This window comes from Colias philodice, chromosome 10 (genome assembly GCF_061535455.1).
Source record: "Colias philodice isolate Cphi_HAF_F1 chromosome 10, ilColPhil1 Martin Lab GWU primary, whole genome shotgun sequence".
NCBI classification, from domain to species: Eukaryota; Metazoa; Arthropoda; class Insecta; order Lepidoptera; family Pieridae; genus Colias; species Colias philodice.
The window spans coordinates 6,817,499-6,922,027 of record NC_143095.1 but is presented as its reverse complement, the minus strand read 5'-3'; the positions used below and the strand labels follow the sequence as shown (position 1 = coordinate 6,922,027).

Genomic DNA, 104,529 nt, shown 5'->3' with positions numbered 1-104,529 from the left:
TTTAAAAAGGCAAAATATTCATAATGATGATTTACATTTTGTTAAATTTAATTGAAGCACGGCCCGGGTGCGTTTTGAAGTTCAAAGCACAAGTGTTTACGTTATTATTTCCCTTTTTGTGAACTCTTTAGTTAATACTTACTTATCTAAACTATTGAATTCTCGAACTGTGATTATTTACTCATCAGTTCATGCATAGGAGATAAAATAGTTATATAAATATAGATTGATAACTAGCTGTGCCCCGCAGTTTTACCCGCATTGCTCCGCTCCTGTTGGTCTTATTGTGATGATATATAGCCTATATTATATTTTATGAAGAATTTATTCGTGGATATAGTTTATAAAAAAGCTTTCATAATATTTAACAGCCTTTTATTCACCCTTATCATTAATCTCTGAAATATCACGAAAATTCCATGAGAGCTATCAATAATATGTATTCGTATATTACACGATTATAAAATAAAAAAAATATACAAAATAATACCTTTATGTATGAAATGTCATTCTAAAAATAAAATACATTTTTTTCTGTTTGCATTATTCCGATCAGTCGGATTGTAAAGCAAGGACACAATGAATTATCCATTATTACCAAATGATTACGCATAATGTCAATACAATTTAAAATGATAAGCGAATAATACACGACCCTACAAGATAACCTATAAAATGTGGAGCCCTTGTTCTGTCTATTGAAATTAATTCATGCATAACGGTATTCATTAAACATCAACTGACGCGTAAGAACCACTAACGATTTGATAAACAATGGTTAGAATATCAAATGAACGAAGCATATGAGCGTTTCCGTTATAGTATTTGCTAGATGTATACTCGATAAATCGATATCGATTTACATACATGTTTATTAGTGTATAATCACTACATAGTATAAAACAAAATCGCTTTCTCTGTCCCTTTCTATGCTGAAATCTTTCAAACTACGCAACGGATTTTGATTCGTTTTTTTTAAATAGATAGAGTGATTCAAGAGTAAGGTTTTAGTATATACCTAATTTATTAGGTTATAGACAAAGCGGGCGAAGCCGCGGGCGGTAAGCTAGTAATATATAAAACAAAGTCCTCAGCGCCGCGTCTATCTGCCTGTTCGCGATAAACTCAACAACTACCTACTGCATGGACTTTTCATGCTGTATTCACCAATAGATAGAGTACGTTTTAGTTCTCGAGGAAATTTAGTTAAAAAATGTAAGGTTACATTGTTATTGTATGTATTGGCTAAAGTAGAACTTTATATTTTTGACCGTAGAATAAAATATAAAGAAAGGGAAAACATTTTTTATTTATAACTTATTTTCATAGTAATTTTACTGATAAAATTATTATGAAAATAAGTAGACATGTAAAAATGATATTCGTTTGAGTTTATGTGCCAATTTTTTAGATTATATTTTTTTTAAATGTACAACAAATGATTATCCGATTTTCCTATAATGGATGTCTTAGTTTGCGCTTTAAATTGACTAATTAATAATTAAAAAAGTTTACTGCGAGTTCCATAAGCTCTAAATTTAATTGTTAGGTTTCAACTTTAACGAAGAAGATACCTCTTGGTTCAACGACCAATCAACCTAGGAGGCCAAATTGCCAATATCTCATTCGAACATTTTCGGATTGCCAATATTAATAGTCACGTGATAAAAAGCGTGATGAGCTTCACGTATACGAAAAATATTAAATAATATTTTTTATCCTTAAACGTAAAAAAGTATATATTCATTCCAAATATAAATGTCTGCACTTAGCGCCGTACCTACAACTTGAAAAACATTGTAGTTAAGATTTTCAGTAGTACGATAGTTTTTGACTTTTTGATATTATATAGTTATAGTATTCAAATGCTTTTTAAATGAGAATTAAAAAATCAAAAACAAAAAAACGATCACTCGACTTGATTCGAAAAAAAAAAAACTATTTTATATTCTCAAGTACGATAGTTCATAGCAGAGTTCAACGAACATTTAATACCTTATATATTTACAGAGTTTCATATCCGTAATCTTTAAAAAACTTATCGGTAATTAATTGCATCACGTGCAATAATATTAGTAGCGTGCATTTTCAACCTACTAAAATATACACTTGTAATTATAACCGCGAAAATGTATATTTATATTTGAAATTCTGGATAGCGTGACTATACAATCGAATCTACGAAATCTATACTAATCTATAGATACTAATATTATAAAGCTGAAGAGTTTGTTTGTTTGAACGCGCTAATCTCGGGAACTTCTGGTCCGATTTGAAAATTGAAAATTCATTCGGTGTTAGATAGCCCATTTATCGAGGAAGGCTATAATATCCTCTCGCTAAGACCAACAAGAGCGAAGCACTGCGGGTAAAACCGCGGAGCACAGCTAGTTCTGTTGACAGCATATTTGTAAATAACACGCGCAGTATTAACATGAAGAGATCCTATATAATAATATTATCTTTATTATAATGTTATGAGTATATTTGTAAAATTTCTACTAATTTCCTTACTAATATTTGTCTGCAAAAAAGTTGTTTTAGTTTATTAAATTTTCCACAGATATTTAATAAGGATTTATTTTTTTTTCAAACAAGAAAAAAGCTTATTGATGTTAATTCAAGAGTTGAATGTTTTATGATTAATGAATGGAATTTTATTAGTTCCGGTTTCGAGAAGATCTTAATAATTTTAGACGTTAATGTATTATGTAGCTATTTTAATTAAAATTTCGTGTTTCTAGTTATATCGATTCATTTGTTTATATTATGTCTAATAGGGATTTAATATCAGTATCATTTTGATTATAATTACCATATTTTGACGTGACAACGTCTTATAAATTTATAATTCGATAGAGCCGGCTGCACGCACGAAAAAACATAAGTCGGCGTTACCTCGCTCTGAGGCGTTCCGTGTAAGGCTTGAAGTGCAAGCGAGAGCGCGGAACGAGCGACAAAGAAGCACAATCGGACGTTGTCTCGTTCAACTATCGTCAGTAAACCGACTTTACAGACAACCAATTTTTTTAAATTATTTTTACATTCTGTTAAGCTATCAAGGACAAATTCCGTATACTAGAATATTTGTGATAGAATGAGAATTATTTAAATAATTAAGCGAACAATTAGGTAGTTACTTTACTGTACCTAAATAATCGAGTGGATAACACAGGTTTATTTGAACTAGATTTCCACCCGCTGCTTCGCCCGCGTTTTGAAAGAAAAAACTGCATAGTGCCCGTTCCTGTGGGATTTCCGAGATAAGCATACGTCTTATTCTGGGTCTTCAGCTACCTAAATACCAAATTTCATTTTAATCGGTTCAGTAGTAGTTTCGTGAAAGTGTAACAAACATCCATCCATTCTCCCAAACTTTCGCATTTACATAAAACTAGCTTTCCGCCCGCGCGGCGGCATCACCCGCGTTTTCATAGAAAGCTGAAAGACCCGCATAGTTCCTGTTCCCATGGAATTTCCGGGATAAAACCTATCCTATTTGTTAATCCAAGTTACCCTCTATATGTGTGTAAATTTCATTGTAATCGGTTCAGTAGTATTTGCGTGAAAGAGTAACAAACATAAACACCTAAACATACATCCATCCTCAAAAACTTTCGCATTTATAATATTAGTAGGATTTAGTAGGTAGTATTTGTATAATAAATTACTATTGATAAAGTCACAATGATACAAATACAACCTAAAAAGCATTTGATTTACTAGTTTATATTTCTCGTTTTGTAACTACAATTTTGGTTAGTTGGTAACCTTTATGGTTTTTTTTTATTTATAGATTGATATTTTTGGATCAAATTCATCCTGAATTGAACGTTTTGATGTGGGATTGTAGCTTTTATAATATATAGGTTTTTATATGTAGTTCAGTGTATTAATAAAATCCTGTTTTTGAAAAGAAATTGATATGGCAAAATAAATTTTTACGTCGTTTATTTTTATCTGTACCTAACTATTTTAAGTAGGTAAATTCAGTTGTGAATTTGTTATCTTCGGAACGTGTTGGGTTTGTTAAAAATATTACTTAAAACACGATTTAGGCGTGCGAAATAAACCTATGTTAAGACGATACACAAAAAAAAATCCACTGCTTGGCGGGCGGAGTCTAATAGCTCGCTATCGCGAACGCGGGTGTGCGCGAAGTCATTCTTGCATACTCGCCGCGCTGCCGCTGGCCGACTCGGGACAAACATGTATGGAGTCGTCATACAGTTATAATATTGTTATACATATATTTAATTGTTGATTTATTGGTTTTATTTTCTTGCTTATAAACACAAAATTATCTTCTTTTTAACAACTACTTAGACATTATTAATAATTATTAATAATTATTATTTCGTAATGTTTACTTTATTACAAAATAATACAGGTTATAAATAATCTTTTAAATAACAAAAAATATTGTTACTCTGAAAAAATGAAATGGTACCTAATTACGCGGACTACTGAATTGATTTAGATAGAATTTGATGCTGACGTAGATATTACATCATGCCCAGAAATGAAAGGTACTATTTCTGAAAGAAGTTATAAACCCTAATTCTTCTCAGTCAAAGTCAAGAGTGGAAGATATCGCTAATACAGTAAAACTGATGCGAAACTTTGGATGTTAATTTGTATATTTTTTTGTTAGTTGTTACTTAATCACGTCAAGACTACATTACCAATTTTGATAAAATATAGCTAATTGCCTGGATTTACACATAGGATACTTTTTATCCGAACTGAACACTTCTGTGGGATAAAACAGGATTCATGATATAACCTAATTCCACGCGGGCAAAGCCGCGGTCGGAATGATATTTTTTTAAATAAAAAAATTGTTTAAAAAAAACACAAAATATATTGACGCATGTATTTATTTTTTGCACTCTATTATAATTGTAATTATTCATTACAAATAATCAAAATAAAATAGCCAGAACAAAGTTAGGCCCTGGTAGGATAGGTAGGCAGGTACAGCAATGTGAGACGAACACTGGCTTATTTATACCAATAATAATGTATTATAAACATTAAATTAAGTTTACTTTCTAACAACAAAAATACATAATATTAGCTAATGTGAAAACGAATCAACCAATCATCCCACAACAATGAAATGTGCACACAAATATTCATCCAAATCGGTTCATGTGATTAGGAGGAGTGACTGCAGCGCCATCCTCCGGGCCCAATTGTGTTTCCAGATCACCCAGGAACTCAATTTAATATACTTACACAAAATTTTTCGAAATGAAATCTCACATTACTATGTAAATATGCATATAAACCGGTTTTAGTACTAAGCAATTTCCCGCACAGGTGTAGTAAGTATAAATGAAATAAATATCAACATCAAATTCTTTATACAACATACTTATCTACCACCTACTAAGAAATTCTTGAAATTTTTTCGTATTTTTTTAAAAAATATATATGTATAATATGTATAATACTACTCCAATGAGCTCCTGTTCCATAATTCCATATTACGTCCACCATACTTCCACTAAGTTCACCATGATTTTTTATTTCTTTGCACTTTGTTGCTTTTTGCTAAAAATGGAATCATGCGATAAAACCAGTAGAGCGTTGATAACATACATTTTTGACTGAATAAAGGTACTTACGAAGGAGTGGGTTCACATTGTGAACAATCAGTGGGTTTATTTTCCTTCTGGATTCCGGATTTCTGAAAAGATTATTTATGCTATAAATGAAAAAATCTTACACATTCGTTATGTACTTAAAACAGGGGTACATATCAAACATCGTCTATAATACAATTATCATCAAATTTAAAATAAAACCAACTTACTTCTTAATTTGTTCCAATTGTAAGCATTCTTTTTCCTCCAACCTTTATGTTTCTTCTTCTTATTTTCTTTATTGTCCCCATTTGTCTCATTTTGTCTTATCGTGTTGTCACCCTTTTTTACGATTGCGCAAGCGACACAAGTTCCCCGTGTGACGGCCGTAGCGGGAATGACTCGTGCAGCGATCGGGGTAGGAAGGTACAGGGCGGCTCTCGCTATATTGGCTGGTCAGGCGCTAATTTCAAGTATTTCTTGTTTATTTCAAAACCATCGCATATTTCAAAATTCTAACACGGTAGACGTATAGGTTGTATATTTTATAGTTAATATCCAAAAAGTCGTAACTTTACGTTTGTTATTTTGAAGATGCCAGAGATTAAAAAAAAATAACAATGAGAACTTTGTATTTTTTTTCTATCGAGAAAATATCATGGAATCATGTTTCTAAAACGGTAGACGTATTGTGTTACTATTGAACTTTCTTGTCAAGAATTTTCATCACGACAACTTTAATAATATAAAAATTACGAAGGTTTAAAAAGGGCCGTAAATGTTAGAAAAATTAATTCATCACCTTAATAATAATATGTTTTTATATGATAGAATCCAAGCGCGTTGTATGAAGTGCTCTACAACTAGGTATAGTAGGTAGTAAATCAAAGGGGTCGCTTAGTAAACAAGCTTGTAGATTGGATAAATATTGGAATATTAGTAACTGTCTGTCGTGATCAGATAATATAGAGAAGAGACTATTCAATCTAATATTATAAAGCTGAAGAGTTTGTTTGAAGGCGCTAATCTCAGGAACTACAGGTACGATTTGAAAAATTCTTTCGTTGTTAGATAGCCCATTTATCGAGGAAGGTTATAGGATTATATTATATCATCACCCTAAGACCTATAGGAGCGGAGCAATGCGGGTGAAACCGCGGGGCACAGCTATTTAATAATAATCTTAGAAGTTAAAGATGTTTTATTGTATTCAAAAGGTGAGAAAAAATTTCGTACATTATGTACATTTCGTAATTATAGAAACTTGCTATTTATACGTTAGTTTCCATTTAATTCAATACTTAAGTATAAAGTTATTATAGTCTATGTAGAGATAAATATGAATTTCCTTATTATGTGGAGAGACTGCAAGTAATTATGATTCTTATAAATAATTTGTGGTATCTGTGGTTATTATTATATGTAGTTTATAATTACCATTTCTGCCTATATATCATAGGTTACGCATATACATATATGTTAATAATAAAGTATCTATATTATTTAAAATTCTCTTAACATTAAGAAATTGTGAATGTTAACGATTAAATAATTCGCATAAACCATTTTGAATTTCATCCCACGTTGTTACTTATTATTCTACTAAGAGAGTTCAATTATTATTGGACTGTCGTCAAAATAATAATACCTACTAAATAATTTAATAAATTTAAATGTATACTAATAGAATATATTTTCGTAATTGAGTTAAAATGTTATAATAATTGACCATTTACTATCTTCACGATAAAAATCTTTAGAATACCTATATTAGGGGATCAGTCAATATTACAAAAAAATATCTATAAAAGTCTAAGAAATTTTAAAGCATATTCATATCCCACTTTAATCCTAAAAACAATTTATAATTACCTATCCCTCAAGCCTTTCTAAATTAACTCATTGTGATATGTCAAGTGTTCGGAAGCTTTTCAAGAATGTCTCCTAAATTTAAAACTTTGTAACTTCGAAAGTTCGTCGTCGATACATCCTAGGTGTGGCGCAGGCAGACTTTAACAGACTTTAACTTTATTCGATACTTTGTCATTTCTATACAGTTTGACCGTCTACTTTAAGAGGTAATTATCTGCTGTATAGACAAGAGTGTAAAAAATTAAGGCGTCAATTATTTATCGCAGTTAAATAAAAGACTATTTTGGAAATTTTGTCTGGGTGTTTTTCCCAAATATGTTTCTTTAAACCTATCTTCAAAACATTTTCACTGATAGTATATTAGTTTCCAGCACGGAGCAATTTCAGCTGTTCTCTAAATTGTCCCTGCTTGCCTATACACATCACAATTGAAGTGACAATTATTAAAGGGTGCAATTCCACTATTGCCCTTGCTGCAGGTAGGTGAGTACTGAGTAGCCCGTTTATTACTTATTTCAAAAGGAAAGGAACTTCGTTCCAATCGGTTGTCCAACATCTATCTGTTATATACTATTGCATTATGACATACAAAAACATAAGCCCAAAGTCAACGGCATCTACATGTATGAGACAAAGGAAAGGCGTTTAAAAATGATAGTTAAAAATGTATATAAATGTTATCGAGTAAGTAATAAACAGGGGTAATTTTCATAACGACCGCGCATTATGAAACGACATGCTACTTAGGGAGAAAAGCGCTTCAAATGAAGTCTAATTGAATAAATGGATGGAGTTAGGTTGTGATGTTAGTTTAGTAATATGTAATTCACAAGAGATTGGTTAGGTTGTTTTCGACATTTGTAACTGCTACGACGATTTCTAGATCATACACTTGGTTTGTAAAATTATGTATATTTATTACTTATGTGTATAGGACTGGGTACATAATATACTTAATACATTTATACCACAAGGCTGGCAATAATAGCATTGCAAGTTTTAAAAATATTCACTAGCAGCGTGTTAATCCATACTATCCATACTAATATTATAAATGCGAAAGTAACTCTGTCTGTCTGTCTGTTACTCAATCACGCCTTAACTACTGAACCAATTTGCATGAAATTTGATATAGAGATATTTTGATACCCGAGAAAGGACGTAGGCTACTTTTTACCCTGGGGTTTTTCTTTGACTGCGCGGGCGAAGCTGCGGGTGGAAAGCTAGTTTTACTATAAAATGTTAATTACCCAAGTATATAAATAAAGCCTAAAATTTTTACTGTAAGGTGAATAATTGAATTAAAGCATTCATATGAAGATTTATATAAATTGCAGTGTTGATTGTTTATTTTTACGAGAACTAAGGTTTATAGGGGTCATTAAACTGAAGCCCATTAACACCATGTGTTCTTTTTGTGAAGAAACCAATTATATTATAATTGGTCACACAATCATGTTATAGGGTGATTTTTTTGCTGGTTTCTTTTTGGCAATACTGTTTTTGATAGATCACGCGTGAATCGTGTCTTGTGTCTTTATCAAACTTGTTCAGTTTGGTCTATAATTTAACCATGAATCGACTAACGAACGAACAACGCTTGCAAATTATTGAATTTTACTATCAAAATGCATGCTCGGTTAAGAGAGTGTGAAGTCGGTTAAGAAGTGCGCGATGCACTTCATCGATTGGCGATTTTATTTTTTTTTGCTTAAAATGGAAGAATTGGACATGCCTCACACGTGGTTTCAAAAAGACGGTGCCACATGCCACACGGCACGCGAAATAATAGCCCAATTGAGAGCCGCCTTCGGCGAACAGTTTATCTCACGTTTTGGGCCCGTCGATTGGCCGCCTAGATCGCGTGATCAAACGCCTTTGGACTATTTCTTATGCCTACAGGGATAAACCAGCAACGATTGACGCACTGGTAGCCAATATTGAAGCATTTAAGTATTCGTGATATACCGGCCGATATGTTAGTGTGCCGAAATTAGGCCTTGCGAATGGGCCATCTAAACTGGAGCCGCGGCCATCATTTGCATGAAATCATCTTCAAACATTAAATTATATTGATCGTTTTATCAATTCCATTATAGATTACATCAACATTTTCAAGTTTTTTGTGTTTTTTTTTTAAATCAAATCCTATACCTCTTAAAAAATCACCCGTTATATTATTATAGCTCTACTATTAAATAAAATCAATACTATAGAATTGCTGATCACACATTTAATTATTTAATTCCGGTACATAATATTATCCCCGTAACGTATAAAATGACACGTTTAGGGTGCACTCACACACATCAGTCACCGTCAAGTCACCGATGACTGATCGGTGACGGTTTGTGTACGTATCCACAAACACCAGTCACCGTCATGTTGTCCGTCAGTCACGTCGCCGGTTTGACTGAATCATTGAACACATACATCAGGTTAGTGAGTGATTAGACGTGTGTCACGCTAGAGAACATGTAGCAATTGACGGTAGCACGACGCTGACTGAACTGAGACGTGACGGCACCGGGTGAGTGGGGATAAAAGTATGATACATGTATGGAAAGATTATTTGACGTGCCTGACCGGGGACGTCACTGATAGATTTCGTGCCGGCGACTGTCGTGTGGGAACAGAGTCATACTAGAACTATTGATACATATTTTTTTTTAATCCTGTCCGGTGACGTGCCGTGACGGTGACTGATGTGTGTGAGTGCACCCTTGAAATTAAATAAAATTGTCAATGATTATATTGATTATTCTCAGGTTTTCAAGAGTACAAATAGAAAAATCTCATAGATTTCCCTTTTTCGCAGATCGTTAAACAAAACATTATTTTCATTTAAATTGATTCTTGGTTTTTAGAAATCCCCCTTATTATATACCCCCTTATTATTATACTTCGCATCCTTTCAACGTCACATCTTATTTCTGAATTAAAATTAAAACAATATATATCCAAAAAAATCCTTTCAATTTCTGTACAGAACGGTCTACAATAATTGTTATATTCCACCATAAATATTTTGAAAATTTACAAAATATTTCATTTCATTATAACACTCACAGCATGACAAATAATAACAGAAACAATCGATTGAAAAACTATGTAAATCTAATAGCGTTCTTCGTATGCAGGGAAAAACAATTTTACAGTCACATTTACGTATATATATATATATTGATGCTTAGAGTATTAAACCAAATGCTCTAAGTATTGATGAGTAATCAAGCCGTGAATATAGTAAGCAGATTTTCCAATCAAAGGGAACCTTTAGGATGTTACTAGTTATATATACGTATTTGATTACTATTAACATATAAATTTAATAAATGGTGTTTGGAATAATTAACATAATATAAAAAACAGTGATTGTGTTTATTATTCAATTAGTGCTCAATGAAAGGAAACGAAATGTATATTGTTTTATTGCTTGTTATAAAACTTGTGGTCGCTACAGGTATGTACAGTACCTACTATATACAGCGTTTTAATTTTCCCTTCTCCGCGATGGTAAAACAAAACAGATTTCTTTTTACTTAATAAATAACAGCTAAATAAAACATTGCTCATAACATCTCACAATCACATAAAATTACTTAGATAAAGCTTACACATAAATTTATAAAGAATAGAAAAAATTCGATCACGAGGCGGGACTCGAACCCGCATCCTTCGCGCCATTCCGGGGCGGATGCCTGACCAACTCAGCCACTCGTGACCCGCCAGAGCAATCGAATTTATTCTATTCTTTCAGTTTTATGTGTCTGAAGGGACACACCGCGCGCCATCTATTGAGATGATTAACAACCATTTCAACCAATATGAAGCACTTTTCAGTGAATACAATATTGTAACGATGGAACACGACCTTTTTTTGTTGAATTTATATTTTTGGTTTTATGGCATTCAAATGCTTTATAAATATAAATTTATAAAGAATAGAAAAAATATAAATTCAACAAAAAAAAGGTCGTGTTCCATCGTTACAATATTGTATTCACTGAAAAGTGCTTCATATTGGTTGAAATGGTTGTTAATCATCTCAATAGATGGCGCGCGGTGTGTCCCTTCAGACACATAAAACTGAAAGAATAGAATAAATTCGATTGCTCTGGCGGGTCACGAGTGGCTGAGTTGGTCAGGCATCCGCCCCGGAATGGCGCGAAGGATGCGGGTTCGAGTCCCGCCTCGTGATCGAATTTTTTCTATTCTTTATAAATTTATATTTATAAAGCATTTGAATGCCATAAAACCAAAAATATAAATTCAACAAAGCTTACACATTCAATTCATTCAATGTATCTCAAGAGATCGCGCCTCCTTTTTGACACCAATTAAAGTTATATTTTTTATACTCAACTAACCAACAAAGCCTTACTGATATATTATTTTGAATATTAAACCGTCAACACCTGAATATTAGTAATTCTCAATGTAATTAACGCATTGCTTAGTAATTTGGCGCAGCAATTAATCCTACCGTTTCGAATTGAACAGATCTGGATTGCGGAGTCGTACCCCTATCTCAATGGGGTACAACGCCCTTGAACAATCCTGTGGATTTGTCAAAGCCAGTAACACTTAGTAGTCATTCAGCATACGGTTACGGGCCAATGCTTCACTGACGAAATGAATGTTAGGAAACAACACGTTGATGTGCTGAAATTCTCAGATATTGGCAATTCGTGAGTATAATTTCTTGTAAGGTGGAAAAGATGGGCATTGTCAGGGGTATATAAAAATAACTACGTTAAAAACAACCGACTTCAAAAACGGAAAAGAAAAAAAAATATTGATATTATTAATTACTACATATTATTTAGATGTGCTATTTACTAAATTGATGTTTGATGTCGTATCAATATTTTTTATTTTTTTTCTTTTCCGTTATTGAAGTCGGTTGTTTTTAACGTAGTTATTTTTATTTCATACTTTTTAGTGCATTTTTCAACACGAATCAAACGAGCCCAAACTCGATAAAGTTGAGTCAATATATTACTGAGTTCCTATCATCATCAAATCAGCTCTATGTCATGATAATGTTTCATCGCTATCCAATTTACATACGTATACAAAATTTCAGCTCAATCGGTTACCGGGAAGTGAATCAAAGTTACTTGCTACATTTCAATTAAGTCATCGAGATCAGACAAAAATGTTCATAAAATAAAAACTAGCGAGCCTATCCGAATAAAATTTTTATGGGACCAATTCGACACCATTCCGCATCAAACAAAAAAAAGAATCACGTAAATCGGTTCAGAAACCTCGGAGTAATCGGTGTACATACATAAAAAAAAAACATACCGGCCGAATTGATAACCTCCTCCTTTTTTTTGAAGTCGGTTAAAAATTATTTGTATGTGATAAATTATGCTAAGTGACTATGTGAGTACTATGTGCTAAATCATAATAATATGTGTGGCTATGTGAGTGTGTTCTCTCAAATGGATTATTTTTCACGTTAAAAAGAGATATTAAGATTACTGAGTATACAAAGCTAATAGGTACCTACCCGTAATTTATTTGTACTTTGAACTCATAAAAATAGGATTGATCTTTTGATAATTTCAATAGACTCGATAAGCGTATCAATTATTTAATTTATTTAGAAAATGTATCATATAAGGCATCGTAAAACCTGACAATGATGTATCGAAGCGATTCTAATAATAACGACAAAATTAGTGCAGTTTAAATTATATTTCACTATAAGAAGTACATAAAATACAATCAATACATAATGGTACGGGAGCCAGGTGCAAATTTGGTTAATTATTTCCTCTCAAGAGATAATTCGTCAGACGCCTCAGAGTATAGTATTATAAAGCCTCGTGAACGTCAGCTGGCGCTCGGTTGGGGGGGTGAGCGGTTGTAGCCTCCCACGCACGTAGGAAAAAAAATACATTCATTCATTCATTTCCTCTCAGCTAAAAATTTGTCAAATTGTAGCTAACCCAATATCTCAACGAAAAAAAATAATCAGCTGGTTACAACATGGTGTATTATACGTCAGCTGGTGTGTCGAACATGAAAGAAAAAAAAAAATATTTTCCGTGATATCCTCTCAAACAAAAATTTACCTGATGATAGCTTATATGTAACTGTGGATAAATATATAGGTCAGCTGGCTGTATCTTGGTGGAAAAACCGTCAGCTGATACGGGAGGCTACAACCGCTCTTCCCCCCAACCGAGCTCCAGCTGACGTTCACGAGGCTTCATAATACTATACTTTGATGCATTTTACTAATTACCGCTTGAGAGGAACTTGGTCATAAAATCTGTTCCTGGCTCCCGTACCATAATATGACAGACCAAATTTTTGGTTGAACAGATATTAAGATAAAATAAAATATTAAACATTTTACGAATAAAACGCATGAAAACATCTTATGATTTATACTATTATTATTTTCGTATGCTTTCCTTTCTAAGAAATTGGGTCACATAATACAGAACGCAGTAAGCCTGATTGTCCAAGCAATCAATTAATAGGCGACGGTATATGTTTGTTCCGAACTACACAAGGGAGGCCTTTGTCTTATATAACTTCCTCTAAGGCGCGGGTCAAACACAAGCGGCGCGGGCGCGGGCGTGCCATAAGCGCACCTCTTGAATCTGTTTTGCACCACGTCCTTCTTATACATTTTGTATGAAAGAATTTTGGACAGGCGTCGAGACGGCACGCCACGGTTGTGCCAAGGTTGCGCCGCCTTTCCAAAATTATTTCATACAAAATGCCAATAGCGCACCCGATGCACGCCGGCAGCGCGCCCGCGGCGCGCCGCGCCGCTTGTATATGTCCCGCGCCTAACATTATTAAAGCTTCACGCGTCCTACGTACATTATTTGCTCGTAACTAAATCAGTATTTTATAGTAGGACGCGTGAGAGGTTAATAGTAGGAAAACTGTGCAAGGCTTTTGTATAATTAATAAATAAAGCATAATATTATTATTTCCTGTTTACTCCCGAAAATTAGGTCCATTCATATTAAACTCTTCAAAATAACTAAACTAATAAAACATATAAAGCGGTGAGATGTTCAGTATTATATCTGCGTCTAACTTAAGAGTACTTACACAACTTAGTACAGTGAATGAACCTAGATTCTAAGAAAGAAAAGGTTAAAACTAAAACTTCAAAGACATCTCCGTGAATGTATTAAACTGTAGCAAGCTGAACTTTCTTTTATTCAAATAGCGGGAGGCTTTCTAATGATCGCTTATTTTTAATCTTAGTTGTAAAGAGGATAAGTACTATAATATGAGATCTCTGTCATTATTATAACTATACTGAGGGTGTACATCACGGTTCTTTTAGAGGTAGATTCGAAGCATTTATCGAAAATTACCAAGACATCATTTTCACTGAAATCGGGCTACCCGAATTTTGACCGGTACTTTACATACAATATCAAAATTACAGTTCTATAGTTTTAAAGCTTCTTTCTTTTATTCTATACTACCTTGTCAAGTTTGGATGACGTTTTACAATATTGTGGTACCTATTACTATTTATGTTAAGGAAAGGTGGTAAATGAAATAATACACTACCTAGTTTCAGTTTCTACGTCGGCAGCAACGGAAAGGTGTATGAAGGTTCCGGGTGGCATGTCGGCGCGCACTCAAAGGGGCTTAATAGCAAATCCATTGGTTTATCCTTCATTGGGGATTTTAGGGGTTAGTTTATTTATATATTCTTTGTTGATAAGACACAATAGGATCTTAGGAGTAAGTGCTCTATTGATATTTTCTTATAAAATAAATAATTCGATTAATTAATGTTATTGTGTCCAGCATCATTTATTGGCATCATTGTATATTATAAGGTCGTTACTGAAAACCAGTGTTACAGAAACTTTCTTGATTAATTTTGCTGATGTGCCAGTTTAGTATCATTATAATATTATATTTTTATTTTACATAATTGTGTGAATTATAAGCATATTTATGACGTGATGGATTCAGATAACCTGATATTTTCAGTTATATAGCGTGTGTAAAGAGAGAATAGAGACCTCTATCTCCTTTCTTTAATGATATTTAGTACAATATCACTCTATTGTTGTCAGCGCGTAAATTAAGATACTTCATGGCAGATACTACGATAAGGGACAATACCCTGTCTTGGTTAACCCGACTGCCTTAATCTGAAGTATTAATTAAATCTGATTTATGCTTAAAGAGCTTATAAACTTTATAGAAAAGGATTGAATAAGCTTGATTTATGAGTTTGGTAGTTTATTTATAGAAATTAATTTTAAATGCAATTGCATAACATAGAAAAGTCATGTAATATTCTTTGTATAATTCTTAGCGATTTTTCAGTTATCTTCATTAGCTAGAACTTGTAATTAAGTTTTTATCTGGTAAAAATTTATAGAATACGTTCTTTGATTGATTAAATTTAATTAGATGTGATAGTGAGTAAAAACGACTGAAAGAAGTCCACATACTTCCAGTCAGACGTTTAATTGAAGCAAGCGGTATTTTTTCGAGCTTAATCTTCTCGAAACTTCTCTTGGACTTAAAGTGCGGCTTTATACGGATTAGTGTCTGTGGAATACAAATATTTGAAGCGAACGGTCTATATCTACCATGGAATTATTTTATTTTAATTAGACTAATATATCGATGAAATATATACCTATTCAACAAAATTTATACTTACCTATAAAAATCAGATGAAATTCCATGTTTATATATTTTTATTTGCTAAATATATTTGAATGGTTTGTAACACGGTTACACTTTGTAAATTGTAGGATTGTGATTTGCGATCGAATGCCCTATATTTACTTAAATAATTTGTTATCCACTCAATTTTTTTCAATTTCAGAGGAATCACCAACTGAGCAAGCATTGCAAGCAGCTAAGGACTTCCTGGATTGTAGTGTGAAAAACCATAACTTGTCTGACGACTACGACCTATTGGGACACAGTCAAGTGGTATCGACAATTAGCCCTGGGGCTAAACTACAAAGCCTTATAGAAACATGGCCGCATTGGCGGCAGAATATATCTATGTAAAAATTTAAATGTAATAAATCATTGAAGTGAATTCAAGAATACATGTAATACATTAGTTTATAAAAATAACTTAATAAAAAGGGTTTAATAAGACAAACTCTTGAAATTATTGTATTATCAGCATTTTTTGATGAGTGTACAAAATTTAAATTATTATTTTTTACGATCATAGTAGGTAAATATCAAATCTAATGGGGTGTCCCACTGTTGGTATACTGAGCTCAAGGAGGTTATAGTTTTGCATACGCTGAGTTCCTAAATAAATAATATTTATAAAATTCCAGACGCATTTTTTTAGTTGCAAACAAAAATACAAGTGAAGCTAAACTATGCGTGTTATTAAAATAAAAAAAGGCGAAAGGTCACAGAGCAAAGACGTATATTTCAGTATTAAAATAGCTTTGGTAGATCTACCGGTTATCTGAAAATTGTAAAGAAAATAAACAAGAACATGTGAAATGCATTTGCCCCATTCAGAGCCTATAAAAATACCCCAGAAGTGACAAAAGTCTTCACTTTTGTGTGTTTTAGAAGACGTGTGTTGTTTTAATGGATAATGGCTTATTGATGGTGAAGGGAACGCTTCTTTATTTTATTTTTTCATAAAATTACATACAAAGAAAAATATATCTAAATTCAATTTATTTTTCACTAAATAGCTCTAGGTACCTACATAAGAATATTGTTGAGGTGACTGATTCGTACTTATTGATAATTATAAAATTAGTTCATATATCAGGCTTATGATTATTATCATGAAATGCACTTTTGTTTATACATATTTTTGAATATTATAACATTCATGTGTGTATGCTATTATCTTATCTGTGTGGTTTTTAGCTTATGACGGCGAAACACGGTCAAGTTATCAAAAATACTTTTCGTCCCAATCAGGTTACCGTAATAAATAAGATTATTTTTCACATTATAATGAAGAAAGTATGCCTTGAATTATTTGTTTGTGACTGTTTTGAAATATGGGAATTGACCAAGATTCTTCTAAAGTGGTTTTGAATGGATTATCATCGTTCATCAGGGTCGCATGCCTTTCTATTAAAAACTAGTACAAATACCAGCATATGAATTATGATTACTAGCCAGTAGGTGTATATTTATTTATTTCATACTTCACTACACACGGGGCCTCAACTATTTAGTGAAATAATAAGAGTACCTACAACTTATTCGGACGACTTATAAGTGATTTATAGTATAATAAGACCTACAGAATAATGTTTCTTCCTTCAAAATTAATAATATATTTAATACCTAAAACCTATTTTCAGATATAAAATAAAAAAACGAACTTCACTGCTCGTGCAAGGACTGGGAATACCTACATATAAATTATTTTTGTGAAAGAGTTCTTTCAAAGTAGGTTAGTAGTTTATAAAGTTTTAATATCTATGTTATTGGATTTCATTAATAGCCGATAAACTAAGAAAACGAAGTAATTAGATACTTTGGTAGGGATCACTTATAAAATACTCTTCTGATTGTTCAATGCCTTCGTTTATTATTTCTTATAGCGTGTTTATTACAATTTATTGTTTGTAGTAAACAAAACGTACTGCCTACAAAAAACATAAGTATTTTATGATAAAGTTACTAATTTTCTAAATTATAATGCAAATACATATTTTTAAAATTAAATAATTTGTATTTGTTATTTGATTTGATATCGTTATATCGTCGTTGAAATTGCGATTGCGATTGCCAAAGAAAAGAAAGATTGATGTATTCACCATTTTTTTTTTACTTTTAAGGTAAGAAAAAATGAATAGTTAGAAAAATAGAAATAAATTTTTTAGAGGATGAAAAACACAAACAAATTTAGTAACATCATTTTAATTAAACCTGTAAGTCCAATGTTAGATATTTTATTCTTGAGACATTTACTAGAATCTAAACAGTTTGAAAAGTCAGTTCGTTCAAGGTCTGTAATTGCATTTTAGAAATTCAATTACCAACGAAAACTTTTCATTGGGAACTTGAAAGAACGTAATTGATAAGAAGTTGGGTTTGTATGTTTCGAAGCCACACTGAATTGAATATTTTAATAGTAATTGCTTTTTAAATGCGTTAAACGAAAAATATAAAAATGGGGAATCCTCGTACTAAAATTTATTATAAAAAATTAACAACTTATAGTTTTAGTTATTACATTAGATACGATATCTGACATTACACGAATTAAGAATATACTAGGGACATTACCTATATGGTGAAAATACCGTTGTAAATAGAAAACTACACCTTTTTAAAGAGATTTTATGTCATTAGTATGTAATGTTTACCAAATTTAATAATTCGCTGATAAGTTCAACATAGCAATTCACGTGATTGCATTAACATAGTACAGTCATTAACATAATGGGTTCACACATTGGACCGAACAAGAGTTGAAGGCCTTTAACTGTATTACCGGTGTATTTACTTCCGATATCAACATTCGAGAACATCTCTATATTTTATGACAGATGTTTTTTTTTATAGAATGTGACGATGGCGTTTGAAATATATGTTGTTCTATTTTTAAAATATCGCTGGCTGCTTAGAATATCTCGCTTTTAAAAATAATGTTTTTTGTTTTTAATTTTCTAAGGACAATACGTGTGAAACTTATAATCGTGCTAATTATCAAGCTTCTGCATCTGACACGATTAAAAAAAACACATAAATGTCATTTATACAAGTTCTTTTCACCTTCTTCTTCTTCGTTCATTGACTATAAGATTATTTATTTGTTTATTGCAATTAGTTCTATAATCTATATATTATTAATTATTCATAAGCAGAATTAAATTAAGATTTTAGTTGAATAGCGCATATTCGAATTTGAAAAAAATATCTTTATAGTTTCGATAGGTATGCTAAAAGTTGTCCAAAAAGCAAGTCTAAAATACATATTAATAATTGTAAAAGGCACCTGCAAAATGTAAATGAGTTAAAAATGCAAGTAATATTTTCGATTATTACCTTCAAGTCTATTAATAACTAATGAATAATCATGGACTAATTCTATTTTATTTTAGTAGTCAAATGTTTAAATTGTATGAACAGATTTGTTTATGTCGATTCACATTTCATGTCACTTATGAATAATTCATTAAACTATTTATCTAATGCAAATATATTTTTAATAACAGGAATTTAATAAAACCTTTGGCTGAAATAATTTATAATTGGTATAAGGAAGTGTGATCGAATAGAAAACAAGGCTTTGGAATATTTTGAAGACTTTTATCCTTTTTAAATTTTAACTATCACCTAGTAAGTCGCTATCATATTATTACCTAGTAAGACGCTATTTGTTTTTTATGAAATATGAACTAGGTACATACTTATTTGCTTTTAATTTATCAATATATCTTGAGAGTGCCTATCGATACCTAGAAAGTCAATATTTAGTAAATAATTAAAATTTCTGGCAATACATATTTTAATGCAATAGGAGGCAACAGAGCAGACGCTTCAATTTTGATGACTGTTTTACATTTTGTATTATTATTATTTTTCATGCATCATCGTTTACGCTTACATTATCATCAGAGTTCATAATATTTTACTTACTATAAATGAGTTTTATTATACTTAATATTAATAATTATTTCGTTAAAAAGTCTTATTCATGTTGACATCTGCATCACTGCTTAGTTTGTCGCGTGGTGTTATATAATACGACATATCTACTTACTGGCCTTCATGAGGTATTTTTAGATCAATTATAACCCCATATTAATTCTCTATTACATATTATGTTACTATGGTATGATAACATATATTATTATGTAGAGCAGCTGACAATCTGGACCTGTATTTGGCACATTAAGTAAATAAACTACACGTAATATTATTTCTTATTTCATTCTTATCCCCTTCTTTTATGTGGAATGGATTTTGATGAGTCTTTACATTTTTTTATAATAAAGAGTTTTTGCTCTAGAATATTTAAAATAAATCTATTCTAATATTATAAAGCTGAAGAGTTTGTTTGTTTGAAAGCCTTAATCTTGGGAACTACAGGTCCGATTTGAAAAATTCTTTCGGTGTTAGATAGCGCATTCATCGACGAAGGGGCTATATAATATCATCTCGCTAAGACAATTAGTAGCGGAGCAGTGCAGGAGCAGATTATTCGACGAACGACGACGACGAAATTTCATGGTTGGAAACTAAAAATACAGACAATGAAACAGAAAATTTCAGCGACGATAATGAAGAAGCCACCATTAACCAGCCCGGGCCATCAAAGAGAATTAAAAAATGATAGCTGATTTAAACAAAATTAAAATTATATGATTTCTGTAAATATTATTATTTTCGTCGCATGTAAGTCTTTACCTTTAAGACTTACAGAATAATCATGTATCCAAAAAATGTAGGTAATTTTGTCTTCTTTGAACCCCTCATAGACACTTTTGTGATTTAGTAAACAATTGAGAAGTTATTTAAAATATACCTAATTTTAACACCTTTAATTCAAGATGGCGCCTAGCGCCTGGGTCCGTCAAGGTCGAAAACTTGGATTTTTATTAACCTTTCATACCTAAACAATATCGTTTAGGTATCCTGTTACAAATGACCCGAAATTTTGTGTCAGTATCTCCCGGCCTATGTAGGTTTTCATTCCCATGTGAATGTCGAAATTTGCGAAAATTTGCAGCATAAACGGCTATATCTTTAGATTGCGTTGGCTTATATGTTTGATTAGAGGACAGACCGACAGACAGACAGACAGACAGATAACAAAGTGATCCTATAATAGTTCCGCTTTTCCTTTTGAGGTTTGGAACCCTAAAAAGGTAGCAATGTGTCAGTTCAATGACTGAGTAATAAAATTTAATAGCTGTCTACTATTCAGAGATTTTACAATTATATGTAAATTGAGTCAAATAATATTATGTTGTTATTGTCAGTATTTCTAATATTATATTATTATCATTTAACAGTATTAATTTTTATGTAAATATACAGGGTGTCTCAGAATGTTTTTCGTTTTTCAACTGACCGTTATGCGTCAACCACTGATAGTGGGGGGAGGGGAGAGGTCTCAAACGCTTGACGGGTTTCTGTAGTTTAGGAGTGATGAATAATTACATGGGATCGCAGCGAGCATTTTGCGTGAGAGCGTTTTACAAAAACAACGATTCATACACTATTGTTCGGCGTATATAGGATACAATTCAATATAACAACATTACGAAATGTGCCAAGTGCTAATTTGATCAAGCATTGGGTGCGTAAGTTTGAAGAGACTGGGAACACAATGCCGGATAAAGCAACTGGGCGCAAAAGAACATCGAGAACGAGCATGAACGTCGACCGCGTTCGCCAGTCTGTTATGGACGACACGCGACAGGCACTACGATTGCGCACAACTTCCTTAAATTTGAACAAATCCACGGTGCATAGCATTATTTCCCAAGATTTGCATTTTCGCCCTTATTAAATTGTTATTGTTAAAGAAATGAAGCCCGATGATCCTGCTAAACGAGTCGAATTCTGCAGGACAATGAAATTCAGGAGGAGACATCTCTTGGCCACCAAGAAGCCCAGATTTAACAACTGCTGATTTTTTTCTATGGGGCTATCTAAAAAGTAAAGTTAACAATCCATTGCCACCCAACTTGAATACTTTGAAGCAAAGAATCACTGAAGAAATAAACGCTAATCCAAGAGCAATGCTCCAGCGAGTGATTTAAAATTCTAACTCCAGACTAAACGAGTGTGAACAAGCTAATGGGGCGCATTTGCAAACGATCGTTTTTCATAAATAAAATTCATGAATTGCCCTATAATATGATGCTAAATAAAGATAGTTTAAACTGAATGTTCTTATTTTTATTTCATATTAAAAAACGAAAAACATTCTGAGACACCCTTTATTATTATGATATAAAGTTGGACTGCAAAAAGTCAATTTATGTATAATTATACTAAGTGGATTTTGTATATTTCAAATATTAATTTGATGTTATTTAATTCAAGAACGTAGACGCTTATAACTTTTTATAAATTATGATATAATAATATACAAAGTTAGGATGATGAATATTTAATTTTATTTGACATATTATGGAAGAAAGAAACAAAGATGTAATATAAATAATATAGAGAAAAATATCTTGTAATTTACAATATTAGAAGTTCCAGATGTACGCATTTAACATATTAATAAACTAGCGGTCCACCCCGGCTTCGCCCGTGGTACATATTTCGCAATAAAAGGTACGTAGCCTATGTTCTTTCTCAGGGTCTAAAGATTGTCTGTGCCAAATTTCATCAAAATCGGTTGAGAGGTTTATGCATACACTAGCGACCCGCCCCGGCTTCGCACGGGTGCAATGGCGGCCGGCCGGTACCGCCGCAAACGCTACGGCCCGCAATTTTTAAATCTGTAATATCTTCGAAAATATTCACTTAAATCATACGGTGTAAAGGGCCAATGAACTGTATTAAATGAACAATGTATTCAAGGTATTTAATTGGTTAAGGATTAATGCTGTATTGGTTAATATCGCTTCGAAAATTAACCATTATTTGTCGTAAAAAGTAAATGACAAAAAAAAGTTATTGTGGGTTATCCATAAGAGATAGACATATACCATCGCGGACTTTTCTGTAGACCTTTTCAATGTGTACAATACTCAGTACATTATTTTGATAAAACTCGTAGGGTTCAGCCTTTTTTTTTTTAAGTGGGGAAATCTTGCATAGATACCCACGGCTTCCGGGGAAAGGGCCGTGGGTTATGTCGGATTCCTACCGACCAAAACCCTACTGTATTCCGTCAAGCCGCATCAACGACGGGGCCACGGGTATAGGTAGAATTCGTCCATGACCCCATCAGCAGCTGCCCGTCTCCAGGCCAACACTTACTATGAGCCCGCCGGCTCTGACCTCATGGGGCGGCGTGAGCGGAACACGTCTCACGCCGCCTCATCTCACCGGTGACCGGACGATGGCCTGCGTTTGCAATGTAAGCGGAAAAAATGTAATTATTTACGACATCACATTAGAAACCTCAAAAATAACAGTACTTCTCCACTATTTAATGGATGTTATTATACATATAAACCTTCCTCTTGAATCACTCTATCTATTAAAAAAAACCGCATCAAAATCCGTCGCGTATAGTTTCAAAGATTTAAGCGTACAAAGGGACATAGGGACAGAGAAAGCGACTTTGTTTTATTGTTGTATACTATGTAGTGAGTAGTGATGATACACGCTTTCGCAGCATGTATATTTTTTAAATCAATTAAATAATTTAAATTAAATTATATCAGCACGAAGTACGAGTCCGTATGTAGGCCATTCTCAGAAAATATAATAATTATTATCTAACTTAAATTTAGCTCATCTGTGTAACTGCCACATACCTAAACAATAGAAAAGACGACAGTACAGTAAATATTCTTTAACAGTTCTCCATTTTTGGATATTATAGGTTATGTTATAAATAGCTTCACAATATGCTCTTAAATCTCAATGAATAGTCTTGCTCCAGAGTTCAGACATAAATAAATAAATAAAATTTAAAAAGAATGCTGCGTACCTCGTGAAATTTTGTATACAATGGAACTTATGTACTATTAAAATCCCTTCATAATAAAGGGAAAAATATTAAGATGTCCTCGATTAATTTGTCGAGGGGTGGGCTGTCGAACAGAGTCTCAGCTTTATGTCCGAAAGTTAAGTACTTATAGTACCTATACACATTATTTAGGGATGCATAACTGTCCTCAGGTTGTTGTTGTTGTAAAAGCAACGAAGTCAAATTATTAGTATTTATGTTTCTTCCATATAAATTATTGCTTATCTCAAAATGTATACAATTTCTTTGAAAGCATTTTAATATTTTTAGAAATTAACGTCACGCTAGAAAGGTCTAGAATCTTCCAGGAAATGTTCGTACCGTTTGTTTTTTGAAAACTTTTAGAGCTATCAGAAAATTTTATGTTCGTGAGTTACTCAAAATATACTAAATGAATATTGTAATTATAATATTATTTAAGCTGTTATCGTGTCACGACTCACTCACGCCTGATTAAACGTGTAAAATTTTAAACTATCAATTGGGTCATTGACCCATTCATGTCAAATTGAGAGCAGAATCTATCTAAAAAGTAATAGGTTATCGATGAAGGAAAAAGTCGGTAACAGTGTTTTGAAGTCATCTTGTTCCGTAACTTTAGTATTTATGCATCTTATCACACTGTTGGCCGAATAGAATGACCTCTAACATCAAAATACGTTTGATAAATTCTGTATGATTTAATATTACGTGAAAGTTTCGTTTTAAATAGTCAAAATAATATCTAATTTACTATAGGTAATTTATCTGTAAGGATCTAAGTATTTTTGTTTTGCTTTATTGTTCTCTATAGCATTGTATTGTAGCATAATGATATGAACATTGTATAAGTCCTTTGAAATAGGATTTAAAAACAGATTAAAAACATAAATAGATAAGATACTGAACACATTTAGGCATAGATTTAGGCATATACCTATTCCTTAAAATTTTACCTATATACCACGTAAGCGTAATAAAACTTAGTTCTACATATAAAATATCTGTTTGTTTATTATTTAATGTTTAGTTAATGATAATAATAATAAACCACTTTATTTTATATTCTTATACATGATAATATTTTATGCCCGCAAAAAATATGAAAATCCAAAATCCGGTTTACACACACTAAAGTTACTTACCTATTTAAAAACATATATAAATCAGGGGCTTAATTAAACAAAAATATGTAATATTACGAGTTATATTTTACGCCGTATAGGTATTATTTTTCGATTTTTGTGAGTAGAATTATCAATTTTTATTAAACATTGTCATTTGTCGCATTAATTAAAATCGATTCGGTTCATTTCAAATCGGTAAATTTGTAAAACAAATAATTCTATAACCAAAGAATGAATAAGTTTTAAGCACAAGTACATACCATCATAAAATTATTAACACTCTATTTGACCTAGGTACCAACCAGACGGAGTAATCAAGCCTAGATATTATATTCACTGTCAAAACCGTGTTACGCAAAATATACATATTAATTACATATTAATCTATACTAATATTATAAATGCGAAAGTAACTCTGTCTGTCTGTCTGTCTGTTACTCAATCACGCCTAAACTACTGAACCAATTTGCATGAAATTTGGTATGGAGATATTTTGATACCCGAGAAAGGACATAGGCTACATTTTATTGCGAAATATGTACCACGGGCGAAGCCGGGGCGGACCTCTAGTTACATATATATTATAAAATTTATCTACCTATACAATCTTTAATTAATGTACCTAATAAAATTAGTGGCTTCAAGTTCAGTACCTATTGAAGTTAATTTATATTAATAGAGGAGGTGCGAGTCACGATTTCCAGGAAAATCAATTTAAATAAAACACAAAATAAGTTTTATAAATCGCTAAACTGTTAATTATTATTTTCAGAAAGGTATATCCAAAAAGTTATAAACTTTCTTTTTGTACTCATTCTGGTTCACCGCCTATCGCAATTGTCATTTTGTCGCTTTTACAATAAATACCTATTTCATATAAAGTTTCTTAAACTGCTTGTAATTTCGATTTTTGGGGTCAGTGATTTTATATCGTCATAATAATTTTGTGATGTATGGGTCCTGTTCAATGATTAAATCATAGAAAAGAAATATAACGGCCTGGCACTAAGGCTTTTTATAATTAAACAATTTTTGAGTTCCTTAATTATTAGATAGTATGCACACTGTACACACACACACACAACACAGTTCACACTTCACAGTGTACTGTAGTGCACACCATAATTAAACCAAATACCTATTAAATATTAAGATTACTAGTGTGTTTTTAGAATCACTAGGTTTTTAAAAATCTTAATTATTAAGGACTATTAGTCAAATGTAGACTTATATATTTTGAGTTTTCAAAATATAAGAGATGTAACAAAGGATATATAGTTTCGCAAGCGTGGAACCTGTCTTTTGTATTTGTTTTTTTGTGCTTTGATTCTAGAATATTCCAATTGAAGGCTAGACTAGGTTTAATTAAGATTTCTCTGATATCTGTTTTTTAATTAAGTTTCGTGGATATTAATCTTGAAATTATAATTTGGTCGCTATTTTATAAAGAATATATTTTGTAAAAACAACAAATTTTAAATTCAAGATCGTCTGGTCAACTAAAAAGTCGATGTTTTGAGTACGAGTTGTGTACTTAAGTCTGAATAGGTACTAAAATATTATGAAGTAACAAGTTTTATTTAATTCAAACATAATTATTATTTAACATTTATACATCCTTTGTCATATTATGTAACAAGTAATGTATTTCTATAATTAGCGGTTTTTTTTTTGCATTCTCAACTTTGAACTAATTTAAAATTCTTAATACAGACAGATATTATATAGAATATGAATGTAATGAACTAATATTATATTATGTATGCAACTTTGTGTTCATATTGTTATAAAATTCAATAGTTTTGTATATTTGAAAGTACTAAAATAAAAAGTACTTATTAGAATTGTGAACCAAATCAATGTGAATTAAATAAAAGGTAAGATAGGTATGAAGTATGAACCACTTTTAATCTGCGATTAAATTTGAATTTTATTCGTCCCAGTATGTTTTTGTATCTAATTAGGAACCTATTGTTTGCTTGGCCTAGGAAATCTAGATTTAAGTTCATTAATGTTTATGCAAGGTGTCGTATTGTACCTATAGTCCCTGTATTTAAATTGACAGCAACAATATAAAGGAGTATAGATACAAAAAATTTTTTGTAAGTTCTTTTTTTTTCGCGAATAATATTTTATTTAATGCTCTACATACGGTATCAATTGTTTTTTCAAATATATTTACAAACGTATGTTAAGCATAGAACACACAGACGGCGGAAAGCTATTTTTTTATACTATAATTTGTATACGTAGTATATTATTATTAGTCTGTGCTATAATATAGTGATTATTACATTATTATCTTCAAACTTTTTTTGAACTAGATTAAGTACCTAAGTATAATAATATGATGTTCCTCTTCCTAACCTAAATTAAAAAGAACTTTTTCATTTATTTGTTGACTTATTCAGAACCATGTTTTTCGAGTTAATATCGATTTAGGAAAAGATATAAGAGTAGTAAAAAATCACTACATAGTATAAAACAAAGTCGCTTTCTCTGTCCCTATGTCCCTTTGTACGCTTAAATCTTTGAAACTACGCAACGGATTTTGATGCGGTTTTTTTTAATAGATAGAGTGATTCAAGAGGAAGGTTTATAATTTATATGTATAATAACATCCATTAAATTGTGGAGAAGTACTGTTATTTTTGAGGTTTCTAATGTGATGTCGTAAATAATTACATTTTTTCCGCTTACATTGCAAACGCAGGCTGAACCCTACGAGTTTTATCAAAATAAACTACTAAGTATTGTACACATTGAAAAGGTCTACAGAAAAGTCCGCGATGGTATATGTCTATCTGTTATGGATAACCCACAATAACTTTTTTTTGTCATTTACTTTTTACGACAAATAATGGTTAATTTTCGAAGCGATTTTAACCAATACAGCATTAATTCTTAACGAATTAAATACCTTGAATACATTGTTCATTTATTATAGATCTTTATGGCCCTTTACACCGTATGATTTAAGTGAATATTTTCGAAGATATTACCACGAATAATAATATACTACGTATATATTACGATTTAAAAATGGCGGGACGTAGCGTTTGCGGCGGTACCGGCCGGCCGCCATTGCACCCGTGCGAAGCCGGGGCGGGTCGCTAGTAGAATATATAATATTAATTTAATTTAAATTCACCTTATCATTAAATTATTCTAAATCTTAATTATTTACGCCTGATACTCTAATATACGCAAATATTGTGTTTGCGGTTAATTCCATGAGTAAATTACAGGCGTATTTTAATGTTCACACTGAACGGGTTATGAGAACTGTAAATAAACATGTTAATAATGCTAAACTTATCATAAGATTAGCGGCATATAATACCTATGGAAAACGCAGTTTAAAATCATTTCAATGAGCAGGTTTGTTCATTCTTATGAAAGTCTCATTGAAGTTTGAACGTTGAAAATTATTTGTAAGAAATATCTTGTTTATATTAGTAACCTCGTAATTTTTTTGTGATTTATTACATTATTAACAACATATTAAGTTTCAAAATGTTATATAATTATATATTATTTTAATTTTAATTATATATTATTATTACTTTCTAAATATTTTTAAATTGAACTGTGTTGTTATTTCATCCAAATTAAAAATCTTGCAGTCTGCTAAACAAGTATTCTGTCAATTAATTATTATATCCAACGATATAGACTATTGAATGCGATGCGCAGTTTGGATTTTAATTAATACCTAATTCGTTTTGGTACCGTACCGTACCGTACCGTAATAAAATACACAAAAAAATTCTGCAAAAAATGCGGTACAGTCCCTAGTTTATCGCATCAATAATATCTGTTAGTCATCAATATTTATTCTTATCATTATATTGGGCTTTTTATACATATTTTTATGAAATATGTACCTATAACCATTGAGTTACTATGTACGTACGCAATAATAACTCTATGCCTATAACATGATGCTTTTTTATAGTATTACATTTTATTGATATTAAATATTAATTATAAACCAATGTTATTAAATAGGTAAGTGAAGGACAATTATTAAGGATTCAATCAGGATAATTACCCGTAAAATAGTTTACGAGTTATAAATAGCATTGAAATGTTTATTAAATGATGAGTTTTTTTTTAAGAATAAAAAAACAGCGTCTTTCGCCTTTTGCGGGTTCGTATCCAGCCTTGTGATCGAATTTGAAAAAAATATTTTGTTTAATAATTCGTGTCATTACAAAATGAAACTCAGATACGATAACAAAAAAAAACAAGCGATTTAATAACAATGTGAAGCCAACCAACGCCCCCTGGCCTTTGTCAGTGTCACCAAAAAATGCGTAATATTTCCTAGTGTCATCGACAAGCAGTTAACAACGTCATTCAATAAACACATCAATAGTTGAGTTTATCATAGCGCGGTACAATATTTATAAGTTCAGCAGATTCACAATAACTGGGGTCACGGCCAAATGCACTGAGAGTGATAAACAGCTGCGAAACGATATAACACAATATACTGTATGTACACAATGTATTGTATTCAATTATATCTTATGATATTGGAGCAAGAATGGAAAGCGTGTAGAAAGTTGGCATCATCGTTTTATTGTAGTCTACTAAAATAGCAATATATGTGTGTAACCAACCTCATTAAGTCTAGGCAATTGAGCAATATAATATATGATCATGTATTTTCAATTATATCTATCACTTTGTTGTGCAATAAACAATTAATGCACAAATTGCGGCCTACATCACTATGCAGTGATTTCTGTTATAATAATCTATATATAAAAAACTCAAAGGTGACTGATATAGTGATCTATCAACGCACAGCCCAAACCGTACTGGACGTATCGGGCTGAAATTCAGCATGCAGGTAGATGTTAGGACGTAGGCATTCGCTAAGAAAGGATTTCCCGAAATTCTTGCGGGAACGGGGAAAAACGGGGATGCACGTACGTACAAAGTCGTGGGCGGAAGCTATTATATTATAAACTTAAACTTGAACTTGTTTAAACTTAAACCAAAATTGTGTACGATTCTGAAATTCAAAAGTTATTTCTCCGGTCCCAATTAACTTTAATGGGTCCTACGCGATTAATAAAACCAAATGCATCCATTGTGTGCCATCTTATGCGTGAATCTTTGTTTAGATTGTTCGGAAGTAGGAAAGGATTATTATCGAAAATAACATATCTAATATAATTCCAACCAATTTAAAGTGTAAATTAAAGAATTAAATACTAAATTAGAGCTACCACTTAAAAGTTCAGAGTGCCTGAAGTTTCTATGGATGGAACTTTTGTTACAGTAGATATCCAAAAACTGCCAGTGAGTACGTTTAATTAAATTATTAAAATATGAGGCGAAGTATAAACGAACGAAAGATTAAATAACTTATTTATCATACATAAATTTCATATAATTTAGATACATCTATAATTCCAAAAGTTAGTGCTATTTCATTAGAAAAATCATCGTAAATCGTAGTTGTAATTTTTATTGCTTTAGGTACACGAGTAATTGAAGTAAATTAAAAAAAAACACAATAATTGCTTCATAACTTATGAGAATTAATATTTTCGTATTTTTCGGGAACACATTTCTCCGAATATAATATCAACCTCATTAAACTAGATTAGATTTTGTATCTGACATATTTCTGAGAACAGCTTCAGAGGCATATTATCTCTTTATTTAACACTAGCTGTGCCGCGCGGTTTCACCCGCATTACTCCGCTCCTGTTGGTCTTAGCATGATGATAATATATAGCCTATATTACTCGTGGATAATGTAGCTTTCGAATGGTGAAAGAATTTTTAAAATCGGTCCAGTAGTTTATGAGCCTATTCATTACAATCAAACAAAGCATTAATAATAACAGCAATAAATTATAACAGCTAGTTACATTATAATATGTACTATGTATGTGTTATAGAACAATAATGTGAACTTGGAGGCTAAACATATAACACGGAGACATTAAAATGCCATTACAGTAACTATTTAGTAATCTGTGCTAATACTTTAAACTAGTGTCCCTCTTATTCCATCATCTTTATAGATCAACCGACTGTTGATTGGATAAAGGTCAGTACAGGACCGGGAGCCCTACGTCATCTAGGATTGACTATAGGTAAGTACCATTTACTTCCTGACTCTTATGGCCACTCTTCACAATGGGCAGCGTTGGGCGAGTAGAGGCAATCGATAGTGTAGAGGGACTAATGTCTATGATCGGTTGTCATATTAGATGTTTATTCATAATCGGGGTACCTACTGGCAGCAAACATCGACGATCATTTGTTGGGCCGACACTGCCCATTGTGAAGAAGGCCCACTATATAATAAGAAGGCTAGTTTAAATTCCAATAACAATGTTTTGATTGTAGTCAAATTCGATGAGAGCTCTTAATTTTAAGTATTATAACTCGGAAAAAGTGTTTAGAAATATCACTCCTACTTATTTAAACAAGACATGATGGAACTAGATCAATGTATCTCATAAAGAGAAAAGCGCTCAATTCTTAATATTATACACTAGCTTTCCGCCTGCGGCTTCGCCCGCGTTTTCAAAAAAAAACCCGCATAGTTCCCGTTCCCGTGGGATTTCCGGGATAAAACCTAGCCTATGTCACTCAGAAATGATGTAGCTTTCCAACAGTGAAAGAATTTTTCAAATCTGCCAAGTAGTTTCGGAGCCTATTCAATTCATACAAACAAACAAACAAACAAAAAATCAAACCTTTCCTCTTTATAATATTTGTATAGATTTAATGTGTAAAAAAGGAGAGTCAGCACTATCAAACTTTATACTAGGTAAATACTATGACAAATCAAATCAAAAGTCCTGAATTAACATATGTCTATACAAATATTATAAAGAGGAAAGGTTTGATTTTTTGTTTGTTTGTTTGTATGAATTGAATAGGCTCCGAAACTACTTGGCAGATTTGAAAAATTCTTTCACTGTTGGAAAGCTACATCATTTCTGAGTGACATAGGCTAGGTTTTATCCCGGAAATCCCACGGGAACGGGAACTATGCGGGTTTTTTTTTGAAAACGCGGGTGAAGCCGCAGGCGGAAAGCTAGTACATAATATTATAAGTAGTCTTTCTTCGCAGGGATGATTAACCTCAAGACAAGCCAATCTTACAGGCTCCGTCTAGACTTTTGCGGCTAGCGGCTTACGAGTTACGGTCAGTGTTTGACTGACATTGAGCGCGTGCGCAGGTCACCATGATCTTCATTGCTTTGTTGATATCCGGCTTGATTGCTGTGGATGCGTGTGAGTTTATTTTGTGTTTATTTTTGTCATGTATTAAACTAGTATTTTATTTTTATGTAGATAATACATAATATGTTGTTTATATTTATGTTGAAAATAATCAAGTAGGTACCTATAAAAATAGTTACTGTTTACTTACTTACAAGTTCATTACATAGATTATTCAAGTTCAATAGTAAGCACATTTACTCCTTGACCTAAGTAATATTATAGGCTATAAGCTAATGAAAATCATTTATAATCATAGATAAATTCACAACAAAACTACTTAATATAAATCCTTATTATTTTATTTTTAATATTTCTTATCATCTGTGTATAAAAATAATATTATATCATTTATTATATAAACCAAATATTTTTATTTCTTGCGATTACGTTGGGTGAATTCCCTGCACCGATTTATTTTCCAAGAATGACTTCGTCATCGTCAATAAATAAGCGGTAAGATTTTAAACAAACTAACCTTACCTCTACCTTGACCTATATTTAATGATACATATAGATACAAATGATTTGGATGTTTTGAATGAATGGTACGGATATTTATAATTCAATCGAGAAAAACTACTCAGCGTATTTGAATGTAACATTTATTATTTTAACAGAGATTTAGAGGCATTTCAGGCAGACTTTCGATTGATTGATTGTTGATTTGATCGTGAGTTGGTCTCCTTTGTATGTTATCATAATATATATCTCTTTATCATTAGGTATGAAAACAAAACAAACGTTTAACATATTTGTTACACAACTTTTTTTCTGCAAATTTCTGGCATAGTAGTAAAATGAAGCATTGGCACGCTTTACAAAACGACATATTACGTGAGTTGAGTTAATAAAATGTAGCCATAACTGGATAATACTGGATTCAGAATCAAATTGATATTACTTTTAGATGGTTTAGGAATTGTTACATCTATATTGCGACCTTTATTCATGTGTGACCTCAGCCTTCTTGCCATACATCATTACAGTTTAGATTTATTTAATACAAGCAGTTCGCCCCAGCTTCGCCCGTGGTACATGCTTACGTTTTCTCTTCATAAGAACCTCTACCGTAAGAACTCTACGTCAATGAACATAATAATAAAAGAATTCTCGAAATAGATATATGAAGATTACAATACCAAAATTATCTCTGGGAATAGAAGCACTATTAGGGCTTGTTCAGAATTCTATATACAAGTGACATTAATTCTAGTAAGTAAAGAATTTTTGTAATTTATTTGGAAGGAATATAAAACAGGCTACGCGACGCCGCGCCGTAGGCTAGTTTAAAAATAAGCATGTGAATAATTTGGTTGTAACATGAAAATTACTGTTGTTATTTGGATGTGATTTAATTATACTATAATTACTTGGACTTATAAAATAATATTTATTCGGTACACTTTGCTCTTAGTAATATTAAATTTTTTGACCTCGAGAAAGTTATAAACTTTTGAGTCTTTATCTTCAAAATATTTTAGAGGAATTAGAACTCATTAATTAGGTTAAAACGTGCAATATTCAACAGTTATTCCATTAAGTGGCCAAATTATCTTTTGAGTGAAAATGTTTTCTTTTTTCATGTCGCGTAGCAAAACTAGGTATTATAATATCATTCTTTGGTTTTCAATTATTAAGGTACTTTGTGACATCTGGTATTAGAAGGTGAGTGTATTCGTAGAACTGCTCCTTAAATGTTATTCTAATAAAATTATAACATAATATATATAAATATCAAAGATGCTACATTGAGGAGAGAAAATAAACGTGAATTGACTTTATTTTCTTAATTGTATCTCTTTCTTTTGAATTAACATAGTAGAAGATAAAACTTTTGACATGCCTATTATTTATAGCCTTATGCAACTGTATGAGAAAGCTATATTAAATTGTGAAACTGGTTGTTTAAACGTTCACCTCAACTAGCTGTAACTGTAGCTTTAGTCTATCTTATAGGTACTATTGTAATTTAAATAGTATTTAATTTATTACACAAAATTACACAATATCATCTTGTATGATGACTATATCTTTATTGACATAAAAATATATATCAATAGTTCAGTTGCATCTTAATATTTCTTTTAAATATGCTGGTATTTAGTTTAGTTCAAGATTTCCCTTCAACTTCATTCTAGTTTATACCAAAATTAATATTTTTTTTAGATTTCTATATAGCAATATTGGTTATCCTACAACAATATTATTCCAAATACCAATAGCACCAATATACCGAACCGGAATTTTGGAAAGCGATTCTAGCTCACCCATATCGGTTTGAGGAAATTATTTTGGTTTATATATCAGTCTCGAATGTCGGCGACATGTGCTATGTCCGTTATTGCTTTGGCTTTTACTGGGTAATGGATGGTGCTGTCATGATGGAGACCGAGTCACAATATGTTCTACATAATATATTTAACAAAACATGCTTTTGTTTAATTTGTAGCATCGTCTAAATTTCTGCTATGTATAACGTGTTTGCGTAAAAAATATTATTTAAACCAAGAGATATAATAAATAGATAGAATAAAAGTAAATTAAGGCTCCTATATATCTCGTCGAGCTTGATTTGTTTTTCTTTATCATTACAATACTTTATGATCCACTTTTTATGCTAGATTTGCCCAATATTCTCGTCCCAAAATGACTTTCACCTACGAATCAATTATCTTCACATATATTCCTTCTTGTCCAAAAGTGTGCTTATCACCAACTTTCAAATTTTTATTTTATTTTATATTCCAGCATGTCCGCACATTGTATCCAAAAAGGAGTGGGACGGGCTATTACCCCTGCACGTGGAGTACTTACCCAGGCCAGTGGACCTGGTCATCATCCAGCACACAGTCACACCCTTCTGTTCCACGGACGCCGCGTGTGCAGAAACCGTGAGGAACATACAGAATACTCAAATGGATGAGCTGGGATTCTGGGATATTGGAATGTCGTAAGTAAACATAGATAAATAGTAATATGACTCTTATCAATAAACTAGCTGGATCCCGCGGCTATTTCAATCTAGCTGGATCTGACATGCTGCAAGGAAAAATAATAGTCATGTGCTTAGCCAGACAATAATATTTCATTAGTGTACTTTTCATATACCTACATTCAATCAGTTGTTTTATTGTACAGTTGTAAAATAGTTAAAAAGTATAACATAAAAAATCAAATATACAGGGAGAAGTAAACATACTTAATGTTTTATCTTATTTAAGTCAATAGTGTAGTATTTCTTAATTGTTCCTCGGACTTTGATCAACCTGCGTTCACAAAGCAATAAAACAGCTCGAGGAGGTACTCTATTTTAAAAGAAATTTCATTACTGAAATTAAATTAATTGTTCCAGAAATAGATTTGGTACGACTTCCGTAGGGATAGAACTTTATTGGACATATAATGAAATTGTTTGTACTTATACAATATATTATTATAATGTATATGAACATGTATTTATGGGAAATCGATTCCTTTGCCGAATAACAATAATTCTTTATTGGCTTGTATTCGACGTTTTGTTATACCTCTATTCATATTATGTTATGCAAGGCTATATTTAAATTTGTGATTAGCAAAATTAGTCCCTTGATATTATTCAACTGTAAAGTCGTATTTATAATTCATGGAAAATTAATCTAAGCACATCGATTTAATTATATATTTATATGACCAATTTCTAAGAAATTATTTAATTGCTTATCATATTAATTTTCAGCGATTTATCGTACATAAGCTCAAAATTGTTTTCATTTCTTAGTATCACAATTATTTCATTCATAATTATTTCGCTGTTTGCGAACTAAATTGATGAAATTTTCCGTTGATCAATCATGTATTGCTAATAACTCATTATTCCGTTTATTTATATACTTAAATCCAAATATAACCTATCGCAGTTAGGTTTGAGATTTGTTTGAGATAAATAAAGTCAATTTCAATCTAGTTATTTAACTAAATCAAAGGAAAACAGTAAATTATTTATATCTACTAGCGGTCCGCCCCGGCTTCGCCCGTGGTACATATGAAAAATAGATGTTGGCCGATTCTCAGACTTACCCGATATGCACAGAAAATTTCATGAGAATCGGTCCACCCGTTTCGGAGGAGTATGCAGACTAACATTGTGACACGAGAATTTTATATATAAGAATTATATTATATTTATATATAAGAATTATATCCCAACCGATCTTTAAAAGTTGTATGATTTTTTATAACTTTCCTGGAATATGAATCTAGATCCTTCTTTTTTTATTGTACTAAATGAAAAACAAATTCTTTTTTACAAATAAAATAAATAAATCACACTAGCAGTAGATAGTGAACTTTGACGACTAAAATAAGAAGATTACGTGGAAATCGAATAATCTTGCATTCGCCTACATATTATATACGTGGACATAACTCCTGGTGGACATAACTGGACTTTGACGACGTGGTTGGCGCAGTGGTAAAGTAACTGCCTACTGAGCCGACGGTCCCGGGTTCGATCCCCGGTCAGGGCCAATATTTGTGTGATGAACTCAATTATTTGTTCTTGGGTCTGGGTGTTATTATCTATATATGTATATGTATTTATTAAATATTATATTTATCGTCGCCTAGTACCCACAACACAAGCCTTAATTGAGATTACTGTGGGACTAGGTCGATTTTTGTAATAATGTCCTATAATATTTATTTAAGTATTATTTATTTATAATATTTAATCCTATTAAAAAACGTAACGGTCATTTATAAGAAATTAGTTCCAGTTAAGTGAAATTCTATCACCTGGTAGGTACAGGTTGTTTTACTAGAATATTGGCAATATACTTTTATGTTTCAGATTTCTCGTAGGTGGTAACGGTAAAATATATGAAGGCAGCGGCTGGCTTCACGTCGGTGCACATACAATAGGCTACAATAAGAAATCCATTGCGATTTCCTTTATAGGAAATTATAACAGTAAGTATAGATTAAATTCTGATGATTCTAGATAGAGTTTGAAACATCGCTTGAACGTGCTGCCGCATAATTTGATAAATGAGCTTCGAAATGAATTGATTTACTTTTAGAATCTCAAATCTAGGTAGCATCTACTAGCCTGAATCCGCCGTAAATATTGAGATAGGAGGAAATTTTCATAATGTTGTTTAAAAAAAACAAATGATTTAAGTATCTATATTTTTTGATTTAGATAAAACCACTAAAATATCAGCTTTCTCTTCTTATAGAATGTCGAAGAAAGATAGATTTAGCGTTTCTAAGGCAAGTGGACTTGCGTCTGCGTCTTTAAAAATCTACCTTAACTTCTAAAAAAAATCTGCATCTCATGAGAATTTATTCTAAGTAAAAAAAAAAGTAAATCTAATCAATATCCTTACAATTTCAGATGACACACCAACAACCGCTCAGCTAGAAGCTACTAAAGCACTGATCCGTTGTGGTGTTGAAAACGGTCACTTATCACCAGACTATAAGGTGGTAGCTCACAAACAGCTGATCGCGACTCAGAGCCCTGGACGCCGCCTGTACCAAGTTCTCAGAACTTGGCCTGATTGGATGGAAGACGTTACGTCTATTAAAAATTGATCATTATTACAGAGTTTTATTTGTGAAGGTTTATATGTAAATAAATAAAATATATTCATACAATAAATTAGTTATTAAGTAAATTAAAGCTTTTATATACTTTGTACTAGCGGTCCGCCCCGGCTTCGCCCGTGGTACCTACATGTTTACGTTTTTTTTTCATAAAAACTATCCTATCTCTCAAGTTGGATCGATCTGCACATGGTGTGCGAATTTTATTATAATCGGTTAAGTGGTTTAGGAGTCCATTGAGGACAAACATTGTGACACGAGATTTATATTAGATGTAGACTTCGAAAAAGAAGGCGGTCAATTCGACTATATTTTATAGAGCCATTTGGATAAGAGGCAGAAATTAAAATAAATTACTCATCTTTCTTAAATTCTACGAGTCTAAACTGACATTACAAATATAGGATTTAATGCTTAATGTTTGAATGAATCTAATTTTCAAAAGCTACCCGACTTATTGCAAAAGTAACGAAATCATAACGTTTAAACAACAATGGAATCACAAAATTCTATTTATCAAAAATATGAACGAACTGTTTTTATTTAGTGAACTGTTAACTTAATTTTCTTTAATCACTATCAAGTTATTAACGTCAAGTAAACGGCATTTATAAATTGCGAGCTATTAAGCCACAAAGTTAAGTCTTAAGTGCTGGCCGATGGAAACAGGCATTTAACCCATTGAGCCCCGAACGGCCCGATCGGTCCACGACACAATAGATTTTCTATTGTGTCTGTGGTTCCGGGGCCTGAGTTATTAAGTATAATAAATCTACAGAGAAAGTCAGGATATTTGTAACAATTGTAACTTGCTTTATATATATAGCTATACACCCGCGGTTTCGCCCGCAAGACTAAAATAAAACCCACATAGTTTCTGTTCCCGTGGCAATTCCAGAATAAACTGTCTATCCTATATCCCTTGTTCGGACTCAATCACATACTCACCTGTCTGTGTACTAAGTTTCACCCAGACAATTAGACAATTAATTTTTCTCATTCATAATATTAGGTACTGACTCATAGATTGTGATTTTATATAGGGTTTTTCGTATATCACAACCATAGAGATCTAGAGAGATGCCAATCGCTTGCGCTGAGTACGAAACCATGTCTCATAAAAAATTTACGCACACAACTGCAGTAAACAAAATCAAAACAATACTTCGCGTTGTGTGCGTGTCATCACACAAAAATATGAGAGCGACTATTCGTTCGCACTCTAGATTGTAAGTGACGTACGTATACAGCACCACTACCGTTTGTTCTTTTTTTGGACATATTGCTGCGACACCGGCCCCGCCCCCTAACCATATCTCCCTTTAGTTTCTGTGATCTGTGATCACAACAAATATAATATAACGGATAAATTTTAAATTAAATTAATCGACATCTTTAACATTGTAAACCCTAGCCAAGCTTTCGCAAAAATATTTACAATAATCAATACGAATGAAGACAGAAGTTTCCGAAATTCCCAAAACCTGGTATACAAAGGAGCTTTTGTCTCTGCTAAATACGCTTTATCCTGTTACGTTAATTTGGCCTTCGTACATGAGAGATGTACAATGTACATCACGTCTTTAATCACTTGCACAACTCATTGTTTGGATTTCGTGGAGGTTATTTCATGAAGGATTTTATATGTCATCTTCTGTAGGAGGATGTGTGAATACTTGAAAGATTTTTAACTTTCATGGATCGTGGTTGTTTCATGAAATTAGTATTGGGGTTATTTTAATTCGATTTCATAATAATTCATACAATAATAATTAAAAACTTTTGATCTTTTACCTGGGTTTTGCTAACAATAGTAACATTTATTTAAGTAAGCGAATACACAATTACTCCAAGCACATATAAAAAAGTAGACACACATTAATTATTAGCAAGTGAGTTAACTTTGTAAAAAGTTAAATTTTAATTTCAAGTACGTTCTGGTTCTCGGTATTGCGGCAAACTAATTCTATGAAACTTGCAACTGTATCTCTGACGGACAGCCAGGCATGGTAATTAGAGTAAAACTTGATGAATTAGTTCTTAGATATACTGTTTTACTAATTGGTATGCAGCTTTACCTTGGTAGATGAGGTAAATTAACAGAACAAATAAAAATAATGTACTTAAAGTAGTTGTATACGTAGTATATTATTATTAGTCTGTGATAGTAGACTTTATACCTACACTAGCTGTGCCCCGTGGTTTTACCCGCAGCACTCCTCAATATAGAATATTGAGGAAGGCTATACCTTCCTCAATAAATGGGCTATCTAATAAGACTCAGATCATAACTATTAGAATTTTTCAAATTGGACCAGTAGTTCCTGAGTTAACGCGTTCAAGCATAACGAACAAACAAATTCTTCAGCTTTATAATAATATTATAGTAGTATATATTATATTAGTCCAAAAAGTGATTTTAATAGCTGCAAGCAAACACGAAAATTGAATTGAAAATGATACCTCACATACGAAATTACATATTAATTAAACTCAAATAAAGATTATTTGAACTGAATGAATATAATTTCTCAAACGGTTCGTGTCAAAGATCTAAACAACAGGATCAAAGTCGACCTAGACATTGTGGTTTATAAAGAAAATAATCCATACTAATATTATAAATGCGAAAGTAACTTTGTCTGTCTGTCTGTTACTCAATCACGCCTAAACTACTGAACCAATTTGCATGAAATTTGGTATGGAGATATTTTGATACCCGAGAAAGGACATAGGCTACCTTTTATTGCGAAATATGTACCACGGACGAAGCCGGGGCGGACCTCTAGTTACCTATAAAAGCTCCGACGTAATGATCTTTTAAATATAATGAGTGTTATTTAACTTTTGAAAATTTGTATTAGGATTTAAAAATATTTTGTATTAATTTCACGTACAAAACAGAAATTGTTATTTCAAATTATTACTTAGAGTAATTGATAAGATTTTAGTTTTCATGGTGCATACAAAAAAAAATATTCTATGATTTCTATGAATAATTATATCGTTCAGTAACGTACTTCCATAGCTTTTGGAATAAATTATAAATCCTATATTACTAAACTCTATCTCGTAGAACCAGTTTCTATAAAAAATATTTCCATGCTATTATAAAATCTTAATTTAGGTTGGAGAAAATCGGTGAAAAGTGATTTGTTTGTCGTTTGTACCAAGATGTCAACTTTTCTTTTAAATATTTATTTTGCAAAGCTGCATCATGGTTCAATAATAATAATGAAGAAACCGTTCAATAACCTCCTAAACGTCAAAGAGTGATCATGACTGCATCATATTGTTCTAAATACCTTCACATCTTAATGGATTCATATTGCTGATATTAACAAGAGTGCAATAAACTGTTTTTCATGAAAGAACAAAAAGAAGTGCAACGACCGTTGGGATAAATGATCGGAATTCTTAATTAAATCTTAAATTAGTGAACTTATTTATCCTATTTTTAATGTGCGTGATAGGTTTTTTTTAAATAAAGGTTGTATTTCATTATTTAGTACTGTTTTAAATTTTGCAAGGCTTGTGATATTATTTTGAAATTATTTTGCTTACATGCAAGCGTTCTATGTGATATTCTTATAATTCATATTATCTATATTTTAATCCAGTATTTCTCCGAAACTTTTTGAATAAAAACAGGATTGGATTAGATGATCCTTTAACAGTGCCAAACTTAAAGAGAAATATATTATATAATTCAGTATTACATAATTCAATTCAGATTATAAACATTCGTAGAAATTCTAAGATTCTAATCTGAAGATTGAGATGAAATCTGATCTATAAATACAACCTACACGTGTCACAAATACAATTTTCAAATTCAAGGGCAGAAATGAAACGACAAATATTCAGACGAGGCGTTTATAAGCACCGAAAATTTAGATACATCCCCACACTTCTTAAATAAGCCAAGTTTATTCGTCGAGAGCGAATTGCAGTCTTACTTCGTACTGTGATCTGTACCATATCCACCAGCCAAGAGCGTGCCGGGTCGCAGCTGACACTATCCAGCAGTAGTAACACACCTGTAGGAAATATTCATTTAAATCAAATCATAATAATAAATTTAAGGGGGAGTCGTACGATACGTAAAATAAAAATGTACGCTAAGTAAAAATGTTGGTTTGTATCTTGCAGGTATCTGACGTATTAAATCACAAGATTTTTTTAATTAGTATTTATAACGTCCAACGGGCTTGGGGTCATTACCCCAGGTATGAAAAAGGTAGAATTATTTTAAATTTAGTTTGTTCTGAAATTCGTTTAATAAAATGATTGTATTATCTCAAAACTTTGTAAGAATTCTAAACATTTTTGTTTACTCCATTTTATGGCACGTGATAAAAAAACCAATATGGTGATTTCATTGCTATAACTATGTAGGTACCGTCAAATGTGGCTACTTGACCTTTACTTGGCAACTTGACCACACCATCCGTTTAACAACAAAATATCAAATTTTGTAGAATTGAAAGCAAATTGACCTAACGTATCGATGTTGGTAGGTTTTTAAAATATTAATTGGCAACATATTTTAATTTTAAAGCGGTAACGCTGTTGGTTCTCGCAATATAACGTATCGAAGTGTGACTGTGACTAAGGATCTTTTGCCGGTGTCAGTATTATTATGTTTGTAGAGCTTAAACTGCACATCTCAGGTGAGTACAGTTTTGATATGTTGTGTAATAAACCCTAGAGATTGATTTTACAGTGGGAACTATCCAATTTTAGGCTCATCTGTCGAAATATTTGCTTGGGCATTGATGCCTCAGGTTAGGTCAAGTTGCCATTGACCGCTGTGTGGCAACTTGACCGACGCCTAGGGTTGACACAAAAAATAACGTGACTGCATTTTTTCCTTTTTTTATCTGTTTCGAGTTTTGCATAGTAAAATCAATAAATTTGCTGCAAATTTCGGACAATCCAGATACTTATACTCTCTTTGATGACAACGATTTAGCATATTTCTAATGAAAAATAAATGTTTCCTTACCTATTAATAAATACCTATAAGTATTAAGTAATATACAAATACATATGTATTAAATTTAGTTTAATAAATAAATAGTTCATTAAAATTTGTGTCTTATTTGTGACAACCCTATCCGACATGTAATGCTTTGTATGAAATCATTACAAATCCCGTGGCAACTTGACCAGGTAGCCAGAGCCTAACAGTTTATTGTAAAGCTTCGGGCTGCAATATTTAAAAAGTCGAAGACTTAAAAAGTAATAGAAACTTAGCCTAAAACAAGAATGTTAAGCATCTACCTATGAAAACTGATGTGCAAGGTCAAGATACCACATCAGTGTCAACTTGACCTGTATTACGTTTATTTGTAAATAATGTCAGATTCAATATATTTTAAAGAAATACCTAGTAAAAGTGAATGATGAAATCATTCATGAGATGAACAAATCATAAAATGTTAATAAAAGTTTAACATAAATAAGTTAGCTAAGAAAAAGTAAAAAAATGTGGTCAAGTAGCCACATTTGACCGGTATGTTAAAGAAATATTCCTACGTACAGAGCGCTTGAAATATTGGTCGTCGTAAAAATATAATTTATTGCATGTCTAATTTAAATGTATGCTATGTTTACAAAATCTTTGTTGCTTTTATTTTGGACAGCAGCAAATTTGACCTTTTTCTACGAGATTTACTTCCAAAAGCTGAATGAATCACATAACATTTGCATTCTAGTAACGGGGCACAAAATAAAGAGGAAGGAGGAAATAAAACACAAATTGCAGCAATTCTGTTTTGTTACTATTTCTCGGATAAATGGGTAAAGTTTTTTTGTTGGGTCTTGTTTATCATATATTTATTTCATTTTGGTGGTAAATACAAAAACACTATAAACAAATGGGTAGAATAGGCTGTTTGTATATGCCCAACGTTTCACTTTTCTGCATAATATTATATATATTCTATCAAAATAGCCCACATGCTATTCATTCGTCAACAAAACATCTTCAGTATTCGTATCCGATAAGTATTTTTTTTTTTTTTTTTTTTTTTTTATATAAGAGGAGGCAACAGAGCAGACGCGTCACCTGATGTTAAGTGCACTGCGTCGCCCATAGGCACCAGCAATGCCGGGGACATTGTTAGTGCGTTGCCGGCCTTTAAGGTAGGAGTACGCTCTTTTCTTGAAGGTCCCTAAGTCGTAACCGTTTGGAAACACCGCATGAGGAAGTTCGTTCCATAAACTCGTTGTGCGCGGAAAGAAGCTTCTTTTGAAGCGCGCAGTTGTCGATCGCCAGGAGTCAAGGTGGTGTGGGTGGTATTTGAGTTTGTGGCGTGCAGTACGGTGATGGAACTCAGCGGCAGGTATTGTTCCAAACAGCTCCTCAGAGCACTCCCCATTGTAGATGCGATAGAAAACACACAGTGAAGCGACGTCTCTTCGCAGCGCCAAAGTATCAAGCCGATCGGTAAGACTTGGCTCGTTAACGAGTCGTACTGCTCTCCTTTGAATACGGTCAAATGGAAGGAGGTGTTGTTGAGGTGCCCCGGCCCAGATGTGGGAGCAGTATTCCATGTGCGGCCTAACTTGCGCCTTATAAAGCATAAGGCGGTGGTGCGACGTGAAATACTGCCCCGCTCGACAGAGCACACCAAGTTTCTGTGAAGCCAATTTGGCCTTTCCTTCCAAATGACAGGAGAACTGTACGCTACTCGAGATTTCGAGACCAAGAATACCGATGCTAGCTGTGGCAGAGAGAGGAATACCCTGAAAACGAGGAGTTACGACAAAGGGAAGCTTTTTTGCGGTGAACGCGCAGACCTGTGTCTTCTTGGGGTTGAATTGGACTAAGTTACGTCGGCCCCAGTTAGATACCTCTTCTAAGGAGGTTTCTATTGAAGACACGAGGTTGTTCCGGCACTCAATGACGCGGTCCTGAGAAATATTGCTGTGGCCGGTGTATATTGTATCACCAGTACTGTCGTCTGCATAGCAATGAATGCTGCCGTCTAGCAGCATATCATTGATATGCAGAAGAAACAGAGTGGGAGACAGAACGCAGCCTTGTGGGACACCAGCATTCACAGGCTTAGGATCGGAGCAAGAACCGTCGACTACGACACTCATGCTACGCTCTGTGAGAAAACTGGCAACCCACTGGCAAAATTTCTCAGGAAGCCCATAGGAAGGAAGCTTCGCAAGAAGCGCTTTGTGCCATACCCGATCGAAAGCTTTCGCTATGTCCAAGCTGACGGCTAAGCCTTCCCCCTTGCTCTCAATCGCTGACGCCCAGCGGTGAGTCAAATATATACAAGAAGATCGCCAGCTGACCGGCCACGACGGAAACCGTACTGTCGGTCACTAATCAGCTGGCGCTCTTCCAGATATTTGAGCACCTGGCGATTGATAATGGTTTCCATTATCTTGGAGAGCAAGGAAGTGATGGCTATGGGTCGATAGTTGGACGGATCCGAGCGATCGCCTTTTTTCGGGATGGGATGTACTAAAGCTGTCTTCCATGTGTTCGGGACGACGCCTGTGGAATAGGAGTGCTGGAAAAGTCGCGTGAGAACCGGCGCCAACTCAGGTGCACACATCTTCAACACAACAGGAGGAATACCGTCGGGTCCACTCGACTTGTGGATGTCTAGAGCGAAAAGTGCTTTACGCACAGCGCTCTGGGTGAAACGGATGTCCGGCATAGAGCCCTCAAACCGTGGGATGGTAGGTGGTGATTTTCCCATGTCATCCAAAGTCGAGTTAGCGGCGAAAAGGGAGCTAAGAAGATCAGCTTTCTCTTTCGCCGTGTGGGCCAACAAGTCATTCTCCATGCGTAGAGATGGCAATGACGGCCGACAAAAGTTTCCTTGCACAGCTTTGGCGAGTGCCCAAAAGGCTCGTGTTCCCGAAGGAAGTCGGGCGAGTTTCTCGCCAAGCTTTGCAATATGCTCAGACTTAGCTCTTGCAATAGCTCTTTTGAAGGACCTAGAGGCCGAGTTTAGTTCTCTCTTAAGAGTACGGGCGTCTGGATCACTAGACACAAGCGCATTGGCCCAGGCTTGGTAACAATCCTGTTTTCGGCGTGATGCCGTTTTACAAGAGTGACCAAACCAGGGCTGGGACTTGCCACCGATGGGAACAACGGAGTTTGGAATAAACAATTCCATTCCCTGAAGTATCACATCAGCAACAGAGTCAGCACAGATGCTAGGATCTTCTGCCGAGAAACAAACACGGCCCCAGGGATAAGATGAAAAGAAGGTGCGCATCTCGTCCCAGTCTGCTGACTTGTAGTGCCAAACGCGACGGCGGCCACTATTCAGTAGCCGTGAAAGGCGCAAGATTGGCACTTCACTCCGTACGAGGCAGTGGTCAGAGGAGCCTAAAGGGGCATCGACATTGACCTGATAGCCATCCGGATGGGAAGTCAGCAGAAGGTCCAACAGGGAAGGCATATGGTCCTCAACATCGGGAATTCGCGTGGGCGATGCTACCAGTTGGGTAAGACCATAGGCAAGAGCAAGGTCGTAAACAGATTTCCCTGCGTGGTCTGTTGTGCGAGACTTGAGCCATTCTACATGGTGCGCATTGAAGTCACCAAGGACCACGATTTCCGCTGAAGGAATCTGATTGAGCATATTGTCAGCCGTCAATTGTATGTGATCGATGAGTCGGTCGGTTTCGTCGTTACCGCTATGGGATCTGTATAGGCACGCATAGACGCGAGGGTGGTCGTCGCAGTCCACACGTAACCAAAGGATGGATAGATCCCTACCTTCAAGACAAGCGAGGCGTCGAAAGCAGATATCATTCCGAATGAAGGCGCAGACACCAGCGCGAGGAATAAAATTGTGCTCCAGGGTAAATCCTGGGTAATTCAGATAAGATGTGTCGGAGGGGGAAGATATCTGCGTTTCGGTTAAGAAGAGCAAGGCCGGCTTCGCCGTCTCAAGGTGGTAATGGACGGCATTGATGTTCGAGTGTAAGCCCCTAATGTTGCAGAAATTCACGCAGTGCGTGGAAGGGGATGTGCTGAGCTTTTTGCTCTTGTTGCCTCGGGTTTGAGAAACGAGCGGGATTTTGCCCACCCCAGAATACGCAGGGCAGCCTGAACAAAGATGCTCAGGGAGGGATTCTCCAGCACCGACAGTGTTGGTACCCTCCTGGGGTAATAGTTCTTTAAATTCCGCTGCCATAGTTTTAAAGGGGAAGGGGGGGGATTGGGCATCCGGTGTGACCCACTCACCTATGCGAAACGCTAAGAAAGCTTTACGCCGGTTTCCCGTGGGTTAGTGGTACCGCCCCGGACGGACTACAGCCCAGTTCATGCTGCATACGATTTTCGAGAGAATATCTTACGCAGCTGTAGTCCTACTACACTAGTAATTGAAGAATTCCTCGTATAACATCATAATACTGAACCAAATCCTATATTAATGACCTAGGATTCCAGATAAGTACCTACAACAGGAATAGTTGCGGTGACATTTCAATGAAGAAATTAGAATCGCGATTGAAACAGCACACCATTTTAGTACAAACGAGAACCACGAGTAATTTAATTATATAAGTTAACTAGATCATTTCGTGCAATAGGTAATAAAATGGCCTATTGACGATAAAGTTTTAGGTATTAAAAGGACGCCAAACTGAGAAATTAATGGAGCACGGTGCTAATAACAAGCCGCGCTAATTAGAACAACTATTATATTGAGGCTACGTAATTATTTTGGCGCCTGCGGTTCTGGTTTTTACTCCAGATACAGGATTAAACGTATGAATTTAATTCGCTCTTCGCCAATTGCAGCTGTGGCATTGCCCAAATAACCCTATTTAATATTTAATAGAAGTGTGTATTTTTTGGTTATATCTATATGACAAGTTAGATATTAAATTTGTAGCACTTAATTTTGTTGCATTGCATTTGTCAAAAACAGTTCTGGGAAAATCACCATTCGCCATTTGTGTACAGTGTGTATGCTCTGATTTAAAACTATTTGATATACTCATAAATGCTTACAGGTGTATAAGCTCTCACGACATATTCTATTTAGTTTTCTATTCCAGTACACGGTAAATCGTTTATGCATTGCATATTTAACTACTTACTAGAGTCATGCAAGCCAACACAAAGGTCGACGCCAAGGGCCAGGGTGTGACGTGGGTTTCCTGCGTCATGAGACCAGCCAGGGTTCTGCCAGACAGCCAGGCCGCTAACACTGCTAGCGGTGACATCAGCATTATCCCCAGGCTGTCTACCATCAACTGAAAATAATATGCTTTGGTAGAAATAGTGTTAATCTATATACTATATCTACATATATCCATACTTAATATTATAAATGCGAAAGTAACTCTGTCTGTCCGTCTGTTACTCAATCACGCCTAAACTACTGAACCAATGTACTTGAAATTTGGTATGGAGATATTTTGATACCCGAGAAAGGACATAGGCTACCTTTTATTGCGAAATATTTACCACGGGCGAAGCCGGGGCGGACCTATACCTATATTATCTGGTCACGTAACAGATTTGAAAAAAAACTTTACTGATTTTTATTAGGTGTTGGAATAGAAAAAGTATATGTTTTTAGGCAACATAACAATATTTAGCGGATCAGCTAGTCTATATTAAATAAGTGGGGTAACTAGACCCCTGAAAGAGTTTGATGGTTTTAGCTTTGTTGAATTTGTCTCCGATTGCATTATGAATATTGAACATTTGAAACTTTTATTGAACTTTAAATCGAAACAGATTCAAAGAATTACATAGTTGATACCAGTGATTTCGTTTCGAAGGAAATTTCTTGAGCTTGTAAATATTAATAAAAGAAGGAACAAGTATGAAACCTTATTATGTATTTCTTGCGATTTGTCTACGCACGAAGCAACTGCTGGTATTCGCTAGGCGGTATAATTAATTCGAAGAAAATAATATTTTCAACATAATATTATAATTACATAACATGTAAAGGAGAATATTAATTAGGTACTAACTGGAATAAATGAAAGGACTTTGCATCGAGAGGCCAATATTTCTGCAGATGAGATTCCGTGGAATATTTACTAGATACTATCAAATAATAATATTGAAAGTAGTACACACGCAAGACTATTCAAAACTAACGAAAGATTTTCTTGTCAGACATTGAATAAACAATAACAACTGATCAAATTAAAAAAAAAACAGATAGCAACGACATAACAAATAAACGTGAAAGAAAGATATTTCGCAATAATTGTGATCCAATTAGTGTAGTTCAGTAGGTTAATCTTCGTGAGCTTAATGTTAATGTTACTTAGAAATAACAAGAAAGCGTATACAATAACAACATAGTTTTCCAGAGTTAACAAGCGCTTAATTAACTCAACCTGTCCCATTTGTTACCATTGCAAATGGATTCAAGTCTTACAAGGTTACTTTGATCCACTTCCCAATGTTCGTTCGGGTTCAAATTATATTAACGCTGTACGAACAGATGTTACTCTGGCAAATGTTAGAGCTTTGCACAAAAACCTCATTGGTCGATCCTACTATTTTGGGATGTCTGTTATATAACATGACATTTTTTTAAACGTAAATTAAAATTTTTAGTTGTGTAAAAAAATACTATTTAATTATCTGTGGAAGTAGTCAAAATATAACTTAAATCAATTGCTAAGATGTTGGAAGAGATTTTATCATGAAACCTGTTTAGGTAGATAACTAATTCAAATGTTACAAAAATACATAAAATAAATATAGCCATTAAAAACCTTTAGAAACATAATAGCGACTTATATCTTTCTTTTAACTGTATAAAAATAAGTTACTATATAAAAATAAGTCGGGTTTTCATTTCTGACGCTATAACTCCAGAATGCACGAACCGATTTCCACGGTTTTGTATTCGTTGGAAAGGTCTGGGGCTCCTTGAGGTTTATAGCAAAGAAAAGGTCGCGAAACGGAGTTCGCTTGGTTTACTAGTCTGATATAAGATTTTTTCTAAATTTATTTTGTAAAAGCGCGTGTGTGTGTGAGATTGATACTAATAATTATCCCTCAAAGGCTAAAATATTTTAACCCTTGTATTTCAACCGCTATTAGATGTTTGTTCAACTCATTCATGGACATCTTACAATAATTTCAGTGTGTATTTCTTACACAAACTATTGCTAATATTATATCTTTAAATAAACGTACTAGTTTGGAGAGGCTTTAACTTGGGTCGTATTCGGTCGGTATTATAATATTATAAAACTACGAAAACGACGGGTTGTTAAAAACTCTGCTATAAAAATGTGGAACTATTCCCTAGCGTGAATGTTATTACCCTAAAAAAATTATAAAATGCTTGCTTATCATTTGAAATTCATATTCTTGAAAATACATCATAGTTATTTAAGTAAATAATGTTAGTTTTGATTGTCAGTGTTGTCTTGCACCATCTAGTACAAAGCTTGGTACGATGAAATAAATACAAGAGAGGGTTTGTGTATGTTAATTACGTTATTTATTTCTTAAATAATATATTCAATTAGCGCTTTGTATTCTCCACTCGGATAAGCATAAGCCACTAAGGCTTAATAAATCTTGATTTAATTCACACGCGCGTTAAATGAGATATGCATAAAATTTATCCAAGTGTTATACGTAATTGGAATTCCTGTGAAAACGTCAGTTTTACTTTAGTAAAAGTGATGTTTTTTCCAACCAACTATTTCTAGATGGATTACATTGATTGCTGAGTTAGCTTCATTAAATTATACGCCTCCTACATCTTTGTAAACTTCGAAAGGATAATTAATACTCAAAGTTTCAAATGCTAAGTTTTAACAACGTTTGATGCACTTTGGTACTATTTGTGTTTAATAACTTACGTTAATCGGATTTCATAGAGCGAACGCTTAAGACATTACAAGATCTTCTCAAACTTACTTGTTTATTATTTGTTATATAAGATTATACAGACTGCTTGTACCAAAACACACGCGACTTTTTATTAGCCACGATTCCTCGTGAGTAGGTAATAAATCAGTTGTTTAAAAATCCGGTAAAACATTCCTAACTACTAAAATAATTTTTAATTGAGATTGAATTTTTGATAGATGCATAGGAAAAACGAAGCGATAAAACATCAAAAATTGTAAAACCTTAAAAAATCAAAAACATGGCTCAAACTGTCATAATAGTACAGTTTCTATTGAGAATTGAGTCTGTGAAAGATTTGGTTTGTTAGTTCTATTGTATTCACTTCCTGGCACCGATTCTCAGGAAAGCGAATTTGAAATAGCAAAGGGTGAAAATAACTGCGAATTGGTGCTTTTTCAATTTACATAAATATTCTTTAAAGTTGCAATCATAAAGAATTTCTTTTTTAAAGTTGATTTTATATCATCTTAGGACTTTCTTTTGACTTTGACTAGAGCATTTAGTATATTTGTTTCATATAGTATCAGATCTTTTTGATTCAATTTAAACAGGATGATTCTCAGTTTACAATGTTTGTTGTAAATTGCTTCTTTATTACTAGTCTTCTCTAAGCATCGTATTCAGAATTTGGTGGTTACTCTTTAGACATGTGAGTAGTTAATTACCTACGCTCAGATAGGATCAGTACATAATTTCTCAATTGGGCAATAAATGTAGTAGCTGTACGCCGAGAATTAATGTAAACATTTGGACCATAAATAAGGTAATTCAATCCGAATGTTGCTAACCACAACCAAAACACGCACAGATTTCCTTCAAATTTATTTTTTAAACTCAGTATTTTTTACGAAGCAAAATTTAATGTCAATTGAGAGATTGAACATCCCTTTTTAAACAGGGTTTCTTAGAACCGATTAACTTTACCACTATTAAATTTAATGAAATGTAAATTTATAGAATATCTAGAAATAGCTCTTGCTTTATGTTTTCCTAAAATACCAAGAAATTAATTTGGGAATATCAAGTTACAGAATAAGAAATAATAAAATAATTTCCGTAGAGGTCAACAAAGGGCTTTAAAGATTACAGGCTTCTTATAACCTTAACGCAGAGGAAACGACCAACATGTACCAGTTAATAATTCAAACCCATTAAACTCGACTGCTATAATTTCTAAAGGAGCGCTTCCAGCTACTTTTATTTACTTTTTGCTGGAGAATGTTGATTGTTGAAACAAAATATTAAAATGAATTTTACATGGCCTCATGTATATTATTGCGCAAGCGATATATCCCAAATAAATATCCGAAGAATTTAATTATAATTCAATATTGATATATTTTCTGGGAAATCTGTGAACTGTTGCTAAGTGGCAATTGAGGCTTAAATTAAAATACCTATTCAAACAACGAGTTCATTATCTTCTACGTACCCAGATGTGGATATTTGATTTAAAATTCGTAGAAGTATTCGACCAATCTAATAAATAAAATAAACCGAAAATTGTTTTATTACCTGCTTAGCATTTTGGCTCAAAATCCACATGACTAAAGCTCTCAGTACACCATATCTATGTACGCGTCGCGTAGCATACCTAGTCCCGCATAGCTCGCACCTAGATTTTCCAGATTCTGTTAACCATCGCTCCAAACACTTCACATGAACTCTCCCAACAGTACCCCTACACGAACAGGCTGATATCAATTGACCCAGCTCCGGAGATAATGATTCCCCACCGTGACATATTCTACACATATCGTCCATAGAGTAAGTACTAGGTCTTTCTTCCTCCTGTACATTTTCAACCGTTGCCTCAGAATCTTCTATCACTTCAGGTTGAACTTCGTCTTGTATTACTGTTTCATTTTCACTCCAATCTATAGAACTGACTCCCACAGACCGCTTCATAACTTCATGCTTCTCGATATTAGGAGGCTTTCGTTTTGGGCTACGTACTTTAATTCTATGCTGTCTTGGATGTTTGTCGCGTCTTGTTGGAAATCTTTCGCTTACATGCTTCATTTCAAATATATTTTTTTGTTCTTCATTGGAAGCATCTTGTGTTTTTTTGGTCATAATTTCCTCTGTTGCACCTAAGATATTGAATAAATCAATATTACTAGAGCTTGCCGTGACGTCTTTGTCTATAGTTGGTGAAATAGCATCAGTAGCTAAAATGTAAGAAGTGCTTTGGCATTGATCAACAATATGGAGATTGGATGATTTCTTTGAAGTGTTGGGACATATTTTTGATTTGGGTTTGTTCTGTTTAATGTTTAGCGGCGATTGTAATATAGCTTTAATATCCGATTCTTGGTTAGCGCTGTAAAATAAAATTACATCATCTATTCTTAGGGTCTAAAATCATACAAACATACAAAATATTAAAATTAACTATTACTTCACTTGCGTCCCATTCTGTGACTTCATCATATCACGTCCCCGTATTTCATTTTGTACGGAAAATCTTCTACGCCTCGTATTTGGCATTTTACGAGAATTTTTGAATGATTTTTACTAATTTATCCTGATTTTTTTTCTAAATATATTTTAATACATTTTCGGTGCCTTTGACAGTATTTATTTATTTCCTTTTCTTAAATTTGACATTAAAATTTATAGAATCTTTTTGGATATTGGAACTAATTTGTTTAGTGTTTGTTAGTAGGTAATTATTAAAAGTATTTGGTATTATTAGCCGACTTTTCTTGATATTACATGTTCATATTTTATTATACGTATTGCTGATTCGGATGGACGAAATATAAATCTGGTGGTTATTTCTGGTTTAGTTAAAATGAAAATAATCAGCTATTAAAGGTAAAAAAAAAAGAAACAAAGATATTCTTCTGATATCCATTTCAAAGCTAGTTCGAAATAATACTGGATGTTTTCTGTTTTACAATATCCAGTAGGTATTGTTACAGTTAAATCTTTTATTACATAGTTTTATAAGCCGTATCTAAACATTTATCTTGATCTTACTAAGAAAAAATATTAGGCAACGTAATACCGTAACCATTTAGTAATCAGTTTACCAATTAATACTACTAGTAACGATTAAAACTAAATAATGTTAAACTTATATAAATTTATAAAGAATAGAAAAATTTAGATCACGAGGCGGGACTCAAACCTGCATCCTTTCGCGCGATTCTGGGGTGGATGCCTGACCAACTCAGTGTCAAGTCCCGCCTCGTGATCGAATTTTTTCTATTCTTAATAAATTTATATTTATAAAGCATTTGAATGCCATAAAACCAAAATATCAAAATTCAGTATTAAACTTAACGACGATGAGTAAGTAACCTATACAGGGTGTCCCAAAAAGTAGTGATATACTGAAGCTGGGAGGTAGAGGACTTAGAGGGCTATCCGAATCACCCCCATGTGAATCACTTCCGTTCATCACTACTTTTTGGGACAACCTGTATAATATACATATATTATGTTTTATACTTCCAGATACATTATATTCTAATTAATTGTTTAAAAAAGTTCAAGACATAAGATAAAATACGAAGCGAGGATACCTACTTATTTTGGGTTCCTTTTTGCCAGTTGATGTCAACTTCGAATGCTCCCTTTTTTGTATACAATAATATTATCAGATATCATAATTTGGTCTCTATTAGAACAGAGTTTTAACGTGAAAATATATTAAACAAATGTAGTTATCTTATATAAGAAAAGTCTAACATGTTACTGTGAAATAATAAGTAAAAATATAAAGTTTAAGTACAAAAGGTATCGATTCTTAATTTTTATAAATTATAATTCAAAAGGCATTTATATAATACTAGCTTTCCGCCCGCGGCTTCGCCCGCATTTTCAAAGAAAAACCTGTTCCCGTAGGATTTCCGGGATAAAACCTATGCTATGTCCTTTCTCGAGTATCAAAATATCTCAATACCAAATTTCATGCAAATTGGTTCAGTAGTTAAGGCGTGATTGAGTAACAGACAGACATACAGAGTTACTTTCGCATTTATAATATTAGTATGGATATATCACTGAAACAAACAGGTCACTTGTAGGCTCCAGGACATTGAATAAATGTCCTAGTTTGCCAGAAATAAAAAGTAATTCAGCGAACTAAAAGTAGGGACGATACACTAAACTTTTTACTCAAGGAACCAAATAGTTACAATTTTATAGGATCTTAGTTCATATAGTTCATAGATGTAGATAGTGATTATATTATGTATTTTTAAATAGGTAGGTAGTACTTTTCTTGTATTCCTTAAGTGATAAATATAAATAGGTAAGTATGACATTTGAGTGTGAGAATTTTCATTACATTAAATAATACAGTTAAATCGCATTTTAAATCCGATTACAAATCTTTTATTACGCAAGTGAATGGAAAAGTAATCTAGCTCTCTCTTCCTGGAATTTTGCTATTCAAAAAGCAAATGTGATACTAAAGGCTTATAGGTAGCTTCATTCCTACCATTTAACCTTTAGAAATTAATGACTTTTAAAAGTATTTTGAACACGATTTATTCATAATAAAAATATTATAAAATTAAATTTAAAATCCATTAAAATAATGACTCGCGTAAAATCAAACACAAAAAAATTAGCTTATTTTTTTTAAATTATGCTAGGTGTGTATAATAACAACTTTGATTTAAAATATATCTTACAATATAAAATGGATTATATTATATACTCTTTGATATTCATAAGATTTGAGGGGCAAAATACTGATCAAATGCACTATCAAAAATAATAACTAATAAATATGTATCATTATTTTATGAATACAAAAACTTAAGTATACATGAATAATAATTTATGTAGATACTATCCGCATGAATTATCTTACTTCATATACAAATTTAACAAATTCTGTGAACATTTTTGTCGATCAAATTAGAATAACTCTACATCGAAGATAACAATTAACGAAAGCTTAGTATGGGTACTAAGCTTTCGCTTGTGCTATGGAAACCAGATGGTTGTTAAATATACATATATAATTTTAAATAAATACTTATTTAGATAATTAACACCCAGGCACTGAGCAAACATCTATGTTCATCACACAAATATTTGCCCCGGTAGGGAATCGAACCCACGACCTCTGGCTTGGAAGGCAGGGCCACTACCAAGCAAGCCAACCGGTCAGTCACATAGATATTGCGAAGCCGACTGTCTGAACACGCTTAAAAGCTTATAAATTCAGATCAGAAGAAGCTTAAGCTTTTATCATAAATGACCGTAAAGTTACAAATTCAGTGCAACTCGGGCACGCGAACAGAGTGGTCGTGTCTACACTATCTCTCTTCGATACGAAATAAAGTTATTGTCCTTTAATAATAATTAAACTAAATAAAGTGCATGGAAGTGTGAAAAATGTGATTGAAACGGGAATTTTGTGTGTGTTAATAACTTTTGGATGTTTTTCTGTTGTGTGGTTTTATTTATAAACAAATAACGTGAGTTGTAATTATTATTTACTACTCGCTTAATTATACTAAAATAGATGTTGTGTTTCAGGATTTATTTCTTAAAATTATTCATTAATTTAATTATATTTTAATTAATCTAATTTAATTTAAAAATATATTTAGGATTGCAGTGTTTTAGGTCGTTTAAAATATTTATGTTTAATTATTATTAAACGTAATTAAGAAATTACATATTACAATATATTAAAATATAAACATATAGGTTATTAATTAAGCAAATAAATAAAATCATACTAACCTATTATTTAACACTAACATAATTCATAACAATTTATTGTTATGGCACTACTGTCATTACTCGCCTACAGAAAGGATTAAAAACAGCTCCAAAATATGCTTCAATATTATTAATTTAATGAAAAAGGCATGATTTCTTAACTTACATTTGTATAGAGCCTCTTATCTTTCTTCGAAAATATTTAAAATACTCTTTTCGAAGTTATTAGAGTACGAAAAATCTCGAAACATTTACACCTTCAATTAGAAAATATTTTGAAGACTAAAAATGTTCTCTGCGTACTTAATTTTTATTTCAAATAAAAGTCGTCTTATTAAATTTTGTGTGTACAATGTACATTCTGTATTTCCTTACATTTTAAAGATAAAATTTTTTATATATATGTTACCGGAAATTTATGAAATCAAGGAATTGTATACAATTCCTAGGAATGTGTACAACATTTCCTAAATGGTATCGGAATACCATTTAGGAAATGTATAAAATATTGTTTAAAAAACTATTTAATGCATGCATGATGCATATCCTAGGAAATGTATAATCTTCCTAGGAATTGTATACAATTCCAATATCGTATTAGGAAATGTGTAAAATAAATGCTTTCTGTAATAAAACACGTTGTTATTTTTTTTATTATAGCTCTTATTGATACAATCGGGTAACAGTCATACCGTAAAATTGTAATAATATTATGTTCATATTATTATCTTACTAATTAACATTTTAAAAATCAAATATCTTACTTTTAACGTAAATATCTCAACTTAAAATCAAATTTTCATTTGGCAAGTAATCAGTCCCCTCGTCCCGCTGTCCCCGCGTATATTCAATCCGCAGTATTACATTACGGCTAGCTGTTTTAATATGCCGAAAATTCGTCTTTTTCCAAAATTCTACAAAAAAACGGTCGCGAGCCGACGGAGCCCCACTTCGTGGGGCTCCTATTTCTGTGTAGTTTTAAAAAACACGAACCTAACCTAACCCACCCCGTCTCCAAACCAAAAATTTCTGATTACGAATTATCGGCATAGTTACTACAAAATGCCGACCGTTTGTAAACGGCCAGATTATACAGATGTATACAATTTGCCTGCGACATATCAATATCTTAAATGTTTTACATTTCCGATAGCTATTCAGGAAATGTATTATAGATTTCCTAGGAAAAGTGTATAAAATAATTTATTTCACACATTTCCGTGCGATTTTAGGAATTATATACATTTCCTAGGAATTGTATACAATGACGGATTACATACATTTCCGGTAACATCTATATTAAATATTAAGAAATATCAAAAATTGAGTAAGTACGTAGGTACCTAAGCATAATATAATGCAGATTTGGTTACTAATCAACAACAAATTGTTGGATTGATGATGGCAAGGTCTTTATTTAATTACTACTGTTAAAAACTGATCGGAAAGTCCATACAGCATTTATCATAGATTAACAAAATCTTTGAAGCTTTTTTTTATTTGAAACAACATTCCGTATATAATGGTAGGATAGTTGGAAAAGTTTTCATACATAAACATTTTTAAGGTTTGTACTCCATCGAATTCAGCTGCATTCAAATTCGAGTCTTGGTACATGTCAATAGAGTGCATAAATCAAATGACGTGTGGAAATAGAAAAGTGTATAGCTATTCCATCTATTTTAAAGTCTCAAGTTCGATAAGGCGGTAAATCCGATGTTTATAGACTGAGATATAAAGGGGAAGATTTACGTTCTCTAAAAGGCTGGAGCTAACCTCTTTCGTTTCGATACGATAAACTTAGTTCTTGGGACAAAGTTTACTTTTCTTCATAAAATGTCAACGAAAAATCATGAAAACAAAAGTTTATTACTTAATACTTAGATAGTTCTTAATATGTGATTTTGTATGAAGACAAACAACAAATAAACAAAAAAAAACTTTATTGTTCACGTAAAAAAGTATAGAGGTATAGTTTTTTTATAAAATATCAACACATTCAATTTACATATTACACGTTTCTATCATTCACCTTTTCCTGAATACAAGCGTAACTATATAGCTAAGTACTACTTTATTATTCTCAATTATTAACTATTTATATTATAACATAACAATGGCGTATATCGTAGATAGACACAAAATAATATAAGTCGTTACGAAGCTTTTAGGTTTGGTAATTATTAAATTTTCATTGTAATATCGTAGTACCATTTCCTCAATTCAAGTAAAAGTGGAATCAATTCTATTAATTACATCAAACCGAAATGTTCTTATATTAATTTACTCAAGTAAACATTTATTGGCACCAATTTGTACTGAAATTACTTGACCTCGCTATCATTCAATTTAATTTTAAATTATCAGGAATGAGTGGCAATTTTACTTATACATCCTCCAACAATGTAGTAAATCAATTTAGCCTTATCGAAAGTTAAATTCGTAGAATCGTTTTACACGGAATTTTAATTAATATGTTATATTTTTATATAAAAAGATACATAAATGTGAGCTTAAAAAGTTAACGAATTATTTTGTGTGAAAAATTTTCAACGAAAGAAATAATAAACGGATAAATAATAAATAATTTATTGCAGGACTTTATTGATATAATTTTATCGAAAACACAAAGGAAAACACCGACTGTAGTACACAGGCACTACAAAATAACAAGGATTCGTGCATTTTATATGAGAAAAGTGAAGTTTACACAACAAAACTTTCAAGACAGACTTTCGCGTATAATTCAGGTATGGTCTTTTTAATAAAGATTATTTTAACAAACTCGACGTCTTTATAACAAAGAGTATAATCTGTGTTGTTATTAATAAATTAATAATAATAAATAATAGATTTAGAACGTTTCTATGTAATTGTTACCTTTAAAAATACCTTGGAAGAAATAATAAAGAAAAATAATGAAATGCAGAAAAATATTTACCTGCCCCAAGTTTTATGAATGTTTTTCGCAACACAGGCCAAAAAACAGAGACCAAATTTAAAATTTATATCAATGTAGCTCGAACAAAACCTTCCAGTGTTCTTTAGTGTTCTAAGCTGGTCTTAACCTTACCTACAATATGGTAATTTAAAACAATTTCGGTGTTCTGTGTCGTGGAATTTCTATTTAAAAACGCTAACTCATTATATTATTTTTAAAAAGGAGCAATAAATTAACAATAAAATAATAAAGTAGGAAAATACTATTTTGGTATACGTGTAGGTATACATCCATATGCATATAGTAAAAATCGGTTAATTAAGTATCAAAAACAGACACTAATTTTATTATTGGTATAGATATTATGCATTCGGAGGAAAACATTTGCCACTTGAAATGTGAGTTCCATAAATTGCTACATAATATATTTTGAGCTGTAAATGTTCGAAACTCACGAAAAAATTATTTCCTACTTTTTACATAAATAGGCTTTTTATAAGCTTGACAATTCGGGTTAAACCGGAATAAAAAAAATGTGTGCGTGTACTAGTGTACACACGTAAGAAGTGAAACTTCTTTATGACCTTATTTTTCAAAAAATAATTTTCTATATGCAACTTTACAGATATACGTCGAATCACGCGTGGTAGGGATAAGAAAAAGATGGCGCGTAACGGAAAAATGTCACGCGTAACGAAAAAATGTTACACTAAATTTTTTTCCAACCCCGATAAAGAAGTTTCACGGAATTTCTGGATTCGGTCCCCGCGCTCAAGGCCCGCGATAGAAGCTATGCAATAGCTTAAAAATATATCAAACCATATGTTACTTGGTAAAGATCTTTGTAAATCTTTCTTTCTTCTTCTTTCGTTCGAATACATTTTGAATCCAATTGTTACAAACAAATAAATATATAAGCCTTTCCTCTTTATAATTAGTATGAACCTATAAATAAATTATTGTAACAATAAAGAGTAGGATAATAGTTCTTGAACTTAAGTATTTTACTACAAATTTCAGGTTAAAGGCTTCACAATTGGCACGTTTATTTCTAAATATAGATTGTATAATTTTCTTTGAAATAAAAATGTGATTCCATTAGCACTCACGTGTCGATAGGGGTCTTATTGAGTCAGTTATGATAAGCTTTAACAAAAGCTATCATACTACGTTGGTTGCATACAAATCTGTTGCGCTAGATTAGGGTTGCATCATCGGGTTTTCTATTAGTATTTTAATATGCAATTCAGTTCATATTCTAGCTTGGATTATAGTAGACATACCATATAATTATATGTGATATACATACAAAGTATATTTGTCATAGTTTTGTGAACAACTAGATTATATTACGATTGGTTACATATTTTGTTAGCTTGATTCAAATAAACTAAACACAATACATAGACTTACTACGAATAACTTAATAACAAAATCATAGTTTATATATATTTTGTAAGCTAATAAAAAACGAACTCCAATAACAATCCTTATTTCAAAATGAAAATAGTTTAGATATGAATTTTTAATAATCGAGAGAACTATTGCACTAGGTATATAAAAATACGTCAGCTTTGTTTAAAACCCACGTAAATCATAAAACAGCTATTGCTTCTTAAATATTATTAGAATCACTGTAGATTATAAGAAAAAAAAGAATCCATTTTCTAAACCGATTTCAAATGAAGCGTAAACTAGGTAATGGAAATTATCAAACGTCACGATCTATAAAAATAAAACTAGTTGACCCACGCCCACTTTACTTGGTATGAAACAATATTATTATTTCTTATTATTATACTCTGACACAAAGCCTATTTCAATGAGGAGTAATTTTTTTAAAGCTCATTTCTATTAGGAATACGTTTTTTACTGGTGAAATAAATTTGATATTTTCTACACATCGTATGTCAAACTAACCTTTAACCTTCCTTAACTTTGACTTGCCTACCTCTTTGTCTAGTGTTAAACATGTTTGGTTCAATTCAAGAGGTCCGAAACTTATAAACTACTAGATTTCCGCCCGCGGCTTCGCCCGCGTTTTCAAAGGAAAACCCGCATAGTTCCCGTTCCCGTGGGATTTCCGGGATAAAACCTATCCTATGTGTTAATCCAAGTTACCCTCTATATGTGTGCTAAATTTCATTGTAATCGGTTCAGTAGTTTTTACGTGAAAGAGTAACAAACATCTATACAGATTATTAGAATATTAGATTAGATTTGTTGTTGGATAGTTTCAATCGTGATTGGCTGAGATTTGGTTAGAAGAGTAATAAATTAAACTTGTTAACCCTTTGAAAATAATACTATCCATTTAATAACTGGGTATATTTTATTAATGTTTTGGATGAAAGCTTATTTAGATTTGGTGTCTGTAGCTACCCATTTATTTCTAAATATCTTTAGTATACTTCAATAAGATATTTAAGATATTTCCGTATCGTACCTAGTGTTCTTTCCCCATTGGGAAAGTGGGAAAGAATAATTGAATATGTACATCCCTTATTGAAAGATTTGGGAAACATACCTCTTATTTTCTACTGGGGATCTAAGACTATCGTTTACGCAGCAATTTTTACCCCAAGGGGATATAATAGTATCACATGCTATTTATTATGCTTATATATGCTATTTATTATTTACTAGGTTTCTAGGGTATGAGACTACAGTTTTGCTTTGCTTTACTGATCTTATAACTTCAAAAGTTTAAATTTAAAAAATTTCAAGTTACAGTTACAGTAATAAAAAAAAACATTAACTATAACTGTTTGTCGATTGACAAAGGCCTCTTCCAACCTCTTCCATTCTATTCATTACCCGCGTACTCACACATAAATACATTAAATTAATTTACGCAAATCGTAACATAACTTATAGTAAAAGCTCATTGAAATATATTTTAGAAATATTAATAATTTATGATGAATTGAATTGATTAGTATAGATTGTATGGAGGTGGTACTGTGGTTGTAATTACGAAGTGATTTATTCGTTTTGTGACACGTGTGACATTTGATAATAATCGCCTAAACGTAGGTTATGACCATGACTATTTTGAAGAGGATTCGAACTATACCTTATAGAACAGAAATTGTATTCTTCCAATACATAGGTTTATTTGTTAAAATTAGTTGGATACTAAAATTATAAAGCATTTGAATGCTTTAAAACTAAATATTAAAGTAAGGACTAACCTTGTTAAGGTCCTGTCTCCCAATTGCTGTTTTAATTCAACTAAAAATTACTCAGTTACTTTTAGTGAGAAAATAAAGGTTTATTTATTACTCACTTTATTTTGAGATGTTCTCAGAACGCTTTTGCGTTAACTGTGGGCGGCAAATGTGATTTTATTTTATTAAAAAGTGCTAGGTACAGGTCACTTTATCAAAAGTTTCATAGCGTTTCAAGAACGGAAACAAATTGACATTCGAATTTACGTAATTCGTATAGGTAAGCAGATTAACGGCTATAGATTATCAAATAATAATTATAATTGTGTACTTATATGTAGGTGATTTCTATAAGTTACTCTTTCTAAACCAACTTTCTTTAGTAGGCGTTTATTTTTTTTATTATTATTATTGCCTATGGGCACATAACCTACCCACACAACATTTCATGAAAAATAACTAATGCGATTTGGATTAAATTTGCAACGATAGATTGAAAACCATATCAACCGCTATTTCCAAGATGGCGTCCATAGGACAAGGATGGCCACGTGTACCCCACAAACTTGGTGATAGCTTCACACTGATCCCCCTACACATCAAAAAAATAAAATTGAGTCCTCTAAAAAACGCAACCCCAAATGTAACTTTTCAATGGACTGAATAACTACCCGAGTCAATATTACGAACAAATTTAAGCCTTCATATTAGCAATATCATAACAGCTGATAACGATTATTCGTAATTGATATTATACCTATGTGTTACGAAATATTTAATTTTGTACATTTATGGTTTTAAAGGCAGATGTGTATAACAAGCCAACATTATAATAAAATCGATAAGTATATGAACTGTAAACCACTTCTTTCAGCTCAATGAAGTTTAAACAAATCAATGCTTTACAATAAATAACTTTTTACATGAAGAATAACATTCTAGAAGTCTCTAAATATAACATTAGGTAATTGATTTTTGAAACTCACTTTTTATGTGATGGTTTAAAACGGGAATATTCTTCCAATTCATCGAATAACTGGGAATATACAGATAGGTTTTTCTTTTTATTAATTATCCGTTTATTCCATTCCGCTGTCGCAGAATAAATATTAATACGAGAAAGCTCACATGGTACGAATATAAACATTGACTAACAAATGGTAATAGAATTATATTATGGCCCCATATTTTGGCATTTACGTTGTGTATCAACCGTACTTCCTTATTTTATGCTCGTGTTATAATCGTACAATAACAATATTATATCAATGAAAATATGTATTTGGAAAAGAATAGCAATAGGTATTATTTTTGTAAGTCTTAATATTTGCATGGGCGCATGTGAAGTTACAACAAGAAAAATATACCGGCTGAATTGTTAATCTCCTCCTTTTTTTGAAGTCGGTTAAAAAGGTATTGAACAGAATTAAAATTGATATGCAGATAGAATGACGGTGTAGAGAACCACATAATATTTTATCTGAGCACCGCAAAGCTTTCGCAAAGGCTTATGTAAGTCATTATTATCAGTATGCATTAGCTATTCTGAAGGCAATATAAATACGCCATAAAAAAATTGAATTGCTCAAAACAAAGTTAAACAAATTTATTATAATCCTAACGAAGTGACTGAGAACTGGGTCACCGAATTTCAGATTAATAATTCTCGGCCAAGAGTCAGGACACATTATTTACTTAAACTTAAATTTGCTTGATTTTGCCCATGGGTTCGTCCGCGGGTGGAACCACGAAGAATCGCTAGTTATCTTATTTTGTGATCTAAAATTTCTAATATGCAGTAGCGGAGTGGTAATTATGTATACGTAGCTATCCCTAGAGGCTTGGGTTCAAATTAAAGCGGAGCAAGCAATTTCAGAGTGATGGTTATTAAGTATGGTAGTAATTTTATTTATAAATAGGGCAAAATCAAGTTTTTCCATAGCCTATGTGTTGCACGTAACATCTCTGACAAGTTTTAATAAAATAGTATCTATTTAATACACAATTTTCCCACAAAAGTGGTCTATTTTTCTCCTCATTCATTCATTCATTCATTCATTCTTTCATTCAACTTGCTCTTATTCAATTAATGCAGGTTACGATTGATGGTTTGATTTGGTTCGAATATCTTGAACGGTTAGAGAGTAGGATGTTTTATGGTTATATCGGACAGAAACGATGAAAACATGCACCCTTAAAGGGAATTGGTCAGGTTACTCTATAACCCTGTATTGGGTCTTGAAGCTAGGAGTGTTTAAAATATTTGTGTTATGATCTCAATTGTTTTATGTAATTTAAAATAGAAATGTTTCAATTATATTTCTGTTATTAATCGTAATCTGCAGTGTATAGTGACTGAGAACGGCGATAAAGTTACCGACATAAGATATTGAACTTAATATTTTAAAAAGCCCTACAACTGTATTTCTCAGTCAGTTCAAGTTTAGGCTTATTCAACATTTATAAGCGCTGCTCGAGTCGGGGTTCGCCGTCAAACTTAACTTTTCAAATACTACGTAATTGGTTAAGTCGTCAACTTTTGAAACTTGGTTGAGTTTTACATACTATTACTTCGTTTCAAAATCTTGAGAAGAAGTTTACAATTGTATAAAATAATTGTAACTATTATCTCATTGTTCATTTCATTTTACATTCAAAACCTTTTAAGACCTGGATGGATAAAATATTAAATTATAATGCGGTTTAGAGTAAGCTAAGATATTGCGTTATATTTTTCTTTTCCTATATTAAATTAATTCAAAAACATTTTAAAATTTCTCACAAAGGTAAATAAAGAACACAATACACAAGAATTATTTCCCAGAAGCTGGATTAGAAGCAAATAACGTAGTACCTTTATTATTGTTATTTATATTAAGCGATCCATTTATTTTCCTATCATTCTTAATACCCCACTACAGCTTAATGGATAAGATTATTTGTCCATCATATCCACATTAATCTTTCTGTCGTTATTGTGAGATCCATTCCTCGTTGAGTTAAAATTATATATTACCTATACTAGCTGTGCACAGCGGTTTTACCAGCATTGCTCCGCTCCTGTTGGTCTTAGCGTGATGATATATAGCCTATAGCCGTCCTCGATAAATGGGCTATCTAACACGTAAATAATTTTTCAAATCGGACCAGCAGTTCCTCATTAGCTCGTTCAAAGAAACAAACTCTTATTTATCTTCATATTTATATAATATCGTATTACGTTTTTACTTCAATAATAATCGGCAACATAATAATTGGTATAAAATATGTAATATGCGTCTACGTTATATTATCAGAGTTATATTACAGCTGTTCTTCCAATTGAACTAGTAAATAATTCCGTTAACCTCATTTTAAATATAAATAGATAACCATTGATTTAATTATTAATGCTCATATTCATAATATGATTGACATTAACAACCATTGCGTGTAGTCGTAGTTAGCGATGCTTATAAATATAAGTATAAATACTATACTTGATAAATAAAGAAATTAAAGTTATCATTTATTATTATGTAAAATGTGAGCGTGACCGTCGCAACATTTAATCGATTTAACATGCAACTTAATTTTGTTCGGGATTTTCATATCTGAATTTTATGAAAACGTTTCGTTTCAAAACCTTGGGACAAAATTAATAGACGTAGGTACATTAATATATTTCTATAAACGTTTATCCTTTCTATTTTCGTGAAAAATCTTTTTCCTGCTATATTTTATGGAAATCCTGTTCGTTGTTTGCGCGAAAAGGTAAACTTTGTTTTTATTTTTCGACAAAGTATCTTAATACTATTATAAAGGCGAAAGTTTGTATGGATGTATGGATGTATGGATGTTTGTTACTCTTTCACGTAAAAACTACTGAACCGATTACAATGAAATTTAGCACACATATAGAGGGTAACTTGGATTAACACATAGGATAGGTTTTATCCCGGAAATCCCACGGGAACGGGAACTATGCGGGTTTTCCTTTGAAAACGCAGGCGAAGCCGCGGGCGGAAATCTAGTACCACCATAATTGACTGACCGGTTGGCTTAGTTGGTAGTGGCCCTGCCTTCCAAGCACTGGCTTGGAACCCACGACCACTGGGTCGTGGGTTCGATTCCCACCCGGGGCAAATATTTGTGTGATGAACATAGATGTTTGCTCTGTATCTGGGTGTTAATTATCTATGTAAGTATGTATTTATTTCAAATTATATATTATGTATGTTTATCAGCCATCTGGTTTCCATAACACAAGCGAAAGCTTAGTATGGGATCAGTTCGTGTCGTGTGTGAAAATTGTCCTGAAATATTTATTTATTATTAATTATAATAATAATAATTGTCCGATAGCTATTGGGGCCCTGGGTAGTAGGTACTATTATATTCTGTGCCCTGGGGCTGAATTTGAACAAAATATAATTTTAACTAGATCATCTTTATTCAATGGATTGTGCTATTTTAATTCGGTTTTATAATAGATTTTTTCCTGTTTTAATAATATAACAAAGTGTAATTTTCCTCAAAGAGATTTAGAGAAATTTAGTGAGGTAGGTTATTCTAGAGCGTTTAATATTTATTTTATCTTTGAGCTGTTTCATCAAGTTCCTTTTTTACAGCGCGAGCGCCCGTATTTTTGCAATTAATTTGTTAATAGCTGGTATATTAACTGGCATATTATTGACTACTAGCTGTTTCCCGCGGTTTCACCCGCATTGCTCCGCTCCTGTTGGTCTTAGCGTGATGATATATAGCCTATAGCCTTCCTCGATAAATGGGCTATCTAACACCGAAAGAATTTTTCAAATCGGACCAGTAGTTCCCGAGATTAGCGCGTTCAAACAAACAAACAAACAAACTCTTCAGCTTTATAATATTAGTATAGATAAATTATTGAGTTGTGAAAATTGCTATATAGCCTCGGGCGATAAGCTAGTACAAAGGATATGAGTGCATGTACATTATTCAGCATTTACTTTTTAGTTGTATCTATCTTGGAAGTGTGTTTTTTAGTTTTTCAAACTTTATTTATATATGTTCTAAATTCTGATTATGTTACCTTTTTAATATGATAGTTACGATTATGTACCTTCTTATTTCCTTCTCTGGTTTTTTTATTCTCCTTATTTTTCCATATTGTAAATTAACAATAAGGTAAAAAAATCTTACTTTCTTCAGTAAGTATAAATTATTTATATCCTGCAGTTGTTATATCCACTTTGCCCGTAGCAGTTTGTGACCATGATCAATGGAGGTCGTGGAATCGATATGTTATTTATTTATGTTATTCCGTTATGTTAATACCTCGAATATATAGTAGAAGAATATAAAGTAGGGAAATTTATATTACCAGAACTGATTTACCACAGAATGGCGATCTTTTTCTATATTGGTGAACGTAGAACTCTCTTTTTTCAATTTCCAATAGAAATTAATAAAAAAACAATTTTAACAATAAACTTAATTCTTTGATCAGATCTGGACAAATTAATTCTGAAGTTATTTAAAAAAAATACAGTCAATGTTTCAACTTTCAACCTCCTGTTAAGATCAGTTGAAAATAATAACTAGCTACAGGCTTACCATAATACACATATTATATACCTACAACGAAAATGAAAATACGTACAGGAAAAAAATGTGAAATGCATTTGCCTAATACCCCACAAGAGGAAACTTCACATCATATCCGACAAGAAGGCTTATACATAGGGAACGGGCAAGTTGCGGAGGGCCTGGAAACGGGCAACTGCTGGGCGGGACATGCGGAAGATTGCGAATGTGTACCCGCATCCCGTCTAAAGCAGCGCGTTGGTACACGGTGGGGTTTTGGTCTTTAGGAATCCGACATAACCCACGGCTCCTTCCCCGGGAGCCGTGGAAATCTTAGGCAAGATTTCCCCACTTGAAAAAAAAAATACATAGGAATAAAATAACATTACATAAATAAATTAACAGCAAAGAGTACTATAATAATACGGCAATTAACAGTTACAAAAATTAAGAATTAACGGATAGTCCTCAGAAGTTTTGCCGTAAATCTCTCTCCGGGCTCATTACTTTGCTAAGATTAGTTTCTTACGAACTTAGTAATGTCATCGCAATGCACAAAATTGTTATAAATAGTCTTTTAATGTTTGAGCACACTTTGTAAGAGAATATTCAGACTTGATAATTTTAACAGAAATAAGTTCTTTTATACTTTCTTTTTATAATGCCTTCTTATTATCAGCTTTGGAGATTTTCAACTCTTTCTTCGTTGATTAAATATTTGAAAAAACTTCCTGGTTCAACAGATTCAGAAATTCATTATTACTTTTGAAATATTTTCAAGTAAAGTTGACCTCGAATGGTGGAAAATAAGAATTTTTTTTAAACCAAAACAATTTGTAGTGCGGAATATGCTTTGTTATACTTAGTATTGAAAGTTTTTGAAACTACGTATATGATTTAACATAATTTTCAAGAATGCTATTTGCTTATTTTTGGCTTTAAATTGGGTAAAAATTCTTAAATTTAATATATAATTTTAAATGTGTGTTGTAAGTTACAACACATAAATACAAACTAAGCGTAAATGTAACAATAAATTTCGAACTATGTACTACCTCGTAAATTTCAGTACATAGTGCAATTGGCGCTCGGTAAAATAGTTCTTGTTTGGTATTGAATCAAATTGATAGTCTTATGAATCAATAATATTAACTATCACAAAAGTAGGTATAATAGAGCCTGTCCCGGTATCACTCGGATAATAGCCTGTGCTTGGTAAAGATAATATAATATTATCTAGCGGTCCGCCCCGGCTTTTCTCGTGGTACCAACATGTTTAAACTATCCTATCTCTCAAGTTGGATCATGGTGTGCGAATTTTATTATAATCGGTTAAGTGGTTTAGGAGTCCATTGAGGACAAACATTGTGACACGAGATTTATATATATTAAGATACATATATGAATCGGAGCAAAACCTTCAATTTATGGCGAATCCATTTACAGCTTTCATTCCTTGCTTATCGTACCGTTCAGGAATGAAATGGGATAATGCGTTAAAATTGATGGAAACTATGACGGACATTGCGTGATTGTATCTATTGTTTTTCTTTAATAATATTTTTCTTCCTTTTCCTTATAAAGCAAAAATATTAGCTGATTATACTTTATTTATGGAGTACCTATAGCCAATTCCATTCTCTGAATAATTGTTAAACATTTTTCTTGAAAAATAACATTTTGAAGACGAATCAAAAACCTTGTAAAATCTATTTGTACTTTTGTTGACAATGAACTCCATTTTAACACGATTCAGAAGATACAAAGAGAATGCGAAAGCAAATAAAGCGAAAGAATATCATTTTATTTTAAAATCATTACAATTTACGTGGAAATCGTTTCTTGTAAACGAAATAAAATGAGGGAAGTTAATTGAAAGTAAAGAAAGCTGGTCTTTGAGAAAATTTGAGAAATAAAATATCTAACTGTAATATTTCACATAGTAATGTTAAAAGAAAAAGGTTCATTCTGCCAGCAGGAGCACTAATGACTGTAACTAGTCGTGTTAGTTAGAGAAATAAAGCGAGGAATTCCCTTTTTTAAAGTTGGTTCAATTATTTAAGAGAGGGCTTAAAAATTATGAAATTATATTTAATACAAAGACTGCTCAATTTATGATATTTGGAAATGGTTCTGGGCATTTTTATCATTACAATAAATATTTTCCAGCACTAGTTAAGTTTAAAAACAGTCAAAATAAACTACTTCAGAGTTCAGCTTCCTTCCATTTAAATAGACAAAATGAAGTAATATTGGCAATTACTTGATTATATAATGATCTTATTTTTTCTGCTTGTTTTTTTCGAGGACGAGGGCCACACAAGGACGAAACTTTATATTCTGCTTCACTATACAATATTTTGATTTTTGATAATAATTGGTTTAAATCGAGATTAATTCGTTACAGTTTTATTATACATTGATATCACATTACATATCTTGTTTCAATTTTCATTCATTAATTATTGAACCAATAATTCGTAATTGTTAAAGCTAATTACATTAATACGGTCACCAACAAATGATTCAAATTCTATTTTGTTGAATAAATGGCTTTGCAAAATATTATATCCTTATTAAATCTTATTTTAATAATTGTAATATAATTATAATTGTACGAAAAAAATAAAAAATAAGATATTTATTTACCTAACTGCTGTGCTCTGCGGTTTCACCCGCATTGCTCCGCTCCTATTGTTCTTAGTGTGATGATATATAGCCTTCCTCGATAAAAGGGCTATCTAACATCGAAATAATTTTTCAAATAGTCCCTGAGATTTGCGCGTTCAAACAAACAAACTCTTCAGCTATATAATTATAGATAGGCTGAAAATTTAATCGTTTAATTTTCCAATCATTAAATTTACCTACTAAATATACAACTTCAATTGCCCATGAAGCGGAAGATATGGGTTCTAATTATATAATGTTAATCATAAAAGTAAGAACAAATTCTCATTTCGTGGAGTGTAAAACACAATTAAAATAAAGATAGAAACGGATAATCGCTTCCCGTTTGCTTTCAGAGCGGATTAACTAAATTGTTTCTGTTTTAATGCGATTAAAACGTCATTTATGAAAAACTAACTAGAATAAACTAAATGAGAAAAGTTAAATTAACTAACCATCTTAATCGAGGCATATTTTGAAAATAAAATAAATAGACGAATTACGAATTACTATTGTTACTAACTAGCTGTGCCCCGCGGTTTCACCCACATTGCTCCGCTCCTGTTGGTCTTAGGGTGATGATATATAGCCTATAACCTTCCTCGATAAATAGACTAACACCGAAATAATTTTTCAAATCGGACCAGTAGTAGTTCCTGAGATTAGCGCGTTTAAACAATATTATAGTATAGTATCTATAGATTAGTTAGCTCTTTAGTAAATATCATCTTGAAAAAGAAAAAGAAATGCCCAATGTGGGTCATAATATTAGTTGGAAGTTCAGATACTGTGCAAGTTTTGAAGAAAACTAACTTTCTGGATTCTTAAACAGTGACTTGCTTTATTTAAGTGTACGGAAAGTCTACCCTCTCCCGATCATGTATTTCTTCAGTTAATCTTGTTATTGAAGCGGTAAGCGCTCTAATTCCCATTTAATATTTATTATACATACCTACTTCTAACAGTAAGATGAAACCGGAATCTTAACTTGTGTTTACTGTAGTATTCGTGCTTTACGAATACATTGGAAATCTCATTATCATCATTATTTTATGGCAAAATGTAGACAGACTTGCAATTAACCAAATTAATTTAGACTCCATTTCAGAAGTAATTAGCGTTCTAACTACACTACTACTAGACTAAAAATTTAGTCTCATATAAATTTACTCTGTTTTAATGTGTTTAAAATACAAGAGTACTAGAAAATCAATAAATAACTTAATAAATTAAAAAACGTAGGAATCTAAATCTATATCATATCGAATTTCATCAATCGACAGTCATAAAATTTAACAGCATCTTGACTAATCTTGGGTCCAGAATCTAGAATATTCATGAAATGTTTACTAGTTTAATTTGGGTACTTCAAAGTTCAATTTGTAACCAAATTAATAGGATATCAACGAACGAGTCAATCTAGATGTACCGACATCAGAATTTGTGTCATACAAATGTAACAACTTTAAATATATAACGGTTAATACATTATTCTATATACGAGTAAACTGGTCAGATATGGATTGATGTAAATATTTTCATTGCTGTATGTTCATGTCTTCATATACTTATCCTCTTTTCGGTTATTTCAAAAAATACTTAATTATTATGAGAGACGTACATTTTGACCAAAGTCTTATAGTTCAGCAGTTAAAAGTTTCGCACGCTCATGTGGTCTCAAACTTTTAATTGAAGAACTTATACAACTAACCTATCACTGCTCATGTATAATAATTGGCTTTTATGATTAATTATAGCACAATGTATTTTCTAGTGCAATAACGAAGTTGCCAAAACTTTAGTGTACACTTTTACGTTAAGTGCAAAACGCTTAATTTAGACACGGCCACTTGCGCTATCTATTCAAAGTACGTATAGTCTATGTTCGTGCAGATAGTTTCGCATAATTTAGGAAAGATACTAACAATACTGTGTTAATTTACATAAAAGCGAGTGCATAATTGTCTCAATTTTTTATATTAATGATTTCATCATCGTACAAATAAAATATTAAAAAACTAAACCATTCCTGTTTCCAGTGATGCAATTTTCAGTAATAAAACAAAAAAACTTACTTAAAATACGTCACTACTTCAATTACAATTCATTACAATTTACAATTAGAGTAGAGTAATGGCTAATAATAATTAACTTATGGAGGAATGAGCCCACAGAACATATTATATACTCAGGGGAATGAGCCCCGTTCTGAAGCGACTCCGATTTTTATATCATTAACTACCACCGTTATCACAATTTTATAATATACCTTCAGAATATTCAGTAATCATATAAACTACTCAAATCAGTGACTGTTAAAATAATAATAAATATTATTAAAGTCATATTATAGGTATACTTGTCGTTAAGAAGTTACTTGTTCTAAAATTACTCGCCAAAATAAATTATAAGAGCAATTTAAAAGAACATTGTTTGTGATACTAATGGCTGCTTTTCAAGTATGAGTGCTTTACTAACACTGTTAATACTATTATTGTTTTCTTGTAATCAAGTCAGTTTCAAGACGTTAATATTCACTTTACACCGTTCTTACAAAAATATTGAAACAGCTGTGAAGCTGCTAATTAATGCGTTGTAGCATGCTACGCTTTACATTCTAAGAACTGTTGACTAATTAAGAAGATTGCACTGCCTGCGAGTTTTCTTATTACCTACTTTTTAATTCCTTCAAAATAGTGTAAACTGACTTTATGCATCTTATAATTAGTTTTTGTATAATTTTAAGGTGTGTGAGTATTTTATATTTAATAGCGGCCGTCGCGTTTGTTGACAGAATTTTCTAAAACCCTTCAATGACATCTGCCAAAGGTTCGGGGAAGTACCATATTACATAAATTATTATGCTAAACATTTATATTATAATGTTGTATCTTATATTATAATGTTGGAGATTCCTTTGTAAATGAAAATTCCTTTCCATAATGATTTATTAGTTTTGGAAATACTTCGTTACTACGCGCTGGTTTTTTCCATGTATTTGTGCTATATTCAGTATCAAACTTTTATGTGATATTTGTTCGTTATAGTTAAGAGTCAGTTGTATTATTGACAAAAAGTTTTCTTCGACTATTAAACATTATTTCTTGAACAAGCTTCAATAATTTGTTTATATCTAAAACATATTACATATTATAATGCGCATGTTTTGAACAGCTCGTGAAATTCGTATCCTTTGAAACTTAATTTCAGACTTGATTTTAATCCACTATAATATATAGACTAGGTAGTTTCTTAAAAATAATAATGACGGTAGAACATTGTAGAATTTCTTAAATAAAATCAGAATAAAACCTAAAAAGTTGACCAAAGTAAAGGTACATTCTGTTCGTAGATAAAGAAACATATCTCTGCCCCATTCATCGCAATTTCTTCCAAACGATTATTTGATACTAATTCTATTATAATATGTATCTATTACTAGCGGTCCGCCCCGGCTTCGCCCGTGGTACATATGAAAAATAGATGTTGGCCGATTCTCAGACTTACCCGATATGCACAGAAAATTTCATGAGAATCGGTCCACCCGTTTCGGAGGAGTATGCAGACTAACATTGTGACACGAGAATTTTATATATAAGATAATATGTTGCATAAACTGCCTCGCAAAATAATTATAGTACTGTAACTGACGTAACATTTATTTGTTTTATGAAACAATTTACAAAAAACGTAACGTTTTTTTTGTGTATTAGAATTGGTTATAAAATATGAATAACATTTTACAATATAGACCGGTGATTATATTATCCTGACGGAATGTTTGTCGAGTCAACTACAACAATGCTGACGAGCAAAGCTTTCGTTTAAACCCTAAAAATTGTTTGTTCTTTGCAAAGACGAAACATGAATTCTCTTTGTGAACGGAACGTAGCCGTGACATGTTTCATCGACAAAGGCGAACAAAAGATTCAATATTCGGGACCAACAGAAGATTACTTCTATTTGCAGCACTAGTTACAAATTCGTTTAATATCTACTGGTATGTCTAACTGAATTGCAGTTGGTGCGACGTTTAATTTGTATAAAATTCCAATATAGGTAGGTAGCTGTTACATTGCCTAAAATTGCCGGTCAAAAAGTTTTTGACCGATTTTTGCAGTGAAAAGTCAAAATCATTTTTAACTGCAAAGGCAAAGAGATGACAAATGAAAACCCATTGTATATTATAGTTGAGGGTTTCAAAATATATATTATTTTAACTTGATAAATTGACACGATATAATAATAAAGATATAATAATTCAGCGTTTTATTGTTTTAAGAGATTTATTATAGCACAAGAGTTATAAATTGATTGTATAATTGGAATTATTATAGCCATACAGTGGGTTTATTTCCTTTTATTATTCGCGGAACTGAGAAGGCTATAGCAACTTTCAGTTTTGGGAATTATAATCACTTTTTTATCCGTAATTGATAATAACGTGGCCTTCTTCTTACTTCTTACCTTACTTTTTTTCCCCCATAATAATTATGCTAGGCTGTGTAGCTGAAGTCTTTCTTTGTTTGTCCGTTTCAACCAACGTCACACCCCGGATACTCCATACAAAATTATCGTTTTGACAGTCACACTGTAGAGACTGCAAATGTGTGTGTTAACGCTTTATGGTTGGCACATTTGTGACTAGCGTTAAAAAAAAATTCGCGTTTTTCTGATGAAATACATCCATAAACAGCACAATATCTAACCATTTTCTACGAAAAACGATAATTACAATTCCAAAATAATAAAATTACTTTAAGTCAATTAATGATTAATGTTGTCAATCTTCGTTGCGTATCGTCCTTGCAGAAAAATGTGGCCCATTTAATCACGATCGCGCGGGGTGAGGTAAGTGTTTAATTTTGGCGGGAGGCGGAGAGTGTCCGTTCTGTAGCGTTTAGCTACTATTATGTATTCTGTGCAAACGTTTCAACTGTTCGCTATCGAATTCCTGTGTATAAAGTCCGTTCATTTAGGAACGACACAGCTCACAGACTAATTTTCACTACGGTTGACATCAGTGAACGGCCCCACTGGGCCGTAAAAAGGAAAAAATTAAAACCTGTGTATGGCGAGATCAGAAACAAAAGCCTGTGTTATCCAACTATATTTTTAGGAATTCTCCTGGACATCGTTTGCGGTTTCGGTCACGTTTTCTACGAAACACTTGAGGGTAGAAATTGTTACTCAATAATTTGGAAACTATGACAAAAAATACTTGGACGGTACGTGATATTGTATACAGGAAAAGGGATGAATCGAATGGTCGAAGTTGGTTCAAATCCAAATAAAAGTGATTTATACATTTATCATAAAATATGCTTTTGCCCTTTACAGAAATCGACCAAAATAGCGCATGTAGGTACGTAACCCTAACAAAACTAAGCATGTGCGTTGTAAACATCCTATGTGTACAGGACACATGGACAAAATCCAATAAAATCGTGCGGAATCGGCACGACTTTCTTCCACATTAATTAATGTATATATAATATGTACAATCATATTATTAGTATTAATGCAGTTACAGTGTACATGTACAGATTCTACAAGCATACTAAGATATACGTATTAATGAAGATACTATGTACATGTACAGGACACATGGAAGATGGAAGCCAATGAAAGCGCGCGCACGGGGGCGGCGCTGTTGGACCCCAATTCGCCGACCCTGATCATCACGATGCCGGTGTGGGTCCACAACTCCTGGGTCTGCCTCTTTGGAGCCATGCTGGCTATATCCATTGGAGGGAACGCTATTGTTATATGGATTGTTGCAGGTCAGTTATCTTGAGAATTTCATGCTTTTTAGTGTTAGTAGTCAGCGCAAAGAAAAAGTGACGCGCAAAATAAATTTTAGAGTTATAAATATTTGAAGTAATTATGAATTTCCTTCAGGGTATTTGTAAAGTTATTACTACATTTATAATTGTTTTTTTCACCTATTGATTATTATTTTTACTCAAAGGTACAATAGTAGCTATAGTAAGTTCATTCCTTATTTAATTATTCACTTACTCTTTGCTTATTATGTCTATTATTTATCTCAAAATCGATTCAGTTTTCTTTAGCTTGTTAAATACGTTAATGTTATTAGAAGTTTAGAAGTGTTAGATATGCAACTTTGACCTCTTCTTCTCCTTAAAATTGTTCTTCGCAATTGCGTATTTATGGAAGAGATAATGGGTCAAGTTCGTAGCTTGATTTGCAGTAAAGTTGACCAAAAAACTTGAACCAATTTAAAGGGATTCTGACGGCATCGTTGGTGATTAAACTTTTTGCATTAGCGTTGAAAACGTGAGGTCGAAACGAGTCATTTTAATTTTTCATGGTTTCTTCTTAACTTTTCGTGGTTTAATAAGGATTGAGGGTTTTCCTGCAAAAATATGATCATTATATTGCTGTGCATCAACTTTGAGAAGTTTACTGGGCTTGGAATTTTATTTTACATACCTTACATGTAAAATTCGTAAAATTTTATAGGTTACTAGTGGTCCGCCCCGGCTTCGCCCGTGGTACCTACATGTTTAAACTATCCTATCTCTCAAGTTGGATCGAACTGCACATGGTGTGCGAATTTTATTATAATCGGTTAAGTGGTTTAGGAGTCCATTGAGGACAAACATTGTGACACGAGATTTATATATTATACTAGCGGTCCGCCCCGGCTTCGCCCGTGGTACATATTTACGTTTTCTCTACATAAGAACCATCCTCGTACTTCAAGGAATATAATAAAAAAAGAATTATCGAAATCGGTTTAGCCGTTCTCGAGTTATGCGCTTACCAACACATTTTGCGATTCATTTTTATATATAAGACTAGCGGTCCGCCCCGGCTTCGCCCGTGGTACATATTTACGTTTTCTCTACATAAAAACCATCCTCGTAGTTCAAGGAATATAATAAAAAAAGAATTATCGAAATCGGTTCAGCCGTTCTCGAGTTATGCGCTTACCAACACATTTTGCGATTCATTTTTATATATAAGATTAAGATTTGAGATGTGAAAAACAATCATTTCGCTACAAATATGAAAATCATAAACCCACGATTGAAGTGTTTTCTTTACAACTCATTAGACTGATGTTAATGCATGACATTATGGTAACCTATTGTGCCTGACCTAATTAAAGCCCGTAGGGGCTTAGTAGGGGTACTTGTAATCATAGTTATACAGTCACGTAACTTGGCAACATTTAGATTCACATAATTTTTAACCGACTTCAAAAAAGGAAGAGGTATTATTTTGGGTTTGTTATCTCAGAGCATTCGATTTAATCGATTTTAATGATTATTTTAATATGAAATAATCCGATTAGCCCCATTTAAACTTTTTTTAGTTGTGAGAATTTGATGGCGGTTTAGTGTTTTGTGAAAAATAATTATACGAATTCGAGACGAACTCTCTTATCTTTAAGATTCTTTTAAACATAAATTATGCCAACAACCCTAGAAGGACAGGTAGTTTTAGTTCCACTAAGGCATGTTACTTTAGCAATGTTAAAGGGTTAGGGAAAAATTTGAGTTGCACCATTTGACAATTTTACAGAAGGCTTCTTAATTTTAACACTAACCAAAACCGCACGCGTTTTACCTTTTTTAAGGTTAACGTTAAATAACTGTTAGTAACACGAAATCAACCCAATTACAAGAAGGTTGCTAATTTACGTGCCGAATAATATAGTGAATATTCACATGTAAATGTATTTTGTTTGTTCCAGCACACCGTCGGATGCGCACCGTCACTAATTACTTCTTGGTGAATTTATCCTTCGCTGATTTGATGATGTCGTCTTTGAACTGTCTCTTCAACTTTATCTACATGTTACACAGGTATTTCACGTTAATTATTTTAATATAATTTTGTGCATAATATATAGGTAGGTATATAATATTATTCTTTAGAACGTTATCGCGTAACAACTGTTCCACAAATATATTTTGATCAACTTCCAGTTTTGGTTATGTGACAAAAAAGTATGTACATGTTATTTCCTGAAGTAGATATATCTTACTATAATATATCTTTATATAAAATTCGATAAATATCGGTTACATAGTTTATTTGTGAAATAGATTACAAAACACAAGTACTCCAATAATATTTAATATAGTTAGAGCTAACCTATATTGATTTAGTCAGAATTATTTGGATATTCTGCGAAATACCTATACACGAAGTTTCAGAACAACGTAAGGTTAAAGTGGTTAAAGTTCTTGCAAAATAGTTTTCGTAACAATAAACTAAGTTTCAACTAAAATTGCTTATATAAATTTAAAAGTTATTTATTATAAAAAGTAAGATAGGGTCTTAAACTATGCGAACTGAATAATGTGTGTTAACAATCACTTTTGAAAATAACTATAGACGTCCTTATTTTTTTTTTAGTTTTGTATATATTAATAACCTTCTATTAAATTCAATCTTATTTATATCTATAAAAGACTTAAAACTTAAAAAGACAATTTTAAAGAAAAATATAACTATGTAATACAAGCTAAAATAATGTAACGTGTGAGAGAAAATTATAAAACATGAACCGATATTAAAATTCGTAGAACTTATCAGTTCATCACGCTAGAGCGGTAAAATATGATGAATTATCCTCTGTGGTCTACCATGCATGATATGAGTAATCATCATTATACATACAAAATAATAATAAATTAAAAACTTTTTACATCACTGGTCTTTCGTCCGCCTTTTACAAACCCTTAGAATTAATAACGATCACATCACATGGATATAAATCTAAAGAATTGCGACATTATCGTCAAATTAAAAAGTAATCTGTACTTATATTGTAAAGCTGTAGAGTTTTTTTGCTTGCACGCGCTAATCTTTGAAACCGTGGGTCCGATTAGAAAAAATATATCACTGTTAGATAGTTCTTTTACTGAGGAAGGTTTATAGGCTAATGACAAATAGTATAATTATTGATCAATTACTGAATCAAAGTTCGATTTTATTACATAATATGTATTAATAGAATTATTTCAATACATAATATGTATATATATTATAATACATATGTATTGAAATAATTCTATTGAAATTCACACATATTATCATCACGCTAAGACCAAAAGGAGCGAAACAATGCGGGTGAAACCGCAGAACACAGCTATAATTTATATCAGTATTTGAAAAACGTTTCAGGATCGTTACAATTATGTCCCGCACGCAAAGTCGTCTTCCATTCCATTGAATAGGTCGAGATTAAAAACACGCTTTTGCATGCATAGCATTTGTCAATCGTATAAAACATGGGATTTTGAAACAAATCTGGAAAATAAGCACAGCTAAAAATACAATATCAATATCCAATCCTTGGCGTGAGCTGAATACATCAACATTTGTGATTTGATTCGTTTTATTTTAATTCTTCTACATTCATTCGACATGACCTCCATTTTATGTAATCACAAATGTTACGTGCCCTTTTGCGGCGAATAAATAACAAATTGAATCTAAAAACAAATACGATTATATCATTTTTTTCAATTGGATTCGGAGCGTGATATTATGTAAATTTTAATGATACAAATGTCAAAAATACGAATAAGAAACGCAGGACTATGTTTATGTTTATTGCGGTGCATTTACATCAAATGAACATAGAGCTAGAGCTAGAGCAAGAGCATTCTTTCGTAATCTTTTAGTCTAAACGAAAACTCGTATTCAGTGTTGTTCAGAATTACAACATTGCATATTAGTTATAATCTTTTGGAACGCACAAAGAACAACGAAAGAATGCTCTACGCCTGTTTACACTAAAAGAATTTGACATAGTGGGGATAGATTAAGCATTCGCTCGTTTGATGCAAATGAACCGTTACAATTTGTTCTTTAGGCCGTAGAGAAACGTGTAGTCCAATTCCGTATCTTAACGTTACTTTTTCCTCCTTTATCCAGACATTATTCTTGGAAGACAAATATTAAATGTATGTGTTTTGTTGTAGTGATCCGAAAATATGTTGAATAGAAACCTGTTACTAGGTTATATAATATTCCACTGAGCAATACATAAATTGAACTCTGGTTCAATTAATTAACACCTCTTGGTCCCTAGTACTTATTTTCAGCAATTAATGACAATACAATTTGAAAAGTATACACAATTTGGGTACAATAGGCCTTTCGTTGACATAACGTATTCAATTCGGCAAATCGTTTCTGAAATTACCGGGGTCTCGCTTTTCGTGGAGCAGTCACATTCAGGTACAGGGAAAATAGTATACACATTTTATTAATGTTAAAGAATAACAGGAAATTTGACGCATGACCTTTTTACTTTAAAATAACCTGAAGAGAGGGTATTTTATATCTATAGGCTTTGTGTTAGGTATATAAAAATTAAAAATATAGATTATAAGCTTTATTATGATTGTATGAATATTGAATATATGATTCTGCTTTACAATCAAACGTTCTCAGTGCAAATACACTCAAAATTTTCCAAATATTATCATTTAATTTCTTGAAGATTTCTTGTATTTAATTACAAAATGTTCGTTCCTAATTATCCTGTCAAATAATGACTTATATTATAGTTAACATTGTCGTCGTCTCGATATAATATTTATTTTATACGGTTCGACTTGGTTTCGACATTCAAATCAACTCAAAACACATAGAGTGGTAACTTGGTTGACTTTCCAATAACAATTAGCGAAGTACATTTAATTAATAACAAATGTTATTTGACTTGATTCAGCAATGAATTTATAATGTAAAGTGGTTAACATGAATTCTTACAAAGTCGTTAAACATCATTTACGATTACTTTGAATTTATTTAAGTACTTCTAATACAAACTTTTAAGTCGTATGTAATTATTTGCAAATTAGAAACCTTTACAAGATGGGTAAAGACTTGGAATGACAGTCAACTTAGTTCTTTATTAACTTTAAAGGGCATAACGGGACGAAAAAAGATTGAGGGCATCGATACGGTAATACGGGTCCGATCTCGATCCAAATACTTATTTATAGATGCATTTTCTACTTTAAATATATTTAATTTTTTATACTATCGAAATCTATATCTAAACTAAATATTTTATTCTTTATACTATGAAATTATTTTTTTATATTTTAAACTTTCGTTTATGAACTAAAGAAAAATGATGAAGAATAAAATTATTTAATTTTTGTTTTAATACCACATTGTTATTTCTGCCACCTCAATTTTCATAACGACTATTGACTTCACTTTTATATGGGCTTGTCTTCTAAAGATCTGAATATTAGGACGGTATTATAAGTCCGGAATTTAATAGATGAATTTTCTTGTTAATTCTGGCGTTTAACATAGTATGTCTTATGTAAGAAATCAAGCCACTTTGCTCAAGAAACAATTAAATAAACAATATGAAATAAACATAATATTGAACAGAACAATAATACATTCATTTTGTTACAGTGACTGGGTTTTCGGTGTACAATATTGCAAACTGAGCAACTTCATAGCGAACGTGACAGTGGCGGCAAGCGTGTTCACTCTGACGGGGATATCATTTGACAGGTAAGCAATATACTGGGAAAAACTACTGCGAACTTTTCTGGAACGTTCTAGAAGGTTCTCGAAGCAATGGCTAATATTTATATAATTTCACTTTTAAAATTGTTAGGCTTATAGTGTCTATTGAGATATCTTGAAAGTCCTCTTATCTAGATTGAATTTTAGTAGAAAAATAGAAAGCAATGTCTATCATAAAATATGTGCTAATATGGGTGTTTTTATAATGGTAATACCTACAAACATTTTTTTATGAAAATGCGAACTTATACAAGTTTATTTTGAAATAGAGAGAGAAATGTATCTTTTCATCTTCTCATATTCTCAAGTTATGCCTTGGTACTTTAAATATTTAAAAACATAAAAATTAAAAATAAATTAATATTACTATGCGACACAATATCTGGAAGATACATAAAAGATTCCTGATAAAACTAAATTAAAAGAAAAAAATTGTATGTGACTATAAAAGGCTTCCCACATCAGTATAATTTAGCGCGAAGTTCCTACGTGACTGGTTTTCAACGCCGATATTTAGGCTTAAATACGTAACAAAGAATACCTATCCTAAATAATTTAAGAGATCTACCTTTATCATGTACTACCTATGTCCCCGTTTGTGGCTAAAATAACACGAATATTCCAAATAATTAAAGAGTTTTACTTTTATTGTGTATCTACTAGCTACGTCCCTCGTTTTCATTCAATAATTAATGCATGAAAGTTATATATCTATAAAGATACGAGATAGATATACATATATCAATGGAAAAAATACAATTATTATCTACTGTAGCAAATAACATAAAATTGGACTAATAATACTAATATCACATTCACACAGTTATCTTAAAGATGAGTATCCATACCTTCTACTTTGTACTATGGTCTCTTATTTGAACTGTATCTAAAGAACTACCTACGACATGAAATACTGTAACTTTTAATTGAATACTTTCAAAACTTTCACTGTATTTAATTTCAGTATCCTGGAAGTAACATTTGAATTTACAATAAGTTATAAATTGAAAACAATTGAGTACTTGGATAATATAAATACAGGAATCGTGGGAATCGAGATGTTATAACTTATTTTTTTTAATATCAGTTAAGTATCATTGATAAGTACTTAGTTAATTTTATTGTAAATGGTCCATTTTTTACAGTAACATAAAAATTCAAGCATAATGCAAATGTTTGATGGTACTAGGTATGTTATTGAATAAAAAAACAGGTAATGTAATTTGTCAAAAAAACTTATTTCAATAATCATCGGAGAAGCTCATACTATTAGTTTTTAGATACGACAGTATCGGATACTTACTTACTCACTTACTCCTGTGGCGCTGAAACCCCGAAGTGGGTCTTGGCCTCCGAGACGAGAACTCTCCACCTTGCCCGGTCCTGAGCGGTCTCTTGCCAATTGTCACTGGCTTGAAGCGCACTCAGGTCCCTCTCCACTTGATCGCGCCAGCGATACTTGGGTCGACCCACCGGCCGACGGCCCGAGGGACGGCCCAAGTATGCTCTCTTCAGACCTCGCTCCTCACCCATTCGCTCTACATGACCAAGCCAACGCAGGCGATGCGCTTTTATTTGACAGTATCGGATAGGAACATAAATATTATATGTTACTAGCTCTGCTCCGCAGATTTACCCGCAGTGCTCCGCTCCTGTTGGTCTTAGCGAGATGATATTATATAGCCTATAATAGCCTTCCTCGATAAATGGGCTACCTAACACCGAAAAAATTTTTAAAAATGAACCAATAGTTCCAGAGATTAGCGCGTTCAAACAAACAAACTCTTCAGCTTTATTATATTAGTAGAGATTGAAATATACACAAGCATACACATACCTAGAGATTACAACCGCCTAGACAAGTAACAAACGTTACGTGCCTACGAGTCACTTCAAAAGCCGTAAATGTTAACATGAATAACGGCCAACGATTTGTAAAGAGCTTTGAAATTTCCTTTTATTCAATACAAAATGAATTGAAATCGCAAGTCTTTTTTGCTATATAAGAACGAATGTCAAACTTGCCTCAAGAGGAAATTAAAGCGTAAATTCGAACTGACTTCATAGTTTAACTTATAAATGTGAGATATTGAAATCTTTGCTGTGGCTTATAAACATGTCATTAACTATTTACTATACAATACAGTTTTTACAAAATATATAAATTTTACGCATATTTTCCTCAAAAATGATCGACACGTCGCCTACCATTTTATAGCAAGGCGTATTTTCACGATCACTCTTTCACACACTGAACCTAAACGATTGAAAAACCTACGATCCATGTTATTTTGCGATAAAAGTTATTTCGGCTTTATCGATGTTCATTTTCAATAATGTTTGAGCTTGTTGTTGGAAAGTTTCAAACACAAACGTGTATATTAATAAAATTTTTGAAACATCGTATAGAAATTTGGTAAAACCCTTAAATAGAATTTATCCTCCTCGTAGTATACGGCTTTTAATATCACAAACCGCGACTCTAGTCCACGGCATAATATTCACGATATAATTAATATCAAAGGTGAAGTTTGGTATTCATGTATTAGAATATTCATAATTTAGATTATACTCGATTATTTACTATCTATTTTGATACAACGTGTCTATACTCTGTCCATTATATTATTTGCTTTTTGACAGCTTCACGCCTATGAAGGATTGTATTGTCTATGTTAAAATGTCATACAAATAATTATCCTACTTCATGGGCAGGTCCCGCCCACTAAGTGATGTCTACACAGAATTATTCAATGATGGGTCGATAGATTATAATAATCGATAGAAATACTCTGTAAAATATATCCGATACAGAAAAACTCTTCTATTATGATATATAATTTAAACGTAAAGACAACCAAATTGTAAGATAGAAACCAATAAATAATAAAATATTAGTTTAGTTTAGTTTTAACATACAATGCATAGATATGTGGTCTTATTATTACATATCTCAGTAGTACGTTTACGTCGTAATTAATATTTACGTACCTGATTCGATTTATGATAATATTTTGAATTTATAATTGAAATGGTATCACAATCGATAATCTTTTGAACATCACTTCTGGTATCACCCGTCGAGCTGTCAAAAAGCAATTCTTATAGTGGACAGACTATAGTAAACGGATTTAACATTTTTTGAATTAAACATTTACGGGTAGTTAATATTAAACACAATATTATTATAGATATTCAGCAATATGTTAAAATATCTACCAATATAAAGTTTATTTTTTATTTTTCTACGTAATAAACATTGCTCGTTAAAAATAACTTGAGCTATTATTTGCGGAAAATTGCCATGGTAACTTCCATCGTAAAAGACTTAGGTAAAAAAGCGGGAAAAATAAAATATGGAAAAAAACAAAATTGAGAATTAGGACATAATATATACCCATGTCACTTTTTATACTTAACTAACTGACATTGCTCATGTTGTTTTGCTTGAACACCCTTATTACTAAGAGGTACAAAAAAAGTTTACGACTCAATTATTATTATTATTTGACCCATCGAATAGGGACTTCCACAAAAAATGGAGAGAAAAGTTTGGTGACCAACAATATAAATATTTATGGCATAAAATTTTTTTTTTATACGCTTTATAAATTATAAATATTATGCGGTGATTATAGTTAGCCTTTAGAAATTTAAATAAATAAAGTTTATCAAGTTTCCCTGATTCAACGTCTGGGTTATTCAGAAACTACATAAAATAAGAGAAATATTGTGTTTAAAGATGAAATTGCATTGTAATAAGTACGAATCCTGTGAAGTTTGTACTTTCAGTTCTGATGATATTGTGCACTAGTAAAACTTGATATTATTACCGTAATATCTTAAAGCATTGTCTTTAAGATATTGAAGTAAATTATATAACAATGTTTTGGAGCACGTGTCGCTTGTTTAGATATGTTTCTATTTTTTAATAACAAGAAAAATATGATGCTGTTTTTTTTGTGTTTTTACTTGTATAATATTTATTTTCATCTCTATTTTCTGTACCGATCCTTTGTTGGAAATTTGTGGCGTTTAATATATTTTTGTGATTATTATTGAATGAACCCCAATGTCTTTATATCTGTAAGGCTGTGCAAACATGGTAATTGTGATTTTAGCATAAAACTTTAAATCAAACTGACCAATAATATCCACAAAATTAACTTTTTATCCGAGACCTAACTAGGCCAACTAGTGCTTCTATCTATAGTACTAACACAGTATTTTTATTAGGTACCAAGCGATCGTGCAACCAATGAGGCCAAGAATGTCCAAGACGTGCTCCCTTATCATGATAATGGGAATCTGGGCGTGTGGAATGCTGCTAGCCATCCCGTGTCTATTGTATTCAACCACTAAGGAGTATAAGTAAGTATGCATGTTGAATGTGGGATGAAAAGCTATAAGCTCTGCAGCCTCGAGAAGTAAGGCTCTCGTCATACTGGGCAGCGTTGGTCCAACAAATGATCGTTGATGTTTGCTGCCATTATGAAACCTACAATGATGGATGATCATAGACATTTAGGCCTCTGCACTATCGTGATTGTTTCTCCTCGCCGAATTGTGAAGAGGGCCCAGCTAAATGAAAATGGCTCAGCTGAAGAGAATTACAGCACACGTAATTTTCCTCGGCCGGCCGGTCCATCCTGACCGAGCTGCTTCGCGCAGCAATTGCTTCGCGAGGCTGCTCGCTCTGTAGAGTCAGTGACCTGACTATTGCAGTTTTATAGACCTTCGCAATGTGCATGTTGTTATAGTAACGGTAGAGTAGAATGAATCACGTAATTTGTCCTTATTAAGACAGATTGACTCTTGCAAAAACTGTAAATAATTTAGTTAATTTATATGTATAATGAAATGTTTGTTAAGAGGGCTTATGGTTAATATTTGTACATCGTTTTAATTAATGTGGGCCGTAAATTGCTTGAAATTAATGAAATATGATTTTATTCAATACAAATACTCATTTAAAGGTCGTAAGAATTGAAGTTCGATGTTTGTTTTGTTTGTCTCGACTTTAATTTTCATTAATGTTTTACAAGAAATTACAAAATATATGAGACTCTTCTTCTTTATGTAACCCAAATGTTGCTACTTTACTTCTTTGTTATTAGTTTGATGTTTTTGTATGGACATGCCACACAATGCACAAACTTTCATGATAAAATAGTTTCATTTTGCAATGGTCGCAACAATTTTATGAAAAATAGTTTCTCATTTTCAACCGACATTAAAAAAGACGGAATTCGTCTAGTTTTTTTGGGTATGTTATGTCAGAACTTTCGGATGAAACATTTTGATGAGACTTTTTATAGGTATTTGATATCTGCTGGTGCCTCACGTTTAAATTTGAAGGCGGTTAAGATTTTGTTGAAAATAAAATACATTAAAGTTATATTTATAAATTTATATTATAAAATAGTTATAATTAAATTAGAATCATAGACTACATTTGAAAACACATAATATTATCATATACCTACACATTTTTAAATATCATATTTCTTTTTGAGTTTATAGAGTATTTAGAATAACTTCTAGAGCGATTTAATAACACTTTTTAATTTAATACATTGGATATTGAAGCCCACTACAGTTGCAGTTACAACACTAACAAGGCTCTCGAGTTTCACTGGTCGTAAGCAATTTGAGCTAAGCAAAGTTAAACAGCCTAACTTTGCTTAAGTTCGACGTTTTAAGGCTTTAAATGTTTTCCAATTATGAGTTTCTTGAATTATAACTAAGGAAATCTTGATTCTTGATGCAAGTTTTTTTAATAAAACTTTCTAGCTTGTGTAATAAGCTTAATAAACAAAATACAACATTGATATAATCTATTTTTAATTTTTAGTCTAATTAGGTAATTAAAGGAGTAACACTTATAGTGATATAAAAGAGCACAACATTTAGATATAATATCTAAATTATTTCTGCTAACATTTTCAAAATGGTTTGTTCACAAAATGAAATACATATTTTTATTTGTTACTACTATTAATTAGTTTAGTTACACAGAGACCACACGTGTTCATAAATTCAAACATTCTCGTTTATCTAGGCTTCCTACCTTTGAATTAAATATTATCGTAGAACTAGAACGTTTGAAAGTCGAAGCCTAAAGAGAATTTAAATTATAGTAGAGCCATTTTAATAGGCAACATTTGACAGTTCAACAAAATTCAACAATGTAACCTAGTAACGACGACATAGAATAACATGATATTTCGTTTTGTTAGAACTGCACATTTGCTTAACTTTTTTCAAATACGATTACATATTTATAATAATAATGACCGATACAAGTAATTTTAAGATTTCATATAACCATTCTAAACATAATAAACAATTTCTGAATTAAAGAACTGACGTCGCTACAATTTTGTGTCAATAAACTTTTTTTCTTTTTATATATTATACCAGAGACGTTACTCTAAAAATCGACATCTGACATCTAGAATCGAATGCATTGATTACTTGTGAATAAAAATCATCATAAATTAATAAATGTGTTTCAAGTTCGATTGACAAATGTTTTAAGTCAGTATCGATTAATTCACTTTAATCGATGTTTTTAAGCAGGTTACCTCTCTTCGAAGATAAAATTGATAGACGTCAAATGTTGCCTATTAAATTGGCTCGACTATAATAAAAATAACTCTTTCTACTTCTATACAGTATTTATTTAACCCTTCAACTATTTACCACAGATAAGAATTGAAAAAGTTTTGAAAGATCCTTGGCAGAATTCAATTGAGTTTAACTTCATTTTATATTATTTTTCTACGAAACTGAGAAGTTTTCACTTAAAATGTTTTGGACAGGTCCCAAATAAATCAGTTTAAATAATTAATGACAGTCAGGTTTTCGTATTTCGTTAAAAACAATTTAATGCTATTAATCAAGGAAAACTGAATTGGCGTTTCCGAACGAGAGCTTTTTTTAAATGAGACTTTTTAACAATTATGCAATTACGTGCTCGTGGTTTCTCAGTTCTTTTTGTTTAATTTGAAGCCCTTAATTTATAATTAACTAGCGGTCCGCCCCGGCTTCGCCCGTGGTACATAATATTTACGTTTTCTCTACATAAGAACCATCCTCGTACTTCAAGGAATATAATAAAAAAAGAATTATCGAAATCGGTTCAGCCGTTCTCGAGTTATGCGCTTACCAACACATTTTGCGATTCATTTTTATATATAAGATTAATTATAATTGAATTACAATCGTAATAGAGTAATGGTAGCTCAAGGAGAAACGAAAGGACTAGACGAGTATACAAATATTGAATTATTTTTCAATTATCAGCACTGCTTTCGCATAGGAAAAACATTGTGATAAGGCATGGATAAGACATACACAATATACGCAAAAAAATGTTCGGAGACATGAAACATCAGTGTTGATAGATGTCATCTTTTTTTGAACTTTTTGCGCCGCACTTGGTGAATTATTGCTAAACCCTCGAGACATTATCTTTGCCATGAACAAAAACAGACTGAGTGAGATGAATAAATTATCACCATGTAAAAGTAAAAAGTAAATTTAGAAAAGTGGAAATAAAGATATCCGCTGTCTTAATCATCAAACATCGTAATCTAAAACATCGTTTTCCTGCTCTTTGCGGGAAAAAGTGTCGTCAAAGTGTAATATTAACGGTACGTTACTAGCTGAGATATTTCTAGTAAAGTTGAATGCGCCTCAGGCTAAATGAATTCGTATTTTGCTAGGTATTACAATTTTATACGTTTTTTCATAAGATATTTTTAAATTACGAAAAAGAAATAGTTTTATACTATAAATACTTACAGATTATATATTGTTATTAAACTTTATCACATTTGTTTTAATTAAATATTTTATTATGAGACTCGGAATCTTTTGTAGAAGAATATTGGTTATTTTGTTTCAATTGGTAGCTATAAAAATTTGACTATTTGCCAATTTAGAATGAGGGTTTTTCTATTTTCCCTTTCATGTTAGTGTAAAAAATTGTAATCCATCTATAACCATTAGTTTTCGCGCTATTCGCAGTCGTACTTATAATATTATATATGTACGTACTATGTGTACATATAGATGAGATTAATATAAATATATAAATTAAGTAAGTAAGCAGCAATAGCAGAGTGCAAATACTCGAGCATCTCTCGCTGCGAATTAGGCTAATCCTCCTTGAAATGTACACAGTAAAAGGATCGGATAAAACTCCTTTAATATTATAAGCACTCGATAAATACTAAGTACCTACCTAGTGGTATTTCTTATCTTACACTATAAATACGATCTAGTTTTATACGTGATAATCATCCTCATCAACCTATGGCTATATGCTAGCCATGTGCAAGTTGGCAAAAGACCCATAGCGCAGAAAGTATTTATATAAAACTAGAGGTCCGCCCCGGCTTCGCCCGTGGTACATATTTCGCAATAAAAGGTAGCCTATGTCCTTTCTCGGGTATCAAAATATCTCCATACCAAATTTCATGCAAATTGGTTCAGTAGTTTAGGCGTGATTGAGTAACAGACAGACAGACAGAGTTACTTTCGCATTTATAATATTAGTATGGACTAGCGGTCCGCCCCGGCTTCGCCCGTGGTACCTACATGTTTAAACTATCCTATCTCTCAAGTTGGATCGAAGTTCGAACTGCACATGGTGTGTGAATTTTATTATAATCGGTTAAGTGGTTTAGGAGTCCATTAAGGACAAACATTGTGACACGAGATTTATATATATTAAGATGAATGAAAAGCTTGAAAGAAAGAATGAATTTGAATGGAGCGCGTGATTGATTGATTTAATGATATTGGAAGCAAAACTTATGTGCGCTGTCACCGACACGTTTGCAGTCGCTTCATAGCGGCATATTCATACACATACATACATATTATATGAATGAAACATTCATTGAATTTATACCACGTTATGCATTTGTTTTTTTTTTTGTTTTGTGTTGTTGTTGCGGGTATAACAGGATAATAAAACAGACAATAGACATTCCATTCCAGTAGATAATTTCTGTAGTTGCATTTAATCTGGTGATTTTTCTCAGACTTTCGAAGTTGGTTAAAATTGCAGATAATTGGTCTACTTATAAATGCAAACAACGAACAGAATAGTCATCTTCTATGATAAGTTCAAGCAAACAAAAGTTTCATCAATTATTTATTTTATATTCCTAGTTACAATAGATTTTCCTTTGACGACTAGAAACAATATAGAATACAATATATAATATTTTTATTTGATATTATTGTAACATTATACATGTTTTCAGATCAAAAGGGAAACTGAAAACAGCGTGCCTACTGTCATGGCCGGATGGTTTGCCAGACGTCTCATATCTGGATTTTATGTAAGTGTTAATACTATAATAATGTTTTTTTGGTACCATTTATTACAATGTAGTCTAAGTATTGTATGAAGAGAGTATGTAAAGATAAGCTTTGCATTTACAAAAAATGCATTATATTATTTAGGTACCTTCTATCACGTAGAATTGGAAAATGGAAGATTTGACTATGGAGAACAAAATCTATTAATATGACAGTACAGTGCTATGAATTAATTTAGCCCAGATTTAATTCAAACACCAATGAAGAATAGAAGAGATATTAAATTTCATCGCTAAAATAAGATCTGTTGTTTGCGAATCTTTTTTTAATTTAGATCCAGAAATCCAGAACTATGATATTAAAACATCAATTAAGATGAAGACGAAACAAGTTGTAATTATTTATTACTATATATATTAATTATTTATTATTTATTTAGTTCAGACTATGTATAAGAAGGAAAATCTTTTCTTAATATACTTACGTAACTAAACATTACATTAGGAAAACTAATGCAAATGTTATAAAATCTTCTGTACTCTGGATATTGATGCATAAACTATTATTATGACACTAATTATCGTAGTTCAATAAATATGAACGAATTGTATTTACGCTACTCTACGCTTTCATATTTCTGCATTATTGTACCCATTATCACATTACATCGTGTCTAATTGTTTTCAACAAAGAATTACCTAAATCATTTGATAAACATAATTTTTCTCTCACAGGTACCAAGTACTATTCTTCATAGTGACATACGCAGTTCCAATGTTGGGTATGACGTACTTCTATTCAGCGATGGGGAAGGTGCTGTGGGGTTCCCGATCTATAGGGGAACTGACTCAACGACAGTTGGACTCTATACGCTCGAAACGAAAGGTATGTTCCAATTGTCTTACACTAGATAGTAAAATGCCGTATCATCAGTTCATTAGTGTCAGTTACAAATTAATGTCTAATACATTTGAAGTAGCTTTTCCGTGATTTCCCTTGTGCTTTGCTTGATATATTTCAAGTTTGAGTGATTATGGCACGCCAAGATGTAACATGTCTATTTCAATTTCCTTAATAAAGGGCAAATATTGTACTGGCCAGTAAATTAAGCAACTATATGTATAATTGAATAGGTGGGTCCCCTTAGAGCAAGAAGCATCTCTAAGCTCTGTCGAGGAAAGTGACAGCACACGTTATTTTCCTAGGCCGAGCCACACGTAGTAACTATTTAGCAATCTGTGGTGCCACATTCACATTGACCGAGCTGCTTCGCACAGCAATTGCTTAATGTGGACTTGCCTTTATATTGCACGCCTCATAAGCGAAGCGTTGAGGTGGGTACTACTGTCACTTCGCGCAAAACATCTGATTTTTCAAACTGGTCCATTGAAAAGTTACATTTGGGGTCGCATTTTTTAGAGGACGCAATTTTATTTTTTTGATGTGTAGAGGGGGTCAGTGTGAAGCTATCACCAAGTTTGTGGGGTCGCCACCCTTGTCCCACGGCCGCCATCTTGAAAATAGCGGTTGAAATGGTTTTTACGATATATATCTTAAACTATTTATCTGATAATAAAACAATATTAACATTATTCGTTGCAAATTAAATTTTCTACAACTTAGGTTCAGTAACTTTTTGTCGTAGAACTATAAACAAAAAAGTTATAAGCGAAAATGTTCAGAAATTAGAGATGTTTATATTTTTAATAAAACTTTTTTTTATAAGTTTACGAAGAAATTATATCAGACCATTTTTGTAGATTGTTTTTCGTAGAACAACTTTTATTTACAACATTTTTTCATTAAGTAAATAGCTAAGGTTTTACAGCCATCCGAAGTGAGTACTATTTTAAGTACTCTTTACTATACAGAATACGATATATTATGTGTGTACTAATAATAATTTGTCACCAGTAATTATTTTATTTTTGTTATAATAATATTTTTAATAATTAATTTTACAATATTATTAATAATTAATTATTGAATCTTTTCCCCACAACCCAGGAGGTAGAGTCTGGAAGTGCGTTTTTTTTACGTCGAAAAGCAGGGCTGAAATGTTCTGCAGTGTGCTTCCATTGTTGTGGAGTCTGGGAAAAGAGCCAATAGCCAATTTATTATGTATAGTTACTACTGAAAAATAGTACTCACTTCTGAGCGCTGTAAAACCTTAGCTATTGACGTAATGAAAAAATGTTGTATATAAAAGTTGTTCCTCGAAAAACAATCTACAAAAATAGTCTTATATCATTTCTTCGTAAAATGATAAAAAAAGTTTTATTGAAAAATATAAATAGCTCTAATTTCTGAACATTTTCGCTTATAACTTTTTTATTTATAGTTCTACGACAAAAAGTTACTGAATCAAAGTTGTAGAGAATTTAATTTGCAACAAATAATGTAAAAATTGTTTTATTATCAGATAAATAGTTTAAGAGATATATCGTTAAAACCATTTCAACCGCTATTTTCAAGATGGCGGCCATGGGACAAGGGTGGCGACCCCACAAACTTGGTTTTAGCTTCACACTGACCCCCCCTACACATCAAAAAAATAAAATTGCGTCCTCTAAAAAACTGAAGGTCAGGCCTAAAAAATGTAACATTTCAATGGATCAAACTTAAAATGTCTTTAGTATCATACATTGCACTTGTAAGATAATTCATACACACACATATTAAGAAAAAACACTATTTTTAACGTTCATGATATTTTTGATGTCATTTTTGTTATTTAAACTAGTTAAAAAACAGTTTAAAAAAGTTCTGTCTTGGACGTCCGTGTGTCTGTATGTGCGGATCCTTTTTCTTGTTAACACGATAGCGACCGAAATACTTTACTAATCGAGTCTTTTTTTTTCTCTTACGCTTGAGTATGCTCAGGAATAGAACCCTTTCATTTTTCAGGGTCTGATTCGATGTGGTTTAATTGTTATTAAATAAACAAAAATAATAATTAATAAATATTTATTAAAAAAAAATTATGAGGCGTGCACTTTTGGATTTTCCAAATTATTTAAATCTAGTGTGACGTCAATTAAATAGAATAACATACATATTTTGTTAAAGCTTTGATATTATAAAGAGGTCAGCTTGTACTTGGAAGTGGGGTTACGAAAATACGGGTTGATAAACTATATTTCTTTAGAGACTGTTATTTCTAAATAAATATTAAGTAAACGTAAAATATTAGGTAAACGGTATCTGAAAGTATATATTTTTAGTATCAGTTTCTTGGAAGCAGTTTTTATAAAATAAGTCTCGTGTTTCTTATATCCATCTGTTTTCAGCCAATAAACATAGGTCAAGCGTAGTTGTAAAGCAGTTTCGAAATCAGTACCTATACTAATTGAGAATGCAGATGTTTCTCCAATACTGCACAAAATAACTGGTGACATCGTTTAAAGTGGCTAAATTAAAAATTAATCATTCAACTAAAGTGGGTATAAGTTTATCAAAAAATTCTTATTACATACTAGAAAATTAAGGTTTATTTTATCAATTTGGAGATTGGAGTTATGGTATTCATATTTTTTCACTATGTCTCCAAAGTGAGTGGAACTAAATTGAATTTGAATACTTATTACAATTTATATGAAAAACATGCGGATTTATCCAAGAGACGTAAACCTAATTTATGAAAAGGTGAAGATTTATAAATTGAATAAATTCTCTACCTTTATTATATTATTATAAAGTCAAGTGGAAAAGTGCTTATTGTCACGTATAAGTAATTCAAAAAGGAGCATAAACATACATGTATATATGTATATTATACTAGCTGCGCTCCGCGGTTTCACCCGCGTGGTTCCGCTTCTGTTGGTCTTAGCCGGATGATATATAGCCTATAGACTTTCTCGATAAATGGGCTATCCATCACCGAAAGAATTTTTCAAATCGGACCAGTATTTCTTGAGATTAGCGCGTTCAAACAAACAAACAATCTCTTCAGCTTTATAATATTTGTATAGATTAAGTTTGAATATTATTAAGGGTTTTGCAGAAAAAATAATCGTTATTCAGTTGCATACTTATTAGAAGAATGTGCACATAAAAAATACGCAGCAGTTGTTCAATGATTAGCTACTGACTACAATTGAAAACAGTTCAACACGAGGCAGCGAGATTGCGTTCTCATTTCAATTTATCCACACACTATATTATTGATGACACAAATACTGGAAATTAAATCTCTTAAGCAAAACCACATTCAAGAAACAATTGATTCATAATTGAAAAAATATTTATGGCAAAAGCCTTAAAAAATAGTTTTGAACTGTTCGCGAAATTTTGAACATTGGAACATTTTCGTGTATTGTTTTATATAGATTTTGCGTTAATAATTGATTAGCTCTTCCCCGCGGTTTTACTCGAAGTGCTCTGCTCTTATTGGTCCTAGCGTGATATTATATAGCCTATAGCCTTCCTCGATAAATGGGCTATCTAACACCGAAATAATTTTTCCTGTTCTTGAGATTAGCGCGATTATTCAATCAAACAAACAAACTCTTCAGCTTTATAATATTAGTATAGATTAATTGGTATAATAAGAAATTACGCCAATTAGTTGTATTATTTAGTCTACCGTTCATGAACGCCATTTTAGTTTCATTAACATGATGAATAATAATTTTATTTCGTATCAATAATGTGATTCTGTTTTTTAACAGGTTGTGAAGATGTTCATACTTGTGATAATTATCTTCGGCATTTGTTGGCTGCCATACCACACATACTTCATCTACACACACTTCAATCCTTCAGTGTTGTATGTGAAATATATACAACACGTATACCTCGGGTTTTATTGGCTAGCCATGGCCAATGCGATGGTGAACCCTATTATCTATTATTGGATGAATGCGAAGTAAGTATCCATTAATTATCAACGTCTATTTTTTCCTGTTACATAGGCTTTGTACTAAGTGCTTAGTGCTTGTCACACTGCTTAGCCTCAATATTGGCAAGTGAGAAGTAACCGTTTACACGTAGGAACTTCTACTAGAAGGCATTAGTGGTACAGCCTCGACTTCTATTCAATTTCAATTCTTTCTTTAATTATTCACATTATTCATTTACTAGAGGTTCATTTAAACCAAACAAAGCCACTAGCTAAATGAATCTGTTTCTTGAGAAACAAATATAAGCAGTATTTAATATATGTTTTGCCTTATCCCTATTGTGATTTGTGAATATCATATACAAAACATATAGAAGCCCAAATAACAATACAAAAGGAATAAAGAAGGATTAAGAGTAAAGTCGAGTCTCAAGAGATCATAAAGCATTTAATGCCAGAACAATAGACAGGCTTTTTCATAAGAAATTATAATAAAAAGTTAAATGTCAAATAATATTACATTATTAAAACACCTAATAACTTCATTGTAAGTTACAGGCTTGATCGCTTCGTTACACTTTTTGGCTCGTCGACCAAAGTAATTGGAGTTAATTTATAATCCTGACAAGTTATAAAGCTCTACGTTATTGAACGTGACGGTTCTTATTAATTTTATAAAGGATAGAATTTCTACCGACGCCCATCCGTAACTTTAAACTATTGTTTTGTTCTATATCGAATGTGTTACTAGCTTACCACCCGCGGCTTCGCCCGCTGTCTAAAACCTAATAAATTATATACATAAACCTTCCTATTGAATCACTCTATCTATTAAAAACCGCATCAAAATCCGTTGCGTAGTTTTAAAGGTTTAAGCATACAAAGGGTCGTAGAGACAGAGAAAGCGACTTTGTTTTATACTATGTAGTGAATCTGGAACATAAGCTACATCCTTGCCTATAGTATCTCCGGTATTTCCAGAGTTTCTTCAGCGGTTTTCGCGTGAAAGAATAACAAACATACCTCCTCACGAACTTTCACGTTTATAATATTAGTAACACACAACATTAGAGAAAGATGGTACGATCCGTAGCTACTACCTAGATATTTAAAATACTCATATTAATATTTATGAAACCGAAAATTTCATTTCTCGTCTTATAATCAGTCTGGATTAATTAAAAGTTGCCAGTGGATAGTAAGTCATTATTGGAAAAACCTATTAGGTAATTAAATTAAAATTTCGTGGTTTATAAACATAAGGATATTTAAGTATTTACTTGTGTTTGATTATACGCAAGTATATATATTATACACTACATATACATAGAAATTAAAGATTTGAACGGATTGTGCAAACTTCGGGAAAAAATTGAATGAATAAATCGCGTTTAACGGTTTTTAAACGCGATTTATCTTCGTCTTTTCTTTAAGGATACTTTGTTAATATATCAGAAAGCTATAAAACCTTCAAGCCTTTTCGAAGTTTGCGTTTTAACTTTATAGCGAAGCCATCTTAATGTAACGACCCATAAACCCATTTCCTAAGAGAAAATATGCGATTTTCATCTAATAAGTTTTATATTGTGTAGTAAAAACGTAATGAAAAAAATGTTGTGTGGTTTTTTGAAACCACGGTAAAAGTGAAACTGTTCGAACGGTTCCGAACACTGCTTTGTGTAGCGCATGTCGCGTGACGGTCGGCTGCCGAGTAGTGCCTTTACTAACGTCAAATCGCAATGGAATAGAATCCGCTAGCGATACTAATTGTCAAAAGCGTACGATATTTCGCTAAGGGCGCGTTCCCACCGGGTCGTGACGCCAGATAATCGTGTAGTTTTAAGTGTCGTGGCTTATATGTTTAAATGGAGGTGTTCACATTTAGAACGACACAATTTACTGTCGTCTACAACAGTTTTTGCAGTGACGACACTTTGTCGTGACAGTGGGAACGGCAAGCACGACAGTCGTAAAACGATAAAAAAATCGTGGACGGCAACTCTATGTAGACGAACACGTGTTTTCCCTTCCCTCTCGCACCCGCGCGCCCCTCGTGTCTGTACTCGGTTTGCTTTTCCCAACCCAAGCGAACGCAGAGGCGACTAGATTTGTAGCTTGCTGATGATGCGAGCGATCTGAGCGATCCAATGGGAACAGCTAGATACGACAGTCGCTAAACGATAAAAAATGTTGACGACAAACAATCGTTATAATGGGAACAGGTAGAGACTACAGTCGTCGAACGATAAACTAGTCGTTACGACATAGTGGGAACGCGCCCTAAGGATTTGTTCACCCTACCAACGACGAAGACGACCACAAACAAAATTTTCATCCAGTCGCAATTTAACAAAATTTTGGAAAACACACTTAAAAATTAAAAATTAAAAATTTCCTGTCGTTCTGGATTGGAATTTTTTTTTGAGCTCAACGAATAAAAAAAATTGATTTTTCGTAGAAACGGTGGCTCCTAGATAAAAATGTATATATGAAGTTTTTTATAGATAATTTTATGAACTACAATTTTGGTAAAAGGTAATTATATGATTAACTTACCGTCTCGGCGAAAATCGCAAAAAACCTATTTTTATATTAACTGAACTCAATTTTTTTTTCTTTCCGAGTACCAGTATGACGGGAAAGTTTAATATTTTATTTTGAACAAATTTCGGCAAGATTGGAATTTTGGTCGTGGTCGTCGTCATCGTTGGTAGTGTGACCGAATCATTACCAAAATGTCATGAGCTTATGTCAATAATTAGCGTTAGCAGTTTCTATTCCATGGCGTTACGTACGTTTTTCTAAAGGCCTAGGTATACCTACTCGGCAGCCGCGATACACGCGACATGCGCTACACAGACCAAAAAGTTTGAGACGATGTAATAAAAGTTTCACTTTAAAAAAATTGATTTTATATATCCCCTATAGCATTGTATGTAAATTTAAATAAATAAATCAGTACCTAATAAGCCTTCTCAATTAGAACGGCTTTCTGTTTCACAAATCGTGGATTTTTCTTGACGTTTTGGTAATCTCCTATTACAAGGCAATCGAAATTCACAGAGATCTATTCGCAGAATCGGAGATAAATTAATTGAGAAATCTTTTGATAAGTTTATTTAAGTTTTGAGCGATTTTTTATGATGGTTTATAATAATTAATCTAGTAAATTTAAAAATTATTCTTATTTTAAATATACTGTGTTTACAAACGAAGATAAACTTAATAAACTATATAATATAGGCTTAATTAGCATTTGATTTGATTCTAAAAAAATTTGGGCAATTCTATAGAATCAAAGTATAGTAACACAATAGAATAGTAACACAAAGAGAATAGTAACACAATAGTGTAGGTTTTGCTTTTAACTATTCGACCTTTAAATGTTATTTGATAAAATGCAATGCGGTTAATTCAGTGAGTGCATGGGTTGAAGTATATAGGTAATATTATTAACACGAAAACTAAGTGACCCTATGACATACGTATCACCTACTTGTTTAGTTCAATCTTTGTACATACATTGAGTACCTATCTTCAGTTTACTAAAATATTTGTTTAAATAATATCTTTAGGTACGTAATTACTTATTTCGATTGATGCCAATTCGTTGTTCGTTCATTGAACGGATTTAAACTAAATTTGAAATTCAGGGGATCCTAGTCTTAATATATATATATAAAAATCTCGTGTCACAATGTTTGTCCTCAATGGACTCCTAAACCACTTAACCGATTATAATAAAATTCGCACACCATGTGTAGTTCGATCCAACTTGAGTGATAGGATAGTTTAAACATGTAGGTACCACGGGCGAAGCCGGGGCGGACCGCTAGTATCTTATAAAGTGCCCATTATTATAATATTATACAATTATTTTTATTGTATTCAAGGCTTATTGTACATTGTGTAATGAAGCAAACAAACGGTTTTTATTTTGTTAAATAGATTTTTGCCTAAAATGTTGTAGGTATAGATTTTTATCCATATCGTATAAATTCGAAGTTACCAAGTACAATGTATAGAGAACAGAGAAAAACGGGTTAACCTCAGAATAAATCATTGTACCGCAATGTCCGGACTCCGGTTACATACAATTTTATTGAAATTTTGTGAATACAATGTTTATTTAAGTACTTTTAAGTGTAATCCACGTAATTCGCGTAAAATCCTATAACATATCCGACAATTCGTACATATTATATCAATATAATATGAAAGTAGGTGAATTTTAGATGTTGACAATAAATTTGTATTCTATAGTCGAGCCACAGAATGGTTTTAAACTACGCAGATAATAAATCACTTAATAAAAGTTACATGCTTGAAACTAATAGGGTAAAAGTGGGATAGATGCCCCACTTTTTGAAATAGCCTCATAATTTAAAAAACATGAATCTTATACGAACACTTTGTATGAATATAGCTAGGTTAATTATCTGTTTTGAATTACTATATATATATATTTAATCCTATCATTTATAGATAATGTGTAATAAATATTTTTGTAGAACACCTTTTTTGAGGATAGATGCCTACCTAGTTGGATAGTTGCCCCACCATGAAAATACTAAGGAGGATAGATGCCTGCAGAGTGGGATAGATGCCTGACATACTCTATAAACGCGAAATCTAATAAAATTAATATGATAAACCAGCAAATGTCAAGTTCACATAGTTGTTCTGTTGTCCAAGAATATACTTGCGCTCGCACTCCTTCTTTTCTTTTGTATTTTCGTGGCGTGGTTCTCCTACAATCAGTATAAGGGCAGATCATTAATAAGTAAGTAAACATAACAAAAAAAAAGCAAATTAAACGAGTAAAATCGGTTAACATAGAGAAAACCTCTGACGCAATCAGGTAAAAATATAAACAGTACCTGTGATTATCGATACTAACATGTACATATGTATTGAGGGATAGATGCCCTTAGAGGCCCCTAAGGGCATCTATCCCTCGAAAAAAAAGGGGCAACTATCCTTTTTGATAAGGATAGCTGCCCCAGTAGTTTTTTTATTAAATAAAAACAAAAGAGCCACTATTTTCACTTAGATTTGTACTTAATGAACCAGTGTATAGACATAATAAGAAAAATAGTGAAATTTATTAATACTTATAAAGTTATGCAAAGGCAAATATCAACCTTTTTAAATTTTAACGTGTTCGTGAAGTTCGCCGCCGATATTATAACACGCACTAGCGAAACACGTCTTCACCAAACAACAGCTCATGCGTACACGAGGTGCGGGGTGATAGGAGCTCCTATTTAAATCATTAATTCGTAGTCAGGACTCTGGGAAGTGAGGTTTTTTGAAAATGGGGCATCTATCCTAGTGCGGCATCTATCCCACTTTTACCCTAATGCGAAAGTTTGAGAGGATGGATGGATGTGTGTATGTTTCTTAGTTCTTACTCTTATACGGGAAAACCACAGCAAATTTTATAATACGTGGCAGTGATGTAGCTTATATAATATATATATATATAGCAGAATTACTCGTCATGAGTGAGTCATTCTGACGTAATTTTAGTAATACTTGAATTTCACATTCGGCCGCGGGAGAAACCGCGCGGCACAGCTAGTATGTCATAAGTTATTGTTTAAGAAATGCTTAAATTTATTTGTATATGTGCTAAAATAAATCTTTTCTGTGGACAGGTTTCGCTCGTACTTCCGCACAGCCATATTCTGCAGGTGGCGGGACGTCTGCATCAGACGCAAGCCCGCGCTGCCAGAGTCTCCCCCCGAATGCGTCTCCCAGTCTGGCAGCAGATCCCGATCAGGTTTTTACTCGTTAACGTAATTATTATTTGGTATCAATCGATTAACAAATAGAGTCATTTAGAACTTGAAAGCACTTTAATTAATGTTTATTGTCATCACAATTTCATATCGGTATTGCTAGTAGGTATGTGTTATTTTATTCTCTACATACTGTCTGGTATTCTTTAGATAGATTTTAAAATTTTTCACCAGAAAAAGTCACCAAAATAGTTTATATTCTTAATATATTTTCTTCCTACGCTCGCAATTTTAACCAATATTCAAATCCGTTCTCATTTTAACGTTTTAATATACATGCGTGGAGTTCCAATCATTTTACTGATTAAACAGTACATTTTTAACGTAAAATCCTTTGAACTTATGCTATTTTAGGATCCAAGATTAATAGTATTTTCGAAGTTAAAATTACCAACACACAAACTCTGCTTTAGACTTAATGATATGTTATGACGAAAGATATCAAGCTTCATAATATTTTCAAGAGAAAACTTGACTTCTTAAATATTGTGTAGACGTTAATCCGTTTTGGTTCAATTATAATTATACATTTTTGAACAAGGCTTTTAAATGTCCTTGCTCTCTAATTACTGGCTACTTTATAAAAAGTAATTTTAATCTATTGTTGTACTGTTGCTGAGATTATAACATTTTTAATTTTTAGATAAGTACCTAAAACGTAGAAAAGGAGAATATTAAAAATTTGTAAAACTATTTATACTCATTGTGTACTAGCAGACAAGCAAACAGATAAGTAAAAACATCATAAAGTTTATTTGAAATAAAATTTATTGTATTTTTGTACGCATATATATTTTAATACTCATCAACCGAGTTATTAGCATAGTAAATAATTATAATGTAGGTAATAGCTACGTTGAACACAAGGCTATTATCTACTTACAGATAATAAAAAGATAGAATTCAATAAAAGATAGAATAAGAATTCAAATGCAAAAAGATTTCATTTCAGACATTAATTTCATTTACCGTGAGAAACGGCCATTGTTAGACGGATATTAATAAAGCTTAATAAAGCTTAATTAAGAACACAAATTACATACTACGAATATAATATTATTCATTTATTAGTTTTCTTTCACGTTAAAATATAAGATAAAATATAAATAAATGAAGGATAGGATATCCATTTAAAAATGAAAGTAGCTAAATACTATCGTGATGATGATAGTATAAACTTCATAATTGAATCTTTTCAATTTTTCAACCCAGTTACATAACTTACATTACGTATAAATTACTAACAGATTAAAAAAGCTTGGCAATTTATCTTGCATCAAGAAAAATATATCAAAGAGACGAAAGCTATTTACAAAAGTATTATGTAAACAGGTTACAAGCAATAACTTAAAATTGTCGACTAGGAAACGCCGCAGTGGTTTTAAAGTTGTGCAACATTTTACTGCAGTGACAAATAATATCTTTTTTTATTTGTTAGATTGAAATTGTTCTTTCTTGTAGGTACTTTTCCACAATATTACATCACAATCAGAAATAAGTATAGTCCCGTATCTTTTAGTGGGGTATGGGGCATTATGCATACATCTGTTTCATTGATCGATTTTTCTTAAGGGAACCGAGGGAACTCTTCTATGTCAAACCGAGACATTTTCTTTATTCAGTAATCGAACCCGGGACCTTTCGGTTCAGCGCTCTCGCGTTAATCACTGTTCCAAGAAGGCGGTTACAGTCATAAATACTATCTATTATTCTTTTAGTCCTGCAACTGCGAAAGTTTTTATGTGTGTTATGAGAAAGTCGTGCAAAAAGTACTAAACGAATTTGACTGTAATTTGATTCTAACATGACATGCTATATTCGCTTCGAAAATAATAAATTAAGTAAACGTCGCCAGGCTGAAGCTAGTAAGACATTTATTATGTTAGTGTTATACATATTAGGTATAATCAAGTGGTCGCGGAAGAATTCCAAGCAATACCCGCGGTCCCATCATTAAAGCGGCTCGACGGAACACAGTGGGGTTTTAGTCAGAATCCGACATAACCCACGGCTCCTTCC

The 104,529-nt window shown here is 32.3% G+C and overlaps 3 protein-coding genes, 1 long non-coding RNA gene and 1 pseudogene across 4 annotated transcripts; 3 read left to right on the top strand and 2 right to left on the bottom strand.

Moving 5' to 3' along the window:
- Positions 1–5,461: 5,461 nt before the first annotated feature.
- On the bottom strand, positions 5,462–6,376 carry LOC149485253 (uncharacterized). The gene is made up of 3 exons (XR_016316138.1): positions 5,822–6,376; positions 5,634–5,695; positions 5,462–5,559 (listed from the first exon to the last, which is right to left on the bottom strand). It is a non-coding gene; the product is annotated as an uncharacterized LOC149485253 (long non-coding RNA).
- A 2,803-nt stretch (positions 6,377–9,179) lies between these two features.
- Positions 9,180–16,534, top strand: LOC149485252 (peptidoglycan recognition protein-like; annotated as a pseudogene).
- Positions 16,535–31,266: 14,732 nt separating this feature from the next.
- Positions 31,267–38,057, top strand: LOC149485251 (peptidoglycan recognition protein-like). The gene is made up of 5 exons (XM_089700026.1): positions 31,267–31,330; positions 32,320–32,483; positions 35,223–35,424; positions 37,306–37,424; positions 37,852–38,057. The coding sequence occupies exons 2-5, from the start codon at positions 32,435–32,437 to the stop codon at positions 38,049–38,051; spliced, it is 570 nt and encodes a 189-aa protein (XP_089556152.1). The 5' UTR covers positions 31,267–31,330; positions 32,320–32,434; the 3' UTR covers positions 38,052–38,057.
- Positions 38,058–41,972: 3,915 nt separating this feature from the next.
- On the bottom strand, positions 41,973–53,451 carry LOC149485250 (uncharacterized). The gene is made up of 4 exons (XM_089700023.1): positions 53,363–53,451; positions 52,477–53,284; positions 48,159–48,314; positions 41,973–42,103 (listed from the first exon to the last, which is right to left on the bottom strand). The coding sequence occupies exons 1-4, from the start codon at positions 53,449–53,451 to the stop codon at positions 41,993–41,995; spliced, it is 1,164 nt and encodes a 387-aa protein (XP_089556149.1). The 3' UTR covers positions 41,973–41,992.
- Positions 53,452–56,225: 2,774 nt separating this feature from the next.
- TkR86C (Tachykinin-like receptor at 86C) lies at positions 56,226–102,511 on the top strand. Its single transcript, XM_089700024.1, has 9 exons — positions 56,226–56,405; positions 76,583–76,763; positions 78,707–78,818; positions 82,411–82,512; positions 86,764–86,898; positions 91,809–91,886; positions 92,601–92,751; positions 96,537–96,733; positions 102,367–102,511. Exons 2-9 carry the CDS (start codon positions 76,595–76,597, stop codon positions 102,509–102,511), a joined length of 1,089 nt encoding a protein of 362 aa, XP_089556150.1. The 5' UTR covers positions 56,226–56,405; positions 76,583–76,594.
- Positions 102,512–104,529: the final 2,018 nt, after the last annotated feature.

Bases quoted from the DNA above. Each gene is read 5' to 3' on its own strand.
- LOC149485250 (XM_089700023.1), bottom strand. From the start codon at position 53,451: ATGCCAAATACGAGGCGTAGAAGATTTTCCGTACAAAATGAAATACGG. The intron at 53,285-53,362 runs GTAATAGTTAAT...TTTATTTTACAG, and splicing joins CAGAATGGGACGCAAGTGAA to CGCTAACCAAGAATCGGATA. The intron at 48,315-52,476 runs GTAATAAAACAA...TATTATTTTCAG, and splicing joins TGAGCCAAAATGCTAAGCAG to TTGATGGTAGACAGCCTGGG.
- LOC149485251 (XM_089700026.1), top strand. From the start codon at position 32,435: ATGATCTTCATTGCTTTGTTGATATCCGGCTTGATTGCTGTGGATGCG. The intron at 32,484-35,222 runs GTGAGTTTATTT...TTTATATTCCAG, and splicing joins CTTGATTGCTGTGGATGCGT to CATGTCCGCACATTGTATCC. The intron at 35,425-37,305 runs GTAAGTAAACAT...TTTATGTTTCAG, and splicing joins TTCTGGGATATTGGAATGTC to ATTTCTCGTAGGTGGTAACG.
- TkR86C (XM_089700024.1), top strand. From the start codon at position 76,595: ATGGAAGCCAATGAAAGCGCGCGCACGGGGGCGGCGCTGTTGGACCCC. The intron at 76,764-78,706 runs GTCAGTTATCTT...TGTTTGTTCCAG, and splicing joins TGTTATATGGATTGTTGCAG to CACACCGTCGGATGCGCACC. The intron at 78,819-82,410 runs GTATTTCACGTT...ATTTTGTTACAG, and splicing joins TTTATCTACATGTTACACAG to TGACTGGGTTTTCGGTGTAC.